Source organism: Rattus norvegicus, chromosome 12, assembly GCF_021556685.1.
Source record: "Rattus norvegicus strain SHRSP/BbbUtx chromosome 12, alternate assembly SHRSP_T2T, whole genome shotgun sequence".
In the NCBI taxonomy this organism is placed as follows: Eukaryota; Metazoa; Chordata; class Mammalia; order Rodentia; family Muridae; genus Rattus; species Rattus norvegicus.
Window position 1 is genome coordinate 39,158,075 of NC_141545.1, and position 141,696 is coordinate 39,299,770.

Here is a 141,696-nt window from a genome sequence, read left to right on the forward strand (position 1 = left end):
CCCAAACCATATAAGGCTGCCCTGCACAGATGGCCACAGATATTTCCCATTCCTGTGAGTGTCTCCAGGCTGTTCTTTGGATAGGGGTTTTATGGCCTTGTTCCTGGAGCTGGTGACTTATGCCTAGTTTCTGGGATTGAGCACTTGGGCGTGGGGAAGTTATGGTCCGTTCCTGGAACAGATGACCTTCCTTTGAAGTCAGGCCTGGTCCTAACATGGCGTTTCTGTTGTCCTCTCATTCGCCTTGAAATCATACCATGGGCCAAATCATAGGCCCATCTTCTGGGTGACGGGGTTGAGATGTTCACACTGAGACAGTAGGACCATAACCTGGACTGTGGAGGTGTGCTCTCACACAGATTTGACTAGTGCATTACCACATAAGATCCACAGGTGAGGACCGTTATCAGTGCAGTCAGCCTGGTGGACCGGAAAAGCGACGATTTGTCCAGCTTTGAATCTGTCGTCTGAGTTCAGCGCTCTCCTCTAACCTCTGGAGGATCACAGCCAGGCTGTGATAATGCCTGAGTTGGTGGTGTAGAACAGCATTGCTTCCCCCATTCCAGGAAGCGGAAGTCTAGTCCCCTTCTATTTTCTAGTACTACTTCAGCTAATGAGTCTAACGACTGTTCTAAGCGACGGACAGACTTTCTAAGTGAGCTAGATCTGTGTCAAGGCTGTATAAGACCTGAAGGGTTTGAGTTGCTCTGACGAGGGCTATAGCACCAGAGCCAATTCCTGCAACCATGCCAGACCTCGCTAGCATTGTAAGGAGGACTGCTGAGGCAAATTCTCATCTTTTCCTGTGGTGACCAAAGCCATCTCCATATAGATAAAGTGTATTAGTCAGGGTCCTCTAGAGTCACAGAGCTTATGGAAGGTCTCTATGCATTAATAGAAATTATTGTAATGGCCTACAGTCTTCCATCTAACCCAGCAATGGGCAGCTGTGAAGGGGAAGTCCAAGAACATAGCAGTTGCTCGGTCCTAAGAGCTGGTTGTTTCGGCTGCTCTTCTGTATAAGCTAGAACTAGGTTCCAACAGACGTGCTGGCAAGTAAATGAAGCAGACAAAAAAGAGTGAATCTTCCTCTTCCAGTTTCCTTACGTAGGCCTCCAGCAGAAGGTGTGGCCCAGTTTAAAGGCTTGTACCACCAAACCTGGACCTAGGACTTGCTTTATCCCAGGCTGACCTTGAACTTAGAGATCTGCTTGCCTTAGTCACCTGGGATTAAAGGAATGCACTATCTTGCCTGGGCGTAAGCTTTTCATAGCCACTATACCTCAAGATCTCCATGCCAAGATACAGGTCAGAAACCTGTGTCTTCCAGCATCAAGATCTGGATCATAGGGCTGGAGAGATGGCTTGGCGGTTAAGAGCACTGACTGCTCTTCCAGAGGTCCTGAGTTCAAATCCCAGCAACCACATGGTGGCTCATGACCATCTGTAATGAGATCTGATGCCCTCTTCTGGTGAAGACAGCTAGTGTAATTATATATAATAAATAAATCTTAAAAAAGAAAGATCTGGATCATAGATGTGCCCTCCATTTCTGGATTCTAGTTCATTCTAGATTTAGTCGAGTTGACACCATGAATACCATCATAGTAAGGTAATAGAGCGCTGGAGCTATGACTCAGTGGTTAAGAGTCCTGACTGCTCTTCCAGAGGTCTTGAGTTCAACTCCTAGCAATCACATGGTGGCTCACAGCCATCTGTAATGGGATTGGATGCCCTCTTCTGATGTGTCTATAGACAGCAAACAGTGTAGTCACATATATTAAAAATAAACTTAAAAAAAAAAAGGTAATAAAGGGAATGGGTAACCAAAACACACAAGCTGGAATTCTGGAGTACCTGTAGATGGATTTTAAGGGGTTACGCTCAAGGTGCCTGCAAATCAAGTTTCATTTAGGAGCACAATGTAGGAGTTTCTGACTTCTACGGTAAGTGTACGATTGCAAATAAAGTGAAGGAAGCTATTTAGTCTTCTCCCTTTTTCTCTCACACACAGTCCCTTTCCAGTCACTGCTTGAAGGGTTAGAACTGGGACCTTTCCTATGAACACTTTGGTGGCCTTTCTTGGGGGTATCAACAAATTTTCCATGTTAGCACAACCAGTATGGAATGGTGACCTCAGTTCCAGGAAGAGCCAACAATCTTCTCAGGTGAGGTTAGTGGTGGAGTTAAAGGTAAAGTTCAAGCGCAATCTAAACAGGGCAGATATGTCAAAGGCCCTAGAGAGAGGTGTGAAGACTGGAAGTGAGACTGAGTTTAAAAGGGAGAAGGGGGGGTTGGGGATTTAGCTTAGTGGTAGAGTGCTTGCCTAGCAAGCGCAAGGCCCTGGGTTCGGTCCCCAGCTCCGAAAAAAAAAAAAAGGGAGAAGGGATCTGAAACAGAGGCTGATGATGTAGTTTTCAGGACAGGCAAGGAGTGGCATTGCTAGTGGGGCTGGTCCTATAGCTATATGGTGTGTGTGTGTGAGTGTGTGTGTGTGTTCAGAAAAGACTATTTGTTTTTTTGTCTGGAAGGGAAATCTCCTATTGTGTCCATGATAGACCATGGGCACAAAAGGGACGAAAGCATTCCCTACACTTTCATCCCTTCTCCATTATTGAGATGGAGATGGGATCTCCCTCACGTTGAGCCCACCAATCCCCTGCAGTCAGGCTTGCTATCCTGCCTATCTAGATAAATTCCCGATTATTATGTACTCATGGGGTGTTGACCTCAGTGCCCCATTTATGGCAAAAGAAGCTTCCTATATCACCTTAAATCCCATAATCATTTGTGGGCATGCATTGAGTTGGACGGTTGTGAACTGTAGCTCTTGGCAGTTCTTCCTGCAAGTCACTAGCAATTTGCAGTTCCTGAGATGACAAACAGGGTTTACCTCTTGGCCTCAGGCCCTTCCATATGTATCAGGCCAGGACACAGAGGTCTAGGTTAACAGTCAATTGACTGGACCAGTCAATGTCAAAGTCTGTACCTCTCTCCCTGAATCTCGTGGGCTTCTCCCAGGGCCTGGAAGAATCCATTTGGTGGTAAGAGCTTGAGGAGGGTTTGTGTTCCCTGAAGTCTGATCTCCAAGCAGAGCAAATGCGAGGTGTTGGTAGTTGGAACCCTCTGGAGACCTGTCCGGACCCTCAGTTGTTTAGGGCGCAGCAGGGCGTGTGTGAGGCAAGTTTTTGAACTCTTAAATTAAGCAGGTTTTGTGGGTGGGTAACAGCCTCGGGTCTGTAGTTGTCAGGGTCTGCATGTGGGTCAACAGGTTTTAGGTGGGACATTAGTTAATGTCTCCTTTAAGGTCTAATTCATTCTCTCTATTTGACCTGAACTTTGGGGTCAGTAAACACAATGGAGTTTCCAATTTGTCCCCACAGCCTTGACTAACTTTTGGGTTACCTGGGGGAGAAAAGCAGGTCAATTGTTTCACCCCATGAGTACAGGGGCGGGGGGGGAGTATATCTGAAGATGATGTCTTCTAACAGCTTCTTAGCCATTACCACATTTGGTGGGCTAGGCCTCTGTCCATCCTGACAGGGTATCTACTAACAGCAAGTATCTGTACCCATACGACCCAGGCTTGATTTCTGTAAAGTCACTCTTCCAGGTTTTTTAGGTTAGTTTCTTTCCCTGGATCCCCATCTGGAGCTCCCTCCATGCTTAGCCTTGACTAGACTGCAGATGGGGCACCAAGCCCTGGCTTCCACTGTTTTTGTCCTTAAGTCGTAAAGACTTTAAGGTGCTCTCTTCAGAGTAGGTGTTCAACCTTTCTTCTCCCTAGGTGGGCGTTCTGGTGCATCTGCCAAGCAAGGTCTGAGGGGAGGACAATCCTTCCATCCGGGTCCTGTAGAATCCCTTTTCCTTGGAGGCTGCTTGTGCAGGTTTAGATCCTCTGTAGTTCCTTGTTGGTGTAAATTGGGACCTCGGGCCACGTGCATTTCATCACCGGAGCAGCTGGGCCATTAGGATACTGGTGACCTGGAGTGCTGCTCCCGGCCCAATCCCAGTTGTTTCCTCCAGGGATGGTTCTGTCTCCCTTTTGGTGTCCAGGGCAAGTGTATGGCTGCTATTTTCTAGGACAGTCACACTGCTTGTAGGAGGCTTAGGATCTCATACTTATCTGTTGACAGTTTTTCCTTCTGAGGTGAGAAGCTCTCTTTCCTTGTAGATGACCCCATGAGCATGCTCAGTGGCAAAAGCATAACCACCTGTCCATGTGATATTGAGTCTTCTTTCTTGGCCTAGCTGTGGGGCCTTTGTCAGAGCTATTAATCCAGTTTTCTGGGCTGACATACCTGTAGTCAAGAATCCTCAACTTTTGATCATCCTGCCTCTACTTCCTCAACGTATGTGCAAACCAACCCATCTCGTTTTCTTGGGATGTGGGCGGGTCTTTTTCTTTTCTTCTTAAGATTTATTTATTTATTTTATGTACGTGTGTACACAGACACACCAGCAGATGGCATCAAATCTCATGACAGATGGTTGTGACCCATCCTGTGGTTGCTGGGAATTGAACTCAGGACCTCTGGAAGAGCAGTCAGTGCTCTTAACTGCTGAGCCATCTCTCCTGCAACCCCCTTCCCCCTTTTCCTTTCCTTTTTTTTTTTTTTTTTTTTTTTTTTTTTTGAGACCCGATTTCACCCTGTAGCCCTGGAACTGGCTCTGTAGAGAAGGCTGGCCTTGAACTCAGAGATCCATCTGCTTCTACCTCCCAAGGGCTGGGATTAAAGGGCTGGCATGCGATAGCACTGCCTACCCCAGCCCCAAAAGGTGTCTTAATAGCTCCTTTTTGTTTGTTTGTTTGTTTGAGATTAGGCCTAAAGAAGCCCAGGCAGGCATAGGTCTGTAATCCCGACCTTGATTAATTAATGAGTTGGAGACGGGCCCAGGACACGTGATGTATCCGTTTTTAAAAGGAGAAAAAAAAAGTCCTCACCTTAAGTGTAGAAGTCTCAGGAATTTGAGAAACTGGCAAATGCTCATTCGGAAAACCAAACTAAAAAGAAACAGCTACTGCCAAACCATTTCAGGCATGCGCAGTGGTGCTGAGGAAGCCAAGACGGAACTGTCGGAGTGAAGCTGGCCTCTCGGTACCCAGGTTACAGCTACGCGAGGATAAGGCTGCTCCCCCACCACTCACCCGCGCCGCCTTCCCACCCAACCCACAGGCTCACTCCCACTTCCCGGCCTCTGCCAGGCTTCAACATGGCGTCGGCCACGCGCGGACGTGGCGCCCTGCCAGGCCTGTTTGGGGACTCTCTCCGCCTTCTTGCGTTGGCCCTGCCCCTTTCGAGCTTCCACTCACCTCAGCAAAAGTTGGGTTCTTTCCACAGGGAGACAAAAGTAGTTTCCACCGCCCGTTTGCCAGAGGCTGCAGATTCCTTACTCCGACCTCCACTGGAACTCTTTATTGGCAGCAGCAGATTCGCCACGACCGTTGAGCAATGTGTTTTTGTTTGTGTGTGTGCGCGCGCGCGTGTGCTGTCAGAGACAGGATTTCTCTATGTAACCTTGGCTCTCCTAGAACTCTCTTCGTAGACTAGGCTGGCCTCGAACTCAGAAAAACTCGGCTGCATCCTGAGTCCTAAGTGTGGGACCTTCTTCCATCTTTTGCATTACTTAAAAATAATAAATTGATTATATGAGTCAACATACAGAAGTGTATATTTTGAGGATAAGGAGATTTTTTTTTTGTTTTTACATTAAAAAAAAAAAAACTAAATTGATAGTTGGTAGACTACTGAATGTGCAGTTAGTTTTCTAAAACCAGTTTACCCTGCGAATCTGGTTATATTGAATTGGTTCCTAGAAAATCCAGTGATGTTAATGAGAAGTTTTTCGTACAATTTCCACAGATTTACTAATCTCTAGATTTAGTAACTTCACTTTTAGTATAGGGCAAGATGAGTACGACTGTAATCTCGGCATTTGAGAGTTTGAAGCAGGAGGATTGCCATTTACAGGCCACATGACACCCAGTCAACAAACTGGAGAGATGGTTCAGGGATTGAACGCCCTGGCTGCTCTTCCAGAGACCCGATTCGGTTCCCACCCAGCACAGTTACTGAAGTCTGTAACTTCAGTTTCAGAGGATTAATGACTTCTGGCCTCCCAAGACATTGCAAACGTGTTATTTAGGCAAAACACCGATATACATAAAACAAGAAAAAACCTAACTGGGGGGAGGTGGCGCATGCCTTTAATCCCAGCACTCGAGAGGCACAAGAAGGATGATGCCTGAGTTTGAGTCCAGCCTGGTCTACAAAGTGAGTTCCAGGATAGCCAGAGCTACACAGAGAAACCCTGCTGAAAAATGAAAATAATAATAATACAAAGAAACACAAATGAACTGTAAAGACCTATATTCATTGTACAAATATATGTAACCACATAGGGTTTTTTCCCCTCTTGTCTTTAGATTTTTAAATTGATTAAAATAAATGGGTTATCTTACATTATGATTCTACTCAGAGAAGAGCCTAGGTGTATGGCTAAATATGTTTTTAGTTCGAATCCTATGGGGTTTGGAGGAAAAACCAGGGCCTAACTTCTACAATGAGTCATTGAGAAATTTCTCCAGCCTAAATTTCCCTGTTACGGTTGTTTGAGATAGGGTCTCATATAGCCCAAGCTGGCTATATTTTCTCTCCTTATTGTTTTGTTAGTTTTTTGAGACTACTTTTTTTTTTAAAAAGAAGGACTCAGATCTTGTTTTTTGTTTTTTGTTTTTTTTTTTTGTTGTTGTTGTTTTTTGTTTTTTTTTTTTTGGAGCTGGGGACCAAACCCAGGGCCTTGCACTTCCTAGGCAAGCGCTCTATCACTGAGCCAAATCCCCAACCCCCTTGTTTTTTGTTTTTTATTTTCTTTTTTTCGGAGCTGGGGATCGAACCCAGGGCCTTGCGCTTGCTAGGCAAGCGGTCTACCGCTGAGCTAAATCCCCAACCCCGTTTTTTGTTTTTTAAGATTTTATTTATTATATCTAATATATATTATATATTTATTATATCATATTCACATATATATATATATATATATATATATATATATATAACAAGTACACTGTATTTGTCTTCAGACATACCAGAAGAGGGCATCAGGTCCCATTACAGATGGTTGTGAGCCATCATGTGGTTGCTGGGATTTGAACTCAGGACCTCTGGAAGAGCAGTCAGTGCTCTTAACCACTGAGCAATTTCTCTACCCTTTGAGACTAATTCTTAGCTATGGAGTGCAGATTGGCCTGTTATTTCAGCTCCTGGAATTCTGGGATTACAGGTGTGCCCCAAGACACCAGATTTGATCTTTCTGCAAGTGTTATACTCACTCTCAGCAAAAGTCTCACATCCCTGAGGTAAACCCATTTCACTCACTCCACAGTTCCTTAAGGAAGGGCATGTTCTGGGCCAGTGGTAGAGCAGAGCTGATGGCCAGGAGGGTGGGGAGCTAGAGTCCCTTCCCATAATTCCCTTTAGGCTCCTCCCATGAGTGAACAGATCACAAAGATTTAAAACACACACACACACACACACACACACACACACACACACACACACATTGAGGATCATGGTGGCACAATCCTTTAATCCCATCATTCTGGAGGCTGAGGCAAGTGGATCTCTAGATCTCTGAGTTCAAACCAGCCTCATCTACAGAGTGAGTTCTAGGCCCTTCTTTTTTTTTTTTTTTTTTTTTGGTTCTTTTTTTCGGAGCTGGGGACCGAACCCAGGGCCTTGCGCTTCCTAGGTAAGCGCTCTACCACTGAGCTAAATCCCCAGCCCCTCTTCTTTTTTTTTTAAAGTATTTATTTTTTTTTTTTTTCGGGGTTGGGGACCGAACCCAGGACCTTGCGCTTCCTAGGTAAGCGCTCTACCACTGAGCCAAATCCCCAACCCCTTTATTTATTTTATGTATACAAGTACACTGTCGCTATCTTCAGACACACCAGCAGAGGGCATCAGATCTCATTCCAGATGGTTGTGAGCCACCATGTGGTTGCTGGGAATTAGAACTCAGGACCCCTGGAAGAACAGTCAGTGCTCTTAACTGCTGAGCCATCCCTCCAGCCCCCTCTTGTCTTCAAACAAACAAAACCTCAGTTACTACTGATGCACAAAGATTCAAAACTAACAACTGGGATACCACTCCTCCTCACACGACCCCCGGCTCCTTCCCCTAAGAGTGTAACTAAAGGTGAACTCCTTAGTCTAGGACTGCTCCAGAATCCTGGATGCTTTCTGGCATAAAAGAACGTCTATAACCTTGAAGGACTCACCCAGAAATCAGTGTCACATGGTGACAGGTGACCTGAACAACATGCTCATGTCCCACACAGGCCAGGTGCTGGTGGAACGTTTCTGTTTGTGGGTGTCAGCCCCCAAACGTCTCCGGTTCCACTTTGATGACGTGTGACCTCTCCACCCACTTACTTCTGTTTTGTCGTCTGTCTTAACTTATTTCAGGAGAGTAGTGGTTTAGGAAAAAAAAAAAAAAACCACACACAGAAAAAACAATGTTATTGACTTTCTGAAGGCCAGTAGAGTATGTGGGAGGAGAGAGGAGGTCAGGCTGAGAACGGAGGGTACATGCCCAAGATGGGTGTCCTGTGGACTGTACAAGAGGGAAGGTTGCCTTAAAATTAGTTTGGTTTTTTGGTTGTTTCAAGGCAGGATTTCTTTGTGTAACAAGCCCTGGCCATCCTGGAACCTCACTCTGTAGACCACAGGCTGGCCTTGAACTCACAGAGATTCACCTGCTTCTGTCTCCCAAGTGCTGACATTAAAAGTGCCACCACCATCCCCAGCCTTTTTTTTTTTTTTTTTTTTTTTGAGACAGGATCTTTCCATATAACCCTGGCCTAGAACTTAGATCTGGGTGTGTCTGTCTTAGTGCCTGGATTAAAGATGTGTGTCTTTTTCTTTTGTGTGTGTGTGTGTGTGTGTGTGTGTGTGTGTGTGTGTGCGCGCGCGCGCGCGCAGACCAAGGGAGGGGAGGGAGGGAGGGAGAGAGAGAGAGAGAGAGAGAGTGTCAAAGATGTGTGTCTTTAAGTAACTGATTTTTGCTTTGTGTGCCTGGGCCACAGTATGCATGTGGAAGTCATAGCTGGTTCTCCTCTGCTCTCCCACCTCTTGGAGGCAGTGTCTCATTTCTTCTGCTATGCTGTGTACCACAGGCCAGCTGGGATAGAAGCTTCCAGATGCTTCTCCTGATGTGTACCCCTGCACGAGGATCTTTACATGAGTTTTGAGGATCCAACTTGGGCTGTCAATTTGTGCAAAGCAAATGCTTTTACCTATCATCATGTCCCCGGTCCCAGTTTGGTTTGAAGGCATCATTTCACTGCCTTTACTCTGTAATGAAAGGATATATGGGAGGGAGGCAGAAGGCTGAGACACTTCAGAGGGTCAATTTCTGGGAAAAAAAAAATCAGGACAAGGCTTTTTGGCAAGGTCAATCAATTGGAAGAGTTCCAGGCTGTCTTGGTATCTGGGAAGGTTGAAGGGAATACAGTAATGACTGGGAGACGGCTCAGTAAAGCACTTGTTCTGCAAACATGGGAGTGAGTCTAATCCCCAGAACCCACATAAAAGCTAGGCATGTCTGTAATCTCAGAGCAAGGGAAGTGGAAACAGGCAGCCTAACTGAATCAGAGAGCTCCAGAGGCAGTGAAAGTCCTCCCCCCTTTTTGAAATAATTTTTAAAAGATTTATTTCTTTATTTTGTGTATGAGCACACTGTCGCTGCCTTCAGGCACACCAGAAGAGGGCATCGGATCCCATTACAGATGGTTGTGAGCCACCATGTGGTTGCTGGGAATTATACTCTGGACCTCTGGAAGAGCAGTCAGTGCTCTTAACCGCTGAGCCGTCTTTCCAACCCCAGGCCCTGTCTTAAGAACAAATAAAGAAAGCAGACCGCTATTAAGATGACCCAAGGGGGGGTTGGGGATTTAGCTCAGTGGTAGAGCGCTTGCTAGCAAGCACAAGGCCCTGGGTTCGGTCCCCAGCTCCGGAAAAAAAAAAAAAAAAGGAAGATGACCCAAGGGGAGATAAAGCATGGGGACCTGAGTTCCGTATGTGGAACCCACACAAAAAAGCCAGATACAGGGGCTGGGGATTTAGCTCAGTGGTAGAGCGCTTACCTAGGAAGCGCAAGGCCCTGGGTTCGGTCCCCAGCTCCGAAAAAAAGAACCAAAAAAAAAAAAAAAAAAAAAAAGCCAGATACAGTGGGACATTGCAGTGCTTCAACAACTAGGTAGGAGGGGACAGAAGAATCTCCTGGAATCACCCTCACCTGGTGAGTTCCCATACAGCCAGGGCTACACAGGGAAACCCTGTTTCAAACCAAATAAACGTTAATCGCATTACTCAGGAGGTGGAAGCAAGAGGATCTTTGTGAGTTCAAAGTTAGCCTGGTCAACAGAGTTGAGTTCCAGGACGGCCAGGATTACATGGTGAAACACCGTCTGGAAAAACCAAAACCCAAACCAACCAACCAATCAAAAAAATAAAAAATAAAAAAAATAAAAAAGAAATCTCTCACACCAAAAACAAAAACAAACAAACAGTTGGAAGACATAAGATATTAACCTCTGGCCTCCAAACATGTGGGCATACAAATAAATGTGCACACACTCTCTGGTCTCTCTGTCCAGGAGCCCACTCTGTAGATCAGGGTGGCCTTGAACTCACAGAGATCTCTGTCTGCTTCTGCTTCCCAAGAGGTGGGATTAAATAACCAGCAACGCTCCGTTCTTATTTCATTCTTAAGGGAGCTCCACTCTAAGCTTTAAAGAACTTCCCAGGGGTTGGGGATTTAGCTCAGTGGTAGAGCGCTTGCCTAGCAACCGCAAGGCCCTGGGTTCGGTCCCCAGCTCCGAAAAGAAAAAAAAAAAAGAACTTCCCAGTTCTTAGTTTAGAACTTATTGCTCTCTAATAACGCTCTCCCTCCACCTCAAGATCTGATCCTAGCCTTGAGGCCCTTTTCTTCTTACAAATGTCACTGAAGGGAGGTGTTTGAATTGTCAGCCTCTGTAGCGGCCCAACTGCTGCTCTTTTTCTTAACAGGAAGCTGATACTCCTTTCCTGCTTGAGAACTCTGTTTTGTATCTTTCCAAGAAAGGAAGTCATGTATACGCGGCTTTTAGCAGCCTGTTTTCAAGGTTCATTTATGGTGCAGGGGAGACCGGGCTCGGTTCACTTTCTCCCTCGCATGTATAGAGCTACAACTGGGTAGCCAACGAGATAGCTAGCTCAGTGGTAGAGGCCTATGCTGCCAAGCTCTACCAACTGGTGCTCATGCCAAACTCCACGGTTGTTATTTGCTACACAGTTTTAAAAAAAATACCCTTCAATAGAGACCTGGATTTCCCCTCCCCTGCCATGCAAATTCGATAGCTGGAAAGCTCGAGTTTGCAAAGTAAAAAACTTGTGAGCTTTTTTTTTTAAAATACCATCTTTCCATGACCCCCCGGGAAGTCCGCCCCTGTCTCCATGGAAACCAGGCTTCTCACGCGCCCGTCACCAAGGGCGGAGCTACGGGAGGCTCCTCCCTCGCGGACTACCAGGCCTTGGGTGCTCCTCGGTGCCCCTTCCTCTCTGCTTTGCTTCCCACAGTCCCCTGTGCGTGTCCCTCACTTTTGGCGCACGGCTGTGTAGCTGCGCGCGGCTTTCCATGGTTCGGTGGTACCCGCTACTCAGCGCCACCCCCCAAGGGCCACACAGACTGCTCACGGCGTGGACTCGGCCCAGAGAAAAGTTTCCCTGACCCAGAGCCCGTGGACGCGTAGGTGACAGCAGCCCTGAAGGTCGCAGAAGTCCGGGGTACCATGGAGGAGCCCCCAGTACGGGAAGAGGAAGACGGCGAGGAAGACGAGGGCGCCCTGGCCAAGAGCCCCCTGCAGCTGACCACCGAAGACGTGTACGACATCTCCTATGTGGTGGGCCGCGAGCTGATGGCCCTGGGCAGCGACCCCCGCGTCACCCGGCTGCAGTTCAAGATCGTACGTGTGATGGAGATGCTGGAGGCGCTGGTGAATGAGGGCAGCCTGGCGGTCGAGGAGCTGAGGATGGAGAGGGACAACCTCAAGCAGGAGGTGGAGGGGCTGCGGAGAGCCGGTGTGTCCGGATCCGAGGTGAGGAGAACCAAGCCTCAGACTGGAAGTTTCTCCACAGTTATTTATTGAGTTTACCTACTAAGTGTCTGACCCTGCAGTATTCCGTGTCAGTAGCCTACTGCTTCGTTTCTAATTTACTTAATTTCTTTAAAAAACGCTTTTTAACCTTTATTTTTATGTGTGTATGGGTGTATTGCCTTCATATGTCTGTGCACCATATGCGTGCAGTGTCCGGGGAGGGCAGAAGAGGGCGTTGAATTCCCCCACTTCACATGGATTTATGGCTTGTTGTCTTTTGGGTGCTGGGAATGGAACCAAAGTCTTCTGCAGGAGCAGCCAGTGCTCTCAAGCCCTGAGCCTTCTCTCCAGCCCCTATTTTAGTTTCTTCTCTCTTTTTTTTTCTTCTCTTTTGATTATTTTCGTTTTGTTTTTCGAGGCCGGTGTAGCCTTGGCGGTCCTGGAATTCGGTCTGTAGACCAGACTAGTCTCAAACTCAGATCTACCTGCCTCTGCCTGCTGGGTGCTGGGATTAAAAGCATGCACCACCAGTTCCTGATTACTTTCTTTTTAATTTTTTATTTATTAATAATTATTCATGTGCACACGTGTGTCTGCGTACGTGTGTGTGTGTGTGGTGTGTGTGTGTGTGTGTGTGTGAGAGAGAGAGAGAGAGAGAGAGAGAGAGAGAGAGAGAGCGCCTGAGAGAGCTCGTGCATGTTCCCCAGAGAACTAGTTTATAAGGTGATTTTCACCTTCCTCCATGCCAGCTCTTCTCAAGATCAAACTCATTGCCTTAAGCCCTCTGTTGAGAACCTTTAACCCTTGGGCAGCCTCTCTAGTCCTGTCCACTGCACCTATGACTTTCACCTCCAAGGATGGCTTCATTAACACATTTCAGAATCACATCCTAAGAGTGGTGTTCGAAAGGTACTGCAGCAAAGCCCAACATTGCTAGACTCAGTGGGTCTGAAGAGGGATCTAAGAAGCTGGGGTGGGGGTGGTATTGTTGTTTCTGTGGTTTAGGGTCAAAATGTTGGGCAAGCAGAGGGGCCGGAACATCCCCCACTCTGTGCTTTATTATTTTTTGGTTAGAGGATAAGGTCTTTTTCCTTTCTTTTTCTTCCCTCCTCCTCCTCCTCCTCCTCCTCCTCCTCCTCCTCCTCCTCCTCCTCCTCTTCCTCCTCTTCCTCCTCCTCCTCCTCCTCCTCCTCCTCCTCCTCCTCCTCCTCCTCCTCCTCTTCTTCTTCTTCTTCTTCTTCTTCTTCTTCTTCTTCTTCTTCTTCTTCTTCTTCTCTCTCTCTCCCTCTCTCCCTCTCTCCTTCCCTCTCTCCCTCTCTCTCTCTTTCTTTTTGAAAGCAGGATCTCATAAAGTAGCCCTCGCTGGCCTGGAACTTTCTGTGTAGACCAGACAGGCTTCAAACTCAGATACAGATATCCTACTACCTAAGCATCCCAAGTGCTATTATGTCATTATGCCCAGCTTAAACAATAATTTTAAGGGGGCCCAAGTCCTTCTGATCGAGGCCCCAAAAAAAAAAAACAAAAAAAAAAACAAAAAAAAAACAAAAAAAATTAATTTTAAGAAAGGACTTCCCCTTACTACACACACACACACACACAGAGGCACACACACACTCTCTCTCTCTCTTTTTCTCTCTCTCACACATACCCACATGCACACACGCATGCTCGCACACACACTTGAGAGAGCTCTCGAGATCTGCAGGTGTATATTTCCTGGTGTAATTTTTTGCGTTTTAAATCCGTTTATTTGCAAGGCCAAGGTTGGAGTCCAGGGCCCTGCTCATTCTGAACAGCTGCTCAACTATCCAGCTGTACCTCCACATTTCTACATATTATTATTATTATTATTATTATTATTATTATTATTATTATTATTATTTTGCTGCTTCCTTGTTTTGTATTGTTTAAGGCAGGGTCTTACTCTGCTGCTCAGGCTGGCTTCAAGCTCATGGTAATCCCCTCTGCCTCAGTCTTTGTGAGGGTCAGAATCAAGGACAGGAACCACCCCTGGTGGCATATTTCACCAGCTTCTAAGTCACAGTGACAGTTGTGTCTGCAGAGAGACCCTTCTACCATAGCCTGACCTCGGAGATTCAAGAAAAGTTTAACTGCTTGAGCTGCCTGGGTTACTCAGGCACATCCGTGCCGTTTGGAGTGTTTGGTGGTTAGGCACAGGGAAATGGAAGTTGCATCATGGCCTGGAAAAGGTGGTTTGCATGGGGCCCTGTGATTTCCCCCATGGGGCAGAGGGGACAAGTGTCAGGCGCAAGATGAGGTGGCATTTTTTTCTTCCTTAAATACAATCTTCAGATGGGGTGTGTGAGGAGTGGAGTGGGCAGTCGGATGTGGTGACACATGTCTGTCATACCAGCTTGGGAGGCCAAGGCAAGACTATGTAGGGAGTTTGAGGCCAGCCTGGGCTACATGGCAAGACCATGCCTCCAAAAAGGAAAACAGAAGGAAAAGAAAAAGCATAAAATAAAGAATAGGTTTTTCACTTAATTTATTAAAATATGTTTTTTTAAAAATAAATACTTTTTGGTGATATTAAAATTATCTTCACTTGTAGTCAAATGCATGTAACATGAAATCTGCTTACCATCTTTATTAACTTACTTTTGAGGCAAAATCTAACCATGTTGACCAGGAACTCACAATGTAGACCAGGCTGGCCTCAAACTCAGATCTACCTGCCTCTGCCTCCTGAGTGCTGGCTGGGATTAAAGGTGTGCACTACCACTACCAGACTTTAATCTGTATTTTTTTTAAAGATTTATTGATTGATTGATTGATTGATTGATTATAAGTACACTGTCGCTGTCTTCAGACACTAGAAGAGGGCATCAGATCCCATTACAGATGGTTGTGAGCCACCATGTGGTTGCTGGGAATTGAACTCAGGACCTTGGGAAGAGCAGTCAGTGCTCTTAACCACTGAGCCATCTCTCCAGCCCCTAATTTGTTTTTTTTTTTCTTTTCTATTTTTCGGAGCTGGGGACTGAACCCAGGGCCTTGCGCTTGCTAGGCAAGTGCTCTACCACTGAGCTAAATCCCCAACCCCCTAATTTGTATTTTTTGAAGTTAATTTATCATTATGGATTGTTTTTCCTATAGTGGGGGTAGACCTCAGGACCTGGCTCACACTAGGCGAGCGTTCTACCATTGAGTGGCTTCCCCTGTCCGCCCTTACCATGTTCAGCGGCACCACGTTCATTCACATACAGAAATTAGTTCTTTCTTTCTTTTTTTCGGAGCTGGGGACCGAACCCAGGGCCTTGTGCTTGCTAGGCAAGCGCTCTACCACTGAGCTAAATCCCCAACCCCGAATTAGTTCTTTCTATGTTTTTTTATTTGGTTATGTGTTTGGGGCATGGTGATGTGCATACAGCCCTCTGGAATGGATTCTCTCTTTTCACCTTGTGCAATCTGGGGATCAAAACATGGTTTTTAGGTTTGGGAAATATTGTCTAAACTAGGTTTCCATGGCTGTGAGGAGACACCATGACTAAGGCAACTCTTTTTTTTTGGTTCTTTTTTTCGGAGCTGGGGACCGAACCCAGGGCCTTGCGCTTCCTAGGTAAGCTCTACCACTGAGCTAAATCCCCAGCCCCTAAGGCAACTCTTATAAAGGAAACATTTAATTGGGACTGGCTTAGGGGTTCAGAGGTTCAGTCCATTATTATCAAGGCAGGAGCATGGCAGCATCCAGGCAGGCATGGTGCAGACAGAGCTGAGAGTTCTACATCTTGTTCTGAAGGCAAACAGAAGAGCCGTATTCCAGGCAACTAGGAGAAAGTTCTCAGTGCTAAGCCACAGTGTCACACTTCCTCCAACAAGGCCACACCTCCTAATACTGCCACTCCCTGGGCCAAGCATATTCACACCAACAGCAACTTTTTTACCTGCTGAGCCATCTCTGGCTGTAATTGATTTTTTTGCTTTTTGCTTTTGTTTAGCGCAATTGTGTCCCTGGTTTGCCTAGGCTGGCCTCATGTCATCTCCCTGTCACAGCCTTTGGGTGACTGTCCCAGACAGGTGCTGCTGTGCTCAGCTTGCTTTCTATCTCTGTGCATTGATCTGTGGCAGGCAGTTCGCCTCATCCAATTCTTTCCCTTCTTTGTGACAGAATCTCATGTAGTCTAGGCTGCTCTTGGACCCACCACGTAGCTAAAGCTGGCCTTGAACTCCTGGACCTCCTGCTTCTGCTTCCTAAGTGCTGTCGTGACAGGTCTGAGCCAGCATGGCCAGCCGTATACAATTAGTATCTTAGTATTCCTCCCCCTCCCTCCCCTTCCTCTCCCCTTCCTCTCTTCTTTTTCCATTTTTGAAATCTAATTTCAAAATTCAGACAGTATGGGCTGGAGAGAGGGCTCAGTGGTTAAGAGCACTGATTGCTCTTCCTGAGGTCCTGAGTTCAATTCCCAGCAACCACATGGGGGCTCACAACCATCTGTAATGGGATCCGATGCTGTCTTCTGGTGTGTCTGAAGTCAGCTACTGTGTACTCATAAAATTAAAACAAATTTAAAAAAAAAAATTCAGGTAGTATAAAAATAATTGACTTAAACCCCCACCCTCCACTCCCCAACCCCAGTCTCCCTGCCCTCCCTCCCTAACCCTCTTCCTCGGAAAGATTTTGAGTGATCTTTCCCTTCTGTGAGCGATAGCCCACACAGAGAAGCATGCGGCTGTAATTTTCCCTTGTTTTGCAACTGTGTGATCGCCTCGCTGCCTCTTCGTGACTTTCCTGCAATGTGACTGAAAGTTGAGCATAACCAGAAGGAGAAGAGCTTCTCTGGACGTGGTGCAGCATGTCAGTCAGCCAGGAGGCAGAGGCAGGAGTATTACTAAAGAATGAGATCAGCCAGAGCCACAGTTTGAGATCTGGGCTTAACAGGCCAAAACCAACCAACCAATCAAACAGAAACGAAATGAAAAGTCCTGAAAACTGCCCAGCGGCATGGTGGCTCAGGCCTTTAATCCCAGCACTCGGGAGGTAGAGGCAGGCAGATCTCTGAGTTCAGAGGCCAGCCTGGTCTACAGAGCAAGTTCCAGGCCCTGTCTCAAAAGCAAGCAACCCTTCCCCCAAAAGGAAACCTGGGTTTCTTTGTTTCTTTTTTTATCCTCTAGACAGAGCTAGTGATGAGCCGCTCTCCCAGTGCCAGTGCCCCTCCCACTGCGCTTTTTTTTTTTTTTTTTTTGAGGCAGGGTTTCTTTGTGTACTTTTGGCTGTCCTAGAACTCCCTGTTGTAGACCAGGCTAGCCTTGAACTCACAGAGATCCACCTGCCTTTGCCTCCCAAGCTCTGGGATTAAAGATTTGTACCACTATGCCTGGCCTTATTTTTGTTTTAGTCTCTGCCGTCAGGAGCTGGGAAAACATTTCCCAAGGGGCCTTCAGCTGCCCAGGGAGTGACTTGGGAAGTCCTGAGTCAGCATTCTCTTTTAAAAAATATGAGGAATGTGTTTGTGTTTCTGTGAACTTGGAAAATTCCCACTGTCTTGTTATCAGAGATGAGAGTTCCGAACTGAATGTGGAACTGACGCACCACGAAGGAAGTCTGTGGACTCCCAATTGTTTGTGAGTTGTTTTTTTTTTTTTTTTTTTTTTTTTTTTGGTTCTTTTTTTCCGGAGCTGGGGACCGAACCCAGGGCCTTGAGCTTGCTAGGCAAACATTCTACCACTGAGCTAAATCCCCAACCCCATCACTCTCTTCAGACACACCAGAAGAGGGCATCGGATCCCATCACAGATGGTTGTGAGCCACCAGGTGGTTGCTGGGATTTGAACTCAGGAAGAGCCGTCAGTGCTCTAACCACTGAGCCATCTCCCCATCCCTAATGTATTTATTTTTATTTCCTCCGTATGGGTGTATTGCCTGCATGTATATGTGTGCACCACTCGTGTTTACTTGATGCCTTCAGAGGCCAAAAGAGGGCGTTACAGACTGTGGAACTAGCATTATCAGTGTCTGTGAGCGAGCGGGTGTGTGAGTCCTGAGTACCTAACCTGGGTCCTCTGCAAGAACACTGAGTACTCTTAACTGCAGAGCCATCTTGCCAGCCCTGGACTTCCGGTTTTCTTAGATGAATCCTGTCACATTCCCGTCTGTCATTTTGATATTTGAGTCCTTCTCAGTTGGAGCAGTGGCGGGTCCCTTCGGGGACCAGTGTGGCCCAGGGTAGTGACTGAGCCTGTTGGTATGTTGTCTTTCAGGTGAACTTGGGACCGGACAAGATGGTAGTTGATCTGACAGACCCCAACCGGCCCCGCTTTACCCTGCAAGAGCTGAGGGACGTTCTGCAGGAACGCAACAAGCTCAAGTCGCAGCTGCTGCTGGTGCAGGAGGAACTGCAGTGCTACAGGAGGTGAGCTCCCTGTGGCGGCCTAGGATGCTCACTGAGTTACAGACCGGCTCCTGTGCTAGCTCACTCAATTCACTGAACGCCTACTACGTGCCAGGCACCAAAGGCACAGCCGTGTGGCCCTTAGTAGCCAAGGGCCTTGACAGTCTAGTGGGTAGATCTGTCCAGGCATCTGGGCAGCGTGGGTGCGTGTGTTTAATCCCAGCATGTGGAAGGCGGAGTCAAGTGGGTCTCTGTGAGATTGAGGCCAGACGGTTTACAAAGCGAGCTCCAGGACAGCCAGGGCTACACAGAGAAACCCCGTCTTCTGGGGTAGGGGAGGGAAATCTAGGCTGGGGACGGAGGAGGTAGAAGCAGGAAGGTCATGAACCTCTCTACAGACAAACATAAAAGAGGTCTGTGCCTGTGTGGTCACGCAGACCTGTGATCCTAATGTAAGGTCTGGAGAATCATGAGTTCAAGGTATAATGAGACACTGATTCAAGACAGCAGGGTCAGACTTGATAGAACACCCCTTTAGTACACGCACTCAAGGGGCCGAGGCAGGCAGACCTCTGTAAGTTAGAGGCCAGCCTGGTCTACCTCATGAGACTTTGTCTCAAACCACGACGACCACAAATGCCTTAGTTTACTTATTTTTGGTGTCAAGGGATGGGATCCGAGGCGTGGTGTGTACTAAGCATGTGCTGTACCCCTGAACTAAAACCCTAGAAAAGCAGTAAGGAACACAACTGTTTATTCACTTCCTATTTTCCCAGTGGTCTCCTTCCACCCAGAGAAACTCCAGGAGGAAGAAGAGAGAAAGACGCTATGGTTACCATGGGCAACGGCGAGAAGGAGGAGAGGACCATTATGAAGAAGCTGTGAGTCACCTGGATGCTCCCCTCCCTGCTCTGTCATGAGCGTGAGATGTGGTGGGTTGAGGGGAGGCTTAGGCAGCCTTGGGATGGTAAGTGTCTTCTCTCTCCTGGGATGTGGTTACAGCCAGTAGGAAAGTCTTATGCCCCATTTTATAGCTGTAACCAATACCAGGAGGAAGTCAGGCACTGGATAAATCCCAGCAAGGTGTGGGGCGAGAGTCTGCTCACGGAATGAGAATCTCTCTGACTCAAGTACGTAGAACCATAATGTTATTGATAGTTTCTTATAGAACCCAGAACCTGGGGTTGGCACCAGACACAATGGCTAGATCTTCCCACATCAATCGCAAATTAAGAAAATGCCCTACAGGCTTCTTATAGCACATTTTTGTTTAGTTTTTCTTTTCTTTAAGAATTATTTATTTTATTTATATGAGTACACTGTAGCTGTCACAAACACACCAGAAGAGGGCATCAAATCCCCTTACAGATGTGGTTGCTGGGATTTGAACTCAGGACCTCTGGAAGAGCAGTCAGTGCTCTTAACCGCTGAGCCACCTCTCTCCAGCCTCATTTAGTTTTTCTTTTTTCTTTCTTTCTTTTTTTTTTTTTTTCGGGAGCTGGGGACCGAACCCAGGGCCTTGCGCTTCCTAGGTAAGCGCTCTACCACTGAGCTAAATCCCCAGCCCCCGGTTTAGTTTTTCAAGACAGGGTTTCTTTGTGTAATCCTGGCTGTCCCAGGCTGGCTTCTGCCTGCTGGGTGGCAGCTTAGAAGTATGTGTGTGCCTTACCACCAGGACCCAACTGCCTCCTTTGTTTTTCAAGACAGGGTTTCTCTGTGTAGCTCTGGCTGTCCTGGAACTTGCTCTGTAGACCAGGCTGACCTGGAACTCAGAGATCTGTCTGCTTCTGCCTCCCGACTACTGGGATCAAAGGTGTGCACCACCATGGCCTTTCTTCCTTTCCTTTCCTTCTTTTTTTTTTTTTTTTTTTTTTTTTGGTTCTTTTTTTCGGAGCTGGGGACCGAACCCAGGGCCTTGTGCTTCCTAGGTAAGCGCTCTACCACTGAGCTAAATCCCCAGCCCCTCCTTTCCTTCTTTTGACCCTTCTCATGTGCCCTGTATTTCTCTGAAATTCATGGCTTCTATTTTCTTTAATTATACACACACACACACACACACACACACACACACACACACACACACACACACACACACACACACACACCTAAATACAGAAACACAACCTTCCCGGTCTATCATATGTTACTTATATGTATGATTTCAGGGTTGACCATTGGCACTGGAAAGCCAATTTGGGGGCTCTTCCCTGCCTGGGAAATACTTTTTCCCCTCAGTATTCCTTAGCTGCCGTTTCCTACATTAAAATAAAAATCTTTTTGAAATGGTTTCTGTGCAGCTCTGGCTGTCCTAGAACTCGATATGTAGACCAGGCTGGCCTCAAACTTACAGAGATCCACCTCCTTCTGCCTCGAGTGCTGAGATTGAGATCAAAGGCACCTTTATTCTACATTGTAATGCAGTGCACTGAGCTGTATTCCTGGCCCTCTTCTTATTTTGCATTAAATTTTTTTTTCTGAGACACACTCTTACTAAATGTTGCCCAGACTGGCCTTGAACTCCTGATCCTCCTGCCTCTACCTCCCAAGTGTTACAGATGTGTGTCACTACCACTACACCCAGCTTGGGGTCCCATTCTCCATGAGAGGGGAACACAGTGGGGCTCTCAGCAGTCTAGCAACGTGACCATGGTGCTCTGCTGTCTGTGCCATGGTGCTCTGCTGTCTGTGTTCTGGAGAGGCTGAGGTATTTCTCCCTTTTCTGTATATCTCAGTCTAAAAGAAGCCCCCAGAAGGCAGAAACCATTGGTTTCTCTCAGCCTCCCCTTTGGGACTTCTTTGAGCCAATTCACAGGCGTCTGAGCCAAATATGGCAAAAGTCAAATGTCTGTGGCCAGGATGCTGGAGATTCCCATCATATAAGCTCATTAAACTGGTGGAGAGAAGGAAGGGAGGGACAGGTGACTTTCTGAGTAAATAGGTCAAGCTAAGAAGGATTTTTGTTTGTCTTGAAAACAATGGGACCCAGGGAAGGGCTTTGTGAGTGAGTGGGCCTGGGGTACAGTGGAGGCCAAGTGTACTCACCCCTGTGGTTTGGGTGGTCCCCAGTCTTTTGGTTTTCAAGATAGGTTTTTCCCTGTAGTCCTAGCCGTCCCAGAACTCCAGTCTAGGCTGTCCTTGAAGTCGGAGATCCGCCTACCTGTGGCTGCCTCCTGTGGACTTGGATTAAAGACTGGTGCTTCCACTGCCCTGCTTGGTTATCAGTTCTAACAGCTCTCTAGGGTGTTTCTCATCATAAAGATTTGTCTTCAGATTATAATTTATGTTGAAAAGCCATTGTTATCCCCCTGTATCAGGAAACTCCTACAAACAAAACCCAGAGGCTATCGTCTGACAGGAGTTAGGAAGCCGGTTGCTTTGGCTCATTACCCAGTCTGGCCTGTTCCAAAGGACCTCAGATTGCTCATCTGTAAAATGGGAGTATTAATCATGCCAACTGCAGAATTTCTATGAGTGTGAAATAAGTGAAAGTTGGAAACATCTAGAACAATGCTATCCCATTAGAAGCCCTGAGCAAAATGTTTATTATTTAAAAAGATAACTGCGGTGGCACACGCCTTTAATTCCAGCACTTGGGGGGCAGAGGCAGGCAGATCTCTGAGTTCAAGGCCAGCCTGGTCTACAGAATGAGTTCCAGGATAGCCAGGGTTACACAGAGAAGGCATGTCTCAAACCAAACCAAACCAACCCCAACAACAATAACAAAAGACAGGGTCTCTCTTATGTAGCCCTGGCTGTCCTGGAACTTGCTATGTAGACCAGGCTGGCCTCGAACTCAGAGATCCTGTCTGTGTCTCCCAAGTGCTGGGATCAAAGACTTTAGCTACCACCCCTGGCTCCTGGACAAATTTAGGTTTAATTATATGTACTTATTTGGTTATTTATGGATGCTCATACCACAACAGATGTATGGAGGTCAGATGACAAATTATAGTCTTCCCAGGGATCAAGCTTGGGGCAAATACCCATCTATACCCACTGTAACATCACACAGGCCTCTGAATGGATTCTGAGTCCATAGTCTGCATGGTGTTTGTTTGTTTTGTCTTTTACCATGCTCTCTTCCTTTCCTTTCACACAGGTTCTCTTTCCGGTCAGGGAAGCACACCTAGATTGAAGGCCATTGCCAAGATGGCGACCCTCTCGACTTGAGAAGATAATTGCCAATATGTCTTCTGGAACCATCTTTCTGTGCTTTGGAGCTTTGCCCTCAGAGCAAAGTCAAAGGAAGATGCTCTCATGGCTCACCTGCTCCCCGGGGACAGAACTGGATAGGCAGTAAGCTTTGGCCAGGACAAGTGAGGCATGATCAGGAACTTGAGAAAGCAAAGGAACACTGAGCGTGGCCTCCACTCATGGACAGAGGCCTCTGGCCCGCAGATTGTTCCTGCCTCAGCGGTAATCCGGTCAGAGTAAGATGGAAAAGTAGGAAAGTATGGAATCGCTTTTACTGATATTTGGTGAATACTTGATTTCTCTCACTCAACTTTCTTTATATGACTTTTGTATTAAAATGAAAAGACCTTTAGAGTTTCTATTACTTTCAGACTGGTCTCTTAAAGAGTTAATATGGTGTGTATGCCTGTGGACATACACCTTTCGAGTATCCAAATGAACCCAAGTAAGGTGAGCCAGGGGGGCTGTCTCTCCAGACTGAAGGAAATGCCGAAGATCTGACTCAAAGAGGACTCCAGGTTTTCGAGTTCAGTAGTGCAAAGTACTTCTCTCTCTCTCTCTCTCTCTTTTTTTTTTTTTTTTTACTAAAACGAGCAAAACATTAGATGTCAAATTCCCTAGGACTGGAGTTTTAGACTGTTAGCTGCCATGTGGGTGCTGGGAATTGAACCCGAGCCCTCAGGACAAGCAGTCATTACTCTTTAACTGCTAAACCACCCTCCCAGTGTACAGAGGACAACTTCTGAAGCAGTTCTGGACTTCCATCTTGTGGCATGGTCTCCCTTGTTCCTTTGTAATTTGCTATGTACCCTAGGACTGCCGGCTCTGACTTCTGAGGGATTCTCCAGTTTCTGCCTCCTTCTCCCTGTTGGAGCCCTGGCTGGCTTGGAACTCAAGATACTTTAGCCTCCTGAGCACTGGGATCAAAGGGTGTACCACAATCAGCCAGTATCTACTTTTTTGTGTGGGTTCTAGGGATTGAACTTGGGTCGTCAGTTTATGTTGATAGTGCGTAGCCCTGGCTGTCCTACAATTGTGTACATCAGTCTGAATTTGAACTCAGAAACTCACCTGTCTGTGCCTCCTGAGTTCTGAGATTAGGGGTAGCAGTTAGTGCTTTTACACAGAGCCACACCTCCTACATCCAGCCTCAGATATCAGAACAGGGAATCACTGAACTAACTAGCTGTCAGCCTCAAGCACTTGGTATTTGTATTGATCACCATGGGCCTTTGCAGGATCGTATATCAAACCTTACCTCGGTATACTGACTGCATCAGTGTTGGGTAGGAAGACATGGATGACCAACAGGCCACAGAATCCCTAAAAAGGGATGGTGTGAAAATTCGCTCAGTCCAAGTCTGCATTATGCCCCTTGTAGGCAGTTGACAGGCTGCTCCCCCCTTTGACAGGCACATGGGATCTCTATGCCATCAAGTTCCAGCAGGTCCTAAGTACGGAAACCACAAAACCATGGCCAAGTGGCTGAGGCCACGCCGCAGCTTTAGGCAGGACAGAGTGATGCGAAGACATCCATCCCTCTTAAAAGGCAAATCTGCAGCCACGTAGGCGAGGTGGTGCACGCCCTTAACCCAGGCACTTACTTGGGAGGGAGAGGCAGGCAGATCTCTGAGTTTGCGGTCAACCCGATCTATGGAATGAGTTCTAAGACAGTCAGGGATACACAGGAAAACCCTGTCTTGGGAGTCAGGGGTGGGGTGGGTAGTCACATTTAAACCAGAAATGACAATGGAGCTGGTGTGGGCATGCATGCACACTTGTGATCCCAGCACTAGGAAAATCAGGCCAGCCTGGCATACCTGTGACTTCCAACAATCATGGCAGTTAAGTAGCTACCACTTAGGATATACGTTACATGTTGACCATTACCCAGAGGTAGTAATACATCCCCAACCTTCCCAAGAACCCTCTGAATACCCCCTTTTATAAGTTAATCAGAAGCCAAATTCTAAGCATGCTTGAACTCTAGCTCCCTAGGAAAAACCTCAAAGTTCACTCTGCAGGAAATTAGATCCCACTTTCTTCAGTGTGCGCACCAGGGATCAAACTTGGGTAGTCAGGCTCGGCAGCAAGAACATTTTTTTTTCTTTTCTTTATTTTGGAGCTGGGGACTGAACCCAGGGCCTTGCACCTCCTAGGCAAGCGCTCTACCACTGAGCCAAATCCCCAACCCCAACAGCAAGAACATTTAGAGGGCGAACCAGTCAACTTTCCCCCTTTATCCCACTTCCACTTTACTAAGAACAACACCACATACATAGGTGCCCTTGCCTGGAAATAAATACTTTAATTTTTTTGCTTTATTTTTAAGATGACAAATAAGTTTCAAGTTTATTTCCTTTTTTTGTTTGCTATTTAAATACAAAGCTAAGCCACAAACAGGTACAACCAAGACATTTTATCTCACAGTTACACCCTCCTGTCGGATCCTCCTCCAAGTCTGACCACTGACTGGGCTAGCAAAGGGTGCGGGGAAGACTTTCTTAGGTAGCACCATCATGAGGCTGGGAGATGGAGGTACTGGGGACAAGGGTAGGCTCTTACACCTGGCTCCTGAACCCCAGGCCCCCTGGACTGAAGGTGAATGGTTAGTCCTCCCCAAGGAGGGAGAAGGAAGCCTACTCTTGCTATCACAGGTTACAACTGAAGGATCCTCCTGATCTCTGGCTGCTAAGCCTTGCGGGCTGCCAGGTACCCTAGAGCCAAACACATCTGGTGTCTGATGCCCACAGGACTGACGGCATCTTCACGGGAGACCAGGGGTTCTGCCTTGACAGCAGGTAGAGAACTTCCCACGTAGCAGAATTGGGGTTGGGGAGGGGGTGTGGGCTTAGTAATTTCTGGTCCCACTACAAACCTCACTTTTGATTAGAATAGAGTACCATCTCAAATCTTCTCTACACAAACCAACCAGCCAAGCCAAAAAGAAAAATAAACCCCAGAAGAAAAGAAAACTGCATTCATTTCACTCCCTTCAAAACCTATATACATGTTAAGTTGTTTTCTGTGGGTTTTTTTTTTCCATTTTTTTTCTTTTTAAATTTTTTTTTACTATTTTGTTTTTTTTATTATTATTTTTTAAAATAAATTCAGTGTTCACATTTCTATAAAGAATTAATGCAGTTTCAGGAGACCTGCCCTTCTTGGGCAGGAGAACAGTGCTTTTCCCGGCCCGCCTCTAGTCTGACTGCCCACCCTGATGCTTCAAGGTGCCTGGAAAAGCCGTAAGCCTGTGGAAGAGGTCTGTTCCTGGCCGGGCCTCCGAGCCCCGGGCTCAGTAAGCTTTGGAGAAAGCAGAGGGGAAGACTAGCTTACTGTGAAACTTTTGCTAAAAAATATTCATACACGTCAATGTGTACACCTGTCAAGACGTTGAGGAGAACAAGAGCTTGGAGACATCCCGTCCAGGCTGTGCGTGGGGGTGGCAGCACCCTCACACCGGCCTGTCCTCGGACGTGGGGTGCGGGGGAGTCCTGGCTTTCATCTTGGGCAGAGCCCGGCTTCCTAGTTCATGTTCAACTCCATTCTCTAAAACCTGTGCCGAGTCTTACACTGCGCGGGAAGCACAAATGTTCAGCTTGTATGCAAAAAGGTAGAAAAACAACTAGAATATAAAAGTTTTGGTAATATAAGGCCATCTGTTCAAGTCCACCTTGGAAACCTGTAACAGATATTTAAATACTACATGAAAAGGCATCTTTAATATACTTTTTAAAAACATTTGAAGTAATTAGCTAAGAGTGAGTGTGAGTGTGTGTGTGTGTGTGTGTGTGTGTGTGTGTGTGTAAAAAATTCATTTCCCTTTGAGGGCACTTTGTCCTTTGAAGGAGGCAGGGTGGCAGGGAGGCAGGGAGGCCACATGGTTGGTTAGTGCTTCAGCCAAGGGTAGGCTTCGATGGAGGCCTTGCTCCGGTCTCCATAGTCGTACAGGAGCTCCTCCCCGGCCGCAATGTCTCGGGAGGCTATGAGGATGAGGTGAGGCACGCCGTCGATGTCATGCAGTTTGGTCTGGCAATTCCCACACTTACTGTGATTGATCAGTCTCCCCAGGCGGTTCGTTTCTTGAGTGGCATCCACGCTGGCATAGTGGGAGAGTGAGGGGATTACACTGATAAAGAGGCTTTGAGGGGTTGGGGATTTAGCTCAGTGGTAGAGCGCTTGCCTAGGAAGCGCAAGGCCCTGGGTTCGGTCCCCAGCTCCGAGAAAAAAAAAAAAGAGGCTTTGAACCTGGCTGGGAGGCCTCACTTGGGAGACAGTTAATTCCAGAGGCTACTTTTAAAGCCAGAAAGGCCTGCATGCAGAGCCTGGGAACAGAATCCCAAGAACTCTCTCTGGAGTCCAGGAAGTAGCTAGTGTTTCAAACACATCAACGGATACAAATGGGCTCTCCTGACCTCAACCAGGAAGGAGCAATTACCATTCTGCAGAGCTCCTCTGCAGACAAATGCCCAGAGGGAAAGGGCTTGTGACCAGAGCAGGTTTCTAGGGGTTGAGTCCTCTCCTGCTGAAGGAGAGCTCCAATCCCAAAGCTAACTGAGGAGAAGGAACAGATCTCTGGACAATGATTTCAATTGCAAACCTAGCACTCAGGTGGCTGAGGCAGGAGGACGATTCAGTTTGATGCCAGCCAGAGCTACATAGTAAGACCTGATCTAACTGTAACAGGCAAGGAGACTGATCAGACTCGGGAATGGCCCTGGGCATCCGGCTGTCTGCCTTTCCCCCACCCCACACCTCGTACTCACCAGTAGGTTTTGCTCAGATATTGAAAATAGTACATGTAGCAGCCCGTGGAGGGGTCCTGTGCATACAGAGCCTCCCGCTTCTTGGCATCGGTGATTTCAATGAGGTCTCCATGGTATTCTACCACAAAGTCTCCCCGGGAGAATCGCTTGGTAGCAATCACACCCCTGCCTTTGCCATCGATTAGATCAATCTGTCAGGAAGGGACAAGACAACATGGCTTCAAAAATATGAGTGGTGTCAACAGGCGTGATGCCTTCCAAGGGGCTTGAACCATACTTTTTGCCAATTTTACTGGCTGGACATCAATAAAAATAAAACCCACCAGCACCGTGGCTTCATAGCTTTTACTGTGTGCACTATGTCTCAGGCCATACCCACTCCATCCCACTAAGAGCTCCACTCTGCCCAAAGTTGTAAGTCTGGCTCCCAGCTGAAATCTGCTAAGTAGGCAAACACCATTTTGCAGATGAGAAAAATGAGGCTTAGAAAGGCCATGAAGCTAGGAAATGGTGACATCGGGGACTCTGGTCCATAAGGGTCTCTGCTCACTGGGTGATGAGCAAGGCCAGTGTCCTGCACTTCCTGTGATCCACCAATAACTTCTGGTATTTCTCTTCACTCTCTCACACATGGGAGTTACAGAATAGATGGCTGCTCCAAGGGCCCAGGACTAAGTTTGAGTCTCGGTTATAGGTGGAAAGAAAAGGTTGTTTTTTTAAAGATTTATTTCATGTATGTGAGTACACTGTAGCTGTCCTCAGACACACAAGAGGAGGACATCTAATCTCATTACAGATGGTTGTGAGCCACCAGGTGGTTGCTGGGAATTGAACTCAGGACCTCTGGGAGAGCATCAGTGCTCTTAACCGCTGAGCCATCTCTCCAGCCCCAAGAAAAGGTTTTTGATCCTTCACTCCTAGAACAGATCCATCTACCAGCACACCTTGGAGGTACAGCCCCTCAGCCAAAACACACTGAGATGTATGTCTTGGGGCCCATTGATACAGCACATGCTTAGCATGCACAGGGCTCAGTAAATCCCCAGCCTCAACACAAAGCAAGACCCACGTGGAGAAAAGTGCCTGCCTTCCTTAGACCTGGCCCCAGGGATAGACTAATCCTCTCTGTGTAATTATCTGTTGCTTTCCTTCTTTAGGGGTGAGTGCTGGGGACTGAACACAGGGCTCTGTTGATGCTCTGCAGGCACATCACTGAGCTACTGATGGACGGTCAACCATGCCAGGAAGCGTGGTAGGGTCCAGCAGGTTGAGACCCGTTGGTGGGCACACACCTGAGACTTAGGTGACTCCCTGTTCCCTGCTAGACTCCTGGCCTGGGACACATGCCACACTCCTCACATAAGGAAGAGTGACCTATGGTCACATAGGCCCAGAACAGAGTCCTCCATGCTAACAAGGTACCTAGTGGTCCTGAGGGCTTGGCCAATAACCTTCCCTTCCCAGCATCCCTCCCTACAAAAGATATGTAATCTCTGGTCTAGCCTGAGAAGTGGGTACCGGACAGCAAGCATCCATTCTCCACCATGAACAGCCAATAAACAGTTCCTTTAGAACCATGGACTGTTAGGGGTTGGGGATTTAGCTCAGTGGTAGAGCGCTTGCCTAGGAAGCACAAGGCCCTGGGTTCGGTCCCCAGCTCCGAAAAAAAAAAAAAAAAAAAAAAAAAAAAAAAAAAAAAAAAAAAAAAAAAAAAAGAACCATGGACTGTTTCATCAAGACCTCCTTAGCAGAGCCTTGGAGAGGGCCTTCAGCTACAGAGCTGCTGCTTAATTCTCCCACAGAAGGCCTCCCTGAGCTGTCAAGCCTTCCTCCACCAAGCTAAGAACTCTCATGACCGCTGGGACAAGCCAGAGCTGTGCTTTCCCCTGGTCCCAGGATGAACGCTGGCCACAGGCCATAGCCCACTGCCCCCAGACTCTGTTCTCAGCATTTCCTCGACTCACAGGACACCTGGATGTCCAAGAGTCTGAGAACCCCACAGCTGTCGCAGGTCCAGGGAACCCCAGCCAGCTCTGGCTTTCCCACACCTCTGACTGAGCTTTCCCAACCTTGAGCCTCGGCACTTCCCTGCCCAGTGGCCCTGAGGGCTTGGGTGTAGGGTAAGCACAGTAGAACTGCCAGCGCTCTGCCTCCCCCCGAGGCTGTGCCCAGCTGAGAGGTGGACATGGACCCAAAAGCTACATTTCTAGCCCCTTTTTGTATCGAACTGACTTTATAATCCAGGCAAGACTTGATCTTACATTTTTTTTTTCCTTCCCCGGAGCTGGGGACCAGATCTTACAGTCTTAAGACCACTTTACCTCAGCCTCCTGAGTAGACAGATGGGCTAACAAACTTTGCCTCCATTCCCACTGCAATTTTTCTTTTTATTTAATTGCCCAGGCCAGGTGTAGTTGTATGGGCCTTTAATCCCAACATTTTAGAGGTAGAGGCAGGAAGATCTAGCCTGTGAGTTTGAAACCAACCTTTTCTACAGAATGAGGAGCTCCAGGAATACATAGGGAAAGAGAAAGGGGCTGGAGATGGCTCAGCAGTCAAGAGTGCTTGCTGCTTTTGCAGAGGACCCAGTTCAGTTCCCATCACCCACACCCAACACTGGGCAGCTGTAACTCCAGTTCCAAGAGATCTGATGTCTTCTTCTGGGCTGTGGGTAGCCCTACTCCATTTATATAAAACAGAAAGATATACACACACAGACACACACACACACACACACACACATTAAATAAAAATCTTTTTAAAAATTACATTAATAGGGCTGGAGAGATGGCTCAATGGTTAAGAGCACCAATTGCTCTTCCAGAGGTCCTGAGTTCAAACCCCAGCAACCCCATGGTGGCTCACAACAGTCTGTAATGAGATCCGATGCCCTCTTCTGGTGTGCTTGAAGACAGCTACAGTGTACTTATATATAATAAGTCTTTTAAAAAAAAATTACATTAATAAACGGGGCTGAAAGATAGCTCAGCAATTAAGAACCTTTGTCCTCCTCTTCCTGTAAGCGGACAGAGGTGACCTGTGAAGACGGTTTGCTACTCCCTTGACCTAGAAAACCCCACAAAATCATGCAAGTCAAGAGGTTCAAACCTTCGTGTTCACTTTAAGAAGACCCTGGAAACTTCCCAGGCCATCAAGGGTATGCATATCCGCAAAACCCCCAAGCATCTGAAGGCTGTCACTTTAAAGACACAGTGTGTGGCATTCCGGCAGTATAATGGTGGAGTCAGTAGATACACCCAAGCCAAACGCTGGGGCTGGACACAGGGATGGTGGCCAAAAGAGAGTGCTGAATTTTTGCTGCACATGCTTAAAAGTGTAGACAGTGATGAATTGAAGGGTTTAGACGTAGATTCTTTATTATTGAACATATTCAGGCGAACAAGTTATCTGCAATGTGCTGATGATATTACAGAGCTCAAGGCCGGATTAATCCATCCATGAGCTCCCCCTGCCACACTGAGAAGGAACAGAGTGTTCCAAAGTCAGAAGTGGAGGTTGCACAGAAGAAAGATATCCCAGAAGAAACTGAAGAAACAAAAACTCATGGCACGGGGATAAATTCAGCATAAAATAAATGTAAATAAAGTAAAAAAAAAGAAACCAAAACCAAAACCAAACAAACAAAAAACCCATTTGTCCTTCCAGAGAACTTGGGATCAATTCTCAGCATCTACACAGTAAGTCCTAACCAGCTACTGGTCTTAGGGGATTGACTCAAGCCCTCTTCTGACTGGTGGGTGCACCAGGCCCACATGTGGTATACAGACACACACACAAGCAAAACACTCATTTCAAAAAGATAAAAACACTGGAGTGAAGTGGGTGACCCACCCCGGACATCTCAGTAAGTCTGCACCTTCCTGACGTGCTTGCTTACAATAGCTGTTGGGTCTGGCGCTGACACTGAGCATGTGCACTCAAGGCAGTCTTGGGGCGTGTCTTGCTGTGTGGAGAGGACCTTACCTTCATGCCCTCTTCCTTCCCGCTCTCAATTAGCTCATCTATCTTCTTCCTTTCTTCAGACTGTGTGGAGTTAAGAACAGTGTTAGTGTTCACATGCCACGCCACAGCCAACCTGTGCTGCCCTCAGCAACCTCTCCTCGACCATCTGCCATGAGCAGCCATCACCCAGCCTTGCCTGGACAAGAGGCACACAGTTCTGGCCTGTTGTATTTTCAGTCTTTGGTGTGTGTTTGGTTGGTTGGTTCTGAGTCAGGGAATTCAGACTGTAAGCCCAGGCTGGCCTTGACTCACGTTCTTCCTGCCCTAGCCTGGGAAGTGTGGGTTATGAATGGGCATCAGCATACCTAAGTCGTCTGGATCTTCAGTGTTTCCCAAGGGTCCCTGTGAAGAACTGGCCGGCCCACACTATGGTAAGCATTGGAAACATTCAATCCACTAAGAGGTGGGTCCTACCAGGGTCCCTGGGAATCTGCTCTGCGCGGGACAGTGAGACTCCGGCCTAGTCTCTCACTTTCAGCAGTCAGGAGAGCACTCTTGTCCCACATGCTCCCCCATGATGTCCGAAGCAACAGGCGTCAACTAACAGCCTCAAGTCTCTGCCACAGTAACAGAGATGAACCTTTACTGTCTCGGGCATTTGTTGCAGAGGCTTAAACATGAAGTTTATCCTGTAGAGTACTTTAAAAAAATGGTTTTTAATTCACCAGGATCTAAGAAACAGGACTCTAGGGCTGTCGAGAAGGCTCACTGTGCAAAGGCACTTCAACTGCTGGCCACCCTGACCATCTGAATTTGATCCCTAGAACAATGTACAATCTCTCTGATCACCATACACAAACCACAGCTCACGAATGCCCCTGCTACAAGTAAACGTAAGACCTGGAGGCTGACTCCTTACGAAGTGACCATCCCTCACTATGCGCATGGTGGCCTACGCCTGCCATCCTAGCTGCTCAAGAGCCTGAGGCACAGTTTTCAGACATTTGAGGCCAATATGAGTTACAAAGTGAGATGTGGGCCGGCGTAGGGCAATCTGGTGAAAGCCTGTCTCAAAATAAAAAGGAAAATAGAAAAGGAGGCAAAAAAGGATCAATGTGGGGTTGGGGATTTAGCTCAGTGGTAGAGCGCTTGCCTAGGAAGCGCAAGGCCCTGGGTTTGATCCCCAGCTCCAAAAAAAAAAAAAAAAAAAAAAAAAAAAAAAACCAAAAAAAAAAAAAAAAAAAAAGAATCAATGTTTGCTCAGCATATATATGGCTTTAATGCCCAGCACCACCAAGCAAATAAATGGATGAACTGAGCAGAGCAGATCACAGGCAGGACATACCTGCTCCTTGTCCCTCCTGGCTAAGCTAACCGATACTCCCCCTGGAGGTCTATGCCAGCTCTCTGAGCTATGCCTGTGCTCCTAACCAGCAGAACAACACAGCAAGGAACAGAGGAGCTAGGGAACCACCACAGGTTCTCTCCTGCTGCTACTCCGTCTCACTGTGCCCTCTCATTACACAAGATGCTAGGGAACAAGAGGGGCTACAGACACCAGGTGCCCACAGCTCTGGCTCACTAGCACGGAGGGCCTTCCTCGAGGCTGATGCCATCCGTGGAGGTCTTGCCACCTGTGGAACTCACACCCTTGCTAGACCTTATAGGCAGAGCCTGGGACCAGGACATAGCTAGCCAGTCATTCAGTCCACACCTACCCTGGAACAGGCCCTGGGATGTGTGATGGAGACAGTGCTGAGGGAGTGTGAACGGGTGACCTCAGGACAGTCTGAGATCTAGTCACCTTCTCCTCAGCCCCTACTGTCCTCCCTCAAGCCATTATCTGACAGCCATCTCCGGAGTCTCAGGGCTTCCACTGCAATACCCAGTTCTTTACCTATTGCCACAGGAATGTTCTGAAAAGATTGTTATTATTGTTACTTTGAAAGGCACCACCACACCCAGCTCTTTTAGAACTATAAGAACTCTTAGAACTATAAGCTTTCAGAACTATAAGCCTGGGGCAGCTGGGGCTACATAGAGACACTGTTTGGAAAACAAACACTAATAAAAATTAAAAAATAGGGGTTGGGGATTTAGCTCAGTGGTAGAGCGCTTGCCTAGGAAGCGCAAGGCCCTGGGTTCGGTCCCCAGCTCCGAAAAAAAAAAAAATTAAAAAATAAATAAATAACTAGGCTTTTACTATGTGTCAAGGCTGGCCTGGAACTTAATGAGATTAAAGCAAGACATAACCTCACCCAGAATGTGAGTTACCCGTCCACTCATTAAACTTTTCTATTTTGAGAGTTTGGAATTAAACTTAGAGATCTGTCCACCTCTACGTCCTGAGTGCTGAGATTAAAGGCGTGTGTCACTGTGCAGGACTTTTCCTTATGTGGATAGATTCTGTAAGGTACAGGCGTCAATGTCTCCCCTCCACCCATCCCCCACACAACAGGCTCTTCCAGAAGGCCCGGTCTCCAGCCTCTAGGCTACGGAGCAGCTGTCCTTCCTGCCTAGTGTGACCTTTTCCCTGATCCATGTGCCTGCTTATTTCCTCTGCTCTGGAGTTAAGGAGCCTTGGGCTCACCACGGAACCAAACTACTCCATCTCACCAACCATCCAAAGGAGGCAGAGTTAGGTTTCGTCCTCCTGACAGTACTGGTGACTACACCTGCATCCTCATGCATGTGAGACAAGGGCTCTACCGCTGCACTCCAGCACTACCTAGGGGTCTTCTCAGCGTAGGCAAGGTCTGAGGGAAGATGGACAGGAAGGACAGATGGCTCCTTGCAGTCCCCAGGGAGTATCAGAGAGGAGGCAGCCAGGGAGCTGCCTCTGCTGCAGTACAGTTGCCCCCCACAGAGGAGCAGGCCAGCCAGGCAGCCACAAGGCTGGGGGCATTTCCCTATGGCTTGCTTGCCCTGTGCTTAAATAGCTCCCTCCGGCTCTGAACTCTGGACCTGGTTCTGCCCCAGCAGCTTTTCTTAAGCCCCACAAGGTGCCCCACCACTTGGTACTTTGATTTCACTCTTGGCCACTGGTCAAGTACAGCTTCTCAGTCCACTTACTCAGCCCCTAGACTAACCTAGTTAGGTGAGCAGGCGGAACTTCAGTCCCTGACAGACCTCACTGCCATGCCCTCCAGCTTTCTCTGCAGTCAACAGAATACAAACTCTGCCAGCAACAGTCACATCCATGGCGCCACGGGCAGCTGTCACTTCCCTGCCATGCCAGCGACAGGGGAACAGTGCTCTTTCAGCAGAGCCAAGACAAACAGAGGGGCACAGCATGGTGCCTGCCTGCTGGTGCTGCTTCCTGCTCTATCTATCTGGAAACAGGGTGTGCTATCCCTGCCTGCTTATCAGCTGCAGTGAGCAGGTGAGCTCTGCAGTCCCCCTGCAGCTCTGCAGCCTTCCGGCCTCCGCTCTCCAGGCACAAGAGCCTGGCTTTTCTTTAGCACCACTGACTTAGGTACTCCCACCCAGCAGCACTTGCCCGTGTGGGGCCTGCCATGCCGCCTGCCTGGCTGGGAGGAGCTCTGGGTTCTGTGGGCAGGCACCACCTCTGCTCTGCAATGCAGCCTTTGAGAGTGACCCAGCACACCGTCCCACTGCTGGCAGGCATTTCTAACAGCTCATTCTTGGCCAAGGCACTGCCTTTCACAAGAAATGAAGTGAAAGCTAGTGGGGTGGGCAGGTGGGGAGGGAGGGAAGCAGCCCCCCTCCCTTGGGCTTGATCTGGATAAAGCTGCACTAACCTGAAGCTCTGCATGCAGATCTGCCATCTCGGATACTGAGGGGACCTCAGCAGCATACAGAACACCCAGGCTGCCCAAATCAATCCCCTCTCCCCTGCTCTGAGGTGATCTGAAGCCTTCAGAGTCAAAGTCTTAAAGGAGAGTGAGGTGTTGACCCTGACGCCCTGGGCATCCAAGTGGGATTCAGAACAGAGAGAATAACCACACCCCACTGCACCAATGTTGATAAGGCTGCCCACTGGGTACCGCATACATGGGCGTGGGGCTGCCCAGACTGGCTACCTTCCTCCCTATAAGCCACTTCACATTTAGCCAGAAATAGGCAGACGCAGACGGGAACGGACTATACTGGGAAGCAAGGGAGGGTGACAGTCTCAGCTCGCTGCCATTTGCACTCCTACACCATTACAGAACAAAGTCTTTTATGAGAATATCTCATCTAGTTCAGACTGGCCTCAAATTCTCTATGTAACGCAGCCTTAACTCTTTCCCCCGAGACAGGGTTTCTCTGTGCAGCTCTGGCCGTCCTGGAACTCACTCTGTAGACGAGGTTGGCCTCTGCCTCCCAAGTACTGGAATCAGAGGCATGTAGCACCTCCTCCCACTTGGCCTTTCTGTGTCTACCCCTGTCCTGGGATTGTAGACAAGACCCACCGTCTCCAGTTTATGCAGGGCTAGGGATGGAAGCTGTGGCCCTCTGGAACATGACAAGCCAGGACTCTAATAAGCTGTGCCTCTAGCCCCAGGCGGCCATTTTATTAGTGCGTTTTGCTTTCAGACAGGGTTTTATTATGCAGCCAAGGAGGACCTCGAACTGGAGCTCTGCCCTCACTCTCCTGTGTGCGATTCGCCACTGCATGTGTGTGGATCCCCATCTTTCATCTTTGTAACAACTCGCTACCGTCTCTTTTCTTTTTTGAGGCTGGGTCTTGCTATGTGGCCCTGTCTGGACTGGAACTTGCTATTCAGACCAGACCACTCTCATCAGAACATCCATCAGTTCTCTCAACTCCGTCCTGAATACTAGGATTATAGGTGTGTCTCCATCCCTGGACTTTACCAGACCACTTTACAGACAGGAGAGTGCAGTCAACCACTAGCAGTGAGCACTTCCGAGCTAGCGTTCTCAGCGGAACTTCTCAGCTGAAGACAGGAGAAGCTCCTGAAAGAACAGGCAGGGGTTGGGGATTTAGCTCAGTGGTAGAGGCAAGCGCAAGGCCCTGGGTTCGGTCCCCAGCTCCGAAAAAAAAAAAAAAGAAAAGAAAGAACAGGCAGCTTTCCCCGCAGGCTCCAAACGCACTGCCAGAGCATCCTGGGAAAGCCCATCTGACCTTTCTATGCCATGAAGAACAAGTCACAAGGCTTCCTTCCACGGTGGTCTGAAGTATGCCTCCTGCACCAGGATGGCCTGTGCTACATGTTTCACCCCAGGGTCCAGGTGGACACAGGCTAAAGGAAACCCACGGGCCTGGCCTCCGCGCCCCTCCCAGCTGCAGCTCATCAGACCTTACCTGCAGCTCAGCTTTGCTCTTCCTGGAGCTCCTTCGCACGGGGTAGAAATCTGTGAGTTTTCTATTCTGCTGTGTCTTCCCTTGAGACCTGGGTAAGAGGGGAGGGAAGAAAATAAGCATGAGGCCTGCTGCCCCGCTCAGACCCAGGGGGCGACTCCCTGTAAATGTGTTCCTCCGACACTTTTGTGCATTGGGACCTAGGTGCACATCTGCTCATCTACCTGGGCGGGCCCCAGACTCCAAGGACAGCTGCTCACTCCTCTCTGGGGAAGAGATAGGGAGGGAGGCCTTGACCTCTGGACCCTGACGCACACACAGGGAAACACCAGAAAGTGAGATGACTCAGGAGAGGAGAGGCCGGCCTGGCAGTGGACTACACAACCACAATAGTCAAGGGAGCAGGTCCCTGGGAACCAAGTGGTGCTGTGCTGAAAGGGCTCCAGGCTACTTACTTCTTCCGAGGGGCCTGCTTGCCCTTGAGGGGCTTTTTCAGGGCTTGCTTAGCAACCGCTACACTGGTAGAATCACATGACGGGGGTGGAGTTTTTGGAGGTTCTGTTGCTTCAGGTTTTTGGTTTGGAAAAGGCGCCAGGGGACCTCTCCTGGTATCTTTGCTCTTCTGTTCTTCTGACTTCACAGCGCTTCGGATAACATTCCCAGCGTTTCTTTTCTCTGCACGGGATAGGTGGGAGACAGGGACTCATTTACTCCATGCACCGTGCTCTAAGACAGGCTAAGACAGGAGCATTCTGTCAGGGCCAGGAAGGAGGCGCTGGAGCCTACTATGCCAGTGTCCACGGAAGCCAACCCAGCAGAAGCGCTTGGAGACAGGGCCTGGCCCTCTGTATGTGGGCATGGGAGACAGCCTGAGTCTCAGCTTCCAGACACTGGCGGGTGGAGCCAGGGGACAGAGCCCAGACTCTTCTCCCCTCACTGCCTGGCATGCTTTACTTCAGAATCTTAGCCAAACAAAGCCTCCTTCGAAAAGAGGTGGAGGTCCCAGGCTCCCAGAGGTTCTCCGGACGGCACCTAGGCAGACTGGCACGCACCCTGTCACGAGGCACACAACAAAGAGCCTTGCTGATAACAGCGTGCGCAGATCTGGTGCTGGTGAACTGTGCTATTTTTAAAAAATGGATTTAATGATTTACTTTTTAAAGTAAACAAACTAATATGCTACCCAGAGATATGAGATGGCACACCAATTTTAGGAAACAATTTTGAGGTTCCCTTACAAAGTTAAACGTAGAATTATCCTATGACCCAGCAACAAGTCCACGGTCAGGCATCGACTGAGGATTAAAAACACATGTCTACACAAAAAAAATCTGTCCGTGAAATGTGGTAGCTTATGCACATTAGCTGAAAGAGCAAACATTCCGAACACCGGTCAGTGTATAAATAGTTGAAAAGTGGTGTGTCCACATACTGGGGGTGACTACGACTCAGCAGCAGAAAGGTACAAAGCACTGACACACACCACGAACGCACGGCAAGGACTGACTCTGAGAGGCTCGCTGAGTAAAGAGTAAAAGGCCAAGCACAAAAGGCTACGTGTCATGACTTCTGTCATGACTTCGTTTGCATGAAATGCCCACAACAGGCAAAGCTGCAGACCCAGAAAGGAGTTTCAAGGCTGCCTAAGGCTGTGGGGGGATGGGGAGTGCAGAGTGAGTGTTAGTGGGTATGTGCTTTGTGGGGTAACAAATGGTCTGGACTTAGAGGTGGCAGTTGTACGACTGCAGACGCACTTAAAAAAAAAAAAAAGGGCTGGAGATGTGGCTCAGTGGTTAAGAGCATTGACTGCTCTTCCAGAGGTCCTGAGTTCAAATCCCAGCAACCACATGGTGGCTCACAACCATCTGTAATGGCATCCGATGCCCTCTTCTGGTGTGTCTGAAGATGGCTACAGTGTACTTATATATGATAAATAAATCTTTAAAAAAAAAAAAAAAATCACCCAAGCGCACACTTTGGATCTGGGGAGGGAGCTCGAGTAAACTGTGGAGTGGTGGCACAGGCCTGTAATCCCAGCACACGTGGGAGGTGGAGGCAGAACATAAGTTGAAGGCCACCCTCAGCTGCTTGGGAAGTTTGAAGCTAGCCTGGGCTACAGAAGAGCTTGTCTTGAAAATAAAAATAAATAAAGACCTGGGCTAGCTCAGTGGTAGAGTGCTTGCCCACTCTCTGGGTTCTATCCCAGGTTCTACAAAACAAGCATAGAAACATCGATAGCTGAATCATAGCTCAGCAAACAAAAAGGAAAAAGATGTATCACAGGTATCCAGGAAGGTAAAGCTTGCAAGCTGGCTTAGTCAGTAAAGTGACCCACATAACAGGGGGACCTGTGTTCAGTTTCCAAGCACAGGCATAAAGAAAAGCTGGGGAAAGGGGGTGCGGTTGAAAATGAGATGGGTCAGCAGGTAAAAGCCCTTGCCACCAAGTCTAGTTACCCCAATCGGATTCTTAGGCTCTTCATAGGAGAAAATGACTCCTGTAAGTTTCCCCCGCACGTATACGTAGCACACAGATACCCACCCACGTACAAAACAAACAAGCAAACAAATGTAATTATAACAAAAACCCCCAAGCCTTTCTGGATCAGCCCCACTCCTTCCCATCCTTCCCGCCTATGAATACACAGGGTCCGCTGACGCCTACGAGGAGATCTGTGCCACAGCACAGTTAGGTGAGACGGTAACCTTTCTCAGAGACTCCAATGTACACTTGACCCCAAATTCTCATTATTGCCCATTTAACAGCACCAGGAATCAGTAAGCCCCCAGCAGCACACGGACAATGTTCACTCTGCCCAATTTTGGAAGGGATGCAGGGTGGCTAAGGCCCCAGACGGGGACTTTGGCCAAGCCTGGGCAGCAGGTACCCTCCTGACAGCTGCAGACACAAGGATGTGAAGGATAAGGCAATGCGGTGGGACTGTGCTTACAGCCGTAGCATCTCAAGGCCCTTCTACATCCAAACAGCCCAATGGGTGAGACAGGACTCCTCTCAACGGACAGGAATGTCACCCAGGACTCACAAAAGAATGGCAGCTTGCCCAAGTCTCCTCCTTCCAAGTGGCAGACAGCACAGCCCCATACATGGGGGTGGAGAGGCTCCTTCCACAGGCACAGGGCTCCCCCCCTTAGTTCTCACAGACAGCCTGAGAGGTTGGGCTTTAGCACTTCTGTTTCTGTTGGTGAACACACTTTCATCCCAAAAAACTGCTGGTAGCCGGGGGCGCCCTGCTCAGTAGGGCAGGACTCATTCACAGGAATGAACTATGGGGGTAGACAGGAGCCCTTCCTCACTGAGGCTCTAAGAGGGCCTGTCTGGAAGAAGGCAAGCTTCTTAGATGACCCGCCTTGCTCGCAGAGCTGAGTGGGCCTTGGGGTTTTAGGGATTGAGCTTAGGGCCTTATGCTCGCTAGGCAAACATTACAGCACTGAGCCACATCCCAATCCTCCTTATTCTGGGCAGTGGGGGTGGGACAAAGTATCATACTGTAAGCCATGCTGGTTTTGAAATCACTGCAATTTGGCTTCCACAGAATTTCCACACACCCTTGTGCCTCCCCCACCCCCCTTTGTAAGATGCCCAGGATGGAACCCAGAGTCTCACATGCTCGTCAAGTGTTCTACCCACCAAGCTCTACCGCCCGCCCATGATTCAGCTCAAAATCTCACACAGTGCATACCATTTCGGAAAGTAACACGGACCGCCTGAATGGAAAGAAACTGTAGAAACGGGGTCAGGCCCTGCCATACGCAGTAAGTTAATTGATCCCCTGGGTCTACTTCACGTTGCAGGCAGCTGCCTGCTCTGTACGACCTGGACTCACTCTTTCTGCCATTTCTAACAATCTCAAGCCTCTCCAACTGCAGGTCGGGTGTGTTATTTATTTTTTTTTTGTGGCAAGACACGCCTGAAGGATATGCTAACTCTGTGAGAATAGGAAAAACCTGTCAGACCACAGGACACACACCCTGACACATCCGCCTCCTCTCCACCTGTATGTGCTTCTCACCGTGAGGAGGAACATGGTTACTCTCTCCCTCACGCCTGGCACTGGGAAGAAGTGTGAGAGTGTGAGTGTGTACAATCTGAGCAGCTGAAGGCAGAAAGAGGCCATTCGGGACTTACCTTCTCGCTTCCTGTAGATTCCGGCCAATGGTTTCCCCGGGCATTTGACCTCATGATGTGCGACGGAGTTCTCTTCCTGCAGTGGAGAACGCATTCCAGAGCATTTGTTCGGACTCATGTAGGCATAGATCTTTGACTGCCCAGCAAACACGTTCTCCTGGAAAGACAAACACAATATTCTGAAAGAGAAACAAAGACAATCCCACAGCGTTTTAAGGGAAGAAGGGGAAGTAAGAATACAAAAGAGATTTCATCACCACTACACGACATGCCAACCAGAAGATGCCAGCCCCAGGAGAGCTCTCTCAGGAGAGAAGCGGCAGACTTTGAAGTCCCAAGTTTGGGGGAAACATACCCTTCTCTAAAAACCTAGTCCCTAAGGGAGAAGTCTGACCAGCGGAGGACAAGACCTTAAAGGAAGGTACAGTCCATTTAAGGGAAGAGCTAACCTACCAGCAGCAGGGAGGTCAGAATGACCCAGGGAAAACTGACTCTGGATTCGAAGGGCTGGGCTGAGTCAGGGGTTAGCCCCCCAGGCTAGGGAGTCAGCCACTAGCACAGAAACAGGCCTAAGGGAACCTGGTTAACCACAGGGTGCCGAGGCCAACTGGGAGGGCTTGTTTCGTGCCTGAACCTTCTGCGCCAGGCCTGGCCCCTCTCAAGCCACTGCAGCTCAGCACCTCCCAGTACTGTAGCTGAGTGATGGGAGGCCAATGAGAGCACAGGCTGCCGGCCAGCGCATTTAGGGCGGTCACTCCACTGCAAACCGCACCTTGGCAGCAAACACTGGAGCAGGGTAGGGTGGGGTGGGGTGGGGGTGTCGGTACAGGTCACTGCTGTGTTGGTGTCTTTGGGTGTGGAGCCTCTCCTCGGAGTGGGCTCTCCCCAGAAACAATTCAGCCTGGTAAGAAACTGGCAGCCTGATAAGCCACTAAACACCCAAGTCAGACACTCTGATTATTAGAGGGGAGAGAGCAAGCCCCGGACACCCTTGGGAAGGCTGCCACCTCCCAGGACTCAAGGTCTCGGGAGGGGCTGGAAATGCCACCAGGCCACAGTCAAACTTTTCGAGGGCAGACACTACCAGCCAGGGTCACAGTGGAACCGGACCACTCGTGGCGAGGCGGCAGAGAAAGAAGCTGCCCCAGGCCAGTCCTGCCCGCAAGCACCGATGGGGGGGCCCCCTGCTGTGCCCACGTGCGCGAGGCCCGGGCCCGGCAGGCGCGCTGCTCAGTGCGGGGAAGGAGCCTGCTTACCCCGTCGCTGCGGGGCCTCCCCGGGCCCCTCCGCTCCACCATCTCCGGGCCCGGGGCCGTCGCCGCCACCGCCGCTGCCGCCGCCTCCACCGCGCGGGGCTTGCACATCTTCCTGCCTGGAGAGGGGGGACCCGGGGGAAGCGGGGGAGGGGCGCTCAGGGCGCGGCGGCGCGGGCCGCAGGACCGCGGGGGCCAGCCGCAGCCATGTCTCCAAGCCCGCACGCAGGGGGCCCGGCTGCGCTGTCCCGGGGCCCGGGCCCGAGCCGCGGCGCCCTTCCCACCCGGCCCGGCCGGGGCCTCCTGCGCCCGCCCCACCCCATGCGCCCGGGCCCGACACACCCACCTGCAGCCCGGCTAGGCCCATGGCGGCACGGCCGGCGCCCTCGCCCTCGCCGCGGCCCGGCCACCAGCGCTGCCGCCGCCGCTGCTGCTGCTGCTGCTGCCGCCGCCACCAGCGCCGCCGCGGCGCCCCGGGAAAGGGCCGGCGGCGCCCCACGGCGCCCGCTTCGCCCATGGCCCGCAGCAGGCCGGGCGCCCGCGCGCGCCGCAGCCGGGGCCGGGAGCGAGGCCGGGGACGGCGGGGGCTGGGGCGGCGCTGCCAGGCGCCTGCGGGGCGGGCGCGAGGGTTCGCGACGGCCAATCCTGGCTCAGCGCAGCCCCTCACGCGCGCGCCCCCGGCCACTCCGCGCAGCGACTGCACGGCGCCCCGAGCCCGCACCCGGGCCGCGTCTGCATGCGTGGGATGTTCACGCGAGCCCGGGTGTCCACCCTGTGGGCACCCTAGTAGGGGGGTAGGCTCTAGGGCCACAGAACCAGGAAGTGATGGGCCCTCGTCCAAAGCTAGGCAGACTCAGCCTGTAGCCGGTAGGAGGCCCTGAGGAGCCTGGGAGCCCTGGCTAGCCTTGATAAGTTTGCTGGGGTTCTTCTGCCATGCTATCTTGTTTACGCCCCAGAATAGCCCGGGGAAGACAGACACCATTATTACCTGTTTCGTACAGATGGGGAAACTGAGGCTAAGAGAAGCGATGGACCTGGCCGATGGACCTGGCCAAGTTCTCACATCTAGATTCCGGCCCTAGCCAACAGACCAGAGTGACTGCACTCCTAAACCGCTACTCCTAGCTCTTTCAGATGAAGAAACTGAGATTGGGAGGAGCTACAGGGAGGCAGAAGGGTTTTGCAAGCAGGTCACCCACCTTGTGTTCCTGTGGCCCTCCCTGTAAGAAAACTGCCTAGGTAGGCAGGATTCCAGGCAGTCTGGTGGCTGCTTACTGCCTTGTGCCGTTGTACGGTGGCTGTGTTAAGGCTTGCGGCCAAAGCTTTGCTGTATTTATGCAAAGTCATAGACGCAAAGGACACCAGAAGGTACCCAGCTCCTGCCTTAGCATTAGGACCACACGACTAAGTCACTTCCAGAGTCTGGCCCTCTATGTCTTAGTAGCTAAAATTCCAAAGCCTTGTTTTCCAAGACCAACCCAAGGGACCTCCCAACATCCACAATAAAGGGCTGTTACAGGCGCCTCTTCACCTTCCCTCCTGTTAAAAGGCCTTATACTGAGGATGATTACAGGACAAGCCACTCTCAGGGCATTAACACCTCATCTACTTGCTTTAATAACTATCAAAGTTAGAGGCCTACTCCCAACTCTAACTTCCCACCTTGGATCCTGGAGACTACCGGAAGTTAAAAAAAAAAAAAGAAAGATACTAAAAGCGACCCTCAGTGATAAATCACAAGCCCCCAACACACGAAGCCGTGGGTTCGATCCCGAGAACTGCAAATAAACAAGCGATGGGAACTATCCCATTTGCACTGTACATGGCTGGCTCCTCCAGTCTCCTCTTGGCAGGCTAAGGCCGAATGATTGCAGATTTGAAGCCACTCTGAGCTGTAAAGACGTTTTAGAAGGGTTGGGGATTTAGCTCAGTGGTAGAGCGCTTGCCTAGCAAGCGCAAGGCCCTGGGTTCGGTACCCTGCTCCGAAAAAAAGAAAAAAAACAACATAGAAATACAAACTCTATTCTTGCTAGGACCTCAGAGGACCATAAACTGACAACGATGTTGTATCCTGAATGTTTGCAGTGAGCATCAATTAATTAAAACTCCTGACTATGGTCATACTATTTATTTATTTATTTATTTATTTATTTATTTTTGGTTCTTTTTTTCGGAGCTGGGGACCGAACCCAGGGCCTTGCACTTCCTTGGCAAGCGCTCTACCACTGAGCTAAATCCCCAACCAAGGTCATACTATTTATTATTCCTGTCTCACCCCTACGGAAACTGAGGCTTGGGACACACGACTTATCTACTGTGAGAAGGAAGAAATGAGATTGGAGCCCACTTCTGCTATGTGGTGGCAGAGGGCCCTTGTAGGCCACGAGGACTGTTATAGAATTGATCCCATGAGCAATGGGAGAATAGGGGAAGTAAAAATCAGGTGATAGAAATCTGTAGTGTTGGGGGTTGGGGATTTGCCTAGGAAGTGCAAGGTCCTGGGTTCGGTCCCCAGCCCCGAAAAAAAAAAAAAGAGAAAAAAAAAAAAAAAAGGAAATCTGTAGTGTTAAGCTGCTGAGAGACTGAACGTGGAAGAAAGGCGAACCCATTTGGAAGGAACAGAAGAGATGAGGAGAGTTGATGGGCTGACCTGCCTCAAAATAGAGCACATGGTGGTTCACACCTGCAAGCCCTACACCAAACCAAACTGCAGAGGGATTTGAATCCAGAAGCACGGCGACTATGCCATTACCACATACCCTTAATCCTGAATAATGAAGTTCATTTGTAGGTGGAAGCACCTATGTTTGAAAGTGATGTCTGATTGAGAGGCAGATCTGAGGAAGATCTGACAGAATAGGATATGCTCAACTCTCACGGGAACAGAGAGAAAAGAAGAGGCTACTTAGAGAGCAGTGCAGAGAGAAAAGAAAGGAAGAGATGGCACTTTTACCAGGGCAGGTGTACAGAGACAGGTTGCAGAGAGGGAACAAGGTATTTACAGGTTCATGGGTGAAGACAGAACAAGCCAGAGAATGAGAAGGAGCCAGAAGATTGGAACAGATTGCCAGAGTTGGTAGGAGGCAATTCAGTTAGAAGCCAAGAGATGACAATTTGAATCAGTCAGCTTGGGGAGGAGTTTTGAGCCAGCCAGCTGAGCTAACTAGTTGGCCAGAGTTCAGAAGGAACTAGAAAAGATGTGTTTGTTCAGCAGTAAGTTTCAGAGGCTTAAATCAAGTTAACACCCAGTGGGTTGGGGATTTAGCTCAGTGGTAGAGCGCTTGCCTAGCAAGCGCAAGGCCCTGGGTTTGGTCCCCAGCTCCGAAAAAAAGAAAAGGAAAAAAAAAAAAAAAAAGTTAACACCCAGGTCCTTGGGAAGCTGAGGCAGGGAGAGTGCCTGAATTCTAGGCCAGCCTGAGCTACAGAGTGAGTCTCCATCTAAAACTCTCCACGTGAAAACGAAACCAAAACCAGACCCCAGATATTGTAGTACATGTCCTTAATTCTAGTACTCTGGCGGCAAGCAGATCTCTGTGAGAGTTTGAGGCTAGCCTAGTCTGCACAGTGAGTTCAGGGCAGCTGGGACTATACAGAGAGACTCTGTCTGAAGAAGTGGGGGCAGGGTGTAGAGAGAGGAGAAGGATGTGTAAGAGAGCTTACCTAGCAAGTGTTAGGCTCCAGGTCCTAGGAGCACATAGCTAGCCGTGAGAGTCAAAATACTGGGCAGAAGCTAAACAACTTTGTCCTTAGCTTTAGCTGAGAAATGGAGGCTGTGGCATAGCAAATACACAGCACAGCTAAAGTGTGTGACTCCAGACTTCACCTTTGACCTCTGTAGAATGTTTCACAGGTTTATACAGACATACAGATTTATATAGGTTAACTGAAATAATGTTTGGATCTCAATTATAATTATTCCCATATTTCAATAATAGTTTTCTTCTAATTTAATTAAGCTGTTTGTTATTGTTTTGATGTTTCTAAACAGTTTCTCTGTGTAGCTCTGGCTATCCTGGAACTTGATTTCTAGACCAGGCTGACCTCGAACTCAGAGACCCAGCTGCCTCTGCCTCCTGATTGCTGGGATTAAAGGCTTTCAATCACCCTATACACAGCTCAATCAAATCAAGTTTTACTCCCCCAAACTCATTATTTTAAGCATACATTGGTGCTTTGCCTGCATGTATGTCGGTATACTACATGTGTGCAGTGGCCTTGGAGATCAGAATGTTTCCAGAATGCTACCATGTGGTAGAATACAGAGATGCTCAGTGGTCAAGAACACTGCTGCTCGGGGGTTGGGGATTTAACCCAATGGTAGAGCCCTTGCCTAGTAAGCGCAAGGCCCTGGGTTCGGTTCTCAGCTCCAAAAAACAAAACAAAACAAAACACTGCTGCTCTTCCAGAGGACCCAGGTTCGATTTCTAGTATCCACATGGCTGTTCACAACCTTCTATAGCTCCAGTTTCAGGGGAATCTGAGACCCTGTTCTCATTTCCGTGGTCAGTAGACACACATGGTGCACAGAAACATGTGGACAGAACTCCCCTACACATTAAATAAAAGTAATAGTTTGAAAAGTTTAAAAAGGGGCTGGAGAGATGGCTCAGTGGTTAAGAGCACCCAACTGCTCTTCCAGAGGTCCTGAGTTCAATTCCCAGCAACCACATGGTGGCTCACAACCATCTGTAAAGAGATCCAGTGCCCTCTTCTGGTGTATCTGAAGACAGCTACAGTGTACTTATATGTAATAAATGAATAAATAAATCTTTAAAAAAAGTTTAAAAAGGTGTTTGGTGGTGATACAGGTAGAAATTCACCTTTTTATAACTAAGTCAGACAATTTAAATACACTTCTAGATAAAACTTAAAGGTTTTTTTTAGGTTAAACTTGGCATGGTGCTTGGTGTATGCCTAAAATCCCTGAATTTGAGGGCCAAGGACAAGAGGATCACTGCAAGTATGATGCCAGCGTGGTCTACATAATGACTTGCATTTTGGTAAAGGCTATGTACTGAGACTGTATCAAAAAACAAAAACAAAAAGAAAAAAAAAAAAAACCCAAAACCCAAAAAGGTGCTTGGAAAGTGTAAGAAACAGGATAGATGGATGGTTTAAGAGTGAAACTAATGTTAATATTCTTTAGGTAATGAAACACTTTAACGTGAAGTTCATTATACCTCATTTCTGGTTAGTATCTGAAGAAGTCTTGTCTCTAAAGACCCTGTGGGAATGCTGGGAGAATAAATACTGCAATAGGGTGCAGAGCATGCCAATGGGCCCAATAAATATTCTCTGAATGAATGACGAATTAATCTGATTGTTACTCTACAGAGCAGTCTGCACTAAGGTACTTTTCCACTAAGACGTGAGGTCTTGGTGTTTCGAGAAAATATTCCACGTTATAAAAACAAAAACAAACAAACAAAACTGACTCTCCAGTCACCCTCAAGTTTTAGGTCCTTTTGCATGTGCCACTGCGGCTAGAAATGGCCAGCAGGTGAAGATCCCTTTGCCGCATAACGGGGGACTTTTGTCCTGACAGCAAATTATGTCTTCAAAGATGGATTTGCCTTGCGCGGCCGCACGAATCCACCCATGCCATCTCCAGTAGGCTGAAGTCCTGCCCGGTTTAGGGGTGAAGGGCTGCTCCACCAGGCACCTGGGGGACCCGATTCTCACCCCGAAAAGGACCAGGGACCTGGCCTGACGCCACGGTACAGAGCTGACTCAGGGGCGCGCACTGCTGGAGATGCATGTCAGCAATCTGCGCCCTGCCTCGGGGTTACCCCCCTCCAGCAGCCAGGCTCCTGGCATCAGTAACCAACGTTCCCTGGAGGGGCGCTGCGCTCAAGTTTCCATGAGCTTTGACATACGGATATACCAGCTCCGGGAAGACTGGCTGAACCACAGGCGCCCACGCGTCCAGACGGGGAAAGCGCTGCCCAACAAGGGTAACCGCCTGCGGAAGCAGCTAGAGTCCCAAGTCCCTCTGGGTCCCCGCACTCCACCGTAGGAGGATGCCTGTGAGCGTCCGCTCCCGCACCTTGCATTCTCAGCAGTGCGGCTCTCTCCTAGGCAGTCCCCCTGCGCTGGCCACCCTAACAAATACCTCTAGCCATGGCCCCGCTCTGTCACCGTCTGGAATCTCCCGGGAAACCCAGCTTTCGAAAAAAGTTGCAACAACTGTAGCCAACTGCTCAGCTAGACCGCGGCTGCGGATGCTGATTGGCGCCGTCGCCCGCTCTTTCGCGAGCTGCCCGCTGTGATTGGCGGGCACGAGGCCAGGGCCCGCCCTTCTCCCCGCCTCTCTGCAGGAGGCTGGGCCTGCAGCCAGGTGGAGGGGGTGACTTTAAATTTGATCATCTCCTGACACTGATTGGCTGAGATAGAAAAAAATCATCTTCTGCTATTGGGAGGGAGGAACCGTAAGCTCCGCCCTCCCTGCATGAAGCTCCACCTCAGGTTCTTCAATAGTCAGTTGGAGGACCCGGTATAGAGGTGAACCTAACCAGGAACTTCCGGTTTCCCTTAGGTTTGACCGGAAATCAGACCTTTGACTTGTCGACCTTTCCTTATGCTCTTGAGCACCGGTCACGTTCAGAAGTTTGTCATCTCTATCACCTTGACGTCCACTCTTACTTTGGCAGTGTCATTCGAATTCCTACGTTGCAAAAGGCTTACTGCAAAAAGTATGTTTTCCCAGTATGTAAACTCTGTGGTTACAACTCCTATGAACTGGATCAATGGGTAAACTCAACCTCAAAAATGCGGCCCAAACTGCCTGCTGATTTTACAGATGGGATAGTAGACTATTTCCCTTCAGACCCTAGGTAAATATTAGGACAAAGCCACCTTAACTCCAGAAAAGCAGTTCAGGGCAAGGTCCCAGATAAGCACAAGTATCCTGAGTGGTCTTGCCTTTAGATGCAGTGAAGGTAACACTACGTATTTTCTTTGTGGAATACACACTTAGTTTACCCCACATTGTCAAGGATTTTGCCACTGCAATAGGGTAGTTGGAAAGCAAAATAAGAGGGGCTCCTTGGGTAAAAGTACCAGCCACCAAGCCTGATGACTTGAATTTGATGACCGAGATATGTGTGACAGGAGGTGAGAACGGATTCCTGTAGATTGTCCTTGATTTCCACACATATACAAATAAATGCACACATACAGACACACACACACACACACACACACACACACACACACACACACACGCACACACAGGGCACTTGAGAGGCAGAGGCAGACAGATCTCTGAGCTCACACAGTGAGTTCCAGGGCAGCCTGGGCTAAACAAAACGAAACAAAAATAAATTAAAAACAAAAACAAAAATCCCGTCTCCAAACAAGCAAAAACCAAAAAGACTCCTGGCTAAGGAGGTCTCTATTTTTTTTTTTCGGAGCTGGAGACCAAACCCAGGGCCTTGCGCTTGCTAGGCAAGTGCTCTACCACTGAGCCAAATCCCCAACCCCTCTATTTTTTTTTTAAGATTGATTTATTTACTATATATGAGTATAGATCCCATTACAGATGGTTGTGGGCCACCTTGTAGTTGCTGGGATTTGAACTCAGGACCTCTGGAAGAACAGTCCATGCTCTTAACCACTGAGCCATCTCTCCAGCCCAGGAGGTCTCTAAAAAAAGGTTAAAAGAGTACTCCAGGCCTGGAGTCCCACGGCCTGAGGGGCCTTCGACCACCTGGTAGTGTCCTTTCATTAAGTGGTCAGGGGGCAGTCTCTCCTGGGACTCTTCCACTAGTGCAGCTCTGCTCACTCCCCCTGCCTGCTAGGAGGAACCCGCTTCTCCACTTGTCACTTCAGTATCTTCCATTCTTCCTTTTCACTCGGCTGGTCCTGCAGCACCTCCTTAAACAGTTTGCTAGTTTGCTATTTTCGGTTCTTTTTTTTTTTTTTTTTTTTTTTTTTCTCGGAGCTGGGGACTGAACCCAGGGCCTTGCGCTTCCTAGGTAAGCGCTCTACCACTGAGCTAAATCCCCAGCCCCCAGTTTGCTATTTTCAATCCTCCGAGTTGACTGTTGCCGCTCACATCTGTAAGTCCTGCACCCCTGATGGGGCCTGAAGGACTGTCAAGAGTTTGAGGCCCTCCATGGTAGTTCACAATTTCCAGTCTTCAAGCAGATCTCATGCCCTCTTCTGGCCTCTGAGGGCATCAGGCATACAGGCATACAGATGGTTCACAGACATGCAGGCACATAAAAGAATTTGTAAAGTAAAGACAGAGACACACACAGAGAAAATTGCCATGCATGGTAGTGCACACCTTTAATCCCAGCACCCGGGAGGCAGAAGCAGGTAGATCCCTGAATTTGAGGCCAGCCTGGTCTATGTTTTTAGTTCCAGGATAACTAGGACTACATAGACCCTATCTCAACAAGCAAGAGAATTTGAGGTCATCTTATATACATATGTGCAAAATAATTCTTTTTCAAGACAGAGTTTCTCTGTGTTGTCCATGAATTAGATCTACAGACCAGAATAACCTGGAACTCCAAAGATCTGCCTGTCTCTGCCTCCCAAGTGCTGAGAATAAAGGAATATGACAGCACAGTCAGCTTTGTTTTTTGTTTTTTTGTTTTGTTTTGTTTGTTTTAAGATTGGGTGTCGGGGGCTGGAGAGATGGCTCAGCGGTTAAGAGCACCGTCTGCTCTTCCAAAGGTCCCGAGTTCAATTCCCAGCAACCACATGGTGGCTCACAACCATTGAAAGACCCCAGCTTAGCAGCAGTAACGCCATTTTGCAAGGCTGTACTTAAGATGACTGGTTCAGGGAAAGGTTAGAACACTGAGTACACAGCGGCTGCCAAACAAGATGTGTTTGGTTGAAGGCCTGGCAACAGGAGGACTGCCGTTGAACACCTGACAATGAGAAAAGCCCCGGGAGAGGTCCCACACCCTGGTGGGGGGCCGAGTCAGCCGTTATGTTCCAAGAAGGTAGCTAAGAAACTTGCCCCCGGGCTGAACCCTTGGGGGGCCGAGTCAGTCGTTATGTTTCAGGAAGGTAGCTAGGAAACTTGCCCCCGGGCTGAACCCTTGCCACATTAGAATCCACCAATTATATCCCTGTAACCATGCATCTGCTTCTGTATGCTTGCTTCTGCTCCCCAAAATCCTATAAAAGCCCATCCTTGGTTCCGTGGGGCGCGCCAGTCCCCCGAGTGACTGAAGCGCCCGCAGGTGCCTGTGCCTGTGTATCCCGACAATAAACCAAATCCTCTTGCTGATTGCATCCTGTGGTGTCTCGGTCTGGTCTTTGGAGTTGGAGGGTCTCCATCCTGAGGGAAAGTTCTCCCTGAGAGCTTTTCACCATCTGTAAAGAGATCTGATGCCCTTGTCTGGTGTATCTGAAGACAGTTACAGTGGACTTATATATAATAAATGAATAAAAAAAAAAAAAGATTGGGTGTCGGGGTTGGGGATTTAGCTCAGTGGTAGAGCACTTACCTAGCAAGCGCAAGACCCTGGGTCCCCAGCTCCAAAAAAAAAAAAAAAAAAAAAAGAAAGGGCAGTCAATGCTCTTAACCACTGAGCCATCTCTCCAGCCCCACCTGATTCCTGAGTATGTGACTAGGAAGCTGTCCTTGGGGCAGTGGAATTAGCATCAAAATAGAGATAATGTCAGGGCAAACCACAACAACAGACACACACACACACAGACACACACACACACAGATACACACACACATATACACATACAGACACACACACATATACAGACACACACACATATACAGAAACACACACAGACACACAGACAGACACACAGACACAGACACACACACACACACACAGAAAGCAACAATAAATAAATCTTAAAAAGAAAAAAGGAGAAGAAGGAGAGGAAACATCTGTTGCTAGGCATGAAGGTATACAGACATCCGTAATCCTAGTGCTATGGAGGTCAAGGTTCAGTTGAGCCACTCGGTGAAACCCTGTATCAAGGAGAACACACACACACACACCCACACACACCAGTTTGCTGCACAATTATAATTATGCTTTTACTTTTTGCTGGATTGATGTGTATTCGATTATAAAGGCAGAGGTCCCAACAGCAGAGGAGGCCCTGGTTTTCTTGCCCTTGGATGCCCCGCTACCGTGGAAGCCTGGTTCCAGATATGAAATGAAGTGAGAAGTGTTTGGTAAATAGTCAACGCTATGCCCAAATAGGATTCTTTTTTTTTTCTTTTTTCTATTTTTCGGAGCTGGGGACTGAACCCAGGGCCTTGCGTTTGCTAGGCAAGTGCTCTACCACTGAGCTAAATCCCCAACCCACCCAAATGGTTCTTTTTTTTTTTTCCGGAGCTGAGGACCGAACCCAGGGCCTTGCGCTTCCTAGGCAAGCGCTCTACCACTGAGCTAAATCCCCAACCCCCCAAATAGGATTCTTAATTGTCTGCTTTCAGTAGCATCTCCATTCTAGGTGTCCCCTAAATGAGTATTCCTCCTGCACAGAGTTCCCCACTATCTTACTTCCTATACCCTAAATCAGTTCATTATGTTGTCTTTCCACAGACATTCAAAGACATCACACACAATTACCATAGTTTAGAAAACTAGTCTGGAGGGCTAGAGGGATGGCTCAGTGGTAAAGAGCACTGACTGCTCTTCCAGAGGCCCTAAGTTCAATTCCCAGCAATCACATGGTGGCTCACAACCATCTGTAATGTGTCCAATGCCCTCTTCTGGTGTGTCTGAAGACAGCTACAGTGTACTTATACATAATAAATAAATCTTAGAAAAAAAAAGAAAAGAAAACTAGTGTGGGCTGGAGAGATGGCTGAGCAGTTAAGAGCACTGGCTGAGGGGGTTGGGGATTTAGCTCAGTGGTAGAGCGCTTGCCTAGGAAGCGCAAGGCCCTGGGTTTGGTCCCCAGCTCTGAAAAAAAAAAAGAACCAAAAAAAAAAAAAAAAAAAAAAAAGAGGGGCTGGGGATTATAGCTCAGTGGTAGAGCGCTTACCTAGGAAGCACAAGGCCCTGGGTTCGGTCCCCAGCTCCGAAAAAAAAAAAAAGAACCAAAAAAAAAAAAAAAAAAAAAAAAAAAAAAAGCACTGGCTGTTCTTTCAAAGTTCCTGAGTTCAAATCCCAACAACCGTATTGTGGCTCACAACCAACTATAATGGAATCAGATACCCTCTTATGCAGGGATACATAAAAACAACCCTCACAAACACACATGCATAGACAAATAAATATCCATTTAACAAAAGAGAAAAATAGTCTGTCTTTTCCTTTCCCTCCCTCCCTCCCTTCCTCCCTTCCTCCCAAGACAGGGTTTCTTTGTGTAGCTGCAACTGTCCTTCAGTGACCTTTAGGTTTCCAGTCTTTTCCTTCTACAAATCTTTTGTTCTCCCCCCCCCCCCCCCCCCGAGCTGGGGACCGAACCCAGGGCCTTGCGTTTGCTAGGCAAACGCTCTACCACTGAGCTAAATCCCCAACCCCTCCTTCTACAAATCTTGCTGCTGTGGGTAACCTTGTCCTCAATGCTGTGTGCACGAGCTGTTGTAAGCAGCTCCTGAAATGCCATCTTTCAGATGGCGTCAATGTAAAGAGATTATGCAGAGAAAGCCCCAGGCACCGGGATGCTCAGAAAGAATCTCATAGAGCACCCAAGTCAGGCCTCACTATCAAAGCTTATACTCACCTGTTCCAATAGTGCAGTGATTTGTAATTCTAAAGACACTTGTGTGAACTTTAGTTTGGACAGATTGGAACAAAGGTGCACTCCTCAGAGTGCACCAATAACAGACCAAAGTATGAGGCCAAATCAATGAATGAGGGGGGCTTACTTACAGGCACGGATGACCTCAAGGCACTCCTGGACCACTGGAAAGTCTTATGGATCACCAGCTTCCCTTAGCTGTAGAGGAAGAGCTCCTCCTTCAGGCAACCATCCGTCTTCTAGTACCTCTGGAGGCCACAGGGCCACCTATAATTAGGGCGGAGCCGCACAGAGCTGGCTGGGAGGTGTAGGAAGGAAGGAAGGAACAGCTGGAGTGTCAGAAACAAACAGGCTCGATGGTGTCTGTATCGAGTAGTCACAGCTGCCCTGGTGAAGGTGATTGTCCCTGGAGGACAGCATTCTCCAAAGGCACTAACATTGTAACTATAGTTCCTCAGATAGCTTTCTTGCTGGTCCACTCCCATCTATCTGCCTTTGTTTGTTTCTCTCTTCCTTTCTCTTTCTTGGTTCTTTTTTTTTTTTTTTTCCGGAGCTGGGGACCGAACCCAGGGCCTTGTGCTTCCTAGGCAAGCGCTCTACCACTGAGCTAAATCCCCAACCCCTCTCTCTTCCTTTCTCTCTCTTTCTTCCTTTCTTCCTTTCTTTCTTTCTTTCTTTCTTTCTTTCTTTCTTTCTTTCTTTCTTCCTTCCTTCCTTCCTTCCTCCCTGTCTTTCTTTCTTTCTTTTTTTTCTTTCTCCCCTCCTCCTTTTTTGACACAGGATCCCACTCTTGTCACTCAGGCTGACCTTAAAGTTGAACCTTAGTGCTGAGGTGACAGTCATACACTGCAGCTCCTTCCCAGAGCCATCTGCCTGTACTACGTACACGATGGGTTCCTATCTGCCTCTTGCTGTCGTGTGCACTTCAGTTTGAACGACCTTGTGAATATCAGTGGAAATATATTTGTATTGTTTGTGTCTTATAAATTGTTGTTTGTATTCAAAGGAAAAACTTAATAGGGTCTCGGGAGATGGCTTAGCCCAGCACCCGCATGATAGCTCATGACCATCTATATCTCTAGTTCTGTGGGATGCCATGCCCTCTTTTGGCCTCCAAGGGCATTGCATGCATGTACCTGGAGATTAACACTCAAACCCAAAGTAAAAATAAATCTTAAGGCTGGGTATGGTAGTACATGCCTTTAACCCTGGCATTCGGCAGTGGTATAGGGATCTGTGAATTCCAAGCGAGCATGGTCTACATAAGAGAGATGTAGGACAGCCAGAGTAGAAACAAACAAACACAGTCATACACACACAAAAAAATCTTGATTTTTTTTTGTTGTTGTTTAACATTTGGGTGTTAGTATAAGCCTCTGCCTCCTATGGCGTGTGTGTGTGTGTGTGTGTGTGTGTGTGTGTGTGTGTGTGTGTGTGTAGAGGTCAGAGGGCCTATAGGAGTTGGTTCTCTCCTTTCACCATGTGGATTGCGGGGATGAAACTCAGATTAGCAAGTTGGTTATATCACTGGCTCTGTCTTATTAAGACAAACAATAACAAATCAACTTTGAGACAAGGTCTCATGTGGCCCAGGCCGGTCCTGAACTCACTATGAAGCAGATGATAACTTTAATCTACTGATCTGACTGCGTCTCCCTTTCCAGAGCTTGGATGACATGCATGTACCGAGCGTCCAGTTTTATATGGTGCTTGAATCCAGGGCTTTTAAAATGCAAGGTAAGTGCTCCAAAATGAGTCTCATCTCCCATCTGTCTTTCCCCCCCCCCCAGTGACAAGAGTTTCTCTGTCTAGTTCTGGCTGTCTAGAACTCACTCTGTATAACATGCTGGCCTTGAACTGAGAGACCTGCCTGTCTGCCCCCTGAATGCTGAGATGAAGGCATTTGACACCATCACCAAGCTTCCTAGCCCTGTCTTTTCTTTCTTTCTTTTTTATAAATATTTATTTATTTGTTATGTAATTATGTAGAAGTATACTGTAGCTGTCTTCAGACACACCAGAAGAGAGCATCAGATCCCATTACAGATGGTTGTGAACCACCAGGTGGTTGGTGGGAATTGAACTCAGGACCTCTGGAAGAGCAGTCAGTGCTCTTTACCACTGAGCCATCCCTCCAGCCCCTGGCTTTGTACTTTATGTTTATAGTTCTTTTTCCTCAATAAATGGGAGGAAGCTTATATCTCTTACTACAGATAAAAATCTCCGGGGTTGGGGATTTGGCTCAGTGGTAGAGCGCTTGCCTAGCAAGCGCAAGGCCCTGGGTTCGGTCCCCAGCTCTGAAAAAAAGAAAAGGGAAAAAGAAAAAAAAAATCTCCAGGGGTTGGGGATTTAGCTCAGTGGTAGAGTGCAAGGCCCTGGGTTCGGTCCTCAGCTCTGGAAAAAAAAAAGCTGCTCAGTAAAATCTCCATAATTGATCAAAGAATTAAATGTAAGGCCACAAACTATAAAACCATTAGAAAAAAATGGAATATTCAGGACATTAATTGAGGCAACCACTTTTTGGATAAGAGTTCAAAACATAGGTCACCAAGTGTCTTAGTTAGGGTTTTATTGCTGTGAACAGACACCATGACCAATGCAAGTCTTATAAAAGATAACATGTAATTGGGGGCTGGCTTGTAGGTTCAGAGGTTCAGTCCATTATCATCAAGGCGGGAACATGGCAGCATCCAGACAGGCGTGGTGCAGGAGGAGCTGAGAGTTCTGCATCTTAACCTGAAGGCTGCTAGTGGAAGACTGGCTTCCAGGCAGCTAGGATGAGGGTCTTAAGCCCACGCCCACAGTGAAACACCTATTCCAACAGGGCCACACCTCCTAATAGTGCCACTCCCTGGACCAAGCATATACGAACCATCCCACCAAGAAATGGGCAAATTGGATTATGTTTAATTAAAAAGCTTCTGGGGTTGGGGATTTAGCTCAGCGGTAGAGTGCTTGCCTAGCAAGCGCAAGGCCCTGGGTTCGGTCCCCAGCTCCGGGGGGGGTGGGGGGGGGGAAACTATTTAAAAAAAAAAAAAGCTTCTATATGCGGTTGGGGATTTAGCTCAGCGGTAGAGCGCTTGCCTAGCAAGTGCAAGGCCCTGGGTTCGATCCTCAGCTCTGAAAAAAGAAAAGAAAAGAAAAGAAAAAGCTTCTACATAGCAAAAAAAAAAAAAAAAAAAAAAATGGGGTTGGGGATTTAGCTCAGTGGTAGAGCGCTTGCCTAGCAAGCGCAAGGCCCTGGGTTCGGTCCCCAGCTCCGAAAAAAAGAACCAAAAAAAAAAAAAAAAAAACCATCAACAGAATAAGGAGATAGCCACCAAAGGAGGAAAAGCCGTGCAATATATTTATCCAATAAGAGGTAAAGATCCAGAGTACATTAGGAGTTTAAACTACAGTAGCAAATTTACATAGTAGAATTAGATGTAAAATGTGCAAAACCAGCTTAATCGGTTTCTCGTTTGCTTTTGTGTGTACAGTTGTTTGTCACAAGCAGAGTCTCGCCATACAGCCTGGCTGGCTGCGAGTTCCATATGCAGACAATGCTGGTTTCAAACTCTCAGCTGTATGCCTGCCTCCACCTCCCAAGGGCTCAAATTAAAGCCACGTGCCACCACTCCTGCCATATTTTTAAGATATACCTTAAAAACGAAAAAGAAGACAGAAATGGGCCCTGCGGTGCCCAGGCCTTTAATCCCAGTGCTCAGATACTGCAGCTGGTCTTTGCTATTTTGCGAGTTCTTCTTTTTCCCCACCCTTTACTCCCCGGTTTCACCCCCATTCACTAGATAGGAGAGAAGGAAGGATAGAAGGGAGGGGGAGAGATAGAGATAATGAAAATCTAATCTCTTTCCTTTGTTTCTTCTTTGAGCCCGACTGCTAACTACAAATACAACATCCCCACCCTACCTAGCAGGGCTTTACCATTTATATAACCTCTGATAAGTTCCCAGAATTCCAAACATCACACAATTGCAGAAAGTATCTGCAGCTGGCAAAACCACAGGTCTGCTAGAGCACGAGGCAAGTCAGAATCAGCTGCTGCTGCAGACATGCTGAAGCAGCCCCATATCCCTACACCTGGGAAGAAAATACAAGCTCATTTTTATATTTCTGTACTTTTTTAAAGAAACCAAAACTCCATATGTGATGGTTTGCATATGTTTAGCCCAGGGACTGGCACTATTAGAAGGTGTGGCCTTGTTGGAGGAAGTGTGTCACTATGGGAGTGGGCTTGGAGACCCTCCCACTAGCTGTCTGAGGATACTCAGTCTGTTCCTGGTGGCTTCCTTTGGATGAAAATGTGGGACTCTCGTCTCCTCCTCCACCAGGCCTGCCTGGATGCTGCCATGCTCCAGCCTTGGTGATAATGGACTGAACCTCTGAACCTGTAAGCCAGCTCAACTCAATGTTACTTATGAGTTGCCTTGGTCATGGTGTCTGTTCACCACAGTAAAACCCTAACTATGAAACCATATTTCTCAGAACTTGTCATAACAGTACAACTCTGTCGCCTAGCAAGCCACGACCAGGAAACTAGCAAAGGAGCCGAAGTCTGAAGAGACACCTGCACTGGCATGTTTATTATGGTACTGTTCGGTAAACCCAGATGGGGAGTTAACCTTTCACTAGTGGATGAACGACAATGAAAACATGGTGTAGTCAAGTAAGTGTTATCTCAGCCACTTGAGAAGCAGAGGCAGGAGGATAAAGAGTTCAAGGTTGGGTTGGAGAGATGACTCAGGGATTAAGACCACTTGATGCTCTTCCAGAGGACCCTGGTTCAGTTCCCAGCACCCCCATGGCAGCTCAAGCCTGTCTGTAACTCCAGTTCCAGGGGATCTGACATCCTGAAAACAGACATACATGCAAGTGAAACACCAGTGAACATAAAATAAAACTAACAACAAATACAACATAAATGTGTGTGTGTGTGTGTGTGTGTGTGTAGGTTCCTGTCCAGGCGATACATGATTCGACAGTAGAGAGTGGGAGTGGGGCGGGTGGGAGAGAGGAGGGAGGAGGAGATCAAGACGGATCTTGTCTAGGTGGGTGGTTTATATCTTTATCAATTAGCAGTGAATTTACTGTGTGGATGAATTGTGGATTGAGAATTTAACATATAAATCTAATTGCTAAATTATAAGGTTTTGGAACTTTGATTATACCGGGCCAAAGAGGACAGTGTGTGAAAGAAATGGCTGAGAGGCAGTTGGAGTGTGCAGGTCTGGTTCTGTTGCCCGTGGGGAGTGAGAACGCGCAGGGCCTGCAGAACCAGTGTGTGCCAGGCGTGGTAATTGCTGCCTAGGGGACCTGGCAGAGAGGGCAGCTAAAAGGAAGATAGCCAGGAGAGGGTGGCTTTCAGACTTTGTGGCAGAATAGCAGTTGGAGTGAACAGATTCAGCTCATGGGAACTGATAGAAACAGTTCCTTTTTGATTTTTATCGCAACATATATATATATATATATATATATATATACACACAAATACAACATAAGTTTAAAAAAGGGTTCATGGTCATTCATGGCTGCATGGAGCATTTTGGATCAATCAAGGCCATATTAGACAGAATCAAAACAAAAGAGGAATACTATTCAGCCATAAAAGGATTGTACTTATGTCATTTGAAGCAACATGGGAAGAACTGGCTAGGCAGTACTGGAAATGAGAGAAATCAGGCATATACACATTCTCTCTCATTTATACACTAACTAAAAAGCTGACCCGATCAAGTACAGAGGCAGGCTTGGTTGGTACTCGTTGCAGCTCCTTAAGTGGATGGAGTGGAAGGATTCCAAGTTCAAGGTTAGCATGGGCAAGTTACTGAAACCTTGCCTTTAATTAAAGTAAAAAAACGAGAGTGACTTGGCAGGCTGAGGCAGGACAGTTGCAAATTTGAGGCCAGCCTAGGATCCACAGTGACTTCAACACTAACCTGTCAAACCTAGTGAGAACTTGTCTCAAAAAGTAAAACAGAGGGGTACTGCAGAGACAGATGGCTCAGTGGTTAGAATCATATACTGTCTTTCCAGAGGACTTGAGTTCAATTCCTATGGCATCTCATAACCACCTGTGACTCCAGCTCCAGTTCTAGCCTCTGAGGGTACCTGCACTCTTGTGAACATTACTTCTCCCTCAGTAAACGTAATTAAAAATAATAATCTTATCTGGGCATGGTGGTGCATGCCTTTAATCTCAGAATTTGGGAGGCAGAGAGGTGAATCTCTAGGTTCAAGGCTAGCTTGGTCTACAGAGTGAGTTCCAGGACAGCCAGGGCTACAGAGAAACCCTAGTCTCAAAAAATATAACTAAAATAAAAAAGTAGCCTACAACTATAACACAAGTGCGTGCACAGTAAGTCAGAATAACTATTATTGCTATATTTACTTATCTGCTGTTATGGTCTTTGCTAACTTGGTTAAATCCAGATATACTTGAGGAAAGGGCAATCTCAGTTGAGGAACTGCCTTCAATAACCTGACCTATGACCTGTGGAGAGTATTCTAAATTGCTATTCCTGTAGGTGAGTCCAGTCCACGGTGGGTCTGGGCTGTATTATAAGCAAGCAAGTCAGAAGCAGCTGAACTCTACTGTAATTCAGCTCCTGATTCCAGACTCTTGCCTTGGCGTGCCTCGATGATGGATTATAAAATGTAAGATGAAATAAACTGTCATAGCAACAGAAAACCAAACACATGCCCATCATTTGTCTGCAAGACTTCTCACTTTTTTTTTTGTTGTTGTTATTTTGTCTTTTTTTTTTTTTTTTTTTTTCCCGGAGCTGAGGACCGAACCCAGGGTCTTGCGCCAAGCGCTCTACTACTGAGCTAAATCCCCAACCCACTTTTTTTTTTTTAAAGGAGATTATTTCTCTGTGTAGTCTTCGCTGTCCTGGAATTGACTCTGTAGATCAAACTAATCTAAACCCAGGAGATAGAACCACCTCTCCCTCCTGAGTGCTGGGATTAAAGGCCAGCGGTGTTTACACATTTCCATGTCAACTGTAGAAACGCCCAGACCGTTCACTTTCAGGACAGGGCAAAACAGATGCACAGTCAGAAGAGAGTAGGAATCGTCCGGGCACGTCTATTTCCTAAGTAACGGAGTCAAACTGCATTCTCAGAATGACTTTACAAAACAGTGACCAAGAAGTTAGTGTGTTTAGTCTGTTAGGCCTCTTAATAACACATGAAAATAAACAAGAGAGACGCTGCAAAAGAAGCCTTGGTCTGCAGCAATCGCGAATGGAGGCCTACGGTGGGTGCAGGTGTCTGGGCCTGTGTAAAGAAAATAAGAGTCGGGATCCTCCAGCTCTATTCTTCTTGAGATAATGACCATGGAGTACCCCAGAGGCTCACGGAGGTTTTCAAGTCAATAAAACTCAATAAAGCTCAAATCAGCCTCAAAAGCAATGACTATGCAAGTTATTTTCCCTTTTAAACAAGCACAATATGTGCCCGTCATGTGACAGAAATCCCACAAGGACTCGACCGGTCGTAGCAACCCATTTCCAAGAATCTGAAAATAGCTTTGGGCCTTCCAAGCCAGACTACGACGGCAGGTGTGGGGCGCATGCGCGCACGTTCACAGGTTGACCTCCTGGTGGCACCCAAGTGAAGCGGACCTTCTTCCCGACGGGCCGCGGAACACAACCGGTGGGGAAACGTTATTCTCGCGAGGTCTCGGCTAGCAGCGGCGGCGGAAGTAGCGGACACGTGACTGTCCTAGGCCGCCTTCGCCTTGCCCCCTCCCCCTTCTCGGAAACCCGGCCCCCTCACCCTTCGCCCACCCCAGAGCCGCGGTAATGGACCGTTTGGGTTCCGGAATTCCCTTGGATCCCAACTCTGGTACCAGGCTAGCGGGACTCGGCGGAGTCCGGTTTGGGTGGCAAAAGCAGAGGGGGCAGTCAAGATGGGGGGGGGATCCGCTTCCTTCACCTAGGAAGGAGGCGGGGCGGTGATGGGATGGGAGTGTGTGTGGGGGGGGTATGGGGAAGTCACGTGGTGCGTGTCGCGCGCTGTGTGCGCGCGGCGCCTGACCCGTCGCCCCGCCCCCTCTTCCTGCGGGGCGGGGGGTCGGGGGGAGGGGCATCAAGATGGCGGCGGGGAGGTAGGCAGAGCCGGACGCCGCTTCTGCCGCCGCCGCCGCCGCCGCCGCCGCCTCCGCTCCTGTCGCCTCCAGCTCCACACCCGTTCACGGACCGGGAGAAGCTATTCTTTCGTCGGGTCCGGCGGGGAAAGTAAGTCCTTCCCTCAACCCTTTTTTTCTTCCACGCTCATCCTCCCGGACAGCCTCCCACTCCCACCACGGCTCCTCAGGGTCCGTGTGGGGCCGGCTGTGGGGGGAGGCGGCCACTTTACTGCTGTCCGCGCCTCGCTCGCCCGCTGCTTGGTCTCATTCTGCTGTCCGCCCCGCTGGTTCCGGCATTTTCAGCCAGACACCACCGGCCCTGACGGAGTCCCGCTGTCCCGAGCCGGATAGCAGTTCCGAGGCCGGCTCATGCGGACTCCACCGGGGATCGCCTTCCTTGCCTTCTCTCCTCTCTCCGACCTGGAACGTGTGGCGAAACTGAGGCGGACACCCTGTTAGACTCCGCCGGCCCATTGCTCACGGTTCCAGGAGCAAGGAGGGAGGCACCGGGACTCTCTTCCTGGACCTGGTTCTCTGGCGGGTGGGGTGCGTGGGACACGTGGGGGGACATATTTACGCCTCGCCGTGGTGGGCTTAGCGTTCCCTGAAGTGAGCTGAAGTGAGTGAGTGCACCTTCAGACTCTGAGCTCAGTCCGTGCAGAGGGCGATGGCGGTTGGGCATTTGTTCACCTTAGCGGTGTTGGTTGTAGGGAACACTCAAGTTCCTCAAAGCTGTGTCTGCTGGTGTTTTCCCGGGAGTGGCGTGGGATGGGCTCCATCGCTCTGGAGCCTTGGATTTGCCCGAACCGGTGTGATTGTTGCTTTCCTGACCCGGGCATCCAGCTCCTCCCCTTTCCATCCCGGCTTTGTGCCTCTGTTTGGTTAATGTTTGCGGACCACTAACTTGATGCACCCATATAGAAAGCTCTTTTTATGTGTTTGCTCCGTTTACTGTGGGAGGCTTTTGTTTGGGGGAGTCACTGGTTGAGAATTGTGCGGGGTGGAGGGAGCTGGAGATAAAATGAGAGCCCAAGAAAGCATCGTTTTCATCCATTGAATAGCGCAGCCAATTGTAGCCGCACCCGGAAGTTTGTGCTGAACACGTGTTAGGGGAAGGTTATAAAAGGTCCCCTTTGACCTTTAAACGTCGATTGTTTGCAGTGTATGTTGAGTAAAATATTCATATTCTCCGGACTTGAAGAATTAAGGGTAGAATACGGCTCGTAAAGAATCTTCATGGACGGTTTATTGAACTGTCAAATCCAGAGTGCTCTAGATCTTATTAGCATTTGCATACAGTGCTACTACACATTAATAGCCTTGATGCCCCAAAGTCAGGGTTGATTTTCATAAGCATTGGGGAAAGAATCATTTACGTAGAATGCTGGGATGAAATGTCATTTGCAGAGGTGACTTCAGTCGGATATTAATTTCGATAGCATAGGAACATTAATTTCTGTTTTTTTAAAGCTTTTTTATTCCCAGACATTTTCTGATCAAGGAAGAAGTCTTTCTCCTGGCTTCTGTGTGCAGTTTAACTTCATTCTGTGCAAGTTCCTTCACAATTTTACATCCAACTTCATCTTAATTGTCTAAATATTGAAAAAGAGCTTGTATTTATTTGTTTGAATGTTATGTTTGCACTTTTGTATGTCTTTAGATCTTTGAAGTTACTACTTAAAAATGGCCAGTGGGGACACTGGTGATACTTGGGTGGGGGGGTGGAATTTGTTTTTGAGGCTGTCAGAAATTTTACTGTGTAGCCAGGCTGGCCTCCAACTCAAGATTTTCTTGTCATAGCCTCCCTGATGATGAGATTACAGGCCCGCATTGTCATCATGCCCAGTCTCTTCTTTACTTTAGAAAGATGTGCTTCAAACAGCTCCATCGTGTAGATGTGGGTTTGGTGCTTTTCATAGTTTAAGTTGAACTTTGAGTTGAGTCTTGCCACCTGCCAAGGGCAAGAATACACAGGTCTGTTCTTTCCAAAGATCTGTCATGAGGTACAGTAGGTCCTAAGCTTTCTTGCTTAAAATTAAAGTTTCTCTAAAGAGGCCTCTGAGATGGCACTTGCTACTAAGTCTGACTACCTTAAGTCTGATTGATACCTGGGATTCACCTGGTGGAAGAGGGGACAAGTTGTCTTCGGACATCCACACATGGGAGCCATAGCACTGAGGGCCCCCTCCACTGAATGTAATGACAAGTTTTTTTCCAAGACAGGATCTCACTATGTAGCTCTCAGTAGCTGTCCCAGAACTCACTATGTAGACAGGTTGGCCTCTGCCTCCCGAGTGCTGGGATCAAGGGTGTGCACCACCACTGCCCAGCAATGGAGAATTTCTTGAAGAGCAGGAAGTCTTCAGTATATAAGGTGGTTCAAAACATACCAGATAAATTTAATTGTTGGGATATAACAAATAAATTAGAAAACTATTTTCAGATGTTTTTATTACATTCTACTCTAAAATGTTGGTGGCCGAATGGTAGTGAATAAAACACAAAAAGTCTCAAAATGCTTGCTCTCTCCACCTGTGTGTTTTGGAATAGTTTTCTGTTCTATACTGAAATATTTAATTATGCTTACCATAGAATACTGTAAGCTACTTTGACAGTGAATCCTCTGTAGATTGTCAACCACAGATGGAAAACAGTCTCTTAGTATCTGTAGGGGATCAAGGCCCAGGAAAATAGCAAAAGTCTATAGGAGTTTAAATCCCTTATATAATAATGTCACATTTGCATGTAATGTAGGCCCTTCCTCACTTCAGTCTCCAGATTGCTCACACAGCCCAGCAGGTGTATGGCCCTGATTACCCAGTGAACCATCTACTTGTCATGCAGCGCTTTAATCTTCTGATGAGAAGGTGGCTTTTTGGTGTTTTGTTTTTTTTTTTTGTTTGTTTGTTTGTTTGGTTGGTTTGTTTTGTTTTTTGAGACAAGGTCTTAGGTCTTACTATGTAACCCTGGCTGGCCTTGAAGTTCCAGTGTAGACCAGCTGGCCTCAGTGCTGGGTTTACATGTGTGGGAATGACATACCACCTTCTCCATTGACTTTGGAATGTAGGTGCCTGTGGGTGTGGGGGTCAGTTACAGGGGTGAGAAGGGCAGGATTGTGGGAACGTGTGGTACTGGGCTCCAAGCTTGTGTAGCTGTTAGCTTGTTGCATTCTTCAGTCTAGGCTTTAGCTCCTTCTCTGTGATAAGGAGGATACTCTTGGGTTATGCTGAGGAAAAGAAAAACCCAATCATAAAAAGTATTAATGATACCAGAGTGTGTGGCTGTAATCTTAGCACTGGGGTCAGGATCAGTAATTCAAGGTCACCCTGGGATAAATGATACCCTGCCTCAAAAAACTTAACAGAGGTATTGGTCAACTAAATTTGAGGTAGTGGTGATGAGTTTTTGCTTTCCCTTCTCCAATTTTTTTTTTTTTTTAAAGTATTTGAAACAGCGACTCTTTACATAGTCTTGGCCTTCCTAGAACTCATTATGTTGACCAGGCTAGCTTGTAACTCAAAGAACTAAATCTGCCCCCCTCTACCTCCCAAGTGCTGGGGTTAAAGAGGTCTCTGTGTATGTGTTTGTTTATTTGAGGCAGGTCTCTCCGTAACAGTCTGGCTCTCTTGGAACTACTTTGTAGACCAGGTTGGCCTCGAACTCAAAGAGATCCACCTGCCTCTGTCTCTTGAGTGCTGGGATCAAAGGTGTTTGACTTCACTCCCAGCTCTGTTTATAATTTTCAGTGGAGGGTGTGTGTGTGTGTGGGGGGGTGTATCTCAGGTTAGCCATGAACTCCTTAATCAGTTGACTATTACCTTGGACATCTTACCCTTCTATCCCCACTTTGCAAGTGCTGGGATTGCAGGCTCCTTCAAATCCTCAAACTGAATGTCCGTCTTTAGTCTGTTCTGATGGTGAATTTTTTGTTTTGTTTTGTTTTTCAAGTCCTTGAATTCAGTCTGTAGATAGGCTAGTCTCAAACTCAGATCTGTCTGCCTCTGCTTCCAGAATGTTGGAATTCAAAGGTATACGATGAAGATGGGTCTTGGATTTTATTTTGATAGAGGTTTTTACTAAATCATCGAGGCTGGCCTGACTGTATAGTTCAGCCTGGTTTTGTGTGATCTATCTCAGCCTCTTGAGTAGCTAGGGTCCTAGGTCTATGCTACTAGGTGGCCCTATGCTATTTAAGAATAAGGAGGAAAAAACAAGCCACCTGTTTGGTTGTATTTTTTTTTTTTAAAGATTTATTTATTTATTTTGTATATGAGTACATTGTAGTTGTCTTCAGACACCAGAAGAGGGCATCGGAGCCCATTACAGATGGTTGTGAGCCACCATGTGGTTGCTGGGATTTGAACTCAGGACCTCTGGAAGAGCAGTTGGTGCTCTTAACCACTGAGCCATCTCTCCAGCCCGTGGTTGTATTTTTGAGACAAGGTTTTTTTCATGTAACCTTGGCTATCCTAAAACTCACTTCGAAGACCAGGATGGCCTTGTAGTGATCCTCCTGCCTCTGCCTCTTTTTGAGTGTTGGGACTAAAGGCATTTACTCCCCTGCTGTTCCTTTTTTTTTTCTTTTTTAAAGATTTATTTCTTTATACACTGTAGCTGTCTTCAGACACACCAGAAGAGGGCATTCGATCCCATTGCAGATGGTTGTGAGCCACCATGTGGTTGCTGGGAATTGAACTCAGGACCTCTGGAAGAGCAGTCAGTGCCCTTAACCTCTGAGCCATCTCTCCAGTCTTCCTATTTTGTTTTTCATTCAGGCAAAAGTACTTGCTAAGTAGTATCTGTGCACATTTGGAAATGATTACCAGTTGCCTTCACATCTGGTTGTCTGAACAATTTGAGACACTTTACTTGTATTTTATAGAACTATTTTAAATTTTTAAGTTTAATTATTTAACTCATCCACTTACATCCTGTTCACTGTCCCTCCCACCCCCATTAATTTTAGATATATAAATTTTTTATTGTTTTATCTCATGTATACCAGTGTTTGTATGCATATATGTATACATGTATGTCACATGTATGCTTGGTGCCCTAGGAGGCGAAAAGGTGTTAGGTCCTCTGGAACTGGACTAATAGATGGTCGTGTGCTGCCAAGTGGGTGCTGGGAACCAAACCCATGTTCTCTAGAGGAGCAGTGAGTGCTCTTTAATGACACTGCCACCTTCAGCCGCTTGTAGAACTATTTAAAAATGAATTATTAGATAGATTGCTGTCATTAAAGTTGGTATTCTGGGGAGTCCAATGGTGTGGCATTTATATAAAAGAGATCATTTTGTATTTTCAGGTTTGTCAGTGGTCAGTAAATGTGCTTGCTGAAAAGCTTGACCATTTGAAATTGATCCCATTGTAAAGGTAACACCTGACTCAATAAAGTCCTTTTTACTTCCTCATATGCCTTGTTATCACACATATATACACTTTAAAAATAATTTTTCTTTCTCTTTGAAGCAGTATGCTTGGCTAGCCTAGAACTCAGATTGGCTAGTGCTAAGTACTAGGATTAAAGGCATTTTCCATGCTTGACCATTAACAGAAAATTTTAAGACCTAGCACACAACTGTAATGACAGTATGCAGGAGGATTATGACTTCAAGGTGAGCCTAGGTTATATGTGATGAGACTATCAAAAGAAAAAACAACCAGGGAAAAATTGGCTGCAAACATTCACTCTAGGTATTCATTTTCTCTCTCTCTCTCTCTCTCTCTCTCTCTCTCTCTCTCTCTCATTGAACACAAGAGTCTTAGAAGTTAAGACTGTCTGCAGATGAAGAAACAACCTTGGTGTTTTACTTGGCTGTTACAGCACTAGGGGATGCGCGCAGTTCTTTTGTTCTGTTGTTTCTGACTCTGCAGTGCCTCAGCTGCTTCCTACCCTCGTCTCACATGAAGAGCTCTAGGTCTCTGCTGTCTTGTCCATGCTGATAAGGATCAGTGTTGTTATTTACCTCCTGCTCTTTTGGGTGACATTGCTTTTCAGGATTTCCTGCCAAAGTAGTACATGACTTCTACACACCCTCCTCAGTTAGCCTCTCTATGAATGCTTTAAAATGCGATTTTGGTAAAAGTGGAACCGTTTTGTTGTTTTTCAAATACGATTTCCTTGTATATCCCTGGCAAAAGTGGAATTTTTTGATGTACATTTGCAGTTGACAGTTCTGTGGGTTAATTGTTGGGCTTGTTAGATTGCTTCATGACAGAGGTCCCCTTGAGTTGAGGTGTAAACTCCTTGGCAGACACAGTGTCAGTTTCCTACGTGCAACTGTGTTTTGAGTTTATACTGTAAAATGTTTTCCCCCTTGAGATTAAACAGCTTTTATGAAACCAGGAGCTTAGCCAGGGCAACTCTTAAGGGCTTTCTCCATTTAGCACTGAAGTTCTGTGAGTCTGTCTCATATGAGACTATGATTAAATACTAAGAGTTGCTTAATGCAATTAGAAAATGCAATAAGTGCTCTGCCTGTTCTCTTACTTCTTGCAGAAGAGGACGACTAGAAAAATGTGCGCCCCACTGCCTGGAAAGCTCCATAGACTGATCTAGCATATGAGAAAGACACATCAACTATTCTCCTCACTGTTTCTAGTGAGGTCAGAGAGTCTCACCTGTTCCTTTGTGTTTTGTTGTCTTTTCAGTGCTGGCATTGAGTCCCAGGCCTTATTTATGTATGCTAGGCATCATCTCTGAGTTTTATCCTCTTAAGTTGGCAGGTAAAAGTTGCATATGTTTTTTGGTGGGAGGGAGTGGAAGGTTTGAGGCAGGATTTCTCTGTGTAGTCCTGGCTGTCCTGGAACTTACTCCATAGACCAGGCTGGCCTTGAACTTAGAGAGATCTACCTGCCTCTGCCTCCTGAGTACTGGGACTAAAGGTGTGCATCACCACTGCCTGACTCCTATGTTTGTTTTTGATACACAGAACCTTTGGAATGGCCAAAGAACCTTTATCTCTGAAGTGCAGTTTGAGATGCATGCTAATGGAGTGCTTAGGGCTCTCTGGACATCTTGTATGAATATCAAAACATTCTTCCCTTCCACATTTTTATACTTTTTTTTGTTTTTTTTGTTTTTTTTTTGTTTTGTTTTGTTTTTTGTTTTTCAGAGCTGGGGACCGAACTCAGGGCCTTGCGCTTCCTAGGCAAGCGCTCTACCACTGAGCTAAATCCCCAACCCCACATTTTTATACTTTTAATGTTCATTTTACCTCTTTTTTTTTTTTTTTTTTTCGGAGCTGGGGACCGAACCCAGGGCCTTGCACTTCCTAGGCAAGCGCTCTACCACTGAGCTAAATCCCCAACCCCTTAATGTTCATTTTAAAGAAATCATTTGAAGGTCAAAGCATAGTTGTACAGGCCTTTGATCCTAGGACTCAGGATCTCTGTTACTTCAAAGCCAGCCTGGTCTATAAAGGGAGTCCAGGATAGCCAGGGCTCTGTTACACAGAGAAATCCTGTTGTCGTTGTTGTTTTATTTTTTTAAAGCACTTAAAAAGCTCTTTGAGGTTGAGTATAGAAGTCCGGGCCTTTAATCCTAGCCCTAAATGAGTACTGAGAACCAAATCCTGGTCCTCCGCAAGAGTAACAAGTTCTTAAGCTCTGGGCTATCTCTGCAGCCCTAGTTCTCTCTTGTTTTGAGCCAGGGTTGGTTGTACAGGCAATTCTGGCCTGGTCTCCAGCTCACTTTTACCTCAGCTTCCCCTTAACCTGGAATTCTTTCCATTTAGTCTAAGTGTCTAGCATTTATTCCAAGGCAGAACATTAAAATTTGATGTCATTTTCTATTTCCTAGCTGGAAAGGACACCAGTGAGCTTGGATCACTTTGTCTATATAAACTATAGGAGGGTGTAGTACTCCTGGATGTATAACCTGCTACACGGATTGTTGTGAGGTGAAGTGTGTGGTGTGTAAAAAGTTGCCTCCAGCATGTTGAGGCATTACCCACACTGACTTACTTAACCTTTCCTCCTTTCTGCCCAAGATGGTTTTCTGTTTGGATGGTTTTTTCTCTGGAATTTTCATAGAAAACTGGTTTCCTTTCTACCTGGTTCTGCCTTCAGCTTCAGTCAGGATATCCACCTGATATTTGCATTTGTTAGAACTTGTGTCTAAGTGATACACAGGTAGATGGGACCTGGGCAGAGCAGAGAATTTCTCTTGAGTTCTGTATGTTAGATTGTGGCTGTGGCTCTTTGCTAGCCCTCTGTGGAGTGTCATGGATGCATCATTGCATCACACAGCTGAGGTATCGTTTATGTAGCGCATATTTGTTTCCAGGGGAAAAAACTGCTCACAGTAATGTACATGTAACTTAGAAAATTTTAAATTGGAGATGTTTAAAATTCTTTTTTGGTTCTTTTTTTTCGGAGCTGGGGATTGAACCCAGGGCTTTGCGCTTCCTAGGCAAGCGCTCTACCACTGAGCTAAATCCCCAACCCCGATGTTTAAAATTCTTTTTTTTTTGTTCTTTTTTTTTTTTTTCGGAGCTGGGGACCGAACCCAGGGCCTTGCGCTTCCTAGGTAAGCGCTCTACCACTGAGCTAAATCCCCAGCCCCCTAAAATTCTTAAAATTAACGTATGGGTATGGATTTTGCTTGCATGTATGTTGGTGTACCATGTTGGTGCCTTGCTCCAGGAAGCCAGAAGAGGGTGTTGGATCTCCTATAATGTGACACAGACAGTTGTGAGCAGTGATGTGAGTGTTAGGAATTGAACCTACATTCTCTGGAAGAGCAGCAAGTGCTCTTTCCAGCCCTAAACATACAGAATTTCTTTGCTAAATACATTGGAACACGTATGTCTTTCTTTTTCCAACCACTGCACTTTTTTAAAAGGATTTATTTACTTTATGTATATGAGTACACTATCGCTGTCTTCAGACACACCAGAAGAGGGCATCGGATTCCATGACAGATGGTTGTGAGCCACCATGTGGTTGCTGGGATTAGAACTCAGGACCTCTGGCAGAGCAGCCAGTGCTCCTAACCACTCAGCCATGTCTCCAGCCCCCACCACTGCAGCACTTCTAACTAACACCTGTTGCAGTGGACGTCTTCCTGTGTCCGCTCTGCTCCAGCCTCTCTGTTTGCTTTTGTGCTGGTGTCAGTACTCTTCTCAATCAGAAACTTAATTGGCAAGCTGTCCTGTGTCTGTAGTGGCCCGTATCACTGTAGAAGGATGCATGAGGTCATAGACCATAACCTGCTCATGGATGGGCTCCCGGTGACTTCACTGGAAGGTAGTGTTTAGAAGATACTTGTCATTCTGGTTATTTCTTCCTCTGAACTCAGTGCTGTCATCAACCTAGGAAGATGTGCACACTTCACTTTTGCCTCTTTCGAGCTTGTAGTGTGTTTATTTTATTTGTAGCCCTGGCTATTCTGGAACTCACTATGTAGACTAGGCTGGCCTCAGACTCACAGATAGAAGCCTGCCTCTGTGTTGGAAGTGCTGGGATTAAAGGCATGCGCCAGCCACCATGGTCATCTTCATAGTGTTTTGGATAAACTCTTAATTGTGTTTCTATGTCCTTTCATTTTATTGTGAGGGCTCCGGGATCAAAGACTTCCTCTTTTATCTTTTTTTCTCACATGTAGCAGGAGCCTCATAAGTACTGAATGAACAGCTCTGGTGGAAAAGGTTTGATTGTGTTCAGAAGAGAGTTAATATTTTTCATTTTTTCCTAAAGATGGTGGAACCAGGGCAAGATTTACTACTTGCGGCCTTGAGCGAGAGTGGGATTAGTCCGAATGACCTCTTTGATGTTGATGGTGGAGATGCTGGACTTGCCACCCCTACTCCCCCTTCAGTTCAACAGGTAACAGTTTGTCCAATCTTCCAGAATTTCTTCTTAATTTGCAATATCTATTGTTATTTATTAACACTAGTAATTTGTTTCCTGTTTGTGGTATTGGGCATTGACCATAGGGACTTGTGCATGCTAGGCAAGCACTTTACTGCGGATGTATAGCCTTAGCCCTTTAATTGACATTTTAGGAAAAGACACTATTGCCAGGCAGTGGTGGCACACACCTACATTCAGTCCCAGCACTTGCGAGGCAGGGGCAGATGGAGCTCCAAATTCCAAGCCAGTCTGGTCTACAGAGTGAGTTCCAGGATGGCTAGGGCTGCACAGAGACAGAAAAGCCTTATCTCAAAAGAGAAAGAAACAAAAAAATGTGTTTATGTTATTAGTAAGCTTTGTCTTTAAAGATACATGAGAATGTTTTTAAGCTGTTTGCTTTTTTTTTTTTTTAATGAGATAGAGGTTATTGGCATCAAAACCAAGACATTGCTTTCCTTATTGCTTAGCATTTGTATGGGAAGAACATTAATTTCCTTTGCAGTTGCCTTTGGTCTTTATTGTGACTTCTGTGTTTACATTTGCTAAATGCAGATATAAAATTCTGATACTAGTTTAGCTTTGTGGAGATTTTATGCTGATGTTATAATATGTGACGTTATGTAGGTGATGTTATAATAGGTGTAGCGATTGATTGCACGTTGTGTTTGATTGTATTCTCTTCCTCCTCTTCCTCTTTTTTTTTTCCCTTCTTCCTCTTTTCCTTTTTTCAAGACAGGGTTTCTCTGTATAGTGTCATGGAACTCACTCTGTAGATCAGGCTGGCCTCAAACTCCGAGATCTAGCCTGCATCCACTTCAGTAGTGCTGGCGTTAAAGGAGTGAGCTACCATGGCCTTCTGTTTTCCTGTAAAACTCTTGTGTGTGTGGTTCTGGGGTCTGAGCAAGGATTCTGCAGGCTCTGCAAGTTCTCTACCAATCAAGTAGAATCCCACTCTGCAGGGTTTGTCTTTAATAAAATAAATGCAACTCTTGTTGAAACAGATGTCATTGCTGTCCGCCCTTTTCTTTGTTACTTTCTCTACAGTCGGTGCCACTTAGTGCATTAGAACTAGGTTTGGAGACAGAAGCAGCAATTCCTGTTAAACAAGAACCCGAGATGATGTCTACTCCGGCACTGTTAAATGTGAGGGTAAGAGCCACAGAGATTTGCTAGTATTTTAAAATAGTTTAGACTGGTAGCAAAAATATAAATAGAAGATCGTTAGCCCTGGCTAGCCTTGATCTCCCTAGTAATAGGATGCTAGTCTATTGTAATCATAAAACACTTTTTTTTTTTCTTTTCTTTTTTTCGGAGCTGGGAACCGAACCCAGGGCCTTGCGTTTCCTAGGCAAGCGCTCTACCACTGAGCTAAATCCCCAGCCCCCATAAAACACTTTTTAAAAGTCAAAATAGAGGATGAATATAATGTTACCTCACTTCTTTCATGGTTGAATGCCTTGGCTTTTTTTGCTTATTATGCTCTAACTTTTATGTGATTAATTATGCTTTACGTGCAGTTCTTTTACTCTTACCTCAGGTGTAGCCAATATCAATAGAATTCAAGGGATCTAAAATAATTGGTTGAACTGAACTGGTTAAAATTTGTCAATTTTTATTATTAGTTTAAAAGTGCTAAGTAGGGGTTGGGGATTTAGCTCAGTGGTAGAAAGGCCCTGGGTTCGGTCCTCAGCTCCAGGGGTGGGGGAGAGACAAAATAACAAAAGTGGTAAATCGTAGTCTAGAAAATTTTTATTGAAAGTAAGTAAAGGGACAAGGGCACTTTCTCTAGCTTAGTGCTAGAATACTCCTATTTTGCAGGGCCTGGGATGAGCCCAGCACCATAAGAATTTTACACCGGGGGTTGGGGATTTAGCTCAGTGGTAGAGCACTTGCCTAGCAAGCGCAAGGCCCTGGGTTCGGTCTCTAGCTTGGGGGTGGGGGGGAGAACATTTACACCAGTGATATGCAGAAATACTCAGTGACCTTTAGCCACAAGCTAGCATTTTCAAATTGGCTTCGTTATTTACTTATCTGTTTGTCCATTTATTTCCTTATTTTTGAGATCGGGTCTTGTGCAGGCTCAGCTTTTGCTCTTTGTCTCCTGGCCGTGGGCTCACAGGCCTGGGCTACTCTGCTCAGCTTTGCTCCTCCCCATCTTCTTTTCACTTCTCCTCCTCCTAACAACACCAACGGTGTGTGGCTTTGTCTGAGACTGTTGACAGTAACCACCTTAGCTCTAGGACTTGGAGTTCACCTGGCTAGGTTATCCAGTGATTTTAGTTCTAGGCTTTAGTGTAGCCTGTATGACAGCAAACAGCACTGACCAGGAGGGACACTGGTCATGTTCTGTGGTCAGATGTAAGGCACTGTTGCCATACTTCAGATCCAACCTGGACTCCTAGAGCCATGTGGTAGGCTGTCCTCTGACTTCTATAGTAAATCTATTTGTGGAGAAAATTTAACTTTTTTTTTTTTTTAAATTAAAAAAGAAATGCAGGGGCTGGAGAGATGGCTCAGCAGTTAAGAGCTGGACTATGGAGCTGGAGAGATGGCTCAGTGGTTAGAGCACTGACTGCTCTTCCAAAGGACCTGAGTTCAATTCCCAGCAACCACATGGTGGCTCACAGTCATCTGTAGTGGGGTCTGATATCCTCTTCTGGTGTGTCTGAAGTATAAAATAGTATAAAAGTATAAAATATTTTTTTTTAAATTTAAAAAAAAATGAAAGGAAAAGAAAGAAATACAATGTTAAACCCACAAACCTGGCCTCAAAGGGCTCAAGCAGTTTACTGACCCAGCAGTTAAGAGCTGCTGGTACTGTAGAGCATCTATACAGGCAGTTACTTGTGCCTGTAACTCCAGCTCAAGAGCCACAGAGACTTGCTAGTATTTTAAAATAGTTTAGACTGGTAGCAAAAATATAAATAGAAGATCGTTAGCCCTGGCTAGCCTTGATCTCCCTAGTAATAGGATGCTAGTCTATTGTAATCATAAAACACTTTTTTAAAAGTGGCTTTTTTTTTTTAAATGGCTGTCTGATGCTCCTAGCCCCACAGACACCTGCACGTACTCGTAACCATAGAGATTAAAAGAAAAAAAAAATGGCATTGGAAACACTTTGTCGTCGTCGTCATCCCCCCCCCCCTTTTTTTTTTTTTTTTTTTTTTTGAGACAGGGCTTCTCTCTGTAGCTCTCTGACTGGAACTTCCTCTGTAGACCAGGCTGGCCTCAACCTGGGAAATCTGCCTGTCTCAGCTTTTGAGGTGCTGTGATCACCACTCCGCAAGAATAGAGATCTTTTTAAAAAAAAATTGGACTCAGTAAAATCTAGGTCTCCAATGGTTGTATAGTTTGTTCAGTGTTGTCTGCCTAGCTGGCAGTATTGGCTGTGGAACCTTTCCTTGTTACTCGGCTTATATTGGAGTTACTTAAGTCACAGTGGTTTAGGATAGCTGCTCTTAGAGTTCCCTTGATGGTTGTATAAACGTCAGATTACTACTATACCCTTTCCTGAGTGTTGTGTTTTAACCTGATAATTTTATAGCTAATCATTTAAGTTAGAAATAAGGTCCCATTACTTAAGCAAGAATAGAATAAAGTTTAGATTGGGTGTGTGTTGACTCTGGGCTTATTATACATGCCCAGCAGGCATGTGGTCAAAGGACAACCTTCAGTGCTGATCCTCACTCTTTTAACCTTGTTGGAGACAGGGTCTGTCTCTGCCTCCCACACAGGAGCAGTGGGATTACAGGTGCGTTCTGGATCCTGGGGATTCAAGGCTCTCCTGTCTTCACCACAGTCAGCTCACCCTTCTGAGCCCACTCTCCAGCCTCTAGTTTTAGATTTCTAAATGGCCTAATGTGGTTTTGATGCAGACTATTAAAGTCAAATTGAGTGTGTGAAATAATTTTCTTTTTTAGCAGCAGCCTCCATCCACTACAACATTTGTGCTGAATCAAATCAATCAACTTCCAACCTTGGGATCTACAATTGTAATGACTAAAACACCACCTGCAACAACGAATAGGCAAACCATCACTTTGACTAAGTTCATCCAGACCACTGCAAACACACGCCCTTCAGTTTCAGCACCAGCAGTACGGAATGCCATCCCCCCTGCTCCCGCAAAAGACCAAGTTCAGCTAAAGGATTTACTCAAAAATAATAGTTTAAATGAACTCATGAAACTGAAGCCACCTGCCAATATTGCTCAGCCAGTTGCAACTGCGGCTAGTAAGTTCATTCTCAGTTACTGGAACTCTGTCTTTCCCAAGTAGGTTTGGTTTTTTGTGTTCTTTACAAGTGTTTTTTTTTTTTTTTTCTCTCTTCTTTTTTCTATTTTTCGAAGCTGGGGACCAAACCCAGGGCCTTGCGCTTGCTAGGCAAGCGCTCTACCACTGAGCTAACTCCCCAGTCCTACAAGTGGTTTTGGATGTTCTGTTTAATATTTATTTTTTCTTTTTGTGTGCCTGAGTGTATTTATGTGCACCACATGCATGAAGTACCCGTAGAGGCCAGAAAAGGTTGTCAGAGTCCACTGGAACGGGAGCTAGATTCTTTACATTTACTTTCTTTTTCTTTTCTTTTGTTGTTGTTTTTTGAGGATGGTTTCTCCCTGTAGCCCTGGTTGTCCTGGAACTCATTCTGTAGACCAGGTTGGCCCTAGAGCTCTACCTGCCTCTGCCTCCCGAGTGTTGGAATTAAAGGCTTGTACCACAACGGCCTGTCTTAATAGTGGGTGGTAACAGTCTTTGAAACATCTTTTTGTTGCGCACTTAATAAATACCTTATGGTGGGTGTATGGTTCTAGCTCCCTTCTGGACTTTGAGATCCTGTTGGGAAGAAAGTTGTAATCAGTACTCTCTCGGGGCCCATATTGTATGGCAGAGGTGGGTAGTGAATAATTGTATTTATTTCTGGGACAGCCCTGGTGCTGTGAAGAGAAGTAAAAGGTGCGTTGTGGTGTGTTTGGTGCATGTGCATTCCTGCCTTTTGTCTGTTCTGCCCATCAACTCCTTCCCCCAGTCTCCTGGTGGGGAGTGTTTCCCAGGGATCCTCTTATTAAGACCATAACCAGCTTTCTGTTGTTGTTTTTCATTTTTACCTTATTTTTGTTTTTGTTGTTTTGGATTCGTTTTGGGACAGGTTTTCTCTGTATTCCTGTCTGGAACTTGCTCTGTAGATCAGGCTGGCCTCCAACTCAGTGATGTGCTTGCTTCTGCCTCCCAAGTGCTGGGATTAAAGGCTTGTAGCTTTTTTATTTTCAAAGACTTAACTTTATATATATTTATTATATAATTTAATATATTTAATATATATAATTTATATTTATATATATTATACATATATATATTTCATGTATATAAGCTTTCATGTATGGCTGTACCATGCATGCAGTGCTGGTGGAGGCCAGGAGAGGTTATTGGGTCATCCAGGACTGGAGTTATAGATGGTGTAAGCTGTCACTGGGTATTAGAAATTGGACACAGGTTCTCTGGAAGAGCAACCAGTGTTCCTAACCACTGAGCCATCTCTGTAGTTCAGCACCAGGCTCGCTTTCTTGCTTCCTTCCTCCCTCCCTCCCTCCCTCCCCCCATTTCTTTTTTTAAATATGAGGTCTGGGAATGAACATGAAATTCTGGTCATTTACAAACTATTCTGCTCTAGGAGCTAGATAGGTTTTTATAAAGCCCTCAAATTTCCTAGTTACTATGGTTAAGATAACATTTTAGGAGTAAATTAGGGGTGGTCTGTCCTTCCCTTTTTTTTTTTTTTTTTTTGGTTCTTTTTTTTTCGGAGCTGGGGACCGAACCCAGGGTCTTGTGCTTGCTAGGCAAGCGCTCTACCACTGAGCTAAATCCCCAACCCCTGTCCTTCCCTTTTTTAAAAGATTTATTTATTTTATATATATGAGGACACTATAGCTGTCTTCAGACACACAAGAATGGAGATTGGGGATCCCGTTACAGATTGTTGGGAGCCACCATGTGGTTGAACTCAGGACCTCTGGGGTCAGTGCCTTTTTTTTTTTTTTTTTATGGTTCTTTTTTTTCCGGAGTTGGGGACCAAACCCAGGGCCTTGCGCTTCCTAGGCAAGCGCTCTGCCACTGAGCCAAATCCCCAACCCCTGGAGTCAGTGCTCTTAACTGCTGAGCCATCTCTCCAGCCCCTCCTTTTTTTATTTCAAACTATAGTATAGATTTTTTTTATTTTGAATTTTATTCTTTTGGAGACAGTCTTGCCCAGGCCACTGTACTCTCAGTGGCCTCCCTACCTCAAATCAAGCACCTGACTACAGGAATTACAGACATGCATATAGCATCTTGCTTGGCTAAGTGTAGTGGCTTTCTTACTTTTTTTTTTAAAGATTTATTCATTTATTATATATAAGTACACTGTAGCTGTCTTCAGACACACCAGAAGAGGGCATCGGATCTCATTACAGATGGTTGTGAGCCACCATGTGGTTGCTGGGAATTGAACTCAGGACCTCTGGAAGAGCAGTCAGTGCTCTAACCACTGAGCCATCTCTCCAGACCCTTACTGTTGTTAGGTGTTGGGTGTATCTGCACCATGTGTGTGGGTTATCCATGGAAGTTAGAAGCAGTAGCAGATTCCTTGGAACTGAAGTGACAGAAGACTGTGAAGTTGCCCTTGCTCTCTGGTCAGTACCTTACTTTGAGACAGGGTTTCTCACTGAGCCTGTAGCTCACAAACATGGCTGCTTGTTTTGTTTGTAAACCACAAGCATCCTGTTGTCTTCCCTGTGCTGAGAGTACGGGTGTTCTGCAACAGCAAGCTCTTTGTACACGTTCTTAGCGTGCAGACTCGGGCCCCTGTGTTTGGGCAGTGAGCACATTGCTGAGGAATCCATAAGCCATCTCCCTAGCTTACTGTGGTGGTGTTGATCGGAAATTTGTAAACAAACAGAAACAACAAAAAGGAATATTGCATGAGTTTGTGTGTCCTCTTGCCAAGGGAGCATGCCAGTCATCTTCATATTGTTCCAGCTGTAATGTCTGTGTTTAAGGGAGTCCCTGTATTTTGTTTGAAGTGAAGCAGAGAAGTATCTCAAAAGTAATGCTAGTTTTTGGTATTTGTACTAAATTATTAAGTAGTTCTGACTAACGTATGCTTAATGAATTTTTTCATAATTATAAAATTTCTCATGTACATTTTTTCCCTTTCTTTTTTGAGACGGGATTTCACTATATAGCCCAGGTTGGCTTGGAAATTTCTATGGAACCAGGATAGCCTCAGTCTCACAAATCTGCCTGCCATGGCTTCCTGAGTGCTAGGATTAAAAGCATTTTCCATCCACACAGGCCCATATTCCCCTCTCAGTTACTGGTCTGCCTAAGTGGTCTATAAACTGTATAGCTTTGAGGTTCAGTGACTAGGTAAGTGCACCTGGGCCTGCTTCTCCACACCCGCATCAGGCAGGTCACCGTCACTGTGACTCCACTTCCAAGAGGACCTTATGTCCATTTTTAGCCTCTGCAGGCACTGCACACATATGGTACATGATACATATACTTAGGCACATATACATATAAATATATATAAAATCCTAAGTCAATCTGCAAACTAACCTACAGTAATTTGAGTGCTTTCGTGGTTATGCTTAATTTAGTGGTACATTATTTTGATACTCTTGTTTTTTAAACTGAATTTGTAAACTAGAGGAAAAGAAATGAGATGTGTAAAGTGTAGTCTGCTTTTCTTCCTGCAGCTGATGTCAGCAATGGCGCAGTTAAAAAGGAGTCTTCTAATAAAGAAGTTGCAAGGGTATGGATAAATGACATGAAGATGAGAAGCTTTTCCCCCACTATGGTGAGTTATAAACGGCGTTACTAGTTTTGTGTAATGTGGAAGTTACTTGGTTAAAATTTAGAAAAATCCAACAGAGTTCAGCGCCCGCCTGGTCTGCATACTGAGTTCCAGGACAGCCAGGGAGAAACCCTGTCTTCTGGGGAGAGAGGGCGTGGGGGTGAGGGTTTCAGGAAGTTTTTTGACTGCAAGTTGGTTGGTTAATTACAAAAACTTAGTAGGGCTGAACTGACATCTGACACAGGTGGTAGTGTTTCTGCAGTACTGAGCTTTTTAATTCATCTCCCTGATGAGCAGTAATGACAGAATAGTGTTTACCATACTTTTGATAACTTGGTAGAATTCAAATAAGTGACGGGTTAAGAGCTGTCAAATCATGCAGTGATCTGAATAAATTGTTACAATAAGTTTTTCTTTAACTGGCAGTGCTGTGTGCCCAGGTCAGGTGGCACTATGCATTCGTTAGATAGTATTTCTGTGTGACACTGTGTCTCTTCAGTGAGTGTCCTAAGGACTTTGCTTCATGAGTTCCTTTTCAGCAAACATAATATTTAGTACCATACATATTTAAGGAATTGTATGAGAAACATCAAAAGGTATAATGTAGAGAGAGTGTGGTGGCACACTGCTTTAAACCTGAGGGAAGAAAAGGTGTAAGAATGGCTCTGGCACGTGAGTAAGGGACACCCTGATTACACAAGCACTGAGAGGCACTAGGTGCTGTTGGGTCTGCTTTCAGGTCAGTGAGCCAAGGCATACAGAAGAAATGGCAGTGGGAGATCACGTTGTATAAAGGACTGTGGTTATAAATACATGCTAGAGGAAGGAAGGGCCTAATCGTGGGTTAGTGTGGATAGCATGATTTGAGGAATATTTACAAAGAGAAAGGGAAAAAAAATGTCAAAATGGTCATCCTTGTTTATATTTGCACATTCTATACATCTTGGTTTGATAGCTTTTCCTTTCCTATGTCCCACCATTCGTCCCCACACCTTATTTTTTCAAGTTCTGGATTGAAGAGAGAGACTGGGGTTGGAGAGAAATTGTGAGCATTGAGGAGCAAAGTCATTCCAGATGTTGGCTTGAGGGAGTAGAACCCTGAGGGTGGCTCATTTGTGTGTAATTTGTCATCGCTGTCTACCTTTGGACAGGCAGGAGAGGTCCCACAGACTGGGCCTTTGTTTCTGTACTTATGATGGATTGTACTTCTGTGTTACAGAAGGTTCCTGTTGTGAGAGAAGAAGATGAACCAGAAGAAGAAGATGAGGAAGAAATGGGACATGCAGAAACCTATGCAGAGTATATGCCAATAAAATGTATGTCTTTGGATTTGACAAAATGACAGACTTAAGTTCCTCTTGAACTTAATTGTCTTAAACCGTGATAGTTAGTGCCTGACAAAGTCAAGTGCCTCAGGATTTGACAGATGTGAGCTATGAATAATTCTTTCCTCATCTCTACTCCCCCTCCCCCTTTCTTTTTCTAATGGACAAGGTCCTGTGAAGTCCAGACTTGCCTCAAATGGGCATTCCTCTTGCCTTGGCCCTACAGTTGCTGGGTGGGATTGCAATCATCCCACAATACCTTGTTCTGGTTTCAATGGAATTTACCTTTGGGAAATTTTACTCTGTGTTCCCTCTTCTAGACAAACTTAGAACCTTGTTTGAGGTTAAAGTCTTTAAAAGCCATGACAGTAAGTCCTTGGGTTTGTTTATTTTGTTGCTAGCTAGTTTCGCTTATGTAAGTATTGATCATAAAATTAAGGTGAATTATGGAGATACAAATATGCATTGTGAGTTTACACTAGTTTTCGCACCTTGTCCAAATCATAGGCACACTGAAACCTTCTTTTGATTCTTGAGAGTTTTTTTTTTTGTTTTGTTTTGGTTTTTTTGGTTCTTTTTTTTTTTTTTTTTTTTTTTTTTTTTTTTTTCGGAGCTGGGGACCGAACCCAGGGCCTTGCGCTTCCTAGGCAAGCGCTCTACCACTGAGCTAAATCCCCAACCCCGATTCTTGAGAGTTTTGATGTTTGTCCTTGAGACAAGTTCTTTTTGTGCTTGGAATTCTCAGTAAGGCTGACCTCCAACTCCTAGAGAGCTACTGTCTGAGTGCTTGGTGTGCTGGGCTTATCGGTGTGACCTGTCTTGCCTGGGGTCCATACCCTTTTGTGTTGGTTTACTGAGATAGTCTTTGTTTTAAGCTTGTGCTTGCTTTGTTCCCGAGTCAGTTCTATACTGGGATGTTTGCCATCAAGAGCCACTAGGCTTGACTTCGTTGGTTTTTATTAATGCTATTTTCCTGTCTTTTATGTAATGTGAATAACTTTTTGGTGGTCATTATATGAGGTGGAAAGTTAACTTTTAGTTTTTGCATAGAAATTTAAACCTTTTTGCTATATTAAGAGTAATAAGAGGGAAAATTGTTTATATATTTTTTTTAACCTTTTGATATCAGGTTTCCTTGTATTCCGTTTGTCCTTCAGCTCATGATCTCAACCACCTCATCTCTCATGGTAGATGGAGACTGGTGGTGTGCGGTACCATATCTAGCTACGTTTGGTTGTGTGGGGCCTGTCTGGGCCTCCTGAGGAAGTCTGCTTTTAAACTAAGTCTTTTCATTGTCCCATCTCTAAACTGTGTAGTTAGGTAACTTTTGTCAAATTTGAGAGGTACATTGCAATTAGTAACTTTTTATAGAAGCTCAAAGTGAGTAGTTAGTGTTTTCTCTGTCATAAGACAGATATCATACTATCTTGTAATACGACTGGAAATGTTATTAGAATGACTTAAATGAAACATTTTAAAATCTTTGTCTAGTAAAAATTGGCCTGCGTCACCCTGATGCGGTGGTGGAGACAAGCTCACTGTCCAGCGTCACTCCTCCTGATGTTTGGTACAAAACGTCCATCTCTGAGGAGACCATCGATAATGGCTGGCTCTCTGCATTGCAGCTTGAGGCAGTCACCTATGCGGCCCAGGTAATTAGTTAAGTTTGATGGTCTATGTTGGTATATAAAGTTTACATTTTTTTCATTTCTTTTATTCATTTGTTCGTTCTTGTGTTTGTTCATTCATCATTCATTCATAAAGACAAAGTCTCTGTGTAGCCTTGGCTATCTGGAACTCTGTATAGACCAGGTTGGCCTCAGACTCACAGGGATTCACCTGCCTCTTCCTCCCAGTACTGGGATTAAATGTGTGTACCACAACACCTGGCTCATTTTCCTTATTTATATGTTCGTGTCTCATGAATGTATTTCAATGTGTCAGGTAGGTAATGGCAGAGGCCAGTAGAGGGCGTTTGATCCCTTCCATCCCAATAGAGTTACAGTCATTGTCATTGACTTGGTCTCTGCTGGGAATCAAACTTCAGACACTCTGGAAGTACAGCAGGTCTTAGCCACTGAACCTGCTTTCCAACCCCTGCAAAATACAGTTGTTGGTTTTTGGATTTTTTTTTTTCTTTTTCTTTTTTTCGGAGCTGGAGACCGAACCCAGGGCATTGCGTTTGCTAGGCAAGCGCTTGTAAAGTACAGTTTTAAAAAAGGTAAATTTTCCTTGCCAGAAACACTTGGAAACAGAATTTTTCTTTTTCTTTTTCTTTTTCTTTTTTTTTTTTTTCCGGAGGTGGGGACCGAACCCAGGGCCTTGCCCTTGCTAGGCAAGCGCTCTACCACTGAGCTATCCCCAACCCCTGGAAACAGAATTTTTCAAAAGTTCTCTGTTAGCTGGGCAGTGGTGGCACATGCCTTTAATCCTAGTAGAGGCAGGCAAATCTCTTGAGTTTTGGGCCAGCCTGGTGTACAGAGTGAGTTCCAGGTTAGCCAGGGCTACAAAGAAACCCTGTTTAGGAAAAAATAAAAGTAAAAAGTTAGGTATTAGGAAAAGAGAAGATACAGCAGGTATCTAAAGAGTGCCTCCTAGTAGAGGAAACAAGTCATGACCTCTAATTTCACATGGGCCCATCCTTAGTGTGGAGCCTGCGTGTGTCTTTTATTTAAGATCTATGACTTGGGGGTGGGGATTTAGCTCAGTGGTAGAGCGCTTGCCTAGCAAGCGCAAGACCCTGGGTTCGGTCCCCAGCTCCGAAAAAAAGAAAAAAGAAAAAAAAAAGATCTATGACTTGTGCGTCTTGGAATTTGAGGTGTATGTTTGCTCTTCATTTCCTTGCCTAAAGACTTGTGTGCCCACACTGTTGGATAGTTACTAAACCGGCAGTCCTGTGCCACTCAGATACTGTTGGTAATGTGCTACGTGAATGGTGCTCACTCCAGGTCTGCTTGGAGAGATTTTGTTTCAACTTCATTTCTGTAAGATGAGCAATGTTGTGACTGGAACCTGTCCCCAGGATTTAAGTGTCATGTGAAGGTTGGTACTGTCAGGCAGATGCTCAGAGGAGTGGGGCCACCTCAACCGTTTGTTGTCTTTGCGTGGCAGGGGAGGAGGAAGAAGTCCAGTTCCTATAGAGAGAATGTTCATGGGAGGGGTCGCTCATATCAAATTGCATGAAGGAGTAATGGTGACACTCATTTGTGGTGGTTTTCTTTGGGTGGGAGCTTATTTATTAAATCAGGGCCAGCTTATCACTAGTTGCTTTGATGAGAAAGTGACCTACATTTTCCCAATTTCTCTCCCCTTTTAGCAACATGAAACATTCCTTCCTAATGGAGACCGTGCTGGCTTCTTAATAGGCGATGGTGCTGGTGTGGGCAAAGGCCGGACGATAGCAGGGATCATATATGAAAACTATTTGTTGAGTAGAAAAAGAGCATTGTGGTAAGTCCAAGGCTGACTGATTAGCATATCAGGAGGAATTTAAATGAATTTATTTTTTATAGTGTCAAGATCTGACTTTTTTCCTTCTGTCCAAAAGTTTAATTTGATTTACCTTTTTTTTGGACAGGTTTAGTGTATCAAATGACTTAAAATATGATGCTGAAAGAGATTTAAGGGATATTGGAGCAAAAAACATTTTGGTCCATTCATTAAATAAGGTATGGAAGCTTCCCTATTCAGGGAGCTATCATTGAATGCATTACTGACTGATGAATATGAGTGGGAGTAACTTTCGGGGAGAGTTGGGGGGTGGGTTTGTTACAAGGATTAAGTGAGCTATTTCACATAACGCATGCCAAACCATGGATGTTTTAGTGGCAGAGTTAGTGATAATGTGGACATGATCCGTGGTATAATGCCATTGTCATTTTGGTCTCTGGTGTTACATTGTCTTAATTTCAAGAGTGCTTTCTCTGTCTGTATATATACAATGTAGAAAAGTAGTGTGCCCATCACCATAGCACACTTGTGTAACCTAAAGAGAATCATTCTAATTTATAAACTGTTGGTATTTGTCTAACAGTGGAATTTTATGACTTTGCTTTTGTTAATGTGGAAACAAAAATGGGTGTCTATATTTAAAATACATTTTAACTTGATTAGAGTTTTAATGCTTATGCTGGAGTGATGGCTCAGTGGTTAAGAGCACTGACTGCTCTTCTAGAGGTCCTGAGTTCAATTCCCAGCAACCACATGGTGGCTTACACATCTGTAATGGTATCTCATGCCCTCTTCTGGTGTGTCTGAAGACAGCATACAGTGTACTCATATATAGGTAAAATAAATAAATCTTAAAAAGGAAAGAATTTTAATGCTTACCTAGCACGTTCTATTGTTTTTTTGTTTGTTTGTTTGTTTGTTTTTCCGGAGCTGGGGACCAAACCCAGGGCCTTGAGCTTGCTAGGCAAGCGCTCTACCCCTGAGCTAAATCCCCAACCCCTGTTTTGTTTTGTTTTTTTTTTTGACCTGAGGTCTGAACCCAGAGCCGTGTACTTGCTAGGCAAGCGCTCTAACACTGAGCTAAATCCCCAACCCCCTCTATTGTTTGTTTTTTGTTTTTGTTTTTTTGTTTTTTGTTTTTAATTTTTTTTTATTAACTTGAGTATTTCTTATTTACATTTCCAGTGTTATTCCCTTTCCCGGTTTCCGGGCCAACACCCCCCTAGTCCCTCCCCTTTTTTATGGGTGTTCCCCTCCCCATCCTCCCCCCATTGCCGCCCTCCCCCCAACAATCACGTTCACTGGGGGTTCAGTCTTAGCAGGACCAAGGGCTTCCCCTTCCACTGGTGATCTTACTAGGATATTCATTGCTACCTATGAGGTCAGAGTCCAGGGTCAGTCCATGTATAGTCTTTTTTTTTTTTTTTAAAGATTTATTTATTTATTATATATAAGTACACTGTAGCTGTCTTCAGATACACCAGAAGAGGGCATCAGATCTCTTTACAGATGGTTGTAAGCCACCATGTGGTTGCTGGGAATTGAACTCATGACCTCTGGAAGAGCAATTGGGTGCTCTTAACCGCTGAGCCATCTCTCCAGCCCCATGTATAGTCTTTAGGTAGTGGCTTAGTCCCTGGAAGCTCTGCCCTCTATTGTTTTTTAAGGTAGTCTTACTACATATATTAGCCCATGTTCGACCTTTACACACAACTATCTTCCTGCCTTGGTGTCTCCCTAGTGCTAAGATTGAAGATGCCTGACATGAATCTTGTTCCATATATTTTTTGAGACAGGGTCTCACAATGTAGCCCTGGCTGTCCTGGAACTTGATGACTGTCTTGGAACTTAATATGTAGACCACAATAGCCTCAAACCCATAGAGATCTACCTACCACTGACTCCTGAGTGCTTGGTTTAGAGGCACGTGCCACCAAGTCTGGCCTTTGGCATAAATTGTAATATGTACTATGTGCCTTTTCTGGTTAGCTTGTATTTAGTTGACTAGATATGCAGTCAATGTGCTATGTTTTGAATAGCTTCAGTTTAAATCTAGAACGTGCATCTCACATCTAGGTATGATTATTTCTGAGCAGTGTAACCAATGGGCACATTACTCAGAGTTCTCTGTTTGGAGGTGCTGTGCTCATCCACTGAGTCACACCCTCCCCCCAGCCTATTTGCTAAACCTCCTCATGTTCCTCTGTTATTCAACCCAGTCCAAGGTTTGCCTGTAGCATAACGAGTGCACAGGAGGTACCCATGCAGCCAGCTGTAACGTCTATAGGGAATCTGATCTGATAGGGGTGTGTGTGTGTGTGTGTGTGTGTGTGTGTGTGTGTGTGTGTGTGTGTGTTTGGTGGTACTTTTGTGATAAGCATGCATCTTTGTAAAGTGTCATCATGAGTTGTCATATATGTGTTGGTTTCTCAGAGTCTGTTGATTATGTTGATTATCGTATTTTTGAGTAGATAACTACTTCAATGGAGGTATACTAATTAAATTCTGTCTTTTTCTTTTTTCTTTTCTTTTTTTTTAGTTTAAATATGGAAAGATTTCTTCTAAACACAATGGGAGTGTGAAAAAGGGTGTTATTTTTGCTACCTATTCTTCCCTTATTGGTGAAAGCCAGTCTGGAGGTAAATATAAGACCAGGTTAAAACAGCTTCTGCACTGGTGTGGTGACGACTTCGATGGAGTGGTATCCTTCAGTAGAAACTGTTGAGGTTCAATGGCATGAAAAGTTATATGTAGATAGACCTTTAGAAAAAATGAGAATGAGTTTTTTGTGGGTGATCAGTTTAATAGTTAGCATCCCAGGATTCTAGTCCCAGGAAACTGGAAGTCATTGTCAGGTGTTGGGGGGTTGCTACTTCCCCTGTTCTCCACTGGGGTTCATTCCTGATGCTCGTTCTCTCTCTCTTTTTTTTTCCTTTTCTATTTTTTGGAGCTGGGGACCGAACCCAGGGCCTTGCGCTTGCTAGGCAAGCGCTCTACCACTGAGCCAAATCCCCAACCCCCTGATGCTCATTCTCATGATGGGGTGAACGCTTGAGGTGAGCAAGGAAGCAGCCTTCACTTAGTGCTTCCCACCTCACTTGCTTACAGTATAGCTTCTGCTGTCCCGAGAATGCAGGATCAGAAGTGCTGTTTTAACTTAGTTACCAGGTGTTTATGGTTCCCTGAAATTCCCCCTGTAGAGCATAGTTCTTGCCTCAGTGGATCTTTTCCTGCATTCTGTTAAGAAAGAAGTTCGCAGCTGAAGTGAATACCACATTGAGTGAATGCCTCAGAATTTTCAGTATAAGGGGAAGGATTAGAGACAGGTAGAGAGGTCTTCATTTATGTATGGAATCTTAAGACCTCTGTAGACTCCTGTTCTAATAAACCACACCCCTGAATAGATACCTTCTGCCCTGTGCTATATTCCTCAGCTCCTCCTTACAGATAGTGTTTGATGAATGTCACAAAGCAAAAAACTTATGTCCTGTTGGTTCTTCAAAGCCAACCAAGACAGGCTTGGCTGTTTTAGAACTTCAAAACAAATTGCCAAAAGCCAGAGTCGTGTATGCCAGTGCCACCGGTGAGTATACATTTAACCAGAAAGATATTTGCATGTTACCTTTGCAGCTATAATATTTGTGGATGTTTACTAGGTGCTTCTGAACCACGCAACATGGCCTATATGAACCGTCTTGGAATATGGGGTGAGGGAACTCCATTCAGAGAATTCAGTGATTTTATCCAAGCTGTGGAACGCAGGTAATAAGACTTGTGGCACTATTTTTGCCGTTTCTGTGTGGAAGTCCTGCTTTGTTTATTGATAGTTACTGTGTGTTTTAATTTTGTTCAGAGGTGTTGGTGCCATGGAAATTGTTGCTATGGATATGAAGCTTAGAGGAATGTACATTGCACGGCAGCTGAGCTTTACTGGAGTGACCTTCAAAATTGAGGAAGTTCTTCTTTCTCAAAGCTACGTTAAAATGTATAACAAAGCAGTCAAACTGGTGAGAAGTGTCATCAATATGTTTAATGTGCCTGATAATTGTTCTTAATGAGTATTACCCATTGATACATTTTCAACATAGAAGAATGTTTTTATTTTTATCATAATTCATATTCATATTCTGTTCAAATTGAACTCAAAATTTCAGTATAACCATATCCTAAAATGATGGCTTTAGGTGGTGTGCTTTTTGAGACATTTATGTATGAGCATCTTAAAGATGGTCCAGGCATTCCCATGTGACTGCAAACTGTTTCGGTTGAAGGAGTCAATTTTAGTTTTGTGAAGATGCGGTCTCACTGTGTTGTTGTGGCTGGTCTAGAACTCCCTATGCTGTATAGACCAGGCTGAACTTAGAGAGACTCTCATGCCTCCCGAGTGATGGAACTAAAGACATGTGGAGACTTAAGGGATCACTTTTATGTAACGATATTCAAAGACATATTTGAAATGTCTGTTTTTCAGTGGGTTATCGCTAGAGAGCGATTTCAGCAAGCTGCAGATTTGATTGATGCTGAGCAGAGAATGAAGAAATCTATGTGGGGTCAGTTCTGGTCTGCTCACCAGAGGTTTTTTAAGTACCTGTGTATAGCGTCCAAAGTGAAGAGGGTGGTCCAGCTAGCCCGGGAAGAAATCAAGAATGGGAAGGTGAGTTGGAGGATGTCTGGTGTAGTCTGCTCAACTAGCCAGTCTCTGTAGGCTGACGTCATCTTTCTGGAACAGTCTTGGAGGCAGGGGGCACAGTTCTGTGTAGCCGTTAGAATTCACTCTATAGACTAGGCTGGCCTCAAACAAGGTGTGGGATTAGTGTACACCACACCTCTTTGACTAGAATAATCTTTCCTTTGTTTGGTTTGGGTTTTGAGACAGGGTCTCATTACATAGCTCTGGCTATCCTGAACTCAGAATGTAGACCAGGCTGGACTTGATTCCCAGAGATCCGAGTGTTGGGATGAAAACCTAAAGGTGTGCACCACTGTGCCCAGTTCTGGAGCAGTCTTAAATGGCCGTTACTGAGACACTGTACCATTCTGCCCAGCTCTGGAGCAGTCTTAAATGGCCGTTACTGAAACAGTGCTGCAGTAAGATCATGTGAGTTTATTTTGTCACTGGTTTGGTTTTGAGGCAGACATACTGCTCTGTAACAGACTGACTGTGTTTGCGGGTTACCTAGACCTGGTTCCTTGTGGCAGTCTTCCTGCCTCAGCATCACAACCACTGCCATTGTAGAGATTTGCCACCGTGACTTGCCTTGCAGCAAAGTGTTTGGGATGCCCTTAAAAGTGAGCTCCAGGGGCTGGGGATTTAGCTCAGTGGTAGAGCGCTTACCTAGGAAGCGCAAGGCCCTGGGTTCGGTCCCCAGCTCCGAAAAGAAAGAACCAAAAAAAAAAAAAAAGTGAGCTCCAAACCAGACAGTGGTGTTGCTTGTCTTTAATCCCAGCACTGGGGAGGCACACTCAGGCCGATCTCTTGAATTCGTGGCCACCCTGGTCTACACAATGTGTTCCAGAATAGTCAAGGTTAAACAGAGAAAACCCCGTCTCAAAATGCAAACAAACAAAACGGAAACAAGCCAGGCAGGGTGTGTATAGTGTGTGTACAGCACATGAGCGAGAACCAGAGGATCTCCAGCTCAAGCCAGCTGTGGCTGTGTCAGTTTGAATTGGGCTTCCATGACGACTGTTTAGAGATTCCAGCATACTATAACAAACACAAGTGCTGTAGTTTGTTCAGGAGTGTTTGTGCTGGCTTTGGTTGATGATGTACCTGCCTGAAACACAAAGGTTGTCTTGCAGGTGGTGATGAACACCTTTTATCCCAAAGTTTGGGAGGCACAGGTAGGGAAATTGAGAGTTTAAGGACAGCCAGTGCTATAGAGACTGAAACACACGCATGCAACCTCACTGAGCATTATGGATTTTATGAGGTAAGGGACATTTGTCATGTGCTCTATAATGTATTTTCTCTAACCTACTTTCTGGGAATTGGAGGGAGACAGGTGAGGTCTTTACATATCCCTGGCTGTTCTGAAATTCTAATAAGAGATCTGCCTGTCTCTGCCTTCTGAGTGCTGGAATTTAAGGCAAGTGCCACCAGGCCTCGGTTTCTCCACTTTTTGGCATAGTTCACATAGAATAAATGAAGCCCAAACTAGGGGTTGGGGATTTGGCTCAGTGGTAGAGCGCTTGCCTAGGAAGCGCAAGGTCCTGGGTTCGGTCCCCAGCCCCGGAAAAAAAAAAAAAAAAAAGAAAGAAAAAAAAAATGAAGCCCAAACTAATGTGTTGGGTCATTTTTTTTTAGAATTAAAAAAAAAGTTTGTTTTTTTTTTACTAGCTATTTAGCATGTGCCTTGGTGAAAAGCCATAGTATATTACTCATAGTTGTGTATTTTGTATTTTCCAGTGTGTTGTAATTGGTCTGCAGTCCACAGGAGAAGCCAGAACTTTAGAGGCCTTGGAAGAGGGTGGAGGAGAACTAAATGATTTTGTTTCAACTGCCAAGTAATGTCTTTAAATTTCTTTTTGAATATTAAATTAGATGAACCTTTAGCATTTCCTTTAAAAGTTGTCCTTCTCTGAGTTTTCAGGGTTCTGTGTTTTCCTTCTTTATAATAAATCTTCCGAGAATAATAGATAACTCATGATCCTGAGGTGCCGAGCATTTTGGTGACGTTACCTGGAGTGTTTAGACTTAACGGAGCTGGATTTTGTTTTCTGAATTTTAAAGCTGTCTTAACATCAGATTTAGTGTTATGTGTTTGAAATAACCCTTGCTTTTTTGAGTGACACTTAGTTTGATGTATAAAATCTGCTCTAAACATTCAATATTGGGGAATGGAAAGATGTGTTTAACCCATATTGCTCTCCTATTGGACCTGACTTTAATTCCCAACACCTATGTATAACTCTTAGCCCCAGGGTATCTCAGTATCCTCTTTTTATCTCTGAGAGCACCTGCACAACATATACCTTCTATCCATATACAGATATACATATAATTTCTTTTTAAAATAAAAATTTTCAAAGATGAAAAGTGGAAATTGAAATTGCAACTTTAGAAACCTTTAACGATGATAATTGGAGATCAGACATAGTGGCACCTACCTGCCTTTGTTCCTAGCACTGGGGAGTCAGAGGCAGCAGGTCTCTGAGAGTCCAAGGCCATTCTAGGCCAGTGAGTCACTGTCTTCAAATCCTGAGGGAACAATACAGTTAATTGAGGGGACTCGGAGATGGCTCTGAGTTCTCAGTGTCTGCTCTTACAGTGGACCTCCCACCCACATGGTTGCTTCCAACTACAACTCCAGTTCCAAGGGCTCTGACTGCGTCTTCTGGCTTTCAAGGGCACTGGGCATGCATGTGGTTAATAAACATACATGTAGGCAAAAACCATACACATAAAATGAATTTAAACTTTTTTAAGTCTTAGAAAATCTTAAGCGATAATAAGTCAGCATGATAACTGAGGCTGTCCTGTACCCCTTTTGGGGACCCGTCCAAGAGCTTTGAGAATTCCTGTCACTGAAAACTGCTGGTGAAATGTCTTTCTGTTTTGAATCATTGAGAAACTTCTGCTATTCACATGTGAAGCTACTTGAGCAGTGTATAAGGCCTTCATGGTGTTAGTGTGAAGCACACTGTTTGAGAACATCTTCAAATGTAAATGTAAGGTGTGTTGTAATTGTAAGACATCTTATTGATTATATATTAAAGACTGGTAATTGAGGTAAGTAAATGTACTATTATTGAAATTAGTTTCAGTAACCTCCTTGTCCAGTTTGTTATATTTCCTATGCCAGTCCTGAATCTCTGGGCTTAAGACACCTCCTGCTTAAGTCTCCTTCAATAGTTGTGACTACAGGCAAACACTGTTATGCCCCCCTTTTTAAACCTTTTACTCTTGGGCTGGGGAGATGACTCAGTAGTTAAGAGCACTGATTGCTCTTCCAGAGGTCCTGAGTTCAATTCCCAGCACCCACATGGTGGCTCACAACCATCTATAATGAGATATGATGCCCTCTTCTGGTGTGTCTGAAGACAGCTACAGTGTACTTATATATAATAAATAAATAAAATCTTAAAAAAAAAAAAAACAAAAAAACAGCATGGCTGCACGTGACAGTAACCCAAGCATGAGGGGGGAGAAACTGACCCTGAGTGCTCCCTCACTAGCCAGCCAGTCTAGCTGAAACAGAAGGGTTTCAGTTTAGAGTCCCTTTCTCAAGAGATCGAGAGAGCAACAGAAGACACTCAACATGCTGCTGTCTACACACAGGTGTGCTCACATCCACATACCATCCACACACAAAAAGCTATTAAGAGGAAAGGGTTGTATGCCTTGCATAATGCTATTGGACAGGCTTCTCAAAATTTACTTGAGCTACTTAGGAAAATCTTAAAATTGAAGAGAATGTATTAAAAATATTTAGTAAGTACTTCACAGGCACCACATTGAGTAGTAAGTTTCACTGCTTTTTTCCTACAGAGGGGTATTGCAGTCACTGATTGAAAAACACTTCCCTGCTCCAGACAGGAAGAAACTCTATAGTTTGCTAGGAATCGACTTGACAGCCCCAAGTAACAACAGTTCACCAAGAGATAGTCCTTGTAAAGAGAATAAAATAAAGAAGCGGAAAGGTGAGTGCTTTTCTTTAAGTAGTTGATGCTGACAGTGCTATTGGTCTTTGTTTAAAGAATTAGCCGTTTGATGCTCCTGCTTTCCCTGAGTAGGAAGAGCTGATGCTTTTTCTTGTTGGTCAGTCTTAGGGAATTAGAGGGGTGGCTTGGATTGTTCATTTAGTTCATTTATTCTTTGTGTCGTCAGAGCTGCGGTTTTGTAAACATTGTGATGGTTGGTCATTGCCCCATCCTCTTGCCTGTGTTTTTGGTAGTACTGGGTGGGTAGTACTTGCATTCTTCCTGCTTCAGTTTTTAGAGCAGCTGGGGTTGCAAGAGTTCTGTTTGCCTTGATGATTAAGGCTTAAGAGGCTCATCAAGTTAGTGTACTTATTAGTTATTAGAACTTGTATTCATGTTTGCTGATTAGCTTGGATTGTTATAAACTAGAATATGTGATTGGGTGCTTTCTGTTGTGTTTAACTAATGACCTGACACTCTTGGAATCATTGCAGATATGACAAGATACACATTCTTCCTATTGAATTTTTTTTTTTTTTAAACTCGTTTGTGGGTGCACATGTATTGCTGTGAGTGTGGAGGTTAGAGGACAACCTGCAGGAGTTGGTCCCCTCTTTTGACCATGTAGGTTTTGGGATCCTCCTCAGCTCCTCAGGCTTTGTGACAAGCACTCTGTCTGCTGAACCATTTCAGTGATTTCATATTTGTAAGGGACCTGAAGTGAGTGAGTGGTCTACAACCACTGTCCCACACACCCTGTCCATTTTAGTTGAGGAGCACAGGAAGTAATGGTGCCCTGTGATCAGTAGTATCGTAGAGACGCTGACATGTTCCTGTGTCACAAGAAGTTAGATTTTCTCTGTTCCATTAGTTAGAGAACTTCTTGGAGTTTTGATTTGAGTTTTTGAGCATTCACGATCTGTTTTTTTAAATATTAAATACTTCAAACCAAGCACGTATTTGCCTTTAAAAATCAGATTGTATGTATCAGTATGTCATCTGTCTGTCTCTCCCCACCTCCTTTATCTGTCAAGACATTGTCTCATGTAATCCTAATGTGCCTAGAACTCACTTTGTAGACTAGGTTAGCTTTGGATTCGGCAGAGACAGACCTGGGACTAGATACCTGTGCCACCACACAGCTCTTATACATGAAGTTTTCTCGGTATTTTATGTCTAGTTACTATTAACTCTTTTCAAAACTAGTTAATAGTTCATTGTGAGTGTGACTTTGATTTTGTTTGAACTTAATCTTGAGTTTTTATTTAACTTCTGTGGTCTGAGACTATGTGTGCATATCATGTGGTCTGACTCAGCTCCTCACTTTCTTTCCCGTCAGTTTCCAGTTTGTATTTACACATCTAGTTTCCTGCTGAGCAGCTGACCATACCTGAGTCCTGATTCTTGTGAACTTGCTTTGTTCTTCACATGTACACTCTTACTGTCTGCACTTCTCATTAGACTCAACTCACAAACTAAAATATGACACAGTAGGTCTTTAGAAACACTAAATTTAGGCTGGGCAGTTTATCTTTCATGCAACAGCACATGCTTTTAATCTCAACATTTGGGAGGCAGAGGAAGGTATATCTCTCTTGAGTTTGAAGCCAGCCTGGTCTACAGAGCAAGTTCTAGGACAGGCAGGGTGATGGACAAACAGACAGACACGCACCCATGCACCTATGCACCTACGCGTATCTCAAAACAAAAGTAAAAAAAAACCACAATGAATTTCCAGCTGAATGTTGTTTGGGTCTTGAGGGTAGGTGAAGAAATTACTCGAGAAGCCAAAAAAGCACGAAAAATTGGTGGCCTTACTGGAAGCAGCTCTGACGACAGTGGGAGTGAATCTGATGTCTCTGATAATGAAGAAAGCGACTATGAGAGCTCTAAAAACATGAGCTCTGGTGATGACGATGATTTCAATCCCTTCAGAGATGAGTCCAGCGAAGACAACGAGGACGGTGAGTTCATGGAGGAGACTGAGCTGTTGTGTGGGACGCAGAGGCAGGAGGATCTTTATGAATTTTAGGCCAGCCAAGTTTACACAGTAAGACCCTGTCTCAAAGAGAAACAAGGAAGAGAACCTTTTCTAGGTGCTGGAGAGATGGCTCAGTGGTTATACTGTTCTTGTAGAGAACCTGAGTTCATTTTCCAGCATCTAGGTCTGAGGGCTTGTTACTTCCTGACTCCAATTCCAGGAGCATTTGACCTCCAAAGAGACTTGTACCAATCTTCATACAGATATACATACACAAATATCTGTGATTAAAAATTACTCAAGGGGTTGGGGATTTAGCTCAGTGGTAGAGCGCTTGCCTAGGAAGCGCAAGGCCCTGGGTTCGGTCCCCAGCTCCGAAAAAAGAACCAAAAAAAAAAAAAAAAATTACTCAAATCTTTCAGAACATAAATGAGCTTTTTTATATATTTAAGCGTTTGTGATCCAACAGATTTTAATCGTAGTGTAGAACAAGCTTGTCGGCCTATTAGAGCTTTGGCCCTAAGATAAAAGGAGATGAGCTCAGCTTTGTGACTGTTTTTGATGTCGGGAGAGGGTCTCACTATGTAGCCCTGGATGATGTAGACCTGAACATTCATTTCTTTATATTAAGTTTTGGGAATGTGACTTTACTCTGGATCCTATCCTTCTTCCTCAGTGTTCCTGAGTTCTGTGATCAAGGGATTGCAAGGCCAGGCTGTCCATGGGCTTGCAATTTTTAACTTCCAAATATGGAATGGTAGCTCTCTGTGTGAGAATGAATGCTCTGGGCACTGCTACTTGACAACACTTCTACAAATAGTCAGCAAAACTGAACTTAACCTTCTTTAAAGATCCCATAATGGGGGTTGGGGATTTAGCTCAGTGGCAGAGCACTTGCCTAGCAAGCACAAGGCCCTGGGTTCAGTCCCCAGCTCCGAGGGGGGGAAAAAAAAAAGATATCCCATAATGTTCTAACAAGTTATTTGATACATATTTGCCTGGTCTTTTTAGATCCATGGTTAATTAGGAAAGATCATAAGAAAAGCAAAGATAAAAAAAAGAAGAAAAGTATCGATCCAGATTCCATTCAAAGTGCCTTGTTAGCATCTGGTCTTGGATCAAAGCGGCCCAGTTTCTCCTCAGCACCAGTCATCTCACCTGCTTCCAACAGTGCACCAGGTACCAGACCGAATCTGCTGCTTTGGAAAGTGCTGTTGATGAAATCTGGTATTGAACTTTGCCAGGTGATTAACAGATGTTCTTCATCAGCCAACAGTAACAGCAACAGTAACAGCAGCCTCATAACGAGCCAAGATGCTGTTGAAAGGGCACAGCAGATGAAGAAAGACCTCCTTGATAAGCTGGAAAAGTTAGCTGAGGACCTCCCGCCTAATACCCTGGATGAGCTTATCGATGAGCTCGGTGGTCCTGAAAATGTGGCTGAGGTAAATAGATGTGGTTAGCGCTCGCTGCCTTCCCTCTTGATGACGTTTTCTTCACCTTTCAAAGTTTTTTTTTTTTTTTCTCGGAGCTGGGGACCGAACCCAGGGCCTTGCTAGGGCCTTGCTCCTGCTAGGCAAGCGCTCTACCACTGAGCTAAATCCCCAACCCCAAAGTTTTTTTTAAATTATTCATTTATATACAAATAGGAGTGCTCAATTTGCCTATGTGACTGCATGACAGAAGAGAATATCAGATCCCGGTACAGATGGTTGTGAGCCACCATGTGGTTGCTGGGAATTGCTCTGAGAGCTCTGGAAGAGCATCCAGTCCTCTTAACCACGGAGCCGCCTCTCCAGTCCCTTTCTTCATCTTAAAGTCTGTGATCGAGTGTCCTTAGAAGCCCTTGTCTGCCTCATTGTCTGATCGTTCGGTCGGTGCTTGGTTCCTGTACTGTTGTGCCTCTTTGGTGATTGTGACTGTGTACCCGTTTATTCTCAGATGACTGGCCGCAAGGGGCGGGTGGTGAGCAATGATGATGGAAGCATATCCTACGAGTCAAGGTCTGAACTTGATGTGCCTGTGGAGATTCTGAACATCACGGAGAAGCAGAGGTTCATGGATGGAGACAAGGTATTCTTTCCATGGGTGCTTTTCATCAGAAGGCAGCTTTTCAGCTTCAGAAGGGTCTGTTCTTCATTTCCCCACACCCACAGTATCATTTATATGCTTACTGTTTTAAATTCGTAATTGCAACGATTGTTTTAAGTACTTGAGGTTCTATATGGTGAATGTAGTATGCGTTGTGTATCGTGCATGAGAACCTTTGAACCTTTACATGCACAGGCCAGGTGAGGCGGTGCCTGAGAAGTGAAGAGAGAAGACCCTTCTTCTGAGGCAGTAGAGCAGGCATTTTAAACCAGCCTGGACTATATGAGGCTTTGTTTGAAGACTTAGATTGAGAGAGATAGGGATACCTTTATCTGAATATAAAAATAGTAGATCATGGTTGTGATTGCTTTAATCTCTTTTCCCTCCTCTCTTTTTCCTTTTGTGTCAGTTACTTTTGCATAGCTGCCACTAAATATTCTTCAAAACATTTAGGACAGAAGGTGTTTTGTCTGATGATTTCACACTTTCAGTCTATTGTGAAGGAAGAGCATGAGGAACACTTCTGTTCATGTTGTGACAGTGAGCGAAAACCAAAAAAAAATGGTAGCACAAGGGGATTTGAACTCAGGACCTCTGGAAGAGCAGTCAGTACTCTTAACGCTGAGCCCTCTTAATGAACCTAGCAACAGAAGCCCTCAAGATCTAATTGTCTCACTATTGCTCCACTCTTGCACTTTTCCTCTTACTCTCTCCCCATTCCTTTCTGCTCTTCTCTCTACGTGCTCATGACTGCCCTCTACTCCTCGTCTCTACTCCTTACACCCACTCTGCCCCTCCCCATGCCCTGAGTAAACTCTATTCTATACTTTAACAGAAATTTTTTTTTTTTTTTTTTGGTTCTTTTTTTCGGAGCTGGCGACTGAACCCAGGGCCTTGTGCTTCCTAGGCAAGCGCTCTACCACTGAGCTAAATCCCCAACCCCACAGAAATTTTTTTTTATTTGTCCCATTAGTCAACTGACAAGGAAAATTAGCATATAATGTCATGAAGTCTAGTGTCATTTAACTTTGAGTCTAGAACAGTAAGAATACTGCTGGGCAGTGGTGGGATATACCTTTAATCCCAGCTCTGGGGAGGTAAGGTCAGCTAGATCTCTTTGCGTTTGGGGTCAACGTGGCCAACGTCTTCAGAGTAAGCACAGAGAAACCCTGTTTCAACAAACAAACAAACTGATTAGAAAGTGAGTGCTACAGCATTACTTTAATCTCAGTGCTCAGCGGCAGAGAGGCTGGTCTAGTGAGTCTGTCTTGATTAATAACAGAGTGAGTTCGAGGACAGCCAGGGAATATCTCAAAGAAAGAAAAACTTTATTTTATATTTATGAATGTTGTGTTTGCCTGTGCTCATAGAGGCCAGAAGAGGGCATTGAGTGCCCTGGAACTGGAGTAATAGATGGTAGTGTGCCATTGCGTGTGTGTTGGGAATCAAGTCTTGGTTCCCTCTAAGAACAGGTATTCCAAACCACTTGAGTCCTCTCCAGCTCAAAGAAAGTAATTGCTTTCTTAAAGTTTTGTATTTATTTTCTTTGTGTATGAGAATTTTTCTTGTTTTGTTCTGTTTTTCTCCTTTTTTTAAAATTTCATGTATATGAATGCTTTATCAGGCTCGAGAGATGATGGCTCAGTGGTTAAGAGCACTGACTGCTCTTCCAGAGGTCCTGAGTTCAATTCCCAGCAACCACATGGTGGCTCACAACCATCTGTGATGGGATCTGATGCCCATTTCTGGTGTATCTGAAGACAGCTACAGTGTACTCACATATATAAAGTAAATAAATTAAAAAAAAGAAAAGAATGAGCGGTTTATCTCCATGCATATCTGCATGCCAGAAGAGGGGCATCAGATCCTATTATAGAACCATCTCTCCAGCCTCTTGTCTTTTTTTTTTTTTTTTTTTTCCAGACAAGGTTTCTCTTTTTGTATCCCTGGCTGTCCTGGAACTTAACTCTGTAGACCAGGATGGCTTACAGTTCAGAAATCTGCCTGCCTCTGCTGTGAGTAAAGGGTGAGGCCACAATTGCTGACTTTCTGCTCCCCTTCCTTGCTTTCCCCTCCCTTCCCTTCCTCTTTCACAGTTTTCACTGTGTAGTCTTTGTTGGCCAGGAGCTGTCCAGTCCAGGTTGGCCTGGAACTCAGAAGTTCCCATGCCTTTGCCCTTCTTTCAACTTCCCTCCCAACTAATACTAGGGATCAAAGATTTGTGCCACCATGCTCGTTTGTGTATGAGTTTTTACCTGAGTGTGTATACACACACCGAGTGTGCTCTGGGTGCTTCTGGAGGCCAGAAGACTATGTCAAGTCCCCTGGGATTTGAGTTAGAGTTTATGTGATTTTTCCTCATGAACCTAGGCCCAAATATAAAAGGAATTTGTCAAATTCAGTACTTTGCTAAATTGTATCTTCAAATTTTTATTTATTTATTTATTTATTTATTTATTTTTGTGTAGAAGTACATTTGCGAATAGGCATGCTATGGCATTTGTGTGGCGGTCAGAATACATGGGAATCAGTTCTCTCCTTCTACCCCATTGGCTCCTGGGATTGAACTCAGGTGATCAGGCTATGCAGAAGTTGCTTTTCCCTACTTATGGTTTAAATAAGATGCCTCTTCTGTCGTGTACATGTTTCTAAGTGTGTGACATCATATGCTTGTAATTTTGGAACTTTTGAATCTGAGGCTGGTGGACCCTTAGTTTTAGGCTAGCTTTGCCTACATAGGAAACTGTCTCAAAAGGCTTTTTTACTACTTCTCTTACCCCCTCTCTCTCTAGTCCCTTTCTTTAGATAGGACCTTACTCTGTCTAGTCTGTCTTCATTTTCTTCAGTTTGAAATTTCAAGTGATTCGCCTGCCTCAGCGTCTGAAATAGGCAGGACCACCACTATTTTTGTCTTTTTGAGTCTTTGTCTTGCTCCATGGCCCAGGATGGCTTTGAACTCATTTTTCCCTCCCAACTAATACTAGGGCATCTTATTCCTATGAAAAGAGAGCAGAGAACAAACTGCTGGCCATCACTGTCCACTGAAGATTGTTCTCTTTCAGTTTGCCTAGAGGTGATTTTTATTTCCTTTTTTAATTTGACACAGAATATTGCTATTATCTCAGAAGCTGCCAGCTCAGGTATTTCATTACAAGCAGATCGGAGAGCTAAGAATCAAAGGAGAAGAGTTCATATGACTTTAGAGTTACCCTGGAGTGCTGATCGGGCCATTCAGCAGTTCGGTAAGTATCTGCACTGCATCCCACTGGGAGGACAGATAAGAGTTTCTGGGAGTCTGTATGAGATACCAGGAGCCTATAGAATTCTCAGATTCTGTATTGGAAGTGTGTTCTCTGTATATATTGTGGTATGCAATGGATGATGAGCTCCTTTTTGCCTGTTTTCAAATGGTATTGAGATCTTTGATGGATTGCAAAGGAGTCCTGTCCTTCTAGAACAGGGTTCCCCAGAAGTATCTTCATTGTAGATTTGTACACCATTTGGGTCTTTCACAGCAGCCCACTATTTCCCCAGTTATTTTAGCTCTTAATAGCTCCATGAGGGCAACATTACTCTTCCTTTTCATATGCATGATCCTAAGACCTAGTGATCTGTCTACCCATGACATCCAAAGGGGTTATGCAGGAACACTAGCTAGCCAAATGGTGGCAGCATTTGGACATTTATGGCAGGCTCTGATCCTTGAGTCGTGATGCCAAGGTTTAAGAGTTTAAATTGCTGTTATAGGGACCTGGGAAGAGTTGTGTTACCTTTAATCTTTTTTAGGGTGTTTTGTTGGTGCTAACTTGGCCAGGTTGGCAGGCTTGTCCTCTGCACACAGGATTGGTAGACAGAGAAGTACCAGGGGTGTAAGGCCTGACGTAAACTGCATAGTGTGTTTGAGGCCACCCTGGACTACATGAGACCTTGTTACTACAAGTGACCTTGTCACTTTAATACCCTTTAAGTATTAAAGCTACAGTTAGGGTCTCAAAATAGCCTAATTTCTGTCCAGTGAGCATGATCATTGAACTGTACACATTTTTGTTACAGGAAGAACACACAGGTCAAACCAAGTGACTGCTCCAGAGTATGTTTTTCTGATTTCGGAGCTGGCTGGAGAACAGAGGTTTGCGTCTATTGTTGCTAAGAGACTTGAGAGTCTGGTGAGTTTTGAGTTGTGTTAGATGTGCATTACAGATCATTTATGTTAACTGACTTCTGGGAAGAGTTGATAAGGGTTTGATCAGGAGTTTTCCGTTTTGCCAGGGGGCACTTACACATGGCGACAGAAGAGCAACAGAATCTAGAGATCTCAGCAGGTTCAACTTTGACAACAAGGTACCTTTCCCTGTCTCTCGGTGTGAAGCCAAGCACTCTACTTACTGCTGTTTTCAGCATTGCCTTCTCTATCTTCTTATTGGCACATCACAGATCTGTCCGTGCGCACATTTTACATTGCTATTGGAAAACGTTCTTAGAGTATTTGGAAAGGCATCAAGATATGTTATTAGAAATAAAAGAAGTCATTAATGTATTGAACATCTACTGTCTGAAAAGGCACAGAATAGGTAGTCCTAAAACATATGTCCATTGTTTATGAATGTTTGGTACAATTATAGTTTATAGCTTTTACTTGGTTAAAGAATTACCCACACGTTGAACCTGGTTGAAACATAATTTTTTTTTATTACAGTATGGAAGAAATGCTTTAGAAATTGTTATGAAGTCCATTGTAAACTTGGATTCTCCTATGGTATCACCACCTCCAGACTACCCTGGAGAATTCTTTAAAGGTAACCTAGAACTGATCATAACTTGGAAAGATATTATTTGGTTGCTACACTGTATGTTTTGCATGAGTGAAGGCCTGACTTCCATCCCCAGTATCAGACAAGGCAGAGGATTGTATTCCGGTAATCCCAGAATGCAACCTGGTGAGACAAGAGGATGATGACTTTAGGGCTGACCTATATAGTGAGACCCTGTCTATAAATAAATAAATAAATAAATAAATAAATAACCTATATAGTGAGACCCTGTCTATAAATAATGAATGAAAGAAAGAAAGAAAGCAAGCAAGCAAGCAAGCAAGCAGGGCGTAGAAAGATAGCTCAGCAGTTAGAAACACTAGTGCTCTTGGAAAGGACCTGTTTGGGGCCCAGTACCTACTAGGTGGCTCACAAACCATCAGTAACTCCAGTTCGGGTATCCAAAGCTAACTTCTGGCCTATATGGACACTGCACACCAGGCATACATATAAGCAGAACACTCATACAAATAAGTAAATCTTGAAAGACTAGCATAGTGGCACAGCTCTTTAATCCCAGTACTCCGGAGACAGAGGCAGATTGATCTCTTGAGTTGGAGGCCAGCCTGGTTTACAAGAGTGAGTTACAGGATAGCCGGAGTTACATAGTGAGACCCTGTCTTGAAAGAAATTCAAATAATAATTAATTCTCAAAACAAAAATTTAAAATGAAAGCCAAGTAACAAGACACATCAAATGAGTGCCAATCCCATGTGGCGCGTAACATGTCTTCGTGTTTGTTTGAGAAATCCTTAGTAAAAATCCTGCATAGCGGGTGTTTTTCAACCCTTTTTACACTGTCAAGATTGCCTAGGTAATGGGGTTGGGGATTTAGCTCAGTGGTAGAGCGCTTGCTAAGCGCAAGGCCCTGGGTTCGGTCCCCAGCTCTGAAAAAAAGAAAAAAAGAAAAAAAAGATTGCCTAGGTAAATTTTAACAGAGAGGGAGGGGGAGGGGGGGAGAGAGAGAGAGAGAGAATGTTATATTTAATATCCGTTTAATTGTCTTAACCTTCACATGCAAAAGTATCTATGCTCATGCATACAAATGAGATAAAAATTTACTTTTAAAAAATAATACTGGGACTGGAGATAGATGATTCAGCAGTTCAGAGTATTCACAGCTTTTATAAAATACCTAGGTTCAGTTGACAGCACCCACATTGGGGCTTATAATTTTTAACTATTTCTAGAGGATGTGACATGCTCTTCTGCCACCAGAAGGAATCTGCACAGAGTGCACATGCGTGCATATGCATATAGACATTTCATACTCATAAAATAAAAAGAAGTCACCTTTTATTGTTTATTTCTTTCTGGTTTTGTCAGGGGCCACATGTGTGCAGGAGTGCCTCACATACAGTGCTTGTACAGAACAGTTGTTTTCATTATAGTGGGAACTTAGGGCTTTCTTTTTGGTTTTTTGTTGTTTTGGGTTTTTATTCATTTATTTTTTTCCTAAGGTCTCATGTAGCCCTGGCTGGCCTGCAAATGCTAATATAGATCAAGCTGGCCTTGAACTCTCAGGGAGATCTCCCTGCCTCTGCCTTGAGGGCTAAGATTTATAACATTGTGCACCACCATGATGGGCAACCCAGTTTCTAATAGTTTCCTGTTGATGAAGTTCAACTGTTGCTGGCATACAGATGCTTTCTAGAATGCAGCTCTGAGCTTCCACAGGTATCTTCTTTAGGTGTATGTGATCTGATTGTTTTGTTTTGTTTTGTTTTTTTGACCCAGTAGGATTCATTCCTAAAAGGAGTCCTGTTGATCTATATTGATCCTATCATCTTATTTGTATATCTTTGTTGGAGAACACAAATATTCCTCTCTATTTTTGGGCTTTTCAGTTCTTAGGATTGAAAATGGTTTTGGGCCTAGTGTGCCAGATGTCTTAGCACTCACCTAGACCTATCTTTTCTAAAAGTTCAACCAAGCCAGTCATTGTTGCTGGGCAACGGTAATCCCAGCACTTGGGAGGCAGAAGCAGGTGGATCTTTGTGAGTTCTACAGACCTTGTTACAGGACTGCAGGGGCTACATGACAAGACCCTGCCTCGGGGATGCAGAGGGAGGTCTATTAATGTTGGCTGCTTATTCAACATTTACCATGTTTAGTGTTTTGCATTATTGTAGGCAAAACCTGAGTGAGCACATTTATATAATGTCTCTATGTGAACACTGGTCAGCTGTTATCCTACTTGTGCGAGATTGCTGCAGTTTTATGTCTAGGTTTCCAGATAAAGGATCTAGAATATACAGCACACTCTTGTTAAAAGAGAAGGCTTTTTATGTTTTTATAATTGAGTGTTGGGGCTGGTTGGTCAATGTTCACAGCATTAGTGGAGGTCAGAAGCTTGGTAGCAAGCATTCTTACCTACTGAGCAATCTCGGCAGTTCTGTTTTGGTTTTTTGAGACACACTTACTAAACTCAGGTTGGCCTGAAACTCACCCATGCTGAACTTTTAGCTTGTAGCTATTCCACCTCAACCTCTTGAGTGCTGTTTTAAGGAAGGGCGAGGGAGGGCTGGAGAGATGGCTCAGCGGTTAAGAGCACCCGACTACTCTTCCAGAGGTCCTGTGTTCAATTCCCAGCAACCACATGATGGCTCACAACCATCTGTAAAGAGATCTGATGCCCTCTTCTGGTGTGTCTGAAGACAGCTACAGTGTGCTTATATATAATAAATGAATAAATCTTTAAAAAAAAAAAAAAAAAAGGAAGGGCGAGGGAAACTTTAGTGATAACAGCTGCAGTCCAGTCTCTAGTTTTAGTGGTGACAGCTGCAGTCCAGTCTCCAGTCCTACAAAAACTCAGAAGACAAACCCGGCACTCAGTGAGGTTGGGTGGTTAGGGTTAGGATTGGACAGATTACTGGGTGCATTAATTACCAATTCAATTAAGGTGAGTGCAACAGAGCAGCACACACAGGCTAATTCGTTTTTATTTCATGTACATTGGTCTTTTGCCTAAATGTGTGTTTGTGCGAAGGTGTCAGGTCCTCTGAATCTGGATTACAGGCAGTCGTGAATGACTGGTCCTTTGGAAGAACAGCCAGTGTTCTTGATTGCTGAGCAATTTCTCCTACCCCTGTACATTAGATCTTCATGCTCTATCAACAGCTCATTGAGATATTTGGATTGTGAAGATTTTCATATTTTTGTTATCTTACAGATGTTCGGCAAGGACTGATAGGAGTGGGCTTGATTAATGTAGAAGATCGCTCAGGAATTCTTACTCTTGATAAAGGTAACATCACACTGTATGTGTATGTCACTTGGACTAATGGAGCTGCCTTTATGCTATTGTGCACTAAAGAAGCCTCAACTCACATGGATGACTGGGGAAATGTTCTTTCCCTCCACTTTGCTTTTCAGACAGTCTGTTTCTGCATCTGTACTGACTACTCTAAGTTAGTTGACTCTTGAGTTTCTGGGTGAGTTTCCTGTGTCTGCCCCCTCCTACAAGGATTTCTTGCAAGATGGGAGCCACTGGATCTGACTCTTTTTACATGGTGGTTTGGTGATCAAACTCCTTAGGCTCCGATGGCAAGCACTTCCCGATAAGTTGTGACTTTGTATTTTTGTGACACAGTCACATTCTTGGCTAGATTGGCCCTGCTGTTCTCATGGCATTACTTTTGCTTCAGACACCCTAGTGCTGGGATTACGGTAGTTCTAGAATATAATCCAGAGCTTTCTATGTACTAGTGAAATGCTGTTCCACTCAGTTATCTGAAGCACTCTAGTGATTTTTTATCTTGTTTCGTTTATTTTGCTTTGCTTTGTTATCCTGAGACAGGTTTTCTCTTTGTAGCCCTAGCCTTCCTAGAAATCACTTTATAGATAGACCAGGCTGGATTTGTGTTCAGAGACCTGCCTGCCTTGCCTCCTGAATACTAGGACTAAGTGTCGGCCACTGTGCCCAGCTTGGCACCTCCTTTGTACAGTGTTGTTTATTTGCTTATGTGTTTTTAGCATTTGTTTCTATACATAGGAATTATTAAAAGTAAGTATCCATGCAAATGTCACAGGTAAGACAGGAGACAAGGGCAGGGCAGGGGAAAGAAGAAAGCCCCATGTGTGTCCTGTCCCGGATTTCATGGCCTTGCACAGACATGTGCCCATCAATTACAGACCATCTCCTAAGAAAAGAAAGTGTTCCAACAGGGGTCTAATGTATCTATCGTCTTTTTAACAAAATGTCAATCTTTGAATTTTACCAGTCAAGTCTTGGGAGCCAGATGCTATGGTAAATACCTTGCTAGCCCAGAGAGGCAGAGGAAACACCCAGCTGACTTTCACTTCCACTTCCTGTGCATCTCTATCTGTTCTCCTGCCTCCCCTTACTCTCTGTCTCTTTGTTAATTCCTATGTTCCTACCTGTCAACCAGTTCTTGTTCCACCTCTTGAACTATCGTGACTTTACCCAGTTTACAATATTCAAGCAGAAAGCTCTTGGATTAAAAGTGTGCTAAGGCCTTGAGCCACGCCACAACTAAAAACAGTTTTTCCCAGAACGTAGCGTCCTGTTTGGGTTACAGTGGGTTTCCTTACATCCCTGATGGTGCCATTACTTTTGTATTCTTTTTTTTTTTTTCTTTTTTTTTTCTTTTTTTTTTTTTTCTTCTTTTTTCTTTTTTCGGAGCTGGGGACCGGACCCAGGGCCTTGAGCTTGCTAGGCAAGCGCTCTACCACTGAGCTAAATCCCCAACCCCTACTTTTGTATTCTTGTGGACTTTTATTCTCCAGATGATTTTTGGCAATGACCTCAATAATTTTGACTAGATCTTGCTAAAGCAACCTCTCATTTGCTTGCTTGCTTGCTTGCTTGCTTGCTTGGTGTATTTGTTTATTGAAACCGAGTCTTTCTGTGTCTCCCTGGTTGTCCTGGAACTCATTGTGTAGACCAGGCTGGCCTTGGAACTGAAAGAAACATCTGCCTCCGCCCTTGAGTATTCTGGATTAGCTTTGAGACAGAGTCTTACTGCATGAGCCAAGTTTGTCTTTAACTTACTCTGTATGTAGTCTACTGTATGCAGGTATTGGGCCAATTGCCTTAGTCCATACATAACTGGATGAGCTGCATGCACTTGGACCCCACCTTTATGTCTAGCACTGACTACAGATGTGATCAACCTTGTCGGGCCTTTCTTGTTTTTTGGGTATTTTTTTTTTTCCAGACAGGTCATTATATTACTCTGTGGTCTATGCTATAACTCTCTATGTAACCAAAGTTGTTCTTCAGCTGCAGCAGTCCTCCTGTCTCAGCCTCCCAAATGCTTGCATTACAGGTATAAGCTAAGTTACCCTCTCTGGCTAAGGTTTAAAGAAATGCTGAATCCATCCCCATAGTTCATAGGGGTTAAGTTTTTTAAAAGTTATCAGGAGCTGAATGTAGTTGCCACACACCTTTAATTCCAGCACTGGGGAGGCAGAGGCTGAAACATCTCTAAAGGTTGAGGTCAGCCTGGTCTACAGAGGGAGTTTCAGGACAACCAGGGCTGTTACACAGAAAAACACTGTCAAAAAGAAAAAAAGCAGTATCTGAATCCAGAAACAATTCAGGCATGAGTCCTTTTCCAAAGCTTTAGGCTTTCCAGTTCCAGGGTCGAGAGCCACAAATTTAGCAGTTGAACTTGAAGTTAAAATTTAATGTGTGTGGGGGTGTGTGGGTTGGGGGTGGGGGCTGGAGAGATGGCTCAGCGGTTAAGAGCACTGACTGCTCTTCCAGAGGTCATGAGTTCAAGTCCCAGTAACCACATGGTGGCTCACAACCATCTGTAATGGGATCCGATGCCCTCTTCTGGTGTCTGAAGACAGCGACAGTGTACTCATACATTAAAGAAATAAATCTTTAAAAAAATATTCAATGTTGGGTTCTCCCCCTCTCCTTCCATCCTCCTTCTCCCTCTCTCTCTTCCCCTCTTCTGTCCTCCTACCCCTCCCTTTCTCCCTCTCCCTCCTCTCTCTGCCAGTACCCCTTTCTTTCTTCCTTACCCCCTCTTCCCATGGTGACTTGGCCTTGGTCCTTGGGGCTAATGAATTTGCGCTAATGCATTCACTCAAGTGCAGCTTTCCAGTAAACCTGCCTTTAATTTAGATGATGGTAAAGAGGATGATGGGAAGGTGAGTGTGGTGGCACAAAGTCGTAATCAATTCCACCATTGGGGAAGTTGAGACAAGATGGAGACCCTGTCTCAAAACAAAAGAATTTGGACTCTCCAACGATGGCTTAGCAGTTAAGAGCTTACAGAGAATCTGTGCTCAGTTTTCTCCCACTTAAGTACACATACCCTCACACACAACATGCTTTTATTTCCAGCATTTAGGAAGCAGAGGCAGGTGGATCTGTGAGTTCCAGGCCAACCTGGTCTACAAGAGTGAGGTCCAGGACAAAAAGGAATGCAAAGAAACCCTATCTTTAAAATGTAAATAGGGTTAGAGGAGTGGCTTAGTGGCTAACAGCACTAGCTATTTCTTCCAGTCAAAACTTACCCATATGTGGAAAATATACATGTGTTAAATTAAACCTAAGAGACTTGGTGTTGGGGCTGGGGATTTAGCTCAGTGGTAGAGCGCTTGCCTAGGAAGCACAAGGCCCTGGGTTCGGTCCCCAGCTCCGAAAAAAAAGAACCAAAAAAAAAAAAACAGACTTGGTGTTAGCCATCTCATGTGCTAAATTACATTGAAGGAAAGGGAGGAAACTGGACTGTCTTGTGAGCTCGTGCTGCTTTGCTGGTGGCAGGTTTCAGCACCACAACACCTGGGGAGAGACTGCACCCACAAATCACACTTTGAAAGGTTGCCTAGCTAAAGAATAAATGTTTAATTTAACAAGGGAATTCATGGAATTTTTCTTACGATCTTGTCTTTGCAGACTATAATAATATAGGAAAATTCTTAAACAGAATTCTGGGCATGGAGGTGCATCAGCAGAATGCGTTGTTTCAGTATTTTGCAGACACACTCACTGCAGTTGTTCAGAATGCCAAGAAGAATGGGAGATATGACATGGGAATCCTAGGTGAGTGGGACCCTCACTATACTCTGCTCCCGGGCCTGAGTGTCTCTCCATTTACACGCTTCTGTTTCTATCTTAATGTAAGATCTGGGTTCTGGAGATGAAAAGGTGAGGAAGAGTGATGTCAAGAAGTTTCTGACTCCAGGATACTCAACCTCTGGCCATGTAGAGTTATATACAGTAAGTCTACATATATGTTCCGTGTCCAAGTTCCGTACTAGCGTTGACATACATGAACTCCATTTCAATCTCTGCATGTCTTTCACAGATTAGTGTGGAGAGGGGAATGTCCTGGGATGAAGCAACCAAGATTTGGGCCGAGCTGACAGGACCCGACGATGGCTTTTACTTATCGTTGCAAGTACGAGTTGAGTTTTCTTAAAGTCCTACCAAGAATCTATGTCTTTGAATCTTTTTTTTTTTTTAAAGATTTATTTATTTATTATATATAAGTACACTGTAGCTGTCTTCAGATACACCAGAAGAGGGCATCGGATCTCTTTACAGATGGTTGTGAGCCACCATGTGGTTGCTGGGAATTGAACTCATGACCTCTGGAAGAGCAGTCGGGTGCTCTTAACCGCTGAGCCATCTCTCCAGCCCTATGTCTTTGATTCTTACCTATGTATCTCACAATGTAGCCCTGTCTGTCCTGCAAACCTTTTGTCGATTAGACTAGCCTTGAACTCAGTGTTCGCTGTGTGTCTGACTCTGCGGGCTCACCATAGCCTTTAAGTTAATTTTTCACCTACTATCACTGTGTGTATGGGTGTGCGCTCCAATGTGGGTTACTGTTACTCTTGGTTACAGACATTTGTCTTCATGTCTGTCTGTACAGAGTGTGGACCATCTTCCACACAAAGGCCAGAAAGGGCATCAAACCCCCTGAACTGGGCCGTTATAGTTCTGTGCTGTGGAAGCATGGGGCAGTTACAGAGTATATTCTTCTGTTAGCCTTTGGTTAATTCTGTGGATCAACGTAATCTCTTCTCATCAGTCACCCTGCCTGCCTTTTGTTTGCTTTGTCTGCCTAGTGTTCGTTTTGGAGGAGAATAGGCCTTAGGAAGGCCTATGTTAACTTGACTGCTGTTGACTGTGCCGCTGGGACTTCAGAGACAATGTTACTACAGTGACACCAACAGTGGCATACATTTTCCTGAGTACATTAAATGTGTCCCTTAAGTTCTAGAGATGGGACCTGTAACCACCATCTTAGCTCAGGGCTCCCTGTGTATCAATGCTGGCTGTGTATGCACATCAGACTCAGAGTGCCAGGTTCAGGCACGTGCTGCTACCATACCAGCCCAGTCTTTTCCCATAGTTAGCTCGCTTTTTGGAATATTGTAGTAATACCGTAATTTGATGGTTTTCTAAGTTTCTCTTATTGTTTAATAGTAGAAGTATTTGCTTTTGTCTATACGATAAAGAATTTTTTACTGGGCAGTGGTGACGCACATCTTTGATCTCAGCACTTCAGAGGCAGAAGCGGGTAGATCTCTGAGTTCAAGAACAGTCAGGGCGGGGTTGGGGATTTAGCTCAGTGGTAGAGCGCTTGCCTAGCAAGCTCAAGGCCCTGGGTTCGGTCCCCAGCTCCGAAAAAAAGAAAGAAAAAAAATAGAAAACATTAATTTGAGCGAAGTTGGAGGCATGTGGGAGGAGACAAAGGAAAGAAAGGGGAGAAAGGCTATATTTAATTTAAAAATTTGTATTGGGTGGTGGTGGCTCACACCTTTAATCCCAGTACTTGGGAGGCAGAGGCAGGTGATCTCTGAGTTCAAGGCCAGCCAGGACTACATAGAGAAACCTTGTCTCTGAAAACAAAAGAAAAAGGAAGAAAAGAAAGGAAGGGGGGAATCCTCAGTAAATAAATGGCTATACAAGAAGACCTGTGTGGATACAAGCATAGGAGCTCACATTGGCAGTTGAGGTGGGAGTACCCTGAGTTCATGGCTCCTGTGGACTATGTAGTGAGTTCCAGCTTTGGGGGTGGGGGAGGAAGGTCTCAAAGAAAAGTAAAAGCAAACACTGTTATGACCCTCAGTTTGCTCAGAGTTAACGAATTAGCCTCCGCTCAGGCTGAAGCCTGAACTGTAGACTCCTGGTTACACATTTACTGCCCAGCTGGTGTGTCTTTGTACTGTTTGCTGCTGTGATATTGTGATAGGATTTTTTTAATTATGTAGGGTCAATTTCTTACGTTTTCTGTTCTATTTATAGATAAGAAACAACAAAAAAACTGCAATCTTAGTTAAAGAAGTAAACCCCAAGAAGAAACTATTCTTAATTTATCGACCAAACACTGGGAAGCAACTGAAACTAGAAATTTATGCTGATCTGAAAAAGAAATATAAGAAGGTATTTGTCACTTATATATTGTACTGTGTCAATGCTTGCTCCATGATTGGAAGCCATGTCTTCAAAGTTTCTGGGTTCAAGGATGATGATTCTTGTACAGTAGTGAGTTTTTGATACACTGCTGTTGCAGTTTGACGGTTACTGCCCATTGAGACAAGATAAGTGTGCTCTTTAGTACCCAGGACCTGCAGCAGTTTAGTAAGGGACAGTCCTTCCAACCAGCTTTTGACTTGCCATGAGGAAGCTGCAAGTTTTTATCCTATGAATTTCCAGAAAATAGTCAATGCTTTTCCCAGCATTACTTCTTCTGTACCTTCTGAAAAGTATTGTCTTAACCTGGGCACTCTGATTTGGAAGTGACTGTTCAACTAGCTCTCTGCAAAGCTCAGCCCCCAGGGCTGGCTACCTTTCTTGGTGATATTTGCATCCTGCTGCACATGGGGCTGGGCTTCCTGATGAAGATGCAGTCTCCGTGGACTCCCTCTGGGGTTACTGTCTAGGTCAGCTATCCAGTTGTTGCAGCGTGGTTCTCCCTTGTCTTTGCAGGTCGTCTCTGACGATGCCCTGGTACACTGGCTGGATCAGTACAACTCCTCTGCAGACACCTGTACTCACGCATACTGGTTGGTGTTTCCTGTCGCCTCACTTATTTCTTTAAGACATGATTTAAAGATGTGGGGTTTTTTTCTCTAATTTGGGAGGTGAGGGTGTTGAGTCTTCTTTTTTTTTTTTTTCGGAGCTGGGGACCAAACCCAGGGCCTTGCGCTTGCTAGGCAAGCGCTCTACCACTGAGCTAAATCCCCAACCCCGGTGTTGAGTCTTCTTATGATCCTTTTGCTTCTACCTCCCAAACTCAAGAACAGTAGCCACAATGGCTGGCTAAGTACATTTCCGTTCTTTATGAATGGGCGGTTGCGAGTAAATAAATGAGTTGCCTATTGGTAGGCACAGTTTACTTCATCAGACTTCTATGCAGAGACTTGCCGTGGTAGTCATAGCCTGTGATCCCATACTTACAATGTTCCAGATCATCTTAATCTACATAGAGAGTGGAGTTCAGCCTGGACTACATTGAACTCTAACTTATGGCCTTAATTGCTATCCCTCTGGTAAAACTTGCATCTCACTACTTTTCTCTCTCATTTCCTCTTCACTCCCCTTATTCCCGTGTGTGTGTGTGTGGGGGGGGTGTGTGTCTAGTCCATGCTAACCATGAAACTTTGTAGTTGATGCCTTGAATTTGGCACACTCCTACGTAGCACTACTTCTCCTGGATACTGGGATTGTTCATGCTTGTATCTGTATCCCTCTTGCTTTGTCTTTGTCTTTAAAATCAAAAACTACCTTAACTGCTTAGGCCTGGAGGCTCATGTCTGCTGCCTCATCACTCAGGAAAAATTCAGACTTGAGGCCACAGTGTACAAGACTAAGCCTCAAAACAAGCAAATGAAAAAGGAGCCGAAGAGCTCCTTTGAGCACTCAGCAGGCAGATCTCTGGGTTCCAGAACATCCTGGTCTCCAGAGGGAGTTCTAGAACAGGTTTGGAAACCTTGTCTCAAACAAACAAACTAAAAGGGGGGGGGGGGGTTCTGGGGATTTATCTCAGTGGTAGAGCGCTTACCTAGGAAGTGCAAGGCCCTGGGTTTGGTCCCCAGCTCCGGAAAAAAAAAAAAAAGAACCAAAAAAAAAAAAAAAAGGTGTGGGAGCTAAAGAGATGGCTCAGTGGTTACGAGGGCCTTCTGCTCCTTCAGGAAACTGAGGTTCAATTCCTAGCATCCATGTTAAATGACGAGGCACCACCCGTAACTTAGACTAGCTCTGCTGGACCCCATGCTTTCTACTGACATGCCCCACATGAGTCACTACGTAATGCAGGCACAACAACATCCATATTCATAAAAGTAGATCAAATCTCATACGGGGTGTTTACATGCATGAGCATACTTCGATGATACTATTTTAGGGCACACATGGGGAGGTCAGAGGACAGCTGTTAGCCTCTACCTTGTGTAGATCCAGGAGTCGAGGTAGGTCACTGGGACGACAGTTCCTGTTCTGGAGGAGCCACCTACACACCTGGTTTGTTTTCCTTGTGTTACATTTATGTGGCTTTGGTGGTGACTTACATGTGTCAGTGAATTGGCAAACGTTTGACTAGGACTGTATGGCCTTTTGTTTTCTCAGTTTACGTCTCTGGTTGGTTTGCTCCAGGTATCAGCATTTCCCGCTCATCCACCTTGAGGCAGGCCCTAGCTCAGTGCCAGCATCAGCCGGTGGGTGGTTCTCATAGCAGGTGCCCCACAGCGGAGACTGTGTTGAGGTGTCAAGTGTACAGATAGGATTACCACCAACCCAGTGTGCACACAGGCCATCCCACGCACAGCCGAACGTGCAGACGTAACGTGACACCTTAGATTGGAAAGGATAGCCCAAAGGATTTTCTAGGACAAAGTCAAATAACAATTTTCTTCTCGAAATGTGGCTAGGTTTTACAGATGATTCCTGTATGTAGCATGTTTCTATACCTCTTTCTCCTCAATGTTTTCTAGGCGTGGCAATTGCAAAAAAGCAAGCTTAGGATTGGTTTGTGAGATTGGTCTCCGCTGCCGCACTTACTATGTACTGTGTGGCTCAGTACTGAGCGTCTGGACAAAGGTGGAGGGCGTTCTGGCCTCTGTCAGCGGCACAAATGTGAAAATGCAGATAGTGCGGCTCAGGACCGAAGACGGGCAGCGGATTGTAGGTAAGCGTCATTGTTATTTTGGTGGTGGGGAAAGGTTCACATCCTCCCCAGTTATTTTTCACTTCTGACATCAGAGATTTGTTGTCTCACCTGTGTTCTAGTAGTGAGCACAGAACGTGCTACTCTGCAGTTTTTGGCTTCAAACCTAGAATTATCTGGCTGCCTGTCTTCAAGGAGATGGGATTACAAGCAGGCACCGTGGTTGCTTGTACTTGACCCTTGTCGTGGACATTGTGATTTGACAGTAATTACCCTGTGAATGTCTGTCTCTGGGGCTGCTCTCTCTCAGCTCTTCATGCTTATTACCCGCTGCCCCTCTCTGCTCTCCAGACAACCTGATTCCTTTCCCAGGCTGAGCAGTTTCAGGCTTTGAGTCCTCCAGAAACTAGGTGGGGAGACCAGTAGGCCTCCTTGTTAATTAGTAAACTTTATTTGAACTCCAATTATGATTGTAAAAGTTTCATATAAATGAGTTTCTAGCTGCTGGCTTTTAAAAAAAAGAAAAAGGGCATTTAACTGCTATGTGGAGTTCAGATCCTCCACAGAACAGAACTGAAACTCCCATAGCTGGGACCTGAGCCTCCAGTTGCCCTCACAGACTGTGTGCCCAACTCTGCCGTTCCTGACTACTCGGATGTTCATTCTCGCTCTGTCTTAAAGCCATCACATCTTATCGAGTGGCAGAGTGGGTGATGTCTGTGAGGTTTATGAAGCTGATGAGTGTAAATGGGAAAGTGCTGTACTGCACACCAAGCTCCTTCCTCAGAGGATAGCGATCCACTGGGGCGTGCGTTCCTGTGTGTGCATGCGCACATGAGGCTTCTGGGAGCCTGGGATTGCTTATGTCCAGTGCTGGCTGCCTATCTGGTTTCTGGTGGAACTTTCTTTACAGTTCTCTGAGAAAGTATAGTGCACTGTGGCTTCTACTGGACAACTCCACTTCATCGTGTTTTCTTAATTACAGGTTTAATCATTCCGGCAAATTGCGTGTCTCCTCTTGTAAATCTCCTGTCAACTTCAGACCAGTCTCAGCAACTGGCAGTCCAACAAAAGCAGCTGTGGCAACAGCATCACCCACAGAGCATCACCAACTTGAGCAACGTGTAAAGAGCAGCGGCTTCCTCGCGTGGTTGAGTGCTGTGAGAGCACCACTTGCATAAAAATCAGGGACACTTTCCAAAGAATTTTTTTTTTAACTTCAGTTGTGCTCTCTAGTTAATTTGGGGGGAGGAGGGTTGTGGAAAACCTGGAAATAGGCAGCAAAGCTGACAGCGAACAGAGCAGAGGGGACACATGTCTTTCCTCCTGCTTCCATGGGGCTGCCTGTGCGCTTTTACCTTGGGTGAGCAGAGCGGATGTATGTGTGTGTGAGCATATGTGTCAGTCTGTCTGTGAGTTTGTTAAACGCTACAAGGCCACAGTTGGTTGAAAAGGCTTGGAACTTCTCAAACTGGCTTTACTTTTCCTTTCTACAGTGCTCAGGGTTAACACAGTACATCCTTGTCATGACTGTGGGAGTTCCCCGAATGCATGTATTTCAAGTCTAAATACTGAATATATATATTGGTTTATTTTCCAACTTAAACAATGTCTCCTACAGCATGAAGTGAAGGGTTGCGTTGCGTGCCATGCATTCAGGTTCATTTGTAGCTTTTGTTGACGGTGCATGTCTTTGAAAGCATGTGTAATCAAGATTACCACAGAAGTCACATATGGAGAGAAACATTGGACATGTACAGCATTGGGTTTTGCATTTCTAGTGTTGATACCTGGGTGTTGCTTCTAGCCCTCAACCCTGCCCGCTCCTCCCTGACCCAAGTTTCTTGTTAAAGTAGTAAGTGCATACTTTTTTTTTTTGTGATAAAACTCTTTAAAAGTTCATTTTAATATGTTAATAGTATTCCTAATTTGTGCTGCAAACATGGCTCTGAGCCTTATCATAAGTTACGTTTTCCTTAACTTAAGCATAGTTTTAGGAAGAAATATGATTGGCTTCTGTCTTACACACAATCTTTTCTACTTCATTATCTGACTCTGCTTTGTCATTCGAACCGGAAACCGTACTTGAGTTGTAAACTAGACAGTGAGAAACACTTGGCTTCTTTCTGCTGTATGTTGTTCTCGTTACCCAGTAACTTGAATATTGTTTAATGTGCTGTAAGACATTGTCGAGATTATCTCCGCTGTTTAAAATGCTAATGTACAAATGTGAATAGACACTTATCTATAACATGGGTAAGTTTTGTTTCGCCTATAATAGATGTTTATAAAAAAAAATTGAGTGAGGGGACAATTGGTCTTTTGGTTTTTATCTCCTTACCTCCCCTTCCCCAAATTTTTTCTCCCCTCTCCCCTCCCCCCTTTTTTGCTTGCACAGGTTGCACTATTAAAAAATTGAGATTGTATAAATCTGGTTTAAAACTACAAGACAACAAAGTCTTGTAGATGTTGAATAAAAAAGTTATTATACTAACGAAGTGGACTCTTGCTTAGGCCCTCACTGGGGACTCCAGGCATAGGATAGCAGGGCTTCTGTAGAGCCTGGTGCTGCTTTAGCCTTCCAGGTAGCCTTAGAGTCTGACTGAGCCCCTTGCTGAAGTCTGAGGCCATCTTGGGGATGGGGTAAATGATGGTACTTTTGAATGTTTTTCCAGTCGAATTGTTTTCTTTGTAGCTTTTTAATCTTCTCAAAGAATTGGGTGAGGTGTGTTTAGTGACAGAGACCTGATGGAGCACATGGGACTCTCCCTCTGTCCAGTTACTAGGATTAAGTTTACCGTAATATTGCATTGGATTTATTTATTCTTAGTGCCTCAAAGAACAAATGGTGAATGGTTTCTGTTCTTGGGCACGTTTTGCCCAGTGGATGCAACTGTTATCCTCATTCCGTGTATCTCAGGCAGTGAGTGATCTCATGAACATCAAACAGTGGCCCTCGGTGGCCCTAATCCAGGTGGCCACTGAGAGTGGGATTGTGTCCTCCTTTACACAGCCTCCGAGCTTTTGTTTTGAAGTGGCGGACCATTCAGCTCTCTTGTCATACTGAAGTAAAAGCCCGAGGAAGAGCAGTATAACTTGACTTTTTTCTCCAGGAGACCAAGTGACAGAGGATGAGATTGATGCTGTGTCCTAAGGTGCCAGCCCCCTTGTTCTGTGTGTGGATGTCTGTTTATGCAGGTCCTGGTTTATCCAGTGCTTTCAAAGCAGCACCTACAGGATTTCTCTAGTCCGTTCTTAGTGGACACATCACCCATGTTGATGATGCTGTGACACTTGGTACTGGAGCACGAGTATCTGTGTGTCCTGTTCATCAAAGAACGTTTCTTTACATTTTTATTGTTTAATAAGGAAAAGACCACAAATATTAGGCATCTGAAAGCCCTTTCAAAGCAGACTTCAAAAGGCAAATAGTATGGCAGGACAGATAGAAGCTAGTCAGCCTTCATCCACTGTGGGGGGTGTGTGTGAGTGTGTGTCCGTGTGTCTGTGTCTGTGTGAGAGAAATGCCTGGGATTGGTGCCCAACCTCTCTGGAGGGAAGGATGTGCTGTTTGCACTCTGCCCCTACAAAAGTCATAAGGCAAGCTTTGGCATTCAAGAGTTTTCTTTTGTCCAAATCCAAGTCTTTTCAGCCACTGTCCTGTAAAGTCGGTTCAGTCTCCTTCGGGGTCTGAATGCCACGCAGGCAGGCAGGCAGGCAGGCACCCCACGCCTCACTTAACTCTCTTCAGCATATGGCCGTCAGCCTCTGAGATGCCTTTTGTAACGTAGCCCTGAGCAGCAGACCCGAGTGTTGGTCCCATCAGTGTTTTCAGAGTTTACAGAAGTTTGTGCTGAAAATCACTCCTAGGTCCCACGCTGCTCAGGTGTGCTAGCTGGGGAGGCCATGCTCCTCCCCTAGCGATCCCTGTGCCGCAGGCTTGCCCTCTCCGTGTTCTGGTCAGATAGTTGTTGGTGCGGTCAGTCAGAAAGTATTTCTGTAAATGCAAGTTGGTGAGACAGCAGTTTTCTCTCTTTACTACTAAATCTCAGATCTGCTTCCAGGGTCTCTTTTCCTGTGTGTAGACTAGCAAGAATGTGTACCCAGAGCACTGCAGATGCCATAGGTGTGTACATACGTGTATGTATTCTTAACTCAGCACTTACGAAAGCTTTCGAGCTGCAACAATAAAGCTTATAATTTGTTCTGTCTGTGTAGAGAGAAGTTCTAAACTACCAAACTCAAGAGGAAGTAAGCATTTTATAGCCACAGTTTTGGCTGTAGCCTTTTTTATTTGCTGGTTTCTGTACTATGCCATTTGAACACTTTCTGAGAAAGCATAGAAAGGGGTAGGAGGAGCCACCATTTACAGTGAGGGACCCTTATCCTGCCCTCCTCTTCCCATATTAGCACAAGGGCCATTGTGACGTGATTTTGAAAGAAAGTGGAGAGGTTCTTATCCTGTGAGACCTTACCCAGGGATCCTGGTTTTTAAGGGAAGACCCTTGTGGACTCTTGCACTTCCTAGGAATGGAGTTTCAGCAAAGCTGCTATTAATCCAGGATCCACACACTGAATGTTTAGTTAGTTGGGGCATCCCCATGGCAAGAGAAACTGCTATTATGGTTTGTTTGTTAAGAGTCTGTCCTGTGGGTATGGATTCTGGTGAACCACACACACAAAACACAGGTACTTTGGTCCTCTAGTGCTGAAAGGAACCAAGCATTCCATGTTATGGCTGCAGCTGAGTAGACAAATTATTTGCAAGAAAATGCCTCACCAGGCTAGCCGTCTAAATGAGATGAGTCCCAAGGGAGAGAAACAGGGAAATGCAAGTAGGAGGCAGTTTGAGTGCCCATCCTCTCCTCTGTGCTGTCCTTCCATATGTACATACTGAATGTATAGACGAGTGTGAGCTCTTCCTCGTTGCGAGTGTAAATCTTGTAAATCAGGACCCGTTCACTTGGTTTTTTGCTCCTCCTCTTCCTTTCCCTCCTATTTATTCTTTTCCAGACTCCCACCTGGGGCATCTTCGTCCCTTTTTTTTTTTTTTTAAACTTAGGAAACTGTGGAATACTTCTTAGCAGAGTCAGTACTTTTGTGTTTAAGAGTTCGTCTTTGCCTCGTGGCTCTGGGGTTCTTGTTACCCACATCTTGGGATGCATCTGCGCACCACCCCTCATCCTGTTACCAGGTGACTGGTTATGCTCTTTTTTCGTTCTCTGGAAGCTATAGTGAGCTTCATCCTTTCATATTTGAAAAAGGAAAGGAAAGGAAAGGAAATGCTTCCTGGACTCCCCTTAAGCACCTCTATCGTCTTCAGTCAGCCAGATGCAGCTCCTCAGAAGCCTGACTCATTGTTGCTCCAGTTGAGACCTGCCTGCTCCAGTCCTCCCGCTCCTGCTGTTTGCCCGATGGGAAAACCTTGCAGTTAGACAGTAGCTCAGAGCCTGGCTGCACGCCATTCTATGGTGTGTATGAGACCTTGGATTTCTTTGACCCTTTGACCCCACAGGTGGCAATCAGAGACTTATTTTACAACCAGCATGGATAATCTGTTCATTATACTGTTGGTCAAAAATATTTATAGGAAGGCAGGAGATGAGCTTGTAGTACATGACAGGAGACCTTAGAGAACAGTCATCATCCAAGGGATGACAGTAGTCCTACTGTGGGAGCTACAACAAGCACGAAAGGCAGGTTCAGTGTTGGGGACTCATTTCTGGCTGGGCAGACTAGAAGCAGACGTGCTGAGCTCTGCGGAATTGGCGTTGGTGCTAAAGGCCAACAAGGCAGTGGAGATGGTGCTGATCTTCACCCAGGGCAGAGCAGTGAGGTTTATTTGCAGGATTTTGCACCCTCAAAAAATGTCCTCTGCAATTCTCAGGAAAGATTTCAGTGAACATTCAACTTGATGACAGGTTGCAAATTGTCTACATTTGGCTAAGTCTTTGGACGTTAGTTGTCACGAATGAGGATCTGTCACAGATAGATTGCTCCAGCAGAAATTCCCTCCTGACCCCAGCTCCCTCCCTCTGGTCTCTGAGATTGACCTGTGGCCTGCAACATTAGCCAGCTGTCTATGGGGATGTGATAGGGCACAGTTAGTCCAGGAAACCTACAGCAGACAGTTAAGTATGATGTACACCCATTTAGTGCAGAGCAACAGGAGAAGGAACGGAGGCCGCCTTTTGCGCTGGAGGCTTCCTCAGGGCTGAGTCAGCATGCCAGTCTCCTGGGGCGAGTTAGTGCGGCCTTTCTGATTCTGGCCTCTAACCCAGACCCCACTCAGGCGTCTTGAAGGCGGTTGCTGTTCTTGCAGTGACTGGCACTGAAGAGGGTAAAGAGGCTTGAGCCATTCCTGGGTCTACTCTGTGGGACCCGGGGGCCTTTTTCTTCCTTTCTTTTTTTTTTTTCTTTTTGTTTTAAACATAGCACAATACAGCCTCACCACTAAACAAGTCACCCAGTTCATAGTTTCTACTGAATTTGCAAACTACTCTTAACTTCTTTCAATAACCACTTTCATCATCGACCGTGAGGGGTGGAAGAGGTGCCCTGTGTCTCTGCAATAAAACTTGTGCCAGGTTCTACCTCCTTGTGCAAAGGGTATTTTACATAAAGGCGCTGGGCTTCCTTCCCGACCTGACATGGTGCATCTGGAGACATCTGCAGGAGTCCAGAGACCTTTCCAAATGACGTCAGATGTAGACTCTCGGGTGGCCTCTGTCTTCGTCCGTTTCCTTTCGTACTGCTGCGCTGCATAGGACTATCCATCCGGAGGAAAAGTACATGCTTTTTCCACGCCGCCTGCCACGTTGCTGCCTTCAGCCTCTCCTGGGAACCTGCTCCCCAGTGTCCAGAACTCAGTGCTACCATCATTTTGATATGTAACTTTCGAATTCAGTCTCATGCAATACAAGTGTGTCCGCCTCACTGAGCAGAGCTCATTTGTCCTCAAGTAGAAAATGCTTGATCCTCACACGGAAAGTACTCTCTGTATTTAGGTTTTTGTTGTGGTTTTGTGGTTTTGTTTTTGTTTTTGGTTTGTTTTTTTTTTTTTCATTTTTGTTTGGATTTCGTTTCTGTTTTTGTAAAATTCTTAAATAAAATTAAACAAATAGACTTTTGGTTGTGGTTTTGTGGTCTGGATTTGGAACCCCTGCTGCCCTGTGTCACTAACCTCCCTCATTTTAAGGCTCCTTGGCAAGCATCAGTTTTCACATTGGCACTTTGTTTTGAATGGGTTCTAGAGGGCTGGGTAGGTGTAGCCTAGGGGTAGAATTCTTGCCTATCGTGGGCATGGAGTGCACCATGGGACAGGAGGGCGTTTCCCACAGGTCGTCTTTTGACCTCTGCACACGGAGGAAAAGCACAAGCATAGCAAAGTAGTTAATTTTTTTTTTTTAAGTTAAGACAAAATGTAGCCAGTGGGGCTAGTGAGATGGTTCAGTACATAAAAGTACCTGCGTTAATTTCCAAATCCATGTAAAGGTGACATGCTATCCACGTGACCATATTCATCACACACACAAAAGGTTTGGATGGGTTAGTTTTTTATTTCAATTTTTTTAGTTTCGGTTTTTCAATATAGGTTTTCTCTGTGTAGCCCTGGCTGTCTTGGAACTCCTTTTCTAGACCAGGCTGTTCTTTTTTTTTTTTTTTTTTTTTGGAGCTGGGGACCGAACCCAGGGCCTTGCGCTTCCTAGGTAAGCGCTCTACCACTGAGCTAAATCCCCAACCCCGACCAGGCTGTTCTTGAACACACAGGGATCGGAGTGCCTTTGCCCCCTGAGTGCTGGGGCCAAAGGTGCACACCACCTCTGCCTGGCTAAGAAACTTTTTTCAACTGCACTAGCTAATAGCCTTATTACCTTAATTCATGCCAAAGAGGGAGGAGGAATAGTCGTCCCAGAATCCTCTCCTTCCAGCCCAGTTGCTGTTCCACTTTCCTTTGGAAAGCAGACTTTTCTGTTTTCTAAGTGAGCAATTTCTCAAAAACTACCCTCCCCACATTTGGCTAAACGGCATGACTTTCTATTGCTTCCCTATTGCCCTCATCCAAGCAGCTTGCTTAGGGTTTTTTCTTTCAAATACTAAGAAAATTGTCCTTGAGCTTCTTGGTTTTTTTTTTTTTTGTTTTTGTTTTTGTTTTTTTTTTTTTTTTTTGGTTCTTTTTTTTCGGAGCTGGGGACCGAACCCAGGGCCTTGCGCTTCCTAGGTAAGCGCTCTACCACTGAGCTAAATCCCCAGCCCCTCTTGAGCTTCTTGTTGAAGGAAAATAAAGTAGCAATTGCACATGTCCGGGTCCCAGCACTGAGGCGACCAAAGCAGGAGGATCTCCAATTGGAGGTTATCCTGGACTATTATAAAAAAGCCCTCTCTTTTGGAGTTCCAGGACAGCCAGAAGCTACACAGAAATTCTGTCTCTCAAACCAGGAATGAATGAATAATAAAAAGGCCTCTCTTTAAAACAAACTTGTGGGGGCCCTGGGTTCGGTCCCCAGCTCCGGAAAAAAAAACAAAAAAAAAAAACAAAAAAAAACTTGTGGATGAATGCTTGCTTAACTCAACCCCTAGGACTGCCAGAACATTCAACTATGGCAGTAGTTGAGCTTTGATTAAAATATCCTAGCCCAGGGGGCTGGAGAGGTGGCTCAGTGGTTAGAGCACTGACTGCTCTTCCAGAGGTCCTGAGTTCAAATCCCAGCAACCGCATGGTGGCTCTCAATCATCTGTAATGGGATCCAATGCCCTCTTCTGGTGCGTCTGAAGAAAGCTACCGTGTATATAATATATATATTCTAGCCCAGTCTTCATATAGAACCTGTTCCCTTGAGTTTTCTCCAGCTTGATACCTGTGACATTTTCTATGTCCCTCATAGCCACTTTGAGTCTTATCTCCATGGCCCTGGCCTGTGCTGTCACTGACTCTGATGGCTCTGGGTGCTGGTAGCCAAGTTGGATATTAGTAGAATGTTCAATAAAATGCCTGATCTGCATACACCGTATCCTAACAGTGACATGATTCTTCAGCCTCAGTCGTGAAAGCCCAGAATATCTATAGACACTGCCAGATGTCTTGTGAGGGACAAGATCACCATTTCATTGTGAACCACTGCCTAGGACAAACTAGCCAGGAAGAAGCAAAAATGTATTTTTGAGGTGAGTTTGCAAGCACTTGTGGGTGTGCATTTAGGAAGTCAAGGTGCCTGAACAAAGGGCACCACCCCTGAGAGACAAAATAAAAGCCAGTGTTACTCCGCTGAGGGTTTGGAATATGTACAATACAATTTCCATAAGTATGAATATTTATCAGCTAGTCATTTGGGAGCATGATGTAAAGAAGCCATCTGTGGAGGCCTTTATGGAGAGAGAGAGAGAGAGAGAGAGAGAGGGAAGCTAAAAGAAATGTGCAAAAGACTTATTTTTAGAGTCCAGTTCTCTGAAAGCTGCCCACTCTGAATGGCGATCGCTCTCTGGGTTAGGAGAAGCAAGAGCCTACGCTTGACCTCAGAATGGCCACTAATTAAGAGAATGGTGGGCAATCCCACACCAGCATAAGATGGCTAGGTGAGTGTAGCTACTCTTACTTTTTGATTGGTTGGAAGAGACAGAGTGAGCAAGACCATTTGCCTATGTGGGCACATGGTGTGAGGGGGTGTTACATGGAAGTCAGAAGTTGACAATGGGTGCTTTTCTCCATTGCTTTCTACCTTGAGTATGGAGGTGGGGTCCCTCACTGCACCCAGCTGACCCAGGGACCCCTTCTTCCCACTTCCCATGAGCTGGGATTACAGGTGAGCTGCCACACTTACCCAGCAGGGCTTTTTGTTTTGTTTTGTGAATTCTAGGGATCCAAATACTGGCCCGAGCACTTTTCCCATGATGCTGCCCTCCAGCCCTTATTCATGATAGAAGACAAGATGTGAGCACATGGGAAAGTGGCTTCTCTAGGTGCCTAATGCCAAATCCTTGTCTCCCAGACCATGCTGACATTCTACTAGGGGAACTTAAGAGGGTTGATTTCGCTACAACACAAAAATACTCTACCTGATACCTGTTCATCTTCAGGTCCTGGTAAGATTGGAGTTCACAAAAGTTGTCATATGATCCGGTCAGTCCCCAGAGAAACTCTTGGTAGGGTAATTACTTGTAAGAAACCCCAGTTTGGAATGTGAGGGTGATCTGGCTGCGATGTCTGTCACCCCATTGATGGCCAGGGTTGGTTTGGGCTGATCTTGCTAGCTAGGCAGGTGTCCCCTTCCTCACCACTCCATGTGCGTCCCTCCCGAAACTGCACATTCTGTGGAAGAGGACAACCTTCCCCGAATAGAGGGGAACCTGTCTTCTGTCAAGGGTGTGTGAGTAGCTGCACTCCCCTGCTAGAAGCTCCAAACAAGCTCTCAAGAAGTCCCAGTGTGAACCCCGAGTCCCAAATGACTTCTTGACTAGAAGAGACACTCCAGATAGGAATACTGACTGCTCTTCCAGAAGCCCCGAGTTCAAATCCCGGCAACCACATGGTGGCTCACAACCATCTGTAGTGAGATCCGATGCCCTCTTCTGGTGTGTCTGAAGACAGTGACAGTGTACTCATATACATGAATAAATCCTTTAAAACAATCATAGTGGTAGAGCGCTTGCCTAGGGAGCGCAAGGCCCTGGGTTCGGTCCCCAGCTCCGAAAAAAAGAACAAAAAAAAAAAAAAAAAAAAAAAAAAAAGGGCTGGAGAGATGGCTCAGCGGTTAAGAGCACCCGACTGCTCTTTCAGAGGTCATGAGTTCAATTCCCAGCAACCACATGGCGGCTCACAACCATCTGTAAAGAGATCCGATGCCCTCTTCTGGTGTATCTGAAGACAGCTACAGTGTACTTATATATAATAAATAAATAAATCTTTAAAAAAAAATAAAATAAAACAATCATAAATCTTTAAGAAAAAAGGGAGAGGGAGAGGCCAGTCTGCAGTCACCTTTCGGGATGTGCCTGCCCAAGAATCTAGAGACCTTGAAGTAGGTCATACCTCTTAAGGGTACCACTTTCGGTTACCCCATTCTCATGTGAGTCTCCTTTCTTATTCTTTTTCTTTTTTTCTTTTTTCTTTTTTCCTGGAGCTGGGGACCGAACCCAGGGCCTTGCGCTTGCTAGGCAAGCGTTCTACCACTGAGCTAAATCCCCAACCCGCAGTCAGTGCTCTTAACCCCTGAGCCATCTCTCCAACCCCTTGGTTTTCTTTTCTAATCTTTTTTTTTTAAAAAGATTTATTTATTTATATGAGTACACTGTAGCTGTCTTCAGACACATCAGAAGAGGGTATTGAATCCCATTACAGATGCTCTCTCCAGCCGCCTTCTTTTCTAATCTTTTTTTTTTTTTTTGGATCTTTTTTTCGGAGCTGGGGACCGAACCCAGGGCCTTGTGCTTCCTAGGCAAGCGCTCTACCACTGAGCTAAATCCCCAGCCCCCTTTTCTAATCTTTAACAGTCTATATATGTGGCTGTCTGCGTGCATGCAAGTGCAGTGCCCACTAAGGTCAGAGGGCATCCTGTCCCCTGGAAGATAGAAAACTTTAGGAGCTTGGGAACTGGGAACTAAACTCAGGTCCTTTCAGAGAGCAGGAGGTGCTCTTAGTTACTCAGCCATCTCTCCAGCTCAAAGGCTAAAGCTGTCAGTAAGGGAAAGGGGGCAGGGGCAGAACCCTAGGTGCTGGAGAGGTAAGGGGGTGCCCACAGTGAAAGCAGAAACCTGGACTCCAGAAGGGTCATTGTTTCTTTTTTTTTTTTTTTTTTTTTTATTTTCAAGACAGGGATGCTTTGTGTACCTCTGTCTGTCCTGGAACTCATTCTGTAGACCAGGCTGACTCTTGCCTCTGCCTTCCTAGAGCTTGGATTAAAGGCATGGGCCACTGCTGCCGTCTCTACCACTGGGCTAAGCCATATCAACTTTAAGACAGAGCTCTCATAAAAGCAGTAATAATGATTTATTGGGCTCAGGGGCTTGCCAGCAAACTGGAGTATCAGAATTCACTTCTGGAAACTGACCCACCCCCCTGCAAGTTTCCTATGATCTCCAATGTACCCCTCCCAAAGACACACTAAATAGGGCTGCAGTGATGGCTGAGTGGTTAAGAGCGCTGACTGCTCTTCCAGAGGTCCCGAGTTCAATTCCCAGCAACCACATGGTGGCTCACAACCATCTGTCATGGGATCTGATGCCCTCTTCTGGTGTGTCTGAAGACAGCGACAGTGTACTCATATACATAAAATAAATAAAAAAATAAACATTTTATTTAAAAAAAAGACTGGAATGAGTTTCATATAGTCACTGTTATAAAAACAACCCTGCTGGGTAGGTGTGGCAGCTCACCTGTAATCCCAGCTCGATCGGTGGGTCAGCCAGGTCCAGTGAGGGACCCCACCTCCATCTTAAGGTGGAAAGCAATGGAGAAGGCTTCACCTAGCAGCCTTCAGAAGCGTAGAACTCTCAGCACCTACACCATGCCAGCCTCAACACTGCCATGCACACCCACCTTGATGATCATGGACTGAACCTCTGAACCTGTAAGCCAGCCCCAATTAAATGCTGTCCTTATAAGAGTTGCCTTGGTCATGGTGTCTGTCCACAGCAGTAAAACCCTAAGACGTATATATCTTCTGTTTCTCTTTCTCCTTTAAGACAGGGTCATGGTAAGTAAGAACACACTATGTAACTGGTGTAGAAAACTCTCTACAGGGCTGGAGAGATGACTCAGCGGTTAAGAGCACCGGCTGCTCTTCCAGAGGTCCTGAGTTCAATTCCCAGCGACCACATGGTGGTTCACAACCATCTGTGATGGGATCTGATGCCCTCTTCTGGTGTGTCTGAAGACAGCGACAGTGTACTCATATAATTAATAAATAAATCTAAAAAAAAAAAAAAGCCAGAGCATCACATATATAATTAAGGATCTGAACATGGCATCCTCCTGGGTTAGCATGGGCCCCACATTCAATGGGAAATGTGTCTACAGGGGAGAAGAAACGATTTCAGAGTGGCCAGTCTACAAACCCAGAACATCTGGGAGCAACCAGAAGTTGAAGGAGGCAGAGGCACCCCTCCCCCAAGCCTGAACGAAAGACCCGGCCCGCCAATCTCTGGATCTGAGTTCAAAGCTGTGAGAAAATACAAATTGCCAAGTCAGTAGTACTGATAGGACAGCCTAATCAGAGCAGCACATCCGAAGTGGAAAGCCCTTGGGACAAGCAAGACGAGAGGGACTCGAGCGATCCCTCAGCAGTCAAAAGCATGTTCTGGGGGGCTGGGGATTTAGCTCAGTGGTAGAGCGCTTACCTAGGAAGCGCAAGGCCCTGGGTTCGGTCCCCAGCTCCAAAAAAAAGAACCAAAAAAAAAAAAAAAAAAAAAAAAAAAAAAAAAAAAAAGCATGTTCTGCTCTTTCAGAGGTCCCGAGTTCGATTCTCGACATCCACATCAGGTGGGGCACAACTACCTGTAATTCCAGTGTCGGAGGATCTGATGCCTCCGGCCTCGGTGGGCATCCGTACTCAGTTCATACACTGACCCATACACTGACAGGCACAAATCATTTTTTTTAAATAAATCATTTTTAAAAAGATTTATTCATGTATTATATATAAGTACACTGTAGCTGTCTTCAGATGCACCAGAAGAGAGCATCAGATCTCTTTACAGATGGTTGTGAGCCACCATGTGGTTGCTGGGAATTGAACTCAGGACCTCTGGAAAAGCAGTCAGTGCTCTTAACCACTGAGCCATCTCTCCAGCCCGGCACAAATCATTTTAAGAGTTAAAAAAGATTTAGGGAGGGGTTGGGGATTTAGCTCAGTGGTAGAGCGCTTGCCTAGCAAGCGCAAGGCCCTGGGTTCGGTCCTCAGCTCTGAAAAAGAAAAAAAAAAAAAAAAGATGGAGGGAATTGGTGTCGCCTACAGAGCTATTCTGTTCATACTTGGTCTAGTAGCATGCGGAGGCTGTTTATGGGATATTTTGTACCCGATGAGCTCAGCGTATATGCATGCCATAGAGAAGCCTACTTTATAAGCTAAAGATGATAATAGGATTTCCCAAAAGAACTAAGGACCAACCTATTGACTCAGCTGGTAAAGGCACCTGTCCTGCAGGCTGACAACTTGAGTGAGCTTACCAGAGCCTGGATAAAAATATGCGGGGCAGGAGAGATGGCTCAGTGATTAGAGCACTGACTGTTCTTTCAAAGGACCTGAGTTCAATTCCCAGCAACCACATGGTGGCTCACAACCATCTGTAATGGGATCTGATGCCCTCTTCTGGTGGGTCTGAGGACAGTGACAGTGTAATAAATAAATAAATAAATATATATATATATGCAATTTGTAATCCTGATATATATATATATATATATATATATATATATATATATATATATATATCTGCAATTTGTAATCCTGATCTTCCTGGACCGGGAGGCAGAGATGGGAGAATTGTCTGCAGCTTGTGGGCATAGCCTGGCATAAGCAACATTGCGGAGAGCAGGAGAGACCATTACCAAGGTGGAAGGAGGCCCAGCCAGTATGGTGACCTAGGACAATAGGGGGAAGGGCCTTTGGAGACAAACTTTATTACTTGAGTTCGATCTCCAGGCCCCACATGGTAAGAGAAGAGAACCGACTCCTATAAATTGTCCTCTGACCTCCATATGAGTATGGTGGCACCCATGCACACCCTCCCCTCAATAAATAAAAATAAGGCAGAGGGGCTGTGGAAACAGCTTGTGGTTAAGATCACTTGCAGCTCTCTGAGAAACCTGGAGTTTTATTCCATGTCAAAGGCTCCCAGATAGGCCAGTAACTTAAGTTCCAGGTGACCCGATGCCCCCTTCTGGTCTCTCGAGGTACCTGCATCCCTGTATACATCCTTCCTACCTCCACACAGCTACACAATGAAAAAATAATTTTTTTTTGAAATAGGTGGAAGGTAAGAGTCCACACGTGTGCTGTGGCTGACAGATGCACGTTTTCAAATTTAAGAAGTAAAGGGGGCTGGGGATTTAGCTCAGTGGTAGTGTTTGCCTAGCAAGCTCAAGACCCTGGGTTCAGTCCTCAGCTCTGGAAAAAAAAAAAAAAAAAAAGAAAAGAAATATCAAATATATCAAATTTAAGAAGTAAAAACTATTCTCACAGAACTCATAATCTGATACAGGCAATACCCCGAAGACTCTACCTACATACTTTTAGAGTTAATAAGTGAATATAAGATTAACACATGAAAATTGGTTGCATTTCTATGCCTTAGAAAAGAACAGTGCATGACAGGCAAGATAGGGCTCCTGGGGATGAAGCAGGTTCTGTATGAGGATTGGCCTAGTATAGTTTGGTTAAAGTTGAACTGATTACCGTTCTATGCCTTTTGGTTCAGTACCAGGAATCCACATAAGAACACTGCGTCTGGGACGTTGTCCTCTACCCTCTGCTCCTGTGCTGTGTGTGTGTGTGGGGGGGTATTTGTGGCTTATAATGTGACAATAATGTTTTTCTGACGCCTTCTTCTGGTGTGTCTTAAAGACAGTGACAGTGTACTCACATACATAAAATAAATGGATCTTTAAAAAAGAAGAAATTCGGGCTGGAGAGATGGCTCAGTGGTTAAGAGCCCCGACTGCTCTTCCAGAGGTCCTGAGTTCAATTCCCAGCAACCACATGGTGGCTCACAACCATCTGTAATGAGATCCGATGCCCTCTTCTGGTGTGTCTGAGGACAGCTATAGTGTACTCATGTACATAAAACAAATAAATCTTTAAAAAAAAAAAAAGAAGAAATTCAAACATAAAATAAGACAGTTCCAGGGGACAGAGCGACATCTCAGTGGTTAAGGTCACAGACTGCCTTTGCAGACAACCAGGGTTCAGATGCCAACACCCCGTGTTAGATGGCTCACAACGGCCTCTGACTCCAGCTCCAGGGAATCTGACACCTTGATAACTTCCTCAGGCATCCCCCTGTCGGTACCACTTACGGATGTGCTTATAGTTAAAAACATCCAAATGTCTCTCTCTTTAAAAAGAGCTGAAGAGGTCAGGCGGTGGTGGTGCACACCTTTAATCCCAGCATTGGAGAAGCAGAAGCAGGTGGATCTCTGAGTTTCAGGCCAGCCTGGTCTACAGAGCTAATTCCAGGCGAGCTAAGACTGTTTCACAAAGGAACTCTGTCTCAAAAAAAAACCAAAACCAAATGAAAGGGGAGTGGAAGAGATGCTCAGAGTCTAAGTGCACTTAGTGCTGTGCCCGAGGGCTGCAGTTTTGTCCCCAGCACCCATACCAGTAGCTCAGGAGGACCTGAGTTTTGTCCCCAGCACTGAGGAATCCAATGCCGTCTTCCAGCCCCCATGAACACCTGTGCACATGAGCACACAGAAACACGAATCGTAGAAAGAGAAGATGATTCCACTTGCCATATCAAAAAGGAAATGCCAAGCAGATGTGGTGAACAAAAGTAAACAAGCAGTGCTTGGAGAGCTGGCTCTGCGGTTAAAGGCACTTCTGCTCTGACAGAGCACTGGAGTTTGGTTCCCAGTAGCCATGCATGGCACACAGTTTGCAAGTGCCCGTCAGTCCGGCTCGAACCGTATCCAGCCCCCTCAATTTTATTTATGTATAATATGTAACACACACACACACACACACACACACACACACACACACACTTAAACATTTAAACACAGTTAAACCTTTGGAAATAAATTCAAACTCACTGAGATGAAAGGAATTCCATCTGCAATGACCAGAAAGACATCTCTGCCAGATGTGGCTAATCTTTACAGCCCAGCACTTAGGAGGCTGAGCCAGGAGGAGGGTGGGTTTGAGGCCAGCCTGGTCTATACAGAGAATTCCAAACCAGCTTGTACTAAAATGAAACCTTTGTAAATAAATAAATAAATAAATAAATATGTTTTTCATAATATAAAATAAAGTAGAGGACTGGAGAAATGGTTCAGTGGTTAAGAGCTCCGACTGCTCTCCCAGAGGTCCTGAGTTCAAATCCCAGCACCCACATGGTGGCTCACAACCATCTGTAATGAGATCTGATGCCCTCTTCTGGTGAGTCTGAAGACAGCTACAGTGCACTCATATATATTAAATAAATAAATAAATCTAAAAAAAAAAAGTAGAAAAATGAGAGAAGATGAGGCAAGGGCTACCATCTCAGCCGTCAGGACACAGAAGCAGGGGTCTGACACAGGTTTAAGGCCAGCCTGAACAACGTAATGAAACGGTCTCACAAGGGAAAAAGAGCAGGACAGTGGACCACACCTTTAATCCAAGCACTGGTGTGGAGGTTAGGAAGAGAGGCAGGCAGATCTCTGAGTTCAGGGCTGGCCTGGTTTACAGAGTGAGTTCCAGGAAAGCCAGAGCTACTCAGGGAAACCTTATCTTGGAACTCCCTACCCCTAAAAGAAGAGAAAAGGATGAAAAAAAAAAAAAAGATGGGGTTGGGGATTTAGCTCAGTGGTAGAGCGTTTGCCTAGCAAGCGCAAGGCCCTGGGTTCGGTCCCCAGCTCCGAAAAATAGAAAAGAAAAAAAAAAAAAAGAAAAAAAATTACACATCCCATGTTCACAGCTCGACAGAGGTGCTATTTTAACTGAAGAGCTGAAGTACCATCCAGAAGGAGGCCACCTTCAGGATGGGGAGGCCCCAGTAGTAGGTGTGCACATGTGTGCACAGTGGCACACATATGAGCTACAAGCGAGATAGCAAAAAAGAGGGGGTGGGAACCACACCAGAACTAGAGGTCTCCTTCCATGGTTTAGAACTCGCCTAGATCTCTAGGACCCCGTGCTGTCCGTCTGTCCTGCTGCATGACACAAACATCTCTCTCTCTCTCTCTCTCTCTCTTTTTTTTTTTTTTGGTTCTTTTTTTCGGAGCTGGGGACCGAACCCAGGGCCTTGCACTTGCTAGGTAAGCACTCTACCGCTGAGCTAAATCCCCAGCCCCTCTCTCTCTTTTTAAAAAAGATTTATTTATTTATTTAAAGATGTATTTATTTATTATATGTAAGCACACTGTAGCTGTCCTTTAGACACACCAGAAGAGGGCATCAGATCTCATGACAGATGGTTGTGAGCCACCATGTGGTTGCTGGGGATTTGAACTCAGGACCTGTGGAAGAGCAGTCAGTGCTGTTAACCACAGAGCCATCTCTCCAGCCCAGATTTACTTATTTTTATTTATATGATCACACTGCAGCTGTCTTCAGACACACCAGAAGAGGGCATCAGATCCCATTACAGATGGTTGTGAGCCACCATGTGGTTGCTGGGGATTTGAACTCAGGACCTCTGGGAGAGCAGTCAGTGCTCTTAACTGCTGAGCCGTCTCTCCAGCCCCTGAAACAAATATCTCAATTGCTTTGTTTTTGCAGAAATGCACAGGTGGGTCCTACATCAGAGACAAATGCAAGGAAAAGCCAACGGAGGAAGTCTTGTAGAAAAAACAGGACTTGGGGTGGGGGATGCAGCTCAGGTGAGAGGGTTCCCACCTAGCAGGCGGGTGGTCCTGATTTGGTTCCCTGGCACTTCATGAATTGTGTGTGATGACACGGATCTGTAATACAGCACTTGGAGGGCACAGCAGGGGCACTAGCAGCTCAAGATTATGTTCAGTTACGAGGCAAGCTGTGGAGCAGAGTGGTCTCTGGAGACTGTCTCACAAAGCTCCCCGAAGCCCACCCCACCTTTTTCTGAGGTAGGTTTTTTCTTTTCTTTTCTTCCTTTTCTTTTTCTTTTCTTTTTTTTTTTTTCTCTTTTTTTCGGAGCTGGGGACAGAACCCAGGGCCTTGCGATTGCTAGGCAAGTGCTCTACCACTGAGCTAAATCCCCAACCCCTCTGAGGTAGGTTTTTATCTAAGTAGTCCTGACTGTCCTAGAACTTACTATGTAGACTGAGCTGGTCTCAAACTCACAGAGATCCACTCGCCTCTGCCTTTGTTTAAAGGCGCGTACCACCCTCACCATTTTTTTTTTTTATTAATTAAAAGAAAAGTTTATTAACTGAGCCTGGTTGAGGCCATCCTGGTCTACATAGCAAGTTCCAGGCCAGTGTCTCACTGCAACAAACAAACGGCTGGAGAGACAGTTCAGAGGTAAGGAGCACTGGCTACCTACATGGCAGCTCACAGCTAACTGTCTGTAACCCCAGTTCCGAGGGATCTGACGCCAGCACACAGACACACATTCAGGTAAAATACCAATGTACATAAAATTAAAACAAGTAAAACCCCCAAATGTTTATTTCTGTGATATGCATGTGCCTGAGTGTCTGCGTGTGTACCGTGTGCATGTAGATGCCTTCGGGGGCTAGGAGATCTCCTGGAGCTAGAGGTACAAGACTGACATAGGTGTTGGGGACCAAACTCAGGCCCTCTGGAAGAGCAGAATCTCTCCCGTCTCAGATTCGCATTTGTTGATTCCAGATACCTGGTCTGCCTATTGTAAAAGGTGAGCTCAGTGAGAGACCCTGTAAAAGAAGTAAGGTAGACAGATATAGCAAAGTCCCACCGTCCTCTGCTGGTCTCTGTGGGTACGTGCACAGGCATGCACACTGTGCATATGTACCTGTCACACGTACGCTCAGGAGAATGCATGGGGTTTTAAGGATGTGGCTCAGGAGAGTGCTTGTCTAAGATCCATGACTCCTGGGGTGTCATCCCCAGACCGTGTGGTGGCACACCTCTGTGATCCCGGCACTCAGGAGATGTTATAGAAGGATCTCAATGTTCAGCGTTATTTTCTGCTATACAATTGAGCTTGAGTCCACCCTGGGATACATTACTCTGTGACTCAAAATTTAACAAACAGCAAAACCGAGGTCGGGGTAGTGTAGTTCAGTGTAGGAACCCATGCTAAAAATGTGTGAAGCTCTGGGCTCAATCCCAACACCACAAAAGACAAAACAAAACTTTTTTTTTTTTGTATATGTGAATTATATGAGACTAGGAATCTGAGCAGAGTAGCTGAGGCAGCAGGAGGATTGCTTCAAGTTCCAGGCAAGCAAGAGCAAAAAGTCAAAAAGGAAAACCCAAGCAAGCAAGCAAGCAAGCAAAAGACAACAGGCAAATGATATTTGGTATTTTGGTACACCCCGGCTGTTTTAGCTGCTTGGGAGTTGGAGACAGGAGGATCATCAGCGCTTTGACATATAAAGCTAGCCAAGGCAACAATATAACCACCACCAACAAAAACCCTAACCAAACAACAAACCAGGTAGGCAGTGTGGCGCATGCCTTTCATACCAGCACAGCGGAGACAGAGGCAGGTGGATATCTGTGAGTATAAGGCCGGTATAATTTACACTGCAAGCTAACCAGGGCTAAATAAGCGAGACCCTGTTTAAAACAATACAAAACAAACAAACAAAAGTCAAGGATCTTATTGATGAATTTCTGGGTATTCATTACGAATTTAAATTGTTCTGTTTTGGACCCACTTGTGTTAAATACATTGTTAGAATTACTTTTATGCTATATTCTGCTTTCTGCTTTTAAAAACTGATTAGTGAGGGCTGGGAAGATGGCTGAGCGGTTAAGAGCACTGACTGCTCTTCCAGAGGTCCCTGAGTTCAATTCCCAGATGGTGGCTCACAACCATCTGTAATGGGATCTGATTCACTCTTCCGGTGTGTCTGAAGAGAGCAACAGTGTACTCACATACATAAAAAATAAAATCTTAAAAATCTATATTTAAAAAATTGACCAGTGAAACATTTAAAATTATATATGTGGCTTGCCTTATATTTTATCAGTCATTGTAGAATGGGTAGCATTCGTTTCTTTATGAGATAAAAATGTCACCAAGAAGCGTTTGCCAGAGGAAGCCTAAGGCTGATGGCAGGGGTGCTGGTGGAGCGGGGGTGGGGGGTGGTAGAAAAGGAGGTCCCCTCCTCTGCACCTTTAGTCCAAAGAGGGGGGGGATAAGACCCCGGTGGTGGCCCCCCTTTTTTCTCTAGTGGAGAGGCTGACGCCGTTGTCACCAGATCCACAGATGATGTCTAAATATGACTAATTAAAAAAAAAAAAACCCTGCAAATCATGGCGATTAAAAACAACAGAAAAGGGTGGGCGTTTTATGTAATTTGATGAGCATTACTATTCAGGCAGAACTCCAAAATATAGTACCTTCGGAAGGTTATTCATCAGATCCCAAATACGTTTGGTGATGACGTTTCAGTCAGTTTAGACATGGGCGGGGGCGTGTATGGGGCGGGGTGGGGTGGGGGAAGAAGGGGGGGTCCAAAAATATGGAGTGCAAACTCCGGGGAGTCGAAACTTTGCCAAGTTCATTCTTGCTTCCTTAGCCTGTAAAACCGTGTCTGGCACACAGTAGGTGCTCCCTTGAAATATGCCGAAGAGTTCGTGTGATAAACGTCATGGAGGCAAGAGAGAATTTTCTGGAGGAGGTGTCTCTCCATCTAGCTTTTGTCAGTCTCAAAGGAGTCTTGGGTTCCCAAAGGGTTAAAAAAAAAAAAAACCACTTAATCCAGGGAGAGACATGACATTTTTTTTTTTTTTCTCTCCCCGAAATAAATGTCAAGAATGGGTTATTCTAATTCTGGGATAGAGCCAGACGTGGGCATCTGGAATGATTTCCGTGAATTAAAAAAAACCAAACCAAACCAAACCAAACCAAACCACCCCAATCGCCACCATTTTCTCCAGGTAATTTTCCATCCCTGCCCCCACAGTCAAGAGACATAGGGAAAAAAAAGTACTTCTTCCATCCTCCCTGGTTGTTTAAGAAAGAGGAAGGCGCGGGCCAATGAGCGGCGCGCGGGAGGCCGGGGCGCGGCGGGGGTGTCGCGGGGACCGCAGCCCCCCAAACTTTGGCAAGTTGCGGGCGGCGGCGCAGCGCGGGGCGCGGCCGCGGGAGGAGCCGCCCCTCGACGCCCGCCGCCCCCTCCCGGTCCGGGCCGGGCCCAGCACCGGCTGGGCTCAAAGTTTGCGGCCGCCCCTGCGCCGCGCGCCCGATGTATGGGTGATATACTGCGGCGGCGGCAGGGTGAGGGACGGCCATATTTGCCGGCGCGGCCCGAGCCGGCGACAACAAAAAGTGCGCGGGCTCCCGGCAGGCGCTCGGACGGGTGCGGGGACGTGGGGCCGCCCGGCCCGGGCCTCGGCCTCGGCCTCGCCGCCGCCGCTGCGCTCGCGGCCTGGCCCGGCTCTGCCCGGCGCGCCCGCCGCCCGCGGGGATGTCGTACAAGCCGAACTTGACCGCGCACATGCCCGCCGCCGCCCTCAACGCCGGTGAGTGAGCGCGGGCCGCGCGCGCCGCGCCGCAAGTGCCGCCAAGTTGGGGGCTCGCGCTCCTGGCCGCGGCCCGGGGCTCCGGGAGTCGCGCGGTGCCTCGGGCGGCGAGCTAGCCGAGGATGGCGGTGGCGGTGGCGAGGGGGAGGTGTCCCGGGCCGGGGCAGCGCGGACGCCGCCGCCGCCGCCTCAGCCGCGCCGCCGCCATGATTCCGCTGCCTCAGCCGCGCTGCCAAAGTTCGCGGTGCGCCTGGAGCTCGGCGGGGCAGCGGACCGGACCCGGGTGTGAGCGGCGGAGCGGCCGCGGATGGCGGGGAAGCGAGGGCGCGGGCGGCCGGGCGAGGAAGGCTTTTTCCCCAGCACCCCCCCCTTTTTTCCCCCTTCCCTTCTCTTAGGCTTTTTGGGCGGCTCGGCGAGGGCCCCTGCCGGCGGGAGGCGGGCGGCGCAGGGAGCGAGGCGCGGGGTTCCGAGGGTCGGCGGAGCGGGACAGGCCGGAGCCGGGCCGCGTGCGGGGCGGCGCGAGGGGGCCGGGCCGCCGGGAGCCGAGAGGGAGACCGACCCGAGTCCCTGGCGGCGGCGGGCGGGTGGACAGGGGCGGGGGCCTGGATACGAGAGCGACTCCCGGTTTTCTTCACCCGGCCCTCGGGAGGCCCCTTGGAAGAAGTTGTAGTGCCGGGGCCTCGTGGGCCCTGCGGGCGGCGTGCTGCGGCTCGCCGGTCCCAGGGGTCCCCATCTCAGATCTCCCACGTGGGTACGTGTCCGGAGGGCCTCGCCGCGCGAGCCAAGGGGACCTAGTCTCCCTTCCCCTCCGGGCCTGGGCGCCTCCGGGAAACTCTCGCAAAGTTCTAGGCAGCTTTGGGCTGTGGCTAGGGGCTAGCCCCGCACCCCGAGGGAACCCGGTATAGGGTTGTGAAACTGACTCTCAGAGGAGACCGGCTTTGTGTCCAATTCCAGTACCCCCTCCTCCCAGACATTTGGCTGTGAACACCCCCACCACCCCAAACAGATGCGAAGTAGTGGGGACCAGGTTGGATAAGGTCTTCGGGGGAGGGGAGTTGGAGTCGAAGTTGGTTATGGTCCCTGTGTGTTAAAAATCCCACCTATGTTGGCACTTCCAAGTTGGAGGTCTTGTGTCCAATGTTGATCCCAGAACTCCAGAAACCCTCAAAGGGACCTGGAAAAGCTCTGGACGTGTGTTTAAACTTCTCTGCTCTTTGGGGTTTGGAAAAGGTTGAGATTTAGGGTGTCAGCTTGGGAGAGTTGAAACGATAGCACGTGGGCACAGAGATCCCCCAAGAGCCTGCAGCCACTGTATCATTTCAAATGGTTTCACCCCCATTTGGGTGACAGGATTTGTCGTCAGGATTTTTGCCTCCCAGTCTTCTTGGTCAGTGTTTAGGATGGAAGGGCAGTAGGTTGCGTTGCCAGCCTGAGGGAGACTAGTTTCCCGTGGGTCTCACACTGGGACATTTTGGGGTGTGGGTCACAGTGGCAGGCCGCCCCTGGGACTCTGAAGCCCAGTTCTGGGCTTGCTAGCATCTGTATTCAACTATAGTTCTTTCTCCTGTGGGGAATGCCAGAATGCGTGCCGGGGTCTCCAGGTGTCCGGCATTTTGGTGGGGGTCCGCCCGCTTGCCGGTATTACTTTGCAGAAAGCCCTTCTCTCCCCTGCCATCTGCATCCAAGATGGACTCTCACAGTGGCTCCTCCGCCTTCCCTGTCATCATCTCTCACGCCCTCCAGGCCTGCCTCCTGCTCACTGAGTTGCCAAGCTGCGGCCTGGCCGGCAGTGGCAGTGGCGGAGTTAGACAAAGCCCCCGCCTTCCCCGCCCGAGAGCCCCCCCCCCAGGGCGCCCCAAGTGGCGGGAAGGCCGCCAGCTCCCCAGGCCCAGGCCGCTCTTTGTCTGGCGTGGGGGCGGGGAGCTGAGCCTGGCCCCAGGAGCTTCCTGGCCTCTGCCAAGCCCTCTCAGCTCTCTGCACACTGCGCTCATTGTCTGAGATGCTCCACACCGGCTGAGCTGACGTGGAACCGCCTCCCTGGCCTCTTTCAGCCCAGGTGCTGGTGTCTTACAGAAGGAGAGGGCATGAGTGGCGGAGGAGCACCCTTCCACCCCGACTCCCCAGGGGGGCAGACACCTTCCTATTAATGAATAGGGTGCTGGCTTTGACACAAAGTCAGGTTCATCTCCACTCCTCCAGGGTGATACCAGGCTTGAGGTCCTCTGCCAGTATGGGGGTACTTCTCATTCCTTCTTTACCCTCAGCCCCTTAAGGGCATTCCCAACGTCATTAATCCTTCTACTGGGGAGCATGGCCTCAAACAAGTGGAGAAACTGAGCCCCGGAAGAGCCTTGACAGGTCCCACCGCCAGGAGTGGCACTGCTGGGACAGACTCCCAAGTCCAGGAGAAAAGATGTGACAGGGAGGTGAGAATGAGTGTAAAGCTGGGGGAAGTGGCCAGTGCACTTTCTACATGGTGCTGGGATCATCTGAAAGCTTCACAGGCTCTGTCATGGCACACCACCCCTTCTCATTTAGCCCCGAGCCTCTTTGAGCCTGGAAAGGGCTTGACAGCCTGTAATGGGAAGGATTCGAATGCACCTGCAGGCCTGTAAGGAGCCGTCTCTGCTGGGGTGGCAAATGGGGTTTGCACAGTTCGGGAGAAGCTAGGGCTGCTCCAGTTGGGTGGCAGGTCCTTAGTATGCTCTGCTCAGGAGCCACATTCATACACGGTGCTAGACCTGGGTCCACTATACCTTCCAGTGCTGTTTCCGTCCACTCTCGGGCAGAGTTGCCAGCCTGGTGCTTAGCCACTTCTGTGCAGCATGGCTCACCCCGTAGCCAGGCCCTGGGATTCACAGCTCCTCCCAGCTCCAGCAAGCCCAGCTCCTGAACTTACTTCCTCCTGCCCCTCCCCTCGCCCACACCAAGTGAGCAGCTGGTGACTTGGCCAGCCTGGTACCAGCTGTCCATCCCTGGGGCCAAGTCCACAGAGCCGCTGTGTGCGTGAGAGACAGTGTGGCTCTGGGGGCGGTGGTCAGGCAGCTGCCGAAGACTAGGTAAATTCTCCATGGTTACTGCTGTTTGTAATTCGAAGGACATCCTCTACCCGCCTAATGGCCACTTGGTTGCCATTATGGGTCTGCATGCTGCAGCCAGGGGCCTTGTTGCATATCTAGGAGATGACATTCTGTGCTGGGCTCTGGGCTCTGGCTTTGTTCTGACTGCAGCACCTGGATGGTGTCCTCAAGTGCTACGGTCCATCCCTGGGGTCTTAAGCCCCTCTTTTTGGAGTGTAGAGCTGCTGCGCACTAGGGTGTGTGTGTGTGTGTGTGTGTGTGTGTGTGTGTGTGTGTGTGTGTTGGATAGACAGTCAGGAGTTCTGTCTGTCTTGGAGGGGGTGAGGAGCCCAGAGGGGTTGAGGGCTTGTCCAAGGCACAGAGGCTATCCTCCAGAGCCTCGCTTCCTGTGCAGCGCCCCTGTCACATAGGGTTCTGTGCCTTTGTGCCTTTGTGGGTTTTCCTTGATGAGTTTTTCCAGCAGAGGTGGGTGCATAGCAGCACAGAGGTGGCTCTGTGTAAGAAATTCTAGCCCAGGTTAGACCAGCCTTGGTCATTGCCCGTCACAGATGCAGCTTTGGTTCTCAGTGAGTAGGAGCTGGGATAGGGTCAGCAAAAGTTAGACTGGACACAGCTCTCAGTTCCAGTTCTGGTAGTGGTCTCTCTCGGAGTTCTGTGGGTGGGCTGGGGTGGCCTGTCTCTGAAGTACAAGGTGTGTGGAATGGCTGCTCTCTCTGCCCTGTTTACATTCATCTAGATTAGTGTCTGGGCCATGTTCCTTAGAGCTTGAGCTGAGGTCTCTGTGCTGTAAAACAAAAGTTCACAGGTAGGCCTGGGTAGGGGCGTGTGTGTGTGTGTGTGTGTGTGTGTGTGTGTGTGTGTGTGTGTGTGAGAGAGAGAGAGAGAGAGAGAGAGAGAGAGAGAGAGAGAGAATGATCTGTTGTACCCTTAGTGACCTCTAACTTCTCCCTCTTCCTTGCTGCAGGGAGTGTCCATTCACCGTCTACTAGCATGGCGACCTCTTCCCAGTATCGCCAGCTGCTGAGTGACTATGGGCCTCCATCGCTAGGCTACACCCAGGTATGCTATTACGGGTGACGGGAGGGTCACATGGGCAGCTGGAACACGAAGGGTATAAAGACCACTGCTGCTGGGGGGATTGAGGGACAAAGGTTCTCCTGTGTTTCCCTAGCCGTGGCTGAGGCTTGCCTCCTATTCTTCCCTTGAGGGGTTACAAGGCAGGGCAGCTGGGACTGCTTCAGGGGTTCATGAGGGTGTGGGGATATAGGAGAGGGCCAGCGACCACCAAGCTGCTTGCGTCATCAGGTCTGTGTCTCTGTGGTTGCTCTGCTTGTTTCTTGGGCAATTAAGCTCCAAACAGAGAAATTGGGGACAGTGTGTTTGTGGCTGGTGGTTATGAGTGTGGTCCCAAGTCAGTTGCTTGCTTTGTTTCTGGTTCTCTCCTTTATGAGACTATGACCCTCTTAGGGACCCAGATCTCTTATTAGTCCATTTTCTTGACACCCCCCCCTCCCCCAGGTCATGGTCAGGAGGCACCTGTACCTTTGGGCGGGATCTGCAGGGGGCATGCTATACCTGGAAAGGTTTCTTGCAACCCTGGTTGCCAACAGGAAGATTCTATGAGCCAAACCCCAGCCAGTGTTCTGGGGTTGCCATGGAGGTCTCTCCCTGGCTAAAGAGGCTGTGCACAACCTCCAGCCATGCCCCGACAGCCTATCCTATCCCAGGAGGAGAAGGAGGCCCGGGCCCGGGAGCGGGATAGGCTGAAGAAGCGAAGGCGGCGGGAGGATGGGCTGAGGCGTAGCTTGGAGCGGCAGCGCAATGCCCTGGCCATGCGGCGCCGGCGCTGGGAGAAGCGAGAGGCCAGGAGGCGGATGTGCCAGGAGGCTGAGCTCCAAGGCCTGGCCTGTAGGCCTGGTGGCGAGGCTTGGGAGTGGAGGCAACAGAGGCGAGAGGAGCAGGCCAAGGCCCTGGACAGGGAGCTGGCCACCATGGTCCAGCTGCGGCAGGAGGAGGAGAGGCTGGACCCAGGGCCCTCCATGATCTGGGTGCTTGCTTGGGCCATAGCCTGGAGATAAAGGCTGGGGAGGATCCTTAGTGACTGCTGAGGCCCTGCAGGGGTGACTTCATCTACATTCATTGTGGACACTTACCCCCAGGAAGCACTCCCTCTTTGTCTCATGGATCTAGGTGCTTCCTGTGACCTGTCACTTTGACAGTCAGATCTTTATTCCTGTGTGGATGGTAAAGTGGTTTTTCTTGATAGAGTCTGGCATGGGGACCTTTTACTGTACTCTGTAGTTGTACCTATGGGAAGGACATGCTTCAGTTGGGACAG

The 141,696-nt window shown here is 46.2% G+C and overlaps 5 protein-coding genes across 34 annotated transcripts in view; 3 read left to right on the top strand and 2 right to left on the bottom strand.

The window, feature by feature from the left end:
- Positions 1–5,408, bottom strand: part of Snrnp35 (small nuclear ribonucleoprotein U11/U12 subunit 35) — a 7,677-nt gene extending 2,269 nt beyond the window's left edge. The window contains exon 1 of one of the 2 annotated variants that reach the window (XM_087578944.1): positions 5,315–5,408. The gene's annotated coding sequence lies outside the window, so the exon portion shown is untranslated. 2 annotated transcript variants of the gene reach the window in all.
- A 6,152-nt stretch (positions 5,409–11,560) lies between these two features.
- On the top strand, positions 11,561–23,050 carry Rilpl2 (Rab interacting lysosomal protein-like 2). Of its 2 annotated transcripts, none has more exons than XR_015633924.1 (4): positions 11,561–12,139; positions 18,362–18,513; positions 19,269–19,622; positions 22,592–23,050. XR_015633924.1 is itself a non-coding variant. In NM_001004205.1 (4 exon segments), coding segments are annotated over 4 exon segments (594 nt in total). In that variant the 5' UTR covers positions 11,562–11,833; the 3' UTR covers positions 22,623–23,045.
- A 1,919-nt stretch (positions 23,051–24,969) lies between these two features.
- On the bottom strand, positions 24,970–54,030 carry Kmt5a (lysine methyltransferase 5A). Of its 12 annotated transcripts, XR_015634140.1 has the most exons (9): positions 43,283–43,388; positions 42,087–42,202; positions 40,831–40,987; positions 37,140–37,359; positions 36,688–36,775; positions 36,237–36,338; positions 31,437–31,496; positions 27,453–27,643; positions 24,970–26,785 (listed from the first exon to the last, which is right to left on the bottom strand). XR_015634140.1 is itself a non-coding variant. In XM_087579349.1 (8 exons), exons 1-8 carry the CDS (start codon positions 48,203–48,205, stop codon positions 26,575–26,577), a joined length of 1,053 nt encoding a protein of 350 aa, XP_087435475.1. In that variant the 5' UTR covers positions 48,206–48,226; the 3' UTR covers positions 24,970–26,574.
- A 7,479-nt stretch (positions 54,031–61,509) lies between these two features.
- Sbno1 (strawberry notch homolog 1) lies at positions 61,510–121,114 on the top strand. 9 transcript variants are annotated; one of them, NM_001389247.1, is given in 32 exon segments: positions 61,510–62,011; positions 71,605–71,733; positions 72,805–72,909; positions 75,681–75,993; positions 79,493–79,593; positions 80,810–80,906; positions 82,407–82,567; positions 84,232–84,365; positions 84,493–84,583; positions 86,905–87,066; positions 87,813–87,948; positions 88,022–88,127; positions 88,219–88,372; positions 88,837–89,019; positions 90,775–90,872; positions 92,857–93,008; positions 94,775–94,972; positions 96,001–96,168; positions 96,259–96,434; positions 96,931–97,062; positions 100,187–100,322; positions 101,134–101,246; positions 101,350–101,421; positions 101,777–101,876; positions 105,064–105,138; positions 108,769–108,915; positions 108,998–109,092; positions 109,181–109,273; positions 111,130–111,267; positions 111,814–111,890; positions 113,817–114,010; positions 114,975–116,483. In NM_001389247.1, coding segments are annotated over 31 exon segments (4,179 nt in total). In that variant the 5' UTR covers positions 61,510–62,011; the 3' UTR covers positions 115,118–116,483.
- A 14,463-nt stretch (positions 121,115–135,577) lies between these two features.
- The window catches only part of Cdk2ap1 (cyclin-dependent kinase 2 associated protein 1), a 9,124-nt gene continuing 3,005 nt past the window's right edge, over positions 135,578–141,696 (top strand). Inside the window, exons 1-2 of one of the 9 annotated variants that reach the window (XM_087578951.1) lie at positions 135,578–135,693; positions 140,323–140,417. In XM_087578951.1, coding sequence (XP_087435077.1) covers positions 140,349–140,417 — 69 coding nt within the window. In that variant the 5' untranslated portion in view covers positions 135,578–135,693; positions 140,323–140,348. 9 annotated transcript variants of the gene reach the window in all.

Bases quoted from the DNA above. Each gene is read 5' to 3' on its own strand.
- Kmt5a (XM_087579349.1), bottom strand. The intron at 40,988-42,086 runs GTAAGCAGGCTC...TTGTCTTTCCAG, and splicing joins GGAGGCCCCGCAGCGACGGG to GAGAACGTGTTTGCTGGGCA. The intron at 26,786-27,452 runs GTGAGTACGAGG...CCACTATGCCAG, and splicing joins TATCTGAGCAAAACCTACTG to CGTGGATGCCACTCAAGAAA.
- Sbno1 (XM_087578398.1), top strand. From the start codon at position 71,605: ATGGTGGAACCAGGGCAAGATTTACTACTTGCGGCCTTGAGCGAGAGT. The intron at 72,910-75,680 runs GTAAGAGCCACA...TTTCTTTTTTAG, and splicing joins CGGCACTGTTAAATGTGAGG to CAGCAGCCTCCATCCACTAC. The intron at 100,323-101,133 runs GTAAGTATCTGC...TTTTTGTTACAG, and splicing joins TCGGGCCATTCAGCAGTTCG to GAAGAACACACAGGTCAAAC.